Source organism: Bufo bufo, chromosome 3 (assembly GCF_905171765.1).
Source record: "Bufo bufo chromosome 3, aBufBuf1.1, whole genome shotgun sequence".
NCBI classification, from domain to species: Eukaryota; Metazoa; Chordata; class Amphibia; order Anura; family Bufonidae; genus Bufo; species Bufo bufo.
This window is the reverse complement of record NC_053391.1, coordinates 511597338-511719233: the sequence shown is the minus strand read 5'-3', so window position 1 is coordinate 511719233 and position 121896 is coordinate 511597338. Positions and strand designations below refer to the sequence as shown.

Below are 121896 nucleotides of genomic sequence, written 5' to 3'. Positions count from 1 at the left end.
TCTATCCTTTTACGGTGCGGGGGCACATCGAGAAACTATGGGGGTTCCATGCTTCCGTTCTGCACTGGACCTTCCGGATTGCGGAGCCTATTCAAGTGAATGGGTCTGCATCCGTGATGCTGGGTGTACACGGCCGATGCCCTTTTATTGCGGACCTGCTGCTTGCGAGCCACAATACGGGCCGCAACCGGCAACAGCCGTGTGCATGAACCCTAAGGGAGAGATCTGCACCTGTTCTGTGTTTAGACCCACTACTGGTTTTAGCTCACAATCACTGATGGAAATAACTGACCAAACACTGACTGTGTGAACTAAAAAGGTTACTTAATATCTACAGAGATCATGGTGTGCCCAGCAACAGTGGTGTGTACTGTATATTATTCATATTATGATGTCACTAAATTTATTTACACAATCCCCAATGTAAAAACCTAATGATTATATTGGTAACTTTTAGGACTCATTCGCACTTATCTGATCAGTAATTGGCGTCAGATTTTCAATAGCACAAAGCTTGCATTAATAAACGAATGACCAAAACTTGGTAAATGCACATGGTTTACCGACTGTAGAGTAAGATTTATAAAAAGTGGAGCATTTAGATACTGCACAGCAGAATAATAATTTATGTATACTTTCATAACATACATTTCATTCATATTATTCCTTCATAAGATATGACATGTTAAATACGTTATGTTAGCAATCTCATTTTTTAATTTTCTCCATTTATTTGCTGCACATCAGAAAGAACACTTAGGGTACTTTCACACTAGCGGTTTTCTTTTCCGGTATGGAGTTCTGTCCTAGGGGCTCAATACCGGAAAAAAACTGATCAGTTTTATCCTAATGCATTCTGAATGGAGAGCAATCTGTTCAGGATGCATCAGTTCACTCCCTCTTATGTTTTTTGGCCGGAGAAAATACAGCAGCATGCTGCAGTTTTCTCTCCGGCCAAAAGTCCTGATCACTTCATCTGCATTAATTTCCGTTGAAGTGTATTAGTGCCGGATCATGGAATTAAGTGTTCCGGCAAAACGGATCCATTCTTTCGGTCCGCGCATGCGCAGACCTTTAAAAATGCAAAAATAAATAAATACCGGATCCGTTTTCCAGATGACACCGGAGAGATGGATCCGGTATTTTAATGCATTTGTCAGACGGATCCGGATGCGTCAGTATTGCCAGACGGAACTGCCTGCTGGAATCCTCTGCCACAAGTACCCTTACACTGGGTTCAGACCTGAGTGTTCGCGATGGAGCGCTCTGTATGCGCGATTGTACCGGCGTTTACAATCGCGCATACAGAGACAAGCGAACGCCCATTGTCGCGCGTTCCCCAAAGTCTATGTACGGGAACGTGTGACAAAACGCCCCAAAGAAGCTCAAGAACTTTTTTGAGCGTCGGGCGTTTTACAGCGCGATCGTACGCGCTGTAAAACGCCCAGGTGAGAACCATTCCCATAGGGAAGCATTGGTTTCTCCTTGTTGAGCGTTTTACAGCGCGTAGGAACGCGTTGTAAAACGCGCAAGTGTGAACTTAGGGTTAGGCCTCTTTCACACGGGCGTGTCCGGATGCGTCCGGGTGCATTGTGGCAAACCCGCGCGAGTAGGTACGCAATTGCAGTGAGTTTTGACTGCGATTGCGTTCCAATGTTCAGTTTTTATCGCGCGGGTGCAATGTTTTGCACGCACGTGATAAAAAACCGACTGTGGTACCCAGACCCGAACTTCTTCACAGAAGTTCAGGTTTGGGTTAGTTGTAGTGTAGATTGTATTATTTCCCCTTATACCATGGTTATAAGGGAAAATAATAACATTCTGAATACAGAATGCATAGTAAAATAGGGCTGGAGGGGATAAAAAAAAATTTTGAAATTTAACTCACCTTAATCCACTTGATCGCGCAGCCGGCATCTCTTCTGTCTTCTTTTGTGAGGATTAGGACCTTCGATGGCGTCACTACGCTCATCACATGGTCCATCACATTATCTTTTACCATGGTGATGGATCATGTGACGGACCATGCGATGAACGTAGTGACGTCATCAAAGGTCCTATTCCTCACAAAAGACGACAGAAGAGATGCCGGCTGCGCGAACAAGTGGATTAAGGTGAGTTAAATTATTATAATTTTTTTTTTTTAACCCCTCCACCCCTATTGTACTATGCATTCTGTAGTAAGAACGCTATTAGTTTCCCTTATAACCATGTTATAAGGGAAAATAATAATGATCGGGTCTCCCTCCCGATCGTCACCTAGCAACCGTGCGTGAAAATCGCACCGCACTTGCTTGTGGATGCTTGCGATTGTCACGCAACGCACAAGTGATGCGTGAAAATTACCGCTCATGTGCACAGCCCCATAGAAATGAATGGGTCCGGATTTAGTGCGGGTGCAATGCGTTCACCTCACGCATTGCACCCGCGCGGAAATCTCGCCCGTGTGAAAGCGGCCTTAGAGTAACCTATCCTTAACCTGATCTGATAGAAATGCAGTATAATCTGCCAGCAGTAGGTTTAACAGCAGCAGGAGCTGAGCAGACTGATATCTAGCTTTTTGTAAGTAATAAATGGAGGACAGGCACACAATCTATGGAATTAAAAGTACCTCAAATGCTGTATACACACACCCTAAAACAAAATCGAACTTAAAACTTAAAAACTGGAATAAATGAATACAAATTGCAATGTTTCCACTGTGTTAATTATAAATATTGATACATCACACTTTCTTGATCCAGGTCTATTCCTTTTATTATCTGTCATATAGTCCTGCAAAGGAATTTTTTTTTAGCAGCATAGAACGCAGTGATACTTAAGTATATAGCGATTATTAACTATGGAATGAAATATTACAGTTTTAGTGGAGCGCTCCTGGAAATTTATAAAAGCAACACAGCGTGAAAGAATCTCAACTGCGATTCTGCAACTACTTAGGCCCCTTTCACACGGGCGTTGCGGATTGGTGCCGGATGCGTTCAGGGAAAATGGTGCGATTTTGACACTAAAACAAGTCAGTTTTCCCTGCGATTGCGTTCCATGTTTGCGTTTTTTCCACGCGGGTGACATCCGGATTGCCGGGGAAAAAACCGCAGCCATCCTGCTCTTCTGTTTGGGAAAGCTCCATTTTGTGTGGATAGAAGCTATTGTGTGTAGTGTTTTATTTTGTTCCTTAGCAGGATGTCAGCTTTCTCCCTATCATATACTGACCATGTGCTTTTGCACTGGCTGGTATACCGGTGCTTTGGAGAGCGGAGAGAAATGATTGAGGAGGAACCGCAGAGGAAGAGGCTGTGGGTTCATCCTATTATTGCGCAGAGGGCTTGCAAAGGTCAGTTTGCCAGTCTGTATTCAGACCTTTGTGAGCACCCTGCAAAATTGTAAAATTACCGCAGAATGTCCATTTCCACCATCGTCTTTTGGCGGAGTTGAGGCCTGGGTTGACCTTTATGGACACCAACATGCGGCGTTGTGTTTCAGCTAAAGAACGGCTCATAATTACTTTCCGGTATGTAAAATTGTATGTAGTTCTAAAGACATAAAAGTAATGTAGTTCTGATTTATAGATGATGTTTATACTGTACGTGCCTCTGCCCCGCAACAAACTAGCGCATGCACTACTTTTTTGCGGTGCGTACAGATCACATACCCCTTCAAGTTGAATGGGTCTGGATCTGTCTGCGGCAGCCGCACAAATGCTGCCATGCATTTAGGGCCGCAAATTGCGGTCCCCAAAGCACATAACGGCCGGCACAAGTTTGTATGCATGAGCCCTAAAAGAGTTAACTGATCATATTTTTGTTTTCCCTACAGATTTTTGTCAACTGGAAATTCATTTACATCCCTACATTTTGAATTTCGCATGGGGACCTCCACAATAGCTGGCATAGTAAGGGGAACTTGTGCCACTATTTGGTTGCGGCTGCGAGCTGCGACAACCAACAAGGCAGCAGTGGCTTCAGATTGCACAGGGCTTCCTGGAGAGGGCACAATTTCCAAACTGTATTGGTGCCCTTGACAAGAAGCACATACAGGTGAAGAAGCCACCGAACTCAGGGTCCCGATTCGATAATTATAAACAGTTTTTCTCTGTAGTTTTGTTGGCCTTGGTTGACACAAACTACAGGTTTATAATTGTAGATATCGGGGCCTATGGAAGTTCGGCAGATGCTCGCATCTTCCGGGCTTCCAGAATGAGGCGGTGGCTTCAGTCCAACCAACTGGACATTCCCCAGCCAGCTCCTCTTCCTGGCTCCTCTGGCCCACCTGCACCCTTTGTCATAGTTGGCGATGAGGGGTTTGCGCTATCGCAAAACCTAATGCGTGCTTTCCCCAGGTGAAGATTGGATGCGAAAAGGCGCACATTCAATTATAGATTAAGACGGACCCGAAGATTTGTGGAGTGTGCCTTCGGGATCTTAGCCTGCAAATGGCGTATCTTTCTTTCGGCCATCCAGCTTGCCCCGGAAAATGTAAACACAGTAATAAAAGAGTGTGTAGTCCTCCATAATTACATTCGGATATATGAGGCTACTGTGGACGAAGATGCTGAAGTATTTACTGCAGAAGCCCATGGAAGAGCTGGTTCAGCAGGACTGAGTGTGAGGCAATTATTTTTGGATTATTTCACTTCTCCAGCTGGCTCATTTACTTTTCATTCACAGCAATCTTCCCGTGGGGATACCCAATTCATTTTCATTACACTCAAGCTGACTATAGAGTGTATATATCCTGGATGGATCTTGTTTTTAGTTATTTTTCTATTTTGGTATTTAGGGACATTTTTACATATGTAATGTCGAAATAAAACTGTGTACATTATAGTCCTTGATATTTTAAGGCCGGACATGTATTGTAAAGAAGATGTTGAATAAAGTACCTATTTTTGCATGTGTTCTTGAAAGCAAGGGTATACTTATTATAATACTTTAGCACACATTACCATACACCCTTAGTGTACATTGTCTCTGTAATGTATAATCAAAAAATGGCAACGGAGAGATATGTTGAATGTGTCTGTAGACAATACAGTAAAATACTAAAGTTTTCAGTAATAAAAACCAGACAAGTAGACAACCAAAATAAACATTTATTATAAAAAGGTGAGATTTAATCACCTTTATAAAAAAAAAAAATAAAAGAAAAAAAAAAAAATCACAAATGAATAAAGCGTCTGGGTGAGGATGGGCCTCCCTCATACTGTGGGCCATGGAAACTGCCATGTGAAGAGGTACTTGGCTGTTGAGAAGGCACACTTTGGGAAGATAGGGCATTTACTTTTCATTCTGTTGGCGGTAAGTGGACTCTCCACTATATGTAGGCCCATAATGTAGAGGTGGGGGGCCATATTGTCGCCCTTGAGGAGGGTATTCTGGTGGGTGTGGGTACATATGAGGAGGTGGCCTTGGCACAGGCCCAGTGATGTTACCATAGATGCGCCAGTTCTCACATGCCCTATAAATTTCAGAGGGATCATTGGGAGGAGTGGCTGCCTCCAGACCAATATCTACTGTCGATTGTGTTCAAAAGTATCGTTCTGGAGGCGGATTCCTGAAATGTGTGGCCAGACTCCTCACATACAGGTCGAAATTGTCCTCATGGCGTGCTCTTGAAAGATAATCCAGCACCTGCGTGTTGACTGATGTGTCTATAGGTGGAGCTGGCCTCTTCCTCCGCGTCTGGCCTGGCAATGCTGGTTCCAATTCGACAGGAGGGGGAACAGTCGCCTGGGACACACTGGAGGCTCTCCCTTCAGCAATGTCTGTAGGAGGTGGTGATGATGGCCCTTCCGCCTCACATGCACTGGAGTGCTGCGCCAAAGTCTCCTCAACTTCCTCCTCAAGGTTGTCCTCCTTTCTTTAACCACCTCACGTCCGCCCATAGACTATAAACGTCCTATGGGTGGACGTCTATTTCTGACAGCACGTTTTAAAACGTCCTGTCAGAAATAGCAGCTGCACGCTAATCGTGCAGCTGCTGATCGGGTTGCCCGCTGTCAGTGACAGCAGGGCAACCCTAAGACAAGGCAGGGACAGTTCCCAGGTGTCCCTGCCTTCACGATCGCTGCAGACACAGCGCTCACCGAGCGCTGTGTCTGCAGAGCAGGAAGCGCTGTGCGCTTCCTGTTCCGGCCCGGCGGTCATGTGACCGCCGTGACCGGAGAGTGCAGGGGCTGTGTGAGGTCTCTCAGAGACCTCGATCAGCCCTGCACTGAGGCTGTACAGCGCAGGATTGCTGCTGTACAGCCTCTATAGGGGTGCATTTGTCCTGTAACTGGGGCTACTATCTCAGCCCCAGTTACAGGAGAAATCAACTGTGAAAAAAAAAAGAAAAAGTGAAGCAAATGTCCCCCAGAGGTCTTGTATGACCTTATGGGGGACGAAAAGTGTAAAAAAAAATAAAAAAAATAAAGGGTTGAAAAAATAAAATAAAATAAAGTTTCACATGTAAAAAAAAAAAGTTCCCAAGTTAGGAATAAAAAAAAAAAAATTAAAATAGAAAAAATAAAGTAAAATAGACATATTTAGTATTGCCGCGTCCGTAAAAACCAGCTCTATAAAAATATCACATGACCTAACCCCTCAGATGAACACCGTAAAAAAATAAATAAAAAAAACTGTGTCAAAACAAGCAATTTTTGTCACCTTGCATCACAAAAGGTGCAACACCAAGTGATCAAAAACGCGTATGTCCCACAAAATGGTACCAATAAAACCGTCACCTCATCCCGCAAAAAATGAGCCCCTACATAAGAAAATCTCTCAAAAAAAAAAAAAAAAATATAGCTCTTAGAACATGGAGACACTAAAACATAATTTTTTTGGTTTCAAAAATGCTATTATTGTGTAAAACTTTAATAAATGAGAAAAAGTATACATATTAGGTATCGCCACGTCCGTAACAATCTGCTCTATAAAAATGTCACTTGACTGAACCCCTAAGGTGAACGCTGTAAAAATAAATAAATAGAAACTGTGCTAAAACAACCAATTTTTTGGTCACTTTGCCCCATAAAGTGTTATATTGAATGATCAAAAAATCATATGTACCCAAAAATAGTACTAATAAAACTGGCACCTTATCCCCTAGTTTCCAAAATGGGGTCACTTCTTGGGAGTTTCTACTGTAAGGGTGCATCAGGGGGCTTCAAATGGGACATGGCATCTAAAAACCATGTGGAGTTCCTTTCCTTCTGCGCCCTGCCGTGTGCCCATACAGCAGTTTACGACCACATGTGGGGTGTTTCTGTAAACTGCAGAATCTGGGTAATAAATATTGAGTTTTGTTTGGCTGTTAACCATCGATGTGTTAGAGAAAAAAATTGATTAAAATGGAAAATCTGCCAAAAAAGTGAAATTTAAAAATTTGATCTCCATTTTCCTTTAATTCTTGTGGAACGCCTAAAGGGTTAACAAAGTTTGTAAAATCGGTTTTGAATACCTTGAGGGGTGTAGTTTCTACAATGGGGTCATTTATGGGGGTATCCACTATGTAGGCCCCACAAAGTGACTTCAGACCTGAACTGGTCCTTATAAAGTGGGTTTTGGCAATTTTCTTAAAAATTTGAAGAATTGCTTCTAAACTTCTAAGCCTTCTAATGTCCTAAAAAAATAAAATGACATTTCCAAAATGATGCCAACATAAAGTAGACATATGGGGAATGTTAAATAATAAATATTTTATGAGGTATCACTTTCTGTTTTAAAAGCAGAGAAATTGAAATTTAGAAAATTGCGATTTTTTTAAATTTTTGGGTAAATTTGGGATTTTTTCATAAATAAAGGTGAAATATTTTGACTCAAATTTATGACTATCATGAAGTACAATGTGTCACGAGAAAACAATCTCTGAATGACTTGGATAAATAAAGGCGTTCCAAAGTTATTACCACATAAAGTGAGATATGTCCGTTTTGCAAAATTTGGCCTGGTCAGGAAGGGGGCAAAGGGCCCAGATGGGAAGTGGTTAAAAAAAAAAAAAAAAAAAAGTTAAAAAAACAGTAAAATATGATGTATGTAACATACAATATGAATAAACACATAGTCATATCCTAATGTCTCAGGGCCAAGTTTTACTACGAATCTGCCCCCAACATCAAAATGACAAATAACTATGTAGGGGCCATTCTATGTAGGACACAGTGATTTTTAAAAGGGATTGTCAAAGTTCACCTCTGAACCCGGACAAACTATTTTAAATACAGTTGGGTCATAGTTCCATGATTCCTAAGCTACAATACATTTTTTGGTACCACATAATTTATTTCACACATTTTTGGCTAATATTGGTGGTAAATTTTGGCAAGTATGGCAGTTTGATCGAAAAAGTCGGCTAAAACATTATGGGATATTTATCAAAAAGGTGTAATGTGTATCTAGCACATTCCTCCGTTCATTTTTCCAACCACAATTTGAAAATTAAAAGAAGAATCTGAATGGTTGCTATGGACAACTAAGGCGAGTTATACTTTACACAAATGGGAACAATCTACACCATTATCTTAAGCAAAAATGTAGCACTTTTTAGTCAATTCTGGCCAAACGAACTATTTTGACACCTACACGTAACAGATGGTTGGATATTATTACAAATATTTATTAAAAAAAGGCCACATCAAAATAGCATTGAAGGGTAAACTTTAGGTAGATTATATGTACGTTACAAACTATAATTCACATTACTATAACATATATTACTTACGGACGCAAATCCATTATGTCACGTAGGAACATAAGCTGCTCCTTAAACATATATGGGCGTTTCTTGGGGACGCCAGATCCACTTCGACTGTGCATCATTTCCTTGCGGAACTGGTCTCTGCAGCTCCGCCATCTGTTTTTAACCTCTTAAATAAATGTGACCAAAAAAAAAACATTAACCTTCTCTGTACTGTTCAACATGTACTAGGCCACATACTACAGGGTACAACATTATATTCCAATTTGAACTTACCAAGAACATGTGGATTTTTCTCGCTAGTCTTTGGCCAAACATTGGCAAAAAGTTCCTGCGTAATCTCCTGCCAGGCTGCTTCCTTTTTGTACCGGTCATGGTACTCAGCAGAGCACGAGTCCCAAATGCCGGGCCTCTCCTGCACTAGCACAATCATTTTCTCTACATCAAGAGGTCTTGGAATTTTGGGCAAAATGTACTGCAAGGGCTGGCACAAACGTTGGGAGCTGCTCCAGACTCTGAAAACGCTCAGCAGAAACTTGCAAACAGCCAACTTCCTGTGTCATGTGACTTCACAGTTGGTTTTCAATTGTAACGCAACGCATTACATCCGGATGCACAGCGTTTTTCACGCAGCCCCATTCACTTCTATGGGGCCTACGTTGCGTGAAAAACGCAGAATATAGAACATGCTGCGATTTTCACACAACGCACAAGTGATGTGTGAAAATCACCGCTCATATACACAGCCCCATAGAAATAAATGGGTCCGGATTCAGTGCGGGTGCAATGCGTTCACGTCACGCATTGCACCCGCGTGGAAAACTCGCTCGTGTGAAAGGGGCCTTAATCAGGCATTGCAGAGTCCCAAGGATCGGCAACTACTAAGGTGAAACAGGTGCAAGCAGAATAGCACAGGAGACACCGTCATACCACGTGGGACACCAAACATCGCCATACCATGTGGGACGCCAATCCCGAACATAGAAGCACACCCACAACGGACTTCACAGACTGGGGCTGGTAAGTCTGTTCTCCCTCTTATGTGGGACGTCACAGCCGGAGACAGACAAACCGTGAGTAAACTCTGATATTATATATGCCGAACAAATAGAGAGTATTCTCCGGATCTAGAAGAAACCAAATAAGTGGGACAGCTAATGACTTTATATCCTCATGCTTATATATCTGAATAACGCTTAAACAGCGGTGTTCTATTTAAAGGGACGATTATTCTTATACCCCCATATCTTCATGCCTATATAGTCATAATTTTACCATTATATGCGCTAAAGTTTCTCCTAATCCCATATCTGGACATCAAAAAGAAAAAAAGAGGGGTAATCACTGTTTAAAGGATTACCATAACATTTGTCCCCTGTAGGATTCTGCATTCTATGCTGCTAGAAAAAATTTCCTTTGCAGGACTATATGACAGATAATAAAAAGAACAGACCTGGATCAAGAAAGTGTGATGTATCAATATTTATAATTAACACAGTGGAAACATTGCAATTTGTATTCATTTATTCCAGTTTTTAAGTTTTAAGGTGTGTGTATACAGCATTTTAACACATAAATGTGTTTGATGTAAAATATGACAATATACTTGTAAGTAATAAATGGGGGACAGGCACACAATCTATGGAATTACAATAGCCTTTTCTGACTGGGTGAGTCAGTTTTGGTTACGAGCACCAAATTCCACTGTTACCAGATAGCAAGCCACCCATTTCTATATACTGATATATAGTTTTGTTACAATACTTCAAGCAAATAAGTACTCATTTTTTATTGAAATCTCTGCTCATTCTGGGCTTAGGAGTCCACTTGGTGGTTCTGTTCAGTAATTGACAGCTATCTCGGTATGTACAATCATTCAGGAATGGCAGCCAACCACTGATAGGACCGTCCACTGGACTCCTATGCCTAGAATAAGAAGAGATTTTAATGTTAAGAAGGGATTGTCATGCCCTGCACTCCCAAATTCTGTTTAAAAAAAAAAAAAAGGATAAAGATAAAGATGACTATTAGATGGGTGGAAGTCCTACCACTGGAACCCCTAACAATCACGAGAACCGTGTACCTCTTGAAATGAATGGAGCGACAGGTAGAGCATGCACACTGCAGCTACGGGAGTTCAGGAGACAACAAAGTACAATGCTCGGCTATTTCCGGAACTCCCATAGAGGTGAATGGAGTGACAGTCTGCATGCCCAACCTGCTGATCCGTAGGCTCCGAGAGGAACAAAGATCCTGTTCTTGTGACTGGTGGGGGTCCCAGTGGAAGGACCCCCACCAATCTAATAGTTATCCCCTATCCAGCAGATCAGGGATAACTACCCACAACCTAAATACATCTTTAAAAATGCATCAAATTTAACGAATAAAGCGTGACATTTAGATATTTGGCGCAATTAATGCTGATGCAAACTAAATTCAAATATTACCCTCATGAAAAATTTCCCCCAAATTTTTTATTTCTTTTTGACAAAATTATATATGAATCTGCTCAGCTTCTCCTGCTCTATAACATGCTGCCTGGACTGCGTTTCCCATGTGATGACTGCGTTAAGAGACTTGTCATTAGACACTTCCACAGGATATGTTGTTTTAGTAACTCCCACTCGCGTCTACTGAAGTTACAGCAATAACGTAGCTCGATCATGTGAAGGAGACCGCTGCACAGTACGAGGACAAGGGATCGCATCAGCATGACTGCCGGTTGTGACTGCTTTTGACACCCAAGTGCCATGGCGACAACCATATGAAGTCAATCAAACCTGGGGTTGCTGTAAATACGATATACTGTGCTTCTGAACAGTGTCTGGAAAACCTGCGTGTGACACTGCTCAGGGGATGTAATAGTGGATGACAGGATCACTTTAAGCCGAAGTTACCCAAGTATGAGTAGTATGAAATGAGAATATACAGAACTGTCATATCTCTCATCACACTAGACTAGACTGTGGCGTCAAACGTTCTCAAGTGCTGCTGACATCTCTTTAAACTGCTTGGAGAAATTCTGGAAGAAAAAAAACCCACACAGGATAACACTTTAGTACAAGTACGGAAATTAGTATTAAACATAGTCCTGGAAACACAATTTATATAAAACCAATATCAGCTGTCTAATGGCCAAGGAAGTTGGAGAAAATGAGCCCAAATGTCTGTGACATTACTAAAGCTGCAGACTGGGGTTGCCAGATTCACTTAAAGGGGTTGTCTCGCATCTGCAAATGGCATTTATCATGCTGGCTTGATTCATTTTTCCATTGCATTATACACTGGTCGTAAGCAGGGGAACAGCCAGTGCTATAGCGCAGATATGAGATGTCGGGACGGGAGCTGCTGCGCATGCGCGATTATGTGTGCTCCATCGGTCCTGTCCACCGGAGAGGCCTGAGCGGTTTCCTATAATGTGCCAGCATGGCCACTAGGGTTGAGCGAATCGGGTTCGGACCGCTGTAAAACGCATTGCCTCCGCAGTGGTCTTTGCGAAGTTTCAGCAAATATCACAAGACTTTCTTCGTCTCGTCTCCATCACGTGTCACTTTGTTTATTCGCATAAATTACCATTTCAAAATACTAAGCCGAACTTAATGTGTCTCATTAAGGAAGCAGAGTTCGGCTTCGTGTCTTAACTTTCTCTACATGATAAATGCCATCTTCTGAAGAGAGACAAACCCTTTATGCTGTGTAAATTGTGAGTGACACTGGGACAATACCTACAGGATTGTTGAATATATTCGGTCTCTTGGAGGAAAATGCTGAGACCCCTAATGACAACAAGTATGGGGGGAAACAATATATCTGGGGTAAGGAAGAGGTGCATGGAGAAGTGCGAAAGCATGGAGGCTGCTGCTATGGACAACTATGGGGGTGATGTTTCTGTATCTTCCACAAAATGCATGGAGCAGCAGCTTCATAAATCCCTCCTCAACACTGACATCCAGGTGATAGAGCAGCAGACTTGGCCCCTGAACCAGTGACCATCTACTGCCTTATCTGTGGAGAATGCTAAATGCTAGTGGGGAAAACCCATTAAAGCCATTACAAGAGGCATCCGTACAAACCTGAAACTCTGGAATCGTCATTTCAAAGACTTTGCTTTGGACCTGGCCAGAATGGTCTGCTACTTTCAATTCCACAGTGACATAAGGGTGGTTAAGGGATCTGCAGCTGTCTGAACTGGCGGCCATTCCAATTTTCCACTGAAAATCAGTAAGCTGCAATTGAAAACAAGAAAGTTAGGGGGGGGAATCTATGAACCATAGTAAATCACCCAAAACAACAATGCTATACAGTCTGTGTGATTTTATTAATTCCTTCTCATGAAAAACAGAGGGCGATTTTCACACTTAGGCCACTTTTAGACAGCAGTATTTGGTCAGGATTAGGGTTGTTGTTTCGATACCATAATTGCACCACTAATTAAAGTTTAATATACGAATACAGTCGGCGGCAAAAACACATTGCCGGCACCCTGCCTCTGACAGGGCGCTGCGATCAGTGGCAGTTAACCCCCTCAGGTGCGGCACCAGAGGGGTTAATTGCCGCGGATCGCAGCACCCTGTTAAAGGCAGGGTGCCGGCAAGGTGTTTCTGCCGCTTGTATTTGTAATGTATTAAACGTTAGTTATCATTGGTGGTGCAGTGTCCACAGCCCCTCCCCTCCTCCGCCCCTCTGCGCTCTGATTGGCGGCAGCAGCAGCACAGAGAAGAGAGGAGAGAAGAAAAGAAGAGAGAAAAAGAAAGAGACTCACTTTCCCCATGCTGCTGAGGGAACATGGCCGCGCTGAGAGCAGCGCGCTCATGTTCTCTGATACTGGGCAAATCCCGGTATCGTATCGACTGGGTATCAAAAGTTCGATACCCGAAACAACTCTAGTCAGGATTATGCGGCACTACCTTTACCTCCTTTAGGAACAATACGTGTTTTTATGTCGGAACTTAACAGGCTTTATTCTAGAGCACCACCATTTTACAAAGAGCTTTAGAAAAGGATGGGGCTGCCCTGAAATCTCAAAGCCCGAGCTGTCAGCTCACAGAGATTATTTTGAGGACCAATTTGACTGGTCCCCACAAGCTGTGATCTGTGTGATAAACCAATCACAGCCCCGCTTTAAGGTCTCATGCACACAACCGAATGTACTTTCTGGTCCGTAAAAAAAAAAAAAACAGATCCACAAAACATAGGGATGACGTCTGTGTGCATTCCGTATTTTGCAGAACGGAACAGCTGGCCCCTAATAGAACAGTACCATCATTGTCCGGAATACGAAAAATAGGACTTTTTTTGCGAAACGGAAATACGAACATACAGAAACGGAATGTACACGGAGTACCTTCCGTTTTTTTTTGCGGATCCATTAAAACGAATGGTTCTGCATACGGTCCGCAAAAAAATAAATAAAAAACCTGAACGGAAATGGAAAGAAAATACGTTTGTGTGCATGAGCCCTAAGTTAGGCTACCTTCACATTAGCGTTTTCAATTCCACTATTGAGATCCGTCATAGGATCTCAATAGCGGAAGAAAACGCTTCAGTTTTGTCCCCATTCATTGTCAATGGGGACAAAACTGAACTGAAACTAAACTGAGTGCACCAAAATGCATTTTGTTCCGTTTGGTTGCGTCCCCATCATAAAAACGCTGGACGGATCCGTTCAGATAATACAACCATCTACATCTGTTCAGAACGGATCCATTTGTATTATCTTTAACATAGCCAAGACGGATCAGTCTTGAACACCATTGAAAGTCAATGGAGGACTGCAAGCAGCGTTTTGGTGTCGGCCTCCAGAACGGAATGGAGACTGAACCGATGCATTCTGAGCGGATCCTTCTCCATTCAGAATGCATTAGAATGCAAACTGATCAGTTTTGGACCGCTTGTGAGAGCTCTGAACGGATCTCACAAATGGAAAGCCAAAACGCGATTGAAAGTAGACTAGGGTGGGTTTCCGTAGACTAGGGATTCCGTTATGGCTTTCCATTATAACGGAAAATAACGGAATGCCCAGACATAATGCAAAATGGAATGCAAGACGAGCTACCGGGGGATCCACCTTCGGAGGAGAGGACCATTTCGCCACACACTCAGTGGGAAAAGGATAGAGCAGGTCCAGCTGCTTTGGAACCAGAAAGCGCAGACCTGGCTTGTCCCATGCCTTGGCAACAACCACAGAGAAGTCATCGTGCAAGGGGAAAGTCTTAGGGGCATGCTTCAAGAGCAGAAAAGACGCCCCTTGGTGGCTGGTGGAGGAAAGGTCGTCCTGCACCTCTAAAGTGTCCTGGACGGCAGATACTAGGCTATCCACCATGGATGCAATTTGGGAAGACTGTTCCGGATCTACATCCGAGTCCGAATCCGCAATCTCCCCCTCCAACATTGCGTCTCACAGGAGGGAGGACGCCTGTGATTGGGAACCGGGAGGGGATGCTGAGGCTTCAGAAGAGGAATGGTGTCCTTCTCTGGGACACTTGTTAGGATGCCTGCCCCTGGAGTGGACGCCCTGAGATGGTGCTGACTGCACATGTGGCGATTTATCAACCAAACGACCCATGAGAGAAAGGGTGGATTGGGATACCTTAGATAGGTCCTCCACTGCCCAGGAGAGGGCCCGTGCACAGTCTGGTTCCACACTGACAGATTGGTCCTGCACTTCTGTGGGCTTGAGAAGAGGGGGTTGGAGCTGCCTAGGTGCATGGCATGCTGAGCACAGAGCCTGCCTGTCCACGAGGGAATTTTACCTTGCAAGTAGTGCATGCATAGTGGGTGGCCTGAGGGGAAGTACTGATTGGGTCAGACATGGTGTGCTGCGATAGCGCTCAATGCTGGAGGGGTAGCGATATTCCTACCAGAATGGCCAGTGAACCCAGGTCCTGTGTTCCCTGACAGATAGCTGCAGAGATCCGCGGAAGGAGGGAACGTCCTATCGCGGCGGCAAAACTAGCCCCGCCCCCTAAGGACGCTGAGGAGCATGACTGGCGCGAAACTGACGAGCGCAGCATGCTGCCATGTTTCGCACTCTGCGGCGCATAGGGATCCTGACAGGATGGTCGGTACTCTCAAAATAACTCATGCACTGGGGCCCAGCCTCGGGGAAGGTGAGGGCTTAGATAATGATGCGCTGGGACAAAAGAACAGCATCCCCGGTGCCCTCAATAGCGGAGCCGCCAGGCAGCTGGGCTCCAATTAAGGCGGGACCCGAAGAAAATTAACCCTGCATGGCCAGCGGTGGCGCAATGGCGTCCGCCTAAAATAGTGGTAATCACTACCCCCTCCTGATGACCTCCTGCGATAACTAACTGCTGTCCAAATCTGGGACCAGGCAGAGGGTTGAGACTGGAGAGGGAGGTGGGGAATGGGAGAAGGATATACTCACCTGCCTTCATCTATGTTCTTCGCCCTTCCATCATAAACCAGCAGGGCCACCTCTACAGTCGCTGACACAAAAGTGGCAGGGGACTAGTGAGGGAAGGGCTTGGAGAACAGGTGGCCCTTGCGCTGGCGGGAAGCAGGGGAGCGAGGCTGCCGTGGTCCACCTTTTTTTTTTTCTTGGGGGAGGCAGGGCGGTGGGACAACCGACACCGGCCAGCCTCTCCGGGAAGACAGAGAGGCAATGTGACTCTGTTCCCCATCCAGATAAATTGGAGAAAAAGAAAAAAACGAAAAAATCAAAGGAAGCCACCCTGCTAAGCAGGGAGGTCTGCCTCCTATGACGCGAAGCTAAAAACTGATATGCTCTCTCCAGGCTGGAGGGGGTATAGCTGGCAGAGAAGGAGCTAACAATTTTCAGCCTAGTGTCGCCTCCTAGTGGCAGCAAACAACTATACCCACGGTCCTGTGTCCCCCAATGATACTAGCGAGAAATGTCCTTCTCCCCCGTATCCAGTTATTTATTAGAGAAAAAAATGTGAAAAAATTAACTCTGCATAATTGGTATTCCTGCGTCTGTAACTACCTGATTCTATAAAATAATCATGTCACTTATTTCTCACGGCAAATTGTATTTTTGTAACCTCACCATCCGAAGAAGTACTATAAAAAAAAACTTAAGTCATATGTACCTCATAATACCACCAATAAAACCTACAGCTCGTCTTGCAAATAAACGAACAAAACCCTCAACAGAAAAATAAAAATATTATTCTCCAGAACTCCCATAGAAATGAATGGAGGGCCTCCGTTCTTGTGATCGATGGGGGGTCTTACTGTAGAGCCCCCCCCACCGATATAATAGTTATCCTGTGGACAATAGATAACTTAATGTAACCAAAATACCTCTAAGTTTCCTCTGCGCTGAAAGTTCTACGCCATGCCGTTGTAATATTTCATGACAGCAAAAATAAAACAATAAATGTAAATAAATATATTTTTTATTTTTATTTTAGTATGTAGGAACTAAAGAAAAACTGTACATGAAATGTATTTATTTTTTTATTTTTAGTATTTAGGAACAGCCCTAGTCCTAGTCCTAACCTTAATATAAGTCCTAAGGAAGGTTTTATAAAAGTGTTATAAAATGTTTTTTTTTTTTTTTTTTTTTTTTTTTGTTTGTTTTTTCTTACCCTTTTGTAATGGTTACAGGCTCTGTAACAATTTTCAAAGCATTCTCTGCGGTTCTGTCTCTCCCCTGTCATGAAAGCCTGGTGAAAGGAAAGTATCGCAGAGGCTGCTGTTTAAGGCTACTTTCACATTAGCGTTTTTTGCGGATCCGTCATGAACAGATCTGGTTGTATTATGTCTTCTATAGCCATGATGGATCCGTCTTGAACACCATTAAAAGTCAATGGGGGATGGATCCGTTTTCTATTGTCAGAGAAAACTGATCCGTCCCCATTGACTTCGGGTGGGTTCACTCTAGTGTTAGGGATTCCGTTATGGCTTTCTGTTATAACATGGTTATAACAGAATCCATAAGACGGAAGGACGGATCCGTTCTTCTGCCCATAGACTTGTATTATGACCTAATGCAAAATGGAAGCTTTTAAAAGGCTTTCCGTCCTAATAGAATTCTATAGGAATCAAAACGGATCCGTCTTCGTCCCGTTATGCAAGACGGAAAACTAAGACGGATCCGTTTTGATTCCTATAGACTTCTATTAGGACGGAAAGCCTTTTAAAAGCTTCCATTTTGCATTAGGTCATAATACAAGTCTATGGGCAGAAGAACGGATCCGTCCTTCCGTCTTATGGATTCTGTTATAACCATGTTATAAGACGGAAGGACGGATCCGTTCTTCTGCCCATAGACTTGTATTATGACCTAATGCAAAATGGAAGCTTTTAAAAGGCTTTCCGTCCTAATAGAAGTCTATAGGAATCAAAACGGATCCGTCTTAGTTTTCCGTCTTGCATAACGGGACGAAGACGGATCCGTTTTGATTCCTATAGAATTCTATTAGGACGGAAAGCCTTTTAAAAGCTTCCATTTTGCATTAGGTCATAATACAAGTCTATGGGCAGAAGAACGGATCCGTCCTTCCGTCTTATGGATTCTGTTATAACCATGTTATAACAGAAAGCCATAACGGAATCCCTAACACTAGAGTGAACCCACCCGAAGTCAATGGGGACGGATCAGTTTTCTCTGACAATAGAAAACGGATCCATCCCCCATTGACTTTTAATGGTGTTCAAGACGGATCCATCATGGCTATAGAAGACATAATACAACCAGATCTGTTCATGACGGATCCGCAAAAAACGCTAATGTGAAAGTAGCCTTAAACAGCAGCCTCTGCGATACTTTCCTTTCACCAGGCTTTCATGACAGGGGAGAGACAGAACCGCAGAGAATGCTTTGAAAATTGTTACAGAGCCTGTAACCATTACAAAAGGGTAAGAAAAAAAAAGAAAAAAAAAAAAAAAAAACATTTTATAACACTTTTATAAAACCTTCCTTAGGACTTATATTAAGGTTAGGACTAGGACTAGGGCTGTTCCTAAATACTAAAAATAAAAAAATAAATACATTTCATGTACAGTTTTTCTTTAGTTCCTACATACTAAAATAAAAATAAAAAATATATTTATTTACATTTATTGTTTTATTTTTGCTGTCATGAAATATTACAACGGCATGGCGTAGAACTTTCAGCGCAGAGGAAACTTAGAGGTATTTTGGTTACATTAAGTTATCTATTGTCCACAGGATAACTATTATATCGGTGGGGGGGGCTCTACAGTAAGACCCCCCATCGATCACAAGAACGGAGGCCCTCCATTCATTTCTATGGGAGTTCTGGAGAATAATATTTTTATTTTTCTGTTGAGGGTTTTGTTCGTTTATTTGCAAGACGAGCTGTAGGTTTTATTGGTGGTATTATGAGGTACATATGACTTAAGTTTTTTTTTATAGTACTTCTTCGGATGGTGAGGTTACAAAAATACAATTTGCCGTGAGAAATAAGTGACATGATTATTTTATAGAATCAGGTAGTTACAGACGCAGGAATACCAATTATGCAGAGTTAATTTTTTCACATTTTTTTCTCTAATAAATAACTGGATACGGGGGAGAAGGACATTTCTCGCTAGTATCATTGGGGGACACAGGACCGTGGGTACAGTTGTTTGCTGCCACTAGGAGGCGACACTAGGCTGAAAATTGTTAGCTCCTTCTCTGCCAGCTATACCCCCTCCAGCCTGGAGAGAGCATATCAGTTTTTAGCTTCGCGTCATAGGAGGCAGACCTCCCTGCTTAGCAGGGTGGCTTCCTTTGATTTTTTCGTTTTTTTCTTTTTCTCCAATTTATCTGGATGGGGAACAGAGTCACATTGCCTCTCTGTCTTCCCGGAGAGGCTGGCCGGTGTCGGTTGTCCCACCGCCCTGCCTCCCCCAAGAAAAAAAAAAAAAGGTGGACCACGGCAGCCTCGCTCCCCTGCTTCCCGCCAGCGCAAGGGCCACCTGTTCTCCAAGCCCTTCCCTCACTAGTCCCCTGCCACTTTTGTGTCAGCGACTGTAGAGGTGGCCCTGCTGGTTTATGATGGAAGGGCGAAGAACATAGATGAAGGCAGGTGAGTATATCCTTCTCCCATTCCCCACCTCCCTCTCCAGTCTCAACCCTCTGCCTGGTCCCAGATTTGGACAGCAGTTAGTTATCGCAGGAGGTCATCAGGAGGGGGTAGTGATTACCACTATTTTAGGCGGACGCCATTGCGCCACCGCTGGCCATGCAGGGTTAATTTTCTTCGGGTCCCGCCTTAATTGGAGCCCAGCTGCCTGGTGGCTCCGCTATTGAGGGCACCGGGGATGCTGTTCTTTTGTCCCAGCGCATCATTATCTAAGCCCTCACCTTCCCCGAGGCTGGGCCCCAGTGCATGAGTTATTTTGAGAGTACCGACCATCCTGTCAGGATCCCTATGCGCCGCAGAGTGCGAAACATGGCAGCACGCTGCGCTCGTCAGTTTCGCGCCAGTCATGCTCCTCAGCGTCCTTAGGGGGCGGGGCTAGTTTTGCCGCCGCGATAGGACGTTCCCTCCTTCCGCGGATCTCTGCAGCTATCTGTCGGGGAACACAGGACCTGGGTTCACTGGCCATTCTGGTAGGAATATCGCTACCCCTCCAGCATTGAGCGCTATCGCAGCACACCATGTCTGACCCAATCAGTACTTCCCCTCAGGCCACCCACTATGCATGCACTACTTGCAAGGTAAAATTCCCTCGTGGACAGGCAGGCTCTGTGCTCAGCATGCCATGCACCTAGGCAGCTCCAACCCCCTCTTCTCAAGCCCACAGAAGTGCAGGACCAATCTGTCAGTGTGGAACCAGACTGTGCACGGGCCCTCTCCTGGGCAGTGGAGGACCTATCTAAGGTATCCCAATCCACCCTTTCTCTCATGGGTCGTTTGGTTGATAAATCGCCACATGTGCAGTCAGCACCATCTCAGGGCGTCCACTCCAGGGGCAGGCATCCTAACAAGTGTCCCAGAGAAGGACACCATTCCTCTTCTGAAGCCTCAGCATCCCCTCCCGGTTCCCAATCACAGGCGTCCTCCCTCCTGTGAGACGCAATGTTGGAGGGGGAGATTGCGGATTCGGACTCGGATGTAGATCCGGAACAGTCTTCCCAAATTGCATCCATGGTGGATAGCCTAGTATCTGCCGTCCAGGACACTTTAGAGGTGCAGGACGACCTTTCCTCCACCAGCCACCAAGGGGCGTCTTTTCTGCTCTTGAAGCATGCCCCTAAGACTTTCCCCTTGCACGATGACTTCTCTGTGGTTGTTGCCAAGGCATGGGACAAGCCAGGTCTGCGCTTTCTGGTTCCAAAGCAGCTGGACCTGCTCTATCCTTTTCCCACTGAGTGTGTGGCGAAATGGTCCTCTCCTCCGAAGGTGGATCCCCCGGTAGCTCGTCTTGCGAAAAGTACGGCTATTCCGGTAGCCAACAGATCCTCTCTCCATGATCCTGTGGACCGTCGCATAGAGTCTCTCGCCAAGTCCGTCTTTGCGGCCAGTGGCTCAGCACTACGGCCCATTTTCACTTCTGCCTGGGTGGCCAAGGCGGTATCGGAGTGGGCTCTCCGTTTAAACCAGGACTTGGCAGCGGATCTCCCCCCAGCTGAGCTCCAATCCTTGGCGGTTCAAATCTCTCAGGCAGGGAAATATCTTTGCAAGGCGGCCCTGGACGCTGGGGCCATGGTCGCACGCTCCTCGGCCCTTGTGGTATCTCTCAGCCGAGAACTCTGGCTTAAAGTTTGGGCGGCAGATTCCTCCTCTAAGCTCTCACTTACGGGCCTTCCTTTTGCCGGGTCCCGACTCTTCGGTACCCGGCTAGACAAAATCATTTCGGAAGCGACGGGTAAAAAAAAGCACCCACCTTCCACAGCCCAAAACAAAGCGCACATTTTGTCCTCGGCTTTCCGTTCCCAGACCGGCGGCTAACATGTCTGCCAGGCCGCCCACACAGGATCAGCGGAAAAAAACGTCTTTTAAACCCCAACCGACCTGGCGTCCGCGCGCTCAGCCGTCACATTCCTCTTCCGGCAAACAGTCTTCCGCATGAAGATGCACCCCCACAAGTGGGGGGGGGGGGGGGTCGTCTCCTCCTCTTTCAGGAGACCTGGCGGGTTCACATCTCGGACTCATGGGCAATCGAGGGTTACAAAATAGAGTTCACATCCACCCCTCCCAACCGTTTTTTCCTCTCCCAACCCTCCAGGGATCCAGGTCGGGCGGCGGCATTCTTTCAAGCGGATCAATCCCTCCTCGAGTGGGGTGTGATAACTCCAGTTCCTATGGAGGAACGGTTTACAGGTTTTTATTCAAACCTGTTCATGGTCCCCAAAAAGGAGGGCTCTGTCCGCCCCGGTTCTAGATCTCAAGGTTGTAAACCGGTTTCTCCGTGTTAAACGATTCAGAATGGAGTCCCTTCGCTCCGTGGTTGCTTCGTTTGTTCAAGGGGAATTCCTAGCGTCCATAGAGATATTCAGGACGCCTACTTGCACAACCCCACCGCAGCCGCCCACCAACACTTTCTCCGTTTCGTGGGTATTCACGAACGTACTCGCTCCCCTACTTGCCCTTCTCCAATCCAGGGGCATTACTCTGCTCCCCTATCAGGCCGCTCCGTACATCCTGATCAAGGCTCCGACAGTCGATCAGTGCGAAGGAAGTCTACGGATCACCTTGGACACGCTCTCTCGCTTCGGCTGGCTGGTGAACCTGTAGAAGTCTTCCCTGCGTCCCTCCACGCAGATCAGGTTCCTCGGCATGATATTGGATTTGGGCGCGGCGTTGGTACGCCTCCCCCCGGACAAGAGGCTGGATCTTCAGCGGTCGGTCCGACTTCTCCTCCAGCGCCGAAGCCCGTCAATTCGCAATTGTATGCGGATACTGGGTGTGATGGTAGCCTTCTTTGAGGCAGTTCCATTCGCACAATTCCACACCCGCTCATTTCAACGTGCCATATTGTCGTCCTGGGACAAATACCCGGATCGGCGTATTCACCTGTATCAACAGGTACGGTCGGCACTCAGGTGGTGGATCGCACCTGGAAGTGGGGAAGTCCTTTCTCCCAGTGACATGGACGGTCGTTACTACCGACGCCAGCCTTCAGTCCAGGGCGTCTGGTCTCCATTGGAGTCCAAACTGCCCATCAACATCTTGGCGTGCCATTTATCTGTCCCTTCGGCATTGGACCCCTCTCCTGGAGGGCCATTCACTCAGGGTACAGTCTGACAATGCCACAGCTGTGGCTTATATCAATAACCAAGGGGGGACCCGCAGCCTTGCAGTGATGAAGGTATCAGCAAAGATCCTACAGTGGGCGGAAGCCCACGTTCTGGTGATCTCAGCGGTCTACATCCCGGGAGTGGACAATTGGACGGCGGATTTTCTCAGCCGGATGACGGTGGACCCCGGGGAGTAGTCCCTTCATCCAGAGGTGTTTGAGGTGCTCTGTCCCGTTTGGGGCCGACCGGACGTGGACTTGATGGCGTCCAGACTCAATCACAAGATCCTTTGCTTCTTCTCTCGCACAAGAGACCCCAAGGCGTACGACGTAGACGCCCTCGTGGCGCCATGGGACAGCTTTTCTCTCCTGTACGTCTTCCCACCCCTTCCTCTACTGCTTCGGATTCTACGCAGAATCAGGATGGAGGGCATCCGGATGATCTTGATCGCCCCGGACTGGCCTCGCCGAGTGTGGTACACAGACCTCATTCTTCTTCTTCTAGGGAACACGCCGTGGCTCCTTCAGCTCAGGGCCGATCTTCTCTCACAGGGTCCGGTCTTCTACCAGCGTTTAGATACACTACGTTTGACGGCGTGGCTATTCAAACTTCCTTCTAAGGCAGAGAGGTTTCTCTGATACGGTCATTCGTACGATGATTAAGGCCAGAAAACCCACGTCGTCCAAAATCTATTACAGGATTTGGAAGTCCTTCCTTCGTTTCTGTGAGGAACGCGGTCTCCCTCCCAGACAGTTCTCCCTTCCTGCTATTCTGGCATTTCTTCAGTCCGGATTGGAACTTGGACTCGCTTTTAGTTCCTTGAAGGGACAGGTCTCAGCCCTGCCCCTATTTTTCCAGTGTTCTCTGGCTGGGTTAGGCCCTGTTAAGACATTTCTGCAGGGGGTGGCTCACACAGTGCCTCCTTATCGTCCCCATTGCATTCTTGGGACTTGAACCTGGTCCTGGGCTCGCTCCAGGCCGCTCCGTCCAGTGCCGTCTTTTCAGCCTCAAGCCTCAAGTGGTGTCGGCCTTTCATGTCAACGAGGACATTGTTCTCCCCTCGTTCTGCTTGCAGCCTTCTCATCTGAGAGAGCGCGTGCTCCATTGGCTTGATGTCGTGCGGGCTTTGAGGATCTACCTGTCCATTTCTGGTTCTTTTTGGCGTACGGACTCTTTATTCGTAGTCCATGAAGGTCCTCGCAAGGGATTGGCGGCCTCCAAGGTGACGATTGCCAGGTGGATTCGGTCAGCGATTGCCGAGGCATACCGCTCCCGGGACAAGGCACCTCCCACTGGGCTTCTTGGGATCACCTTCACCATGCATCTGCATCTCAATTGTGTAAGGCTGAGACTTGGTCCTCCTTGCACACGTTCACAAAATTTTACCGGGTGCATTCTCTGGCCTCGACAGCTGCTGCTCTGGGCCGCAGGGTCTTGCAGGCCGCAGTGTAGTAACATCCGCGAGGGGGTTGTTTTCAATGGGGTTCTGGTTTTCCCTCCCATGGACTGCTTTAGGACGTCCCACAGTCCTGTGTCCCCAATGATACGAGCGAGAAAACGAGATTTGTGTTTACTCACCTGTAAAATCTCTTTCTCGCTTAGTTCATTGGGGGACACCCAATTTTCTTAGTGCGACATGTAGGGGCAGTTGGTTGCCGGTTAGGACCTCGGTTCTGGTTTGGTCCTACGGCGGTGTGCGGTTCTAGTTTGTTTTTCAGTTTACTTTCTGCTTCTCCTACTGCTAGGGCACAAACTGGTATAGCTGGCAGAGGAGGAGCGAACAGTTTTCAGCCTAGTGTCGCCTCCTAGTGGCAGCAAACAGCTATACCCACAGTCCTGTGTCCCCCAATGAACTAAGCGAGAAAGATTTTACAGGTGAGTTCACAAAAATCTCGTTTTTTTACTTGAAATTTTAATAAAAAAATTAAATAAAATGTCAACTTTTTTTTACTATTTCTTTTTTTAAGTCCTAATAGGGGACTTGAACTTAAAATCTTTCAAATCGCTGGTGAAATACATAACAATACTTTTATATTTTAATATGAATTACCTTTCAGTATTACACTGACAGTCCGCCTATTAGACCCTGCCATTGGCCGGCTTTTCTACACTATAGCATTTATGCAAGATATTGTTATTGATGACCTATCTTCAGGATAAGTCATCAATATCAGAACAGCGGGGGTGCTGGATGCATAGAAACAAGCCGTCCCACTGAAGTGAATGGGGATGGCTTCTTGTAATTACACCTGCTCAATGCTGCGATGTCGACGGTGAGCAGGTAAACAATGAAGGGAAGGCTGCGCTGGCACAGCACGCGTTCTTCTCTTCAACCAGCCGATCGGAGGGGGTGCCGGGTGTCTGATATTAATGACCTATCCTCAGAATAGGTCATCAATAAAAATATCTTGGAAAACCCCTTTAATTACAACATACATAAGTATATTTTCCCTTTGCATCCTAGACCATCTCCATGGTGAGGCCAGCTCCAGTGATCCTTACACAGTGCCACGATCAAATCTGACTGGCTTCACTGAGGGGAGAGGAGTTCCTCCAACCTGAAAGCTGCAATGGGAGTGTGGCTGTGTACAGTCATGTGGGCATGGTGCCAGTGCCTGCATGATCACCTTGGAGTACGAGTACATCAATGAGCTTACCAAGATGTCAGTGTGCGGGAAGGGGTTAATAGTGTGTGCCAGCCAGAGATGTGGCCCAGAGTGTGGTCACTATATAAATGGATACACAATAATAAAGACCACCACATATGTGGACACATATATATGCATGGCTACTGCATACGTGGACACACATGGCCACATACGTAGATTCACTAGCTGAGAAAGATCACATGTCCAGCTCCATGGCACCTTTACACAACAGGAGCCATGGCCCCAGCCACATGATCTCCTCTGGTCTGTCAGCATCAGTAGCTTTAAGTGTACAAGGTATAGCTGTAAATTAAAACAATATACATTACCTGTGTAGCTGGTAATAAGCCTCTGGAACATTCAGTGTCGGACAGCTTTTTCCCCTCTTCATTCCACACATGGCGAATAACCTGCAGAGTCTGCTTGGGAAGTTTGAAATGACTTACAGCAGTGTTCAGCAATGCATCTGTGGACAGTCTGTGCTTTGCAGCAGCACTATAAAGAAAGAAGAAAAGGCAGCAGTGCAAAAATACGGAGCCAAAACCTAAACTAAAGCCAAAAATCTGCTCACCCATGAGGAGCCAACTGAGGTGCTTACTCCGTGGAGCAATATATTTAAGGGGTGGATCGCTTTATAAAAAAATAAAAATAAATACCGGTATACCATATATATATTTTTTCCTAATATGCCATGAACTGCATCACATAAAATGGCCATTCACTTATCCCTTAAAGGGGTTCTGTAGCTTTTTCTTACTGATGACCTATTCTCTGGATAGATCATCAGCATCTGATCGGTGGGGGTCCGACACCCGGGACCCCCACCGATGAGCTTTTTGAGAAGGCCACTGCCTACTCAAACAGCTGATCGGCGGGGGTCCCAGGTGTTGGACCCTCGCCAATCAGATGCTGATGATCTATCCAGAGGATAGGTCATCAGTAAGAAAAAGCTACAGAACCCCTTTAACTCAGCTGTTCACTTAATTCGTCCCTTGCTGCCTGTATGGGATAAGGAAATATTGAAAAGTGGTGGTCTTTGCTGCATAATATGTAAAGGTCCCTTTAAACGGGACGATACAGCAGGTGCCTGTCGGGAGCAAGCGTTCCTTTACATGCAGCCATCTCCTCCACAGTATTGGGAGGAGTGGTCGCTAATGCCATTGCTCATCCCATACAGACTCGTTGTTTGCCGGCAGCAGTGGCTGTTTACACAGCACGATCTGCTGCTGTCAAACGTCAATTTTTGTGTCTGCACAAATGATCAGTTACCGGATGAACGTGCATTTCGCTTGTTCACCAGGTAATCGGCAGCACTTTTACACTGCCAGATCATTGCTAATGAGCGTTCCTATGAACTCTCGTTAGTGATTATCTTGCAGATTCTTAGCCCGTGTAAAGAGCTCTTAAGATGTGGTAGTCACATAATACAGGACATTTTACTGGCTGCAGCAGTGTATCAGCTGGATGTGTTCAGTTAAAAAGGTTATGCAATGATTGATGCAAAAAATGTAGTGCATGACAATCTCTTTCGAACAAATCTAGAACCAGCCCTGTACCTCGGATGGAACCAGAGATCTCCCCATTGCCTGCTCCAGCAGCTCAGGGAGTGTCCTTTCTTCTGTAGCTCTTTCCCTGTCACAGCTACTAAAGGAAGATATGGCTGGCGACAGTTGAAGATTTAAACTGAGCACGTGCGACCAGCAAAGCGAAGTGGACAAGTTACCTTACATTGAATAGTTCAGTGGCTATACTAAAAGCAATTACAAAAATATTCACATCCAGGTGCTGGTTTAAAAAAAAAGGCAAAATATTTTTTATGGCACAACTCCTTTGATATTCAGTGTCTGCACAGTAGTTTACACAGAAATGGAAAGCTGCCATCTAACATCCTACCGTTGTAAAGACCACGGTGTCCACAATTCACATATCCGATGGGCAGCAGGGGGCCTCCAAGTGAATGCCTGGGGTAATAGGGGATAGGCAAATCTACACCTTATTGTAAGGCTACTTTCACACTGGCGTTTTGGCTTTCCGTTTCACAGATCCGTTCAGGGCTCTCACAAGCGGTCCAAAACGGATCAGTTTTGCCCTAATGCTTTCTGAGTGGAGAAGGATCCGCTCAGAATGCATCAGTTTGCCTCCGATCAGTCTCCATTCCGCTCTGGAGGCGGACACCAAAACGCTGCTTGCAGTGTTTTGGTGTCCGTCTGACAAAACTGAGCCAAACGGATCCGTTCTGACACACAATGTAAGTCAATGGGGACGGATCCGTTTTCTCTGACACAATAGAAAACGGATCCGTCTCCTATTGACTTTCAATGGAGTTCATGACGGATCCGTCTTGGCTATGTTACAGATAATAAAAACTAACCCGTTCTTGACGGATGCATGCGGTTGTATTATTTTAACGGATCAGTTTTTGCAGATCCATGACGGATCCGCCCAAACACGAGTGTGAAAGTAGCCTAACACAGCACAGAACATTATGGAGACTGCAGGGAGGACAACCCATTTAAGTATACCAGCCGTAAATAAGTATAACAAACTGTCGAACTGTTTATGAAGACGTGTGTGAGGCTTGGTACAACCATCAAATGTCATCTTCAGCAGATCTTTATGTACGTCCACTGATTCAGTCATATCTATCATCATTTATCACATTGTATAGAATAAATCCTATTATATCACATATGTAGAAATCTACCTGAAGAGATGGTTCACTGCATTTAGAACATTTCTAACTTCATCCACGTTGGTGTCCACTCCCGCAGCTTGAAACCTCTGTTAACGAGAAGTTACAGTTACTCCTCCATATCGTGTCATATGAGCTCCAGAAAACACTGCTCAATGGTACTTATTAACAATCTACATATTTTATGCATTTTTTGTGGACGGTTTTCTGGATATAATTTTTTGAGGTCACTCCACGTATTCTATGTCCTGTCCTCTTTGGACAGCAAACAGCCTTCAGTCTGACTGCGACCAGAGAGGGAAGGGGGATGAGTGACTCAGAGCATCACACCGATACGTGCAGTGCTCTACTGTGGGCATCTTTAAGGCTGTGTTTACATGAGCCAATAACTGCCCAGATTAGTGGGAACTAGTGTTGAGCGAACTTGTGTTTTAAGTTTGGCGTCTAAAGTTCGGGGTATCGAAGAATCGCGTTATGGATTCTGCTACCACGGACCATAACTTGGTCCGTGGTAGCGGAATCCATAACACGATTCGTCGATAACCCGAACCTGAACTTTAGACGCCGAACTTAAAACACAAGTTCGCTCAACACTAGTGGGAACGAATTTTCCTGCGAACGGTTGTTCCTGACAATCTACCCTTGCAAATGTGCTGCCAATCACCGATGAGCGAGCAAAACGCTCATTCATCTGGTCATTCATGCAGGAACCACAGATTAGTTTCTGAGCATGCATGTGGAACCTACACTCCCTGAATTGTATGGTAGCCGTCATGGCACATAACAGGTAGAATTTAGTGTTAGGAACCCGTCTTACAGAGATCGCCTTGACGTGCGGCAGACGGGCTCAAATAATTTTGTACAAAATGATTTGCCAAGCATCTCTAATTTATAAGTATAGCACTAGCAATTATTATGCATTTTTGTACTTTATTTGGTTTGCAGAGAGCTGTCGCATTGCATGTTTTGTTTTACACTGCAGATCGTGTGGTCTAAACAGGGATCTGCTGCTGAGAAACCATGGATCTTTATGAGCTCAAGCAATCGGCATAGCGATCCCTGGTCCTCATACAGTGAAGGAGATCGCTGCATGTAAATACAGCAGTCACCTCCACTGAACGAGCAGCAGACTGTCGGGAAGGAACGCTTCCTTTCCGACAATAGACTGCAGAGTCGTCCCGTGTAAATTCACCATAAGAAAAGAACAATGGATCTGTCAGCTGTTATCCCAATTCTACATCTACTACTAATAATGAATCTGACTTGCAGATATATTCTTCTCCTCACAGCAGCAGCAAACTGACAATAGATTACCCATCTATTTAGGAGTCTTATCTCCCTGTGTTGACTGTACAAAAATAAAAGTTATGGCTTTTGCGAGGCAGGGTGGAAAGCGAATGGAAGCAGCGCTGCAGTAATAATCAACTCCATCTACTACACACAAAGGAAGAACTACGGTGTCGTTTCGGTGCCAGGGGTATTGCAGGACAGCTGATCGGCAGAAATATGGGGCTTTAGACCCAGACCATCAATATAAAAGGACCAGAAAACCCCTTCAAACTATATTGATGTATTAACAATTCTTCAAAACCTGCTATTTACCCATTCCTTAGCTCTTACCTGACAAAGTAGTGCTTGGTCTACACCGGTGTTCAGACATTGCAGATGCTGAATGCTTTGCTGGCACTAAAATAAGACATTATTATTTATTTTATGCACTTATATAGCGCTGACATATTTCGCAGCGCTTTACAGACATTAGCATCACACTGTCCCCAATGGGGCTCACAAATCTAAGGTCCCTATCAGTATGTCTTTGGAGTGTGGGAAGAAAGCAGAGCACCCGGAGGAAACCCACGCAAACACAGGGAGGACCTACAGACTCCATGCAGATGTTGCCCTTGGTCGGATTCGAACCTAGGACCGCAGCGCTGCAAGGCACCAGTGCTAACCACTGAGCCACCGTGCTGCCTTTTTCTTGTAGGGCAAATATTCTTTTAAATATTTTTAATTTATGAAGTGATGACCTATTGTTAAGATATTACTGCCGGGAACCCTACTTATATTCAGCATGAAAGGCTCCTCTCACACAGTCAGTGTTTAATCAGTGATTGTGAGCCAAAACCAGGTGCGGGTCAAAAAAACTGAACCGGTGCAGATTATTACATTATACATTAACTCAGCGGAGGCTCCACTCCTGGTTTTGGCTCACAATCATTGATGAAAAGAAAATCACTGACCATGTGAATGGGCCATTCCTGCACTAGATCTATGGTGACCCGAACTTAAGTCATATGCCATAACATTCTTATATAGGAATATTGTAAAGGAAATCTGTCACCAGAGTTCTGGACTATTATCTGCAGTAACACACGAGTACTACTGCAGAGGAGTCCAAATCGCTATTCTTTATTATTTCCTACTGCCCCTTCCCCAGTTGTTAGGGCTTAAAGCTACGCTGAAATCCATTGCTGGGACTCCAGTGCACATGGTATTCTGTTAGTCCAGAAAGATTACTCACATGCACTCTTTAGATAAGTACTCTGCAAAAGTGGTACACCTGTAGCTGATAATCTACAACTCCTAGTATTACCTGCTAGGAGTTGCAGTTTCTCAACAGCAGGAAAGCCAGAGTTGGATGATGAATGTTCTAGAGCAGTGCTCAGGGCCCACCTACCGGTCATGATATGAGAATATCTCACAGAATGAATACCTGCGGTAAGTCCTGATGCATGGACACTAATTCTATCCCCTGCTCAATACTAAGGAAGTCCTGAAAACATGACCGGCAGGTGGGTCCTGAGGACTGGAGCTGAAGAACCCGGTTCCAGAGCATATGCCATACTCACTTAAACAATCACACATGTTTCTTTTGCTGCATCTTAGCCACATGTTACAGTACAATGAGATAAAAAAAATATATATATATTTAATTGATACCTTCTTCATGCACAGTAATTTTTTTTATCCATGTGCTTTCTGCATTTTTTAAGGCTAGAAAACTGGCCCATTCATTTCTATGGGACCATGCACACATCTATATAGAGCAGTATTGTGGACAAGAATAGCCCCTTCTATTGATGGGAGTGAGAAAAATACTGAATGGACACGGAAGGTATTCATATTTTGCAGCCTTACATACAGAGAAAGCCCCTGTGCTTAAAGGGGTTTTCCCCACCTCAGACAATGCTAGGATATGCCCCTGTTGTCTGATGGTGCGGGTTTCACCTCTAGGACCCGCACCTATCTCGTAAATCAGTCAGTAAAGTGAAGGAGGGCGCGTGTGCGGCTGCACTCCATTCATTTCTACGGGGCCGCAAAAAATAGCCAAGCACTGGCTCAGCTATGTCCGTCGACCCCACAGAAGTGAACGGAAGCGGTGGCCGCGCAAGCGCTGTGCGCTCCCATCTATTTCTATGGGGATTCCAAAAATAGCCAAGCGTGCCGCTCGTCTATTTTCAGCAGGCCAATAGGAACACTTGGTGGTGGCCGGACCTGGCACTGCCAGCCACAACTTTGCAGGCTTTGTTTTCGGCTACGTTTACAAGACAGGTGCAAGACCCAGAGGTGGGACCCGCACCTATCAGACAATGGGGGCATAGCCTAGCGATATGCCCCCATTGTCTGAGATGGGAATACCCCTTTAAGGCCTAAATACTCCATCTGCTGAAATATGTATAAATAATAATATAAATCTTCAAAGACGTTCAAAAATAAGTTTTTCTAGGTTTTTACATTAGAAATGTCAGTGTGGACAGAGATATTGCTGACCCTTAGTTTTCAGTAGAGATGAGCGAACTTCTGTTTTAAGTTCGGCGTCCGGTTAGCGGAGGATCCCGATATGGATTCCGAATTCCGTTGTGGTCCGTGGTAGTGGAATCAATAATGGCCGATTATTGATTCCGCTACCACGGACCACAACAGAATTCGGAATCCATATCGGGATCCTCCGCTAACCGGAAGCCGAACTTTAGACGCCGAACTTAAAACAGAAGTTCGCTCATCTCTAGTTTTCAGTCTTCTCTTCTTCAAAGCCCCCATGCAAGCAGCACTGCACTAATATAGACAAAAAGGGCACCTACCAGTTCAGCAAACAAGTCAGGAGGCAGCAATTTTATCAACTCACTCGATTTCTCAAATCCTGAAATCAAAAAGAAGATAAAATTGGTTTTCTGAATAAACTAAACCATTTATATCTATGGCAAAAGGTACATTGTGACATGGTCTGGCAGACCCTATAAACGGCTCTATACACAAAATCTAGGTGACAGAATCCCCTTAAGAGTAACTGTAGTTTTATTTTTTCACATAAATAAATAGCAAAAGTGAACATAAGAAACTTTGTAATATATCTGGAGAAAAATGTCTTTTTCTTCACATATGTACCATTTCTCCTGCCTCTGCCTTCTGAACTGAGGAGAAGGACTATCAGCTCACTGGAGGGATAAGGTCCATACTGTCTATAGACGTCTATGGAGAGGGAAGGGAGACAGACGCACAGTGACACTGCTGTAGGCTCTAGTAAGTTTCTATCTCCCCACAATGCTGGATTAACAGCTACACTGCTCAGTACCGCTGTAATGTCCTCCATCTGCTGCCCCCGAGGGTGTTCTATAGAGAGCCAGGCGAGCAGGACCTCCTCACTGTGTGCAGTGTATGGGAGACATTGTAGCAGCTAGTTTCCATGCACTTGGGCTTACCGCAGGGGAAAATAAAGCCTGAAGAAGGTTAAACTGATGAAAACATGTTATTATACGAGTTATTTTAGTGTTATCCTCATTCTGAGAAGTCACCTGATAGTCCTGCTTTATGCCAGGGCTCCACAGTGACACATGATCATGATGTTTAGCAGGTGACATTGGAGGGCAGACTCACATGGGATGTGTTAAAATAACTAGGGGAGGGAATTCAACCATGACTGTTTGCAGTAGTGATGCTGCAGATACCTTACATGATGCTGATGTGAATGTGTACTGATCTGCTACTAAGTCTCACCATGGAGCTCTGGCCATCAGAAAATCTGTAGGTTAGCTGACAAGGCATGGTGGGACTTGTAGTTCCCAGTACTACATCTTCCATTCTAAAGCTTACACCTAGAGCTAGTCATATACGGGGGACCCAGTATCTCATACGGCAGACATTCTATGCCTGATAACAGGGAGCTAAAACTTTCCTATGAGAATGCACATAAGACAGAGTTCCGCTTACCAGCTCCTGACAGCACATACATCCCTCCAGTGGCCATATAACCCGTCACACCCCGCGAAAATCACGTGAGCACACGTAAATCATGTGACCAGCTGCATCCTTATTCAGCCTCCATTTTTAAACCGGGCACCACAGCTTAGCATTTACAGATAACGCGCTCTATAAGTAAGGAAAGTCTTGAGGGTCTGCTCCACAGCCGCACTGGTTATTCACCCAGGACCCACCATCTCATATAACTGGCAAATAAAGGCGTATACAGGACTGGAAGCCAGTAAATCCATCTGGAGGCCTGGAACGCACGGAAACGGCCGCCCCCGATTACCACGCCCCCATGATGCCACACGTTCCAGCGCGCAAGCCTATTGGCCAGTCTGCCTGCCTCACGCGCTCCTCGATTATGGAATAGACCATTTGTAGCCGGCTGCAGGGGAGAGCGCTGTCTTTTCTGTTCCTGTACGATGAAGCAGATTAGAGCTTTAATAATTAAGTTGTGACAGGTTCAGTTCCAGTTTTATTAAATGGATATTCCCCTCACTGCTTGTCTGTACATCATGTAACCTTGTGCATATTTACAGCCGACAAGTGCTAACCCCCCTATGTGTAAAAGATGAAGTGGTCCATGGGTGAAGTTTGGGAGAAGGAAGATTGAGGAGAGAGTGTGCTGTCAGATTGGCATCCATAGAGAATAATAGGAGGAGGCATCATGCAGTCCATGCGCTGGCTGCCGCTGGAGGCCAATCCAGATGTAAGTGGTGGGTGCCATTGTCCTCTCACTGTGTGCCACCATTGTAGGCAGGTGACATTCTGTTTGTTTCCTTGCAGGTTATGAACCAGGTGAGTGAGAATGCACTTTACCTTCCATAGTGGGGCTAGTAATGGGGCTGAAGAATGGAGACCTGAGCGGTGGAGTAAGTATGGTCTGGACAGGGGTGTGTATATATATATAATGTATCATGGCAGCAGATCTGAGGTCCGAATGACTTGCTGGGTAGCGTGGGTGTAACATCTATGGGTGTAGCAGATCTGGTTACTCATCACTGTGAGGATCCACTGGCTGCGCCTGCATACATGATTACAGTGAAACCTTTCAGATGAGCGCCTGAAATCACACTGAATAGTAGTCATCTATGGGATTAGTCTTCTCTGAGAAGATGGCCACTATACGTAATATATGGTGGTGGCTACTATACGTAATATATGGTGGAACTAAAAGTCAGCCCAGGTGGTCTCTTGCCTAGTACTCCACACTAACCTGAGTTTCCTACCCTATGGTTCCCAATTCTGGACCCCGTAGGCACTCTGATTTACTATGAGTAAGGGCTCATGCACACAATTGTATGTAGCTTGTGGTCCGCAAAACACGGATCCATGTTACAGCCGTATTTTTGCAGATCCATTGTAACAATGCCTGTCCTTGTCCGCAAAACGGACACGGATAGGCCATGTTCTATTTTTTTTGCGGAGTGGACTTGCTGACATACGGATAGGGAATGCACACAGTCATTTCCATTTTTTTATGCTGCCCCATTGAAATTAATGGTTCTGCATATGGGCTGCAAAAAAATACGGAACGGACACCGACAAAAAATACGTTCATGTGCATGAGCCCTAAAGGTCCCTTTACATGGGACGCCAGAGCAGCAGATTGTCAGCAATCTCCTCCACAGTATAGGGAGTACTGCTGGCTAATTCCATCTCTCATCCCCATAAGGACTAGTTGTCTGCCGGCATCAGACGGTGTTTGCACAGCATGATCTGCTGCTGGTAAACAACGTTTGTGTGTACACAAAAGATCAGAGGCTTGTTCATTGGGTAATCGGCGGAACATTTACACTGCCGGATAATCGCTAACAAGTGCTCCTATGAACGCTTATTTGCGATTATCTTTCGGATTCTCTGCCCTTGTAAAGGGCCCTTATACAGGGTAAACATGTAGACAGAGAGGGGGGCTATTTATCGAGACCGGTGTTTTCTTTACCGGTCTTGATTTCCCCTGTACAGCCAGAGGATGCCCCTAATTTATGTCTAGTCATAGATTTGGCGCATTCTCCAGCAGGCTGTGAGTCAGAATGAAATCTTTGGCAGTCTCCTAGCTGTGGTAGATTTGTCTTCATGCCAGCGAGGGTCCTCTCCTTCCCCACTCTCGGCATACCTTCTTTTTGGCGAGGATGACGTGAAAATGCCATCTGCAAGAAAATGTAGTTGCAGCTGTTTAAAAAGTCACAAACACAGGGGACTTGTCACGACAGGTTCCACAGTTACAAACGGCTATGGTTTACCCTGAAACGCTGCAGTGCCTAAAAAAGGAGCCAGGAATGAGGAGAAGATATATGGGGCAGGTCCCTGTAGAGTATCCATGACCACCTTCTTACACACAAATATGGAGAGACCTGTCACACGAGCTGGGGAGCTGCCCTCGTGACTCTTCTTCCTGGTACCAGCTCGGTTTTTAGGGTCTGTTCACATTAAGTTTTTGTTGTACATTTAACAAATTTGTTGGGGGGGGGGGGGGGGGTAGCAAAAGCATAGTACACTGCACATTTCAATCCTGCACAGTCCAGCAGAAAACATAAATTTTAAGATGAGTTTTATATAATGGAGCCCTATAGTGACGGATGTCACGGTGTAACATCAGTCTGGTATGTTATGGGCATTATATTAACCATGGGGTAAAACCGGGATGTACCTAAGCTATGTTTTCTCAAAAATGCAGCAGCCATTTGTAACCAGGGTAATCATGAAGCTCCTGATGGGTTCCTTTTAATTTTTAGCTTTTTCCGATGCCCTCTCCTGGGCACAACGGATTTAACAATACATGCACCAGAGACTCACTTTACACCTGAAATCTACTCCAGCTCCTGGCGCACGGACAGCAGGAGAGGCGACACAGTTATTTAGGGGCATGCCTCCTAATAAATATGGGGCATCTCACTCCAGCGCAGGGCAAATTAAGACACTACACCAGTCCTCCTAAATCTCCCCCTATATGTTTTATTTCTACACCATGCGCAAGATCTATATCTGTCGATTAATGAAAGAAGTTCAAAGAGGGTTATACAAGACCTAAAACTTGTCTTTATTTGACATAATATCCCGCAAAGAGTAACTTTGTATTGTACTTGTAGTTCCGACTGTACAGCATTGGCCTTATAGCCACTTGGTTCACATGATGCGCTCCCCGCTTTGTTGCACCTCTGTATGCATGGAGAGCGCATGCACTGGCAATACACAGTTCTGCGCATGCACCCAGTGCAAGATTTGATTGGCCAAACAGTCCAAAACCAATCGGCAGCTGTCTTTTCTCTTGAATGCATTTGGGGAACATTGGGGAACACAGCACCATGGGTCTATGCCCAGCTGCCACTAGGAGGCTGACACTAGAAGTAAAAAGTGTTGGCTCCTCCTATCTGGTGCAGTGTTGGCTCCTCCTATCAGATGCAGGAGCAAACCAGTTTTTTTCTAGTGTGTATAGGAGGCAGACACGACCTTTTCCTGCAGGTCTTGCTGCTATTTTGTTTTTATTTTTTCTTTCTTTTCCTCTTTATGCAGGTTTTTTCTCCTGCTGCAGGGGGTGCTCCATCGTGGGCTGCCACTTTAGTTGCACCCTCTACGGGCGTGTACTTCAGTACCGCTGGTCACCCAGTCCCCATTACTGCCGCCGCAGTGGCTTGCCAGCATTCCAACGGGCCCCGTGTTGAGTCTGCTGATGGGGTGACCCTGCTGCGCCTGAAGATGTCAGAGGGGAGGCAAGCTTCCCCTCTCCCCCCTCTCGACCACTGATCCCTTCTACCTTGGCCAGGGTGTCTGTTCATGGGGCTTAGGGACGCATGTGCTGGACATATGGGCCTTCAATCCTGCCTCCCGTTCGGTCCCCCTTTTTCTTTGTGGTCTCCTGGGTGCCACTTCCTCGCTGGGGTCCTCATCTCATTTCTTCCCGGGCTTCGGCCCGACTCCTCCTCCTCACTCCTCCTATCACGGCTAGGCGCGGTCTTTTCCTCTGGAGGGGCAGTTTCTTCTGCTGCTGAGAAGGAGAAGAGGATCCATCTTGCAGCTAAGGGCCTGACCGCCATTCAGAGTGTTCCTGTTCTCCCTTCGCTGCTTCTGCGCATCGTGGGGCACAGCACCTGGGGCCTGGTAGGATAGCCTCTCTGGCTAAACATTTCTTTTCTTTTTTGCCATCATGTCCTCTGCTAGTACGGACCCTAAAGCCCGGGTGCCTATTGGGGTGGCTATTTTTTATGCTTGCTCTAAGTGCAGTAAGGCTTTTCCTTCCCCGCAACCTAACTCGCTCTGAGCGCAGTGCGTTGCTCCCATGCCCCCTACTGACGTCCTGCCCCCCGCTTGCCTGCTCAAATTGTGGCAGTCTCTGCCCCTTACAGGGACTATGTCCCGCTCATCCACAGCGTCCTCTGGTCATTCCCTGGACAAGTCTGAGGCAGGCGAAGTCTCGTCTTCTGCCGCTCCTGGGGACACCTCTGACTCCACTTCTGTATCAGAGCAGAGTTCTACTTTATCTGCGGCCATGCAGGACCTCATTAAGGCGGTTAGAAACACTCTGCATGTGCAGGAGGGTACTCCCTCCTCTTCTCAGGATCCTGTGTCCTTCGGCCATTCCAAGCGTTCCGTGTTGGTTTTTCCTAACCACCCGGACCTCGACGCACTCCTGGCCAAGGAGTGGCGTCAGCCTAATAAGCGCCTGCAGATCTCTAAGGGTTCGGACGCTCTGTTTCCTTTCAGTGCAGAATCCGTGAACCTCTGGTCAGTCCCACCTCAGGTGGCCTGTTCCCTTGGCTGATGCGGCTTCCTTGTTGCATCCCACTGACAAGAAGATTGATTCCTTGGCTAAGACCGTTTTTTCTAGCGGCAGGCTCCGCTGTTTAGCCTGTTTTTGCCGCCTCCTGGGTCGCCGTGGTCTGGGACAAGCAGCTCATCCGTTTGCTGCCGGATTCTGCTCCAGGTGAGGTTTTCAATCTTGCCTCTCAGCTTCTCCAGGCTACCCGGTACCTACAGTCATGTGAAAAAATTAGGACACCCTTTGAAAGCATGTGGTTTTTTGTAACATTTTTAATAAATGGTTATTTCATCTCCGTTTCAACAATACAGAGAGATTAAAGTAATCCGACTAAACAAAGAAAACTGAAGAAAAGTCTTTTCAAGATCTTCTGTAAATGTCATTCTACAAAAATGCCTATTCTAACTGAGGAAAAAGATAGGACACCCTTGCCCCTAATAGCGAGTGTTACCTCCTTTGGCTGAAATAACTGCAGTGAGACGGTTCTTGTAGCCATCTACCAGTCTTCGACATCGGTCTGAGGAAATTTTACCCCACTCCTCAATGCAGAACTTTTTCAGCTGTGAGATGTTTGAGGGGTTTCTTGCACGTACAGCCCTTTTCAAGTCACCCCACAGCATCTCAATGGGATTCAAATCTGGACTTTGACTTGGCCATTCCAGGACTCTCCATTTCTTCTTTTTCAGCCAATCTTTGGTTGATTTACTAGTATGTTTTGGGTCATTGTCATGTTGCATGGTCCAGTTCCGCTTCTGCTTTAATTTTCTAACTGATGGTCTCACATGTTCTTCAAGCACCTTCTGATACACAGTAGAATTCATCGTGGATTCTATGATGGTGAGCTGACCAGGTCCTGCTGCAGCAAAGCAGCCCCAAACCATGACACTTCCACCTCCATGCTTCACAGTTGGTATGAGGTTCTTTTCTTGGAATGCTGTGTTTGGTTTACGCCAAACATGTCCTCTGCTGTTGTGTCCAAATAATTCAATTTTGGACTCATCTGTCCAAAGAACATTATTCCAGAAGTCCTGGTCTTTGTCAACTTTATCTCTGGCAAATGTCAGTCTGGCCTCGATGTTTCTCTTGGAAAGCAAAGGTTTCCTCCTTGCACACCTCCCATGCAAGTTAAACTTGTACAGTCTCTTTCTGATTGTAGAGGCATGTACTTCTACATCAACAGTAGCCAGAGCCTGCTGTAGTTCTCGAGATGACACTTTAGGGTTTTTGGAGACCTCTTTTTGCATCTTGCGGTCTGCTCTTGGGGTGAACTTGCTGGGGCGACCAGTCCTGGGCATGTTGGCAGTTGTTTTGAAAGCCCTCCACTTGTAGACTATCTTCCGGACAGTGGAATGGCTGATTTCAAAATCTTTTGAGATCTTTTTAAATCCCTTCCCAGACTCATAGGCTGCTACAATCTTTTTTCTGAAGTCCTCTGACAGCTCTTTTGCTCTCACCATGGTGCTCACTCTCACTTCAACAGTCAGGAGCACACCAAACTAAATGTCTGAGGTTTAAATAGGGCAAGCCTCATTCAACATGCAGAGTAACGATCTACTAATTATGTGCACCTGGTGTGATATACCTGTGTGAGATCTGAGCCAATTTAAGAGGGAATACATGTGAGGGTGTCCTATCTTTTTCCTCAGTTAGAATAGGCATTTTTGTAGAATGACATTTACAGAAGATCTTGAAAAGACTTTTCTTCAGTTTTCTTTGTTTAGTTGGATTACTTTAATCTCTCTGTATTGTTGAAACGGAGATGAAATAACCATTTATTAAAAATGTTACAAAAAACCACATGCTTTCAAAGGGTGTCCTAATTTTTTCACATGACTGTATGTGATGTCGACCTGGAATCGGCTCGCCGGTCTACCAGGGCGGCTGCTAACTCTGTGGCCATCCGCCGTACGGTCTGGCTCCGTTCATGGGCGGCAGATGTGGCTTCCAAAAAGGCGTTGATCTCTCTCTCCCTTTTCAGGGTGAAAAACTGTTTGGGAAACGTCTGGTGGAGCTTATTTCAGAGGCCACGGGAGGAAAAAGCTCCCTCCTCCCCCAGAACCGACATCGCCCTCCCTTGGCGACTTCAAGTTCCAAAAATTTTCGCTCCTTTCGGGACTTCCACCCGCTCGGACAAGAAGTCGGGGGGCCTTCCTTCAAGGCCAGGCCTGCCTGGCATTCTCGCCCCAAGCCTTCAAAGCCCCAGTCTGCAAAAACCTATTTTGCATGGCTGCGCTTTACTTCATGTGGGGGGCCGCTTGCTCGACTTCCAGGAGTCGTGGCGTGCAAGCGTGGACGACGCATGGGTCTTGGAGATCGTTTCCTCTGGTTACAGGATAGAGTTTTTCACTCTTCCTTCTGGTCGGTTTTCATGTCGCGTCCCCCCAAGTCTCCCGTAAAGGCGGCAGATTTTTTACGGGCCATTCATTCCCTTCAATCCCTCGTTGTGATAGTTCCAGTCCCAGATTCGGAACGCTTCCAGGGATTTTATTCAAATCTTTTTACGGTACCCAAGAAGGACGGCTCCCTCCGCCTTATTCTGGATCTGAAGGCGCTCAACCGCCTTGTTCGGACCTGGCACTTCCGCATGGAGTCGCTAAGGTCGGTGATTGCCTCCCTGGAGGAGGGCGAATTTTTGTCGTCCATCGACATATAGGATGCATACCTCGATATTCCCATTGCCGTGGCCCATCACGGTGGGTTCTCTGCATTTCCAGTTTGTGGCTCTGCCCTTCGGCTTAGCGTCCGCCCCAAGGGTCTTCACGAAGGTCCTGGCCCCTCTTATCGCTCTGCACTCGGGGGGGGGGGGGGTTGTGGCAGTGATTCCCTACCTGGACGGCCTGTTGGTGAAGGCTCCATCTCTGGAGGACAACCTGGCCAGCCTCCGTATCACCCTGTCTGTCCTGTCTCAGTTCAGGTGGTTGGTCAACTATCCTAAGTCCTCCCTGGTTCCCCGCCAGAGAATGGATTTCCTGGGCATGACCTTAGACACTCGCCTTTGTCGAGTGTTCCTTCACCAGGACAAAGTGGTGGCTCTCTGAGATGCAGTGGGTTCGCCTTCGCAAGCCGTCCCCTCTACCTCTTCGGACGTGCATGCGGCTTTTGGGCCGGATGGTTGCCTCCCATTTGCGCAATTCCATTCCAGACCTCTTCAGCTGGCGATCCTATCCAGCTGGGCCTCGACCGTCTGGTTCGTCTTCCCCTTCTTGTCCAAAAGGAGTTGTGCTGGTGGCTTCTACCTCGCACACTATCTCTGGGCAAGTCCTTTCTTCCCCCTCGTTGGCGGGTGATCTCCACGGACGCCAGCCTGACGGGGTGGGGAGCCGTCTTCGGGTCCCTCTCTGCTCAGGGCCTGTGGTCAGCAGCGGAATCCTCCCTGCACATCAATATTCTGGAGCTCAGGGCGATCTTTCTGGCTCTCTCTCATTGGACACACCTTCTCTCCGGTCTTCCGGTCCGAATCCAACTCCACTGCGGTGGCGTACCTGAATCATCAGGGGGGCACCAGAAGTGTGAGGGTCATGGAAGAGGCATCACGCATACTTCGGTGGGTGGAGTCCTTTGTTCCGGTCCTCTCTGCAGTCCACATTCCGGGGGTCGACAATTGGGCAGCAGACTCACTCAGTCGCCAAAGCCCCGACCCGGGCGAGTAGTCTCTTCACCAAAAGGTGTTTCTTCGTCTGTGTCAACGTTGGGGCACGCCGGACATAGACCTTTTCGCCTCCCGTCTCAACCACAAGGTACCGTATTACTTTGCGAGGTCCCGGGACCCTCAGGCGCTGGCCTCAGATGCTCTGGTCCTTCCTTGGTCCCAGTTCAGTCTCTTGTACCTCTTTCCTCCCATTCCGCTCCTTCCCAGGGTTCTCAAGCGCCTGAAGTCGACCCGGGTTCCGGCGATTCTGGTGGCCCCAGACTGGCCTCGCCGTCCATGGTACGCGGATCTTCTGTTCCTACTCGCAGACACGCCGTGGCGTCTCCCTCTATGTCCCGACCTCCTTTCCCAAGGTCCGCTACTCCACCCGAGTTTACATCAGCTGCATTTAACGGCGTGGCTGTTGAGGCTGAGGTTCCGTGGTCTCTCAGAGTCTGTTATTCAGACTATGCTCCACGCATGCCCCAGTCTTCCAGAATTTATCATCGTACCTGGAAGACTTATTTTACCTGGTGTGACGCTGCTCAGTTTCACCCTCTCTACCTTTCTATTCCCAGAGTCTTGTCTTTCCTTCAGGCGGGCTTTGACAAGGGCCTTCGGCTGGCCTATCTCAAGGGTCAGATTTCGGCCCTATCTGTTCTTTTCCAGAAACCCCTGGCTTCTGGCTTCTCACCGCCAAGTGAGAACCTTTCTGCAGGGGGTCGCTTACCGCTTTCCGCCTTTTCTTCCTCCTGTGGAACCGTGGGACTTGAACATTGTCCTGGATGCTCTTCAGGCCTCTCCTTTTGAGCCTTTACAGGATATTTCTCTTTCCTTTTGTCTCATTTAAGGTCGCCTTTCTTATGGTGATTACTTCTATTCGCAGAGTTTCTGAACTTGCTGCGCTCTCTTGCAGATCCCCTTTCTTGGTGTTTCATCAGGATAAGGTGGTTCTGCGTCCGGTCCCTTCCTTCCTCCCTAAGGTGGTGTCCTCATTCCACATTAATGAGGAGATTGTTCTTCCGTCCTTTTGTCCTAACCCCTCTCATCCTAGGGTGCGTTCTCTTCACCGTTTTGATGTTGTTAAGGCTCTTCGCCTCTATCTTCCGACGGTCGGACCCCCTCTTTGTGGTCCCTGAGGATCCTCGCAAGGGCCCTGCAAGCTTCCAAGGCCACTATATCCCGTTGGATTAGGTCGGCAGTTAAGGAGGCCTATGTTGCGAAGGGTCGTGTTCCTCCCTTTCGGTTGACCGCTCATTCCACTAGGGCGGTCGGGGGCTTCTTGGGCGGTTAGACATCAGGCCTCAGCTTCCCAGGTCTGCAAGGCCGCCACCTGGGCCTCTGTCCATATGTTTTCCAAATTTTATCACATCCACTCCTTGGCTTCTGCTGATGCCAGTTTAGGTCGCAGGGTTCTGCAAGCAGCGGTGAGTTAGTTGCGTTGCATGGCTGTTTTTCTGCCCTCCCTTGTGGACTGCTTTAGGACGTCCCATGGTGCTGTGTCCCCCAATGCATTCAAGAGAACTGGATTTTTGTACTCACCGTAAAATCCTTTTCTTGTAGGATGCATTGGGGGACACAGATCCCACCCTTTGTGGCTAAGTTTTTTCTGTTGGTCCTCTCTGGTTTAGGACTTGTTGGCTTACAGTTTTATCTTGGCTCCTACTGCTTTTCTACCTACTGGTTTGCTCCTGCATCTGGAGTGGGTATAGTCCAGATAGGAGGAGCCAACACTTTTTACTTCTAGTGTCAGCCTCCAAGTGGCATATACCCATGGCACTGTGTCCCCCAATGCATCCTACGAGAAAAGGATTTTACGGTGAATATAAAAATCCAGTTTTGCGTGCCTGTGGCTGAGTATTGCATTTCTACTATTTGCCACAACATCAAAACTTATCAGGGGCGGACCTGGATGTTAAAGTGGCCCTGGAAAAAAAAATAACCTAACAGTGGCCCATGTTGTACGTGGGCCGACAGAAATAGGCATGGTCAGCAATACCGTAGTGCGGAACAAAATGCCACAGGGTAGAACAAAATACTGCCACAGTATGAAACTGTATCACCATCCTGAGGATGGCAGTACAGATAAATTCAGGAGAGCACATGAGTTCCAGCATTAATGAACCCTGAGACTACCAGATCCTCATGCACCCGGCTGGCGGCCATGAGGAGAACTTGGGCAGCCCCCAGGGCATCGGCCCAGCGGGAGATTTACCTGTAGGGTCTTTGGCCAGTCCGCCCCTGAAATTCATGCAGTAAAATATGTAGTGACTGCTGTATCGGTGGAGCTTGCCGGGGTAGGACATGGGACAGTTTTTTTTTGGTCTTGTATAACCCCTTTAAGCCTAGAAGATGAAAATCTACCCTGACCTACCTCTTCTCACAGCTGACTGTTTTCTGTATTGGTACAGCTGCCATCCTCTGAGCTAAACAGCCTGCACTACAGGTAATATATTCCACCTCCACTGATAGGATCTGAGCTGTGAGCAGGACCAGGTCAGGAGCATTTATTAGGATCCATGACTTTTCATCCCATAATTTATACCCTGTTTCTCATTAATGGCATTGGGGGACACAGTACCATGGGTATATGCCCAGCTACCACTAGGAGGCACTAGACATCAAAAAGGTTGGCTCCGCACAGGTGGGCTACTATACCCTCTCCACAGCACTAGGTTATTCAGTCTAAGTCTAGTGTCTGTAGGAGGCAGACATGACCTGCTCTTTTTCCGCAGGTCTTGCTGCTTTTTTATTGTTTTATTTTTATTCTTTTTTTTTTTCTCTCTTCTGCAGGTCTCGGCCTGCTGCAGGATGGGGCTCCATCGTGGATTTCCACTTTAGTTGCCCCCCTGCGGGCGCGTACTCAGGTACCTTGCCGGTCACCCAGTCCCCCATTACTGCATCCGCAGTGGCATGCCGGCATTCCCACGGTCCCCGTGTTGAGTCTGCCGATGGGGTGACCCTGCGGCGCCCGAAGACGTCTGACAGTGAGTATCTTCCCCAGTCCCTGTCCTGCCCCAAGGCTTTGGGGTCCCCAGGTTAGTTCCCTCTGTGGCCTGGGGGTGGTTTACCTTAGCCAGCGTTCTGGGTGCCTTCTACCCCCCTGTTTCCCGGGCTCCCTCCCTGGCCCTTCCAGCTACTTTAGTCCCCAGCTTTTGCCGGGACTAGGCCGCGTTTTCTCCTGGCCTGTCCAAGGGCCCTGGGTGGGTGCTTCCTTTGTCTGTCTGGTTTTAAGTCTGCACTACACAGCCGTATTCTCCCCTATTGGTAGAGTACCTGTACGGCCTCCATATACTGTAGCATTCCCAATGCTGTAGCTATGTTCCACACTCATTATAATGGGCGCCATGCAGCCACATTACTCCTATTATAGGCGGAGTATTTGCAGTATCTCCAGGAGCTATGCCCTATTGGTACAATCTTCGGCTCATACGGCTACTGGTTCTGTTCTGTGATGGCCAATCATGTGGCCCCCCCCATTCACGTGGAGTGATGTTTCCATCTCCTGATGCTGTATTCATCACTCTTTTCTGTTTCTAGCATACATGGCATACCTGGTATCCATATGTCTCCCCCCTTCCTGGGCAGAGTAGAGTTGCTTTGTTAGTTTCAGTATACTGCCAGGTGCTGTACCAGGCCCTCTAGTCATCTCTTTGTCTCTGTACTAGGAATGAATTTTCCTCATTGCCTGACGCACTTTTTAACAAGACTTCCCAGTCCTGTTATACACCAGACAACTGCTCTCCTGCTCGGATTGTTCTTTGTCTACCCTGTAAAGTACTACTGCATACTGCACAGCCACGTTACCCCATTTCATGATGGAGTACTCGCATTGTTATTACTGCTTCTTTGTTTTCTATTCACAGAGTTACATGGCACAGTCCTGGCAGAGTACAGGGATCACCACAGGATGTTCTATCCTGCAGGAGTACGCAGCGTTGGGAGTACCAGCTGCTACTGCAGTTTTGGGTCATCACTGGATGTTCTCCACCATACAGAATCTCTCTGGGTGGTCAAGGACAAATGCCTTCGCTGGACGTCCTCTCCGATATGTCTGTGACAGGACTAGTGAGTGCCACACACCTACCTGTGGGTGGACTTATCTGCTGCTGCTCTGGTATCGGACATGGTCCCGTAGTTCTTCCTTGGTCCGGGTGTTCTTGGTACTACCTTCATGTTCTCTGTTGTGCTGCATGACAAAAGGGCCGTTCCCTTGGGCCTGGCCATTGTCTGCACCTGTCAGTTCCTTCCCTGGGGGTTTCATTGCGCTCTGCCGGTAGCTGATTTTCTACAGGTCATTGTAGACTCCCCCGGCTTCCCCTGCTGACTTCTGCATCCTTTCTGACATATGGATGTTTGGCGATTCTTTTACCAAATCCAGGCTGCCGTACTTGCCCTTTCTGGGACAGTGTTACACAGTTTGCTAGTCACTACACTTGGAATGGTTGGTCACCCTCGGCCGATGTTTTTTACTAGATTTTTCTGGCTATTGTTGTCCTTAGGTGGTCCAGTTCTCCGGACCTTTCTTGGGCCCCTGACTGGGTAATCCTGCTCAGAGTCTCTGATTCCACTCATTCATAGACCATCTAGCTGGCCGCTCCCTTCTGGGGAAGCTTCCCATGACATTCTGACAGCACAGGTTCAGTATGACAGCTGCTTCTTTGGGCCCGGTTTGGTCCTTTTCCCTCCTGGGTCCTCATAGGCTTGTTGCCCTCTTGAGACTGTAACATCTCTTTCCATTCCCAATTGTTTTAGTGCTATGGTTTGCAGTTTACATTGTATTGGTCACTTTTGGGACGGAGTCTTTCCTCTTTTGGAGATCTTTTTCTCCTTAGGCTGTTTGGAGTCCTCTTCTACTCCAATATCTCTCAGTCCAGTGGTCTCAGCTTGTCTTTCCAAGTCCTGCGACTGGTTCTTTTTTTCCCTGGGACTTTAGTTGGCCAGGGATATCTTTGGTATTACATTTCACAGCGATATTATGTCTTTCAGTGGCTTGTTCCTCGCTTCCTCTATAGGGGAAGCAGGTCTTTACATTCCCTTCTCCTGACCATTCCCTAGGACCCCCCTCTCCCGGGGGTTGACAGTTTTTTCTCTAGCAGGAAGGGGTTCCCTCCTTCTCATAGGTGTTTCTTTTCCCCCCGTTCCTTGCTGTGAAAGGAGGCTCGCTCCCTTCCCTTGTGAGTCTTGTTATGATTTCTCTCAAGCGTTTAGCCTCCAGTGCGTCAACTTACGTCCTTCCATATGCAGAGCGCTAGGTCGTTACCAACAGATGTTGCTGTGCTTCTCTCCTGTTTCCTCAGGGGGAGCCTTGGTTCTTCTAGATCCTTCCTCGGGCTCTCTAGTGCACTCTTGGTCCACTGTTGGTTCTCGTGCAGGACGTCTAGCCCTGTTCCTTATCTTCTAGCGCTTTATTTTTCCCACCTTGGGTGGAGTTGGCTAGAGTTTCTCCTGGTCCTGTTTGTTCACGTGGTTTTTCTGCACCTGTGCACCCTTCTTTTTGCATGAGATTTCTATCCCGCCCTCGAGTACTGCTTTGGGACGTCCCATGGTACTGCGTCCCCCAATGCCATTAAGGAGAAAATTGGATTTTTGTACTTGCCGTAAAATCTGTTTCTCGTTAAATGCATTGGGGGACACAGATCCCACCCTCTGTTTTTACTTCTCTCCCTATCACCGGGCTATTGTTCCCATATTATCTCCCGGTCTAGGACATGTTGGTTCTTCACCTTTTTGTTTCTCTCTCCTACTGCTTTTGGTACAAACTGAATAACCTAGTGCTGTGGAGAGGGTATAGTCCACCTGGGTGGAGACAACCTTTTTGATGTCTAGTGCCTCCTAGTGGTAGCTGGGCATATACCCATGGTACTGTGTCCCCCAATGCATTGAACGAGAAACGGATTTTACGGTAAGTACAAAAATCCAATTACTTCCAAAAGGCCGATAAGCATGTTTAATATATTAATTCACTACCTCTTGTGATCATTGTCAGGACATAGTAAAAGTCATTAGGTTATTTCCCATTGAAGCCTATGCAAAAACGAAGACTCTGCAGTCCACAAGTTACTTCAACCCAACATTCGCAGGACATCCAACAAGGTTGAATTTCTTGCAACTGTCATGTCCTGGCAACCTGTGCAATGTGGCCGTATTCACTTTCAGACAGCGCCATGCATTTTTACCCTGTTAATCAGTCCTCCTTTCTTACATGGTATATAACGCATGGTTTTCGCAAAGAGATTGATGAGAAGCCCCAGTTCCAAATTTAGGCTGGGGCTTCTCATCAGTCTATTTGCTAAAACTGTGTGTTATATACCATGTAAGAAAGGCACACCGAATAACGGGGAGGCTGTGACTTACTGTACACTGGCAGGGGTTAAACTAGCTTGTAAAGGCGATGCATTGATGCTTACACTAGGAGGCATTAAGGCAGATCTACTAAGACTGGCTTTACAAACGAGAGTCTTAGTATAAAGTCGTCCAGGCAAAATGTCATTTATTAAAGGGTTTCTGTCACCAGAATTAACCCTATTAAACTAGCTGACATTAGCGATGTGCTAACGTCAGCTGAACCTAACTAGCCTATTCCTACTTTTATCTATGCCCCTGTTACTCCAGAAGTATACTTTTTATCATATGCTAATTAGCCTCTAGGTGCGGAGGGGGGCATTGCCCCTGCTCCAAGAGGCTCTGTTCTCCCACCTTTGGCCACGCCCTGCTACACTAGATTGACAGGGCCAGGCAGCCTTCACCTCCAACTGCCGGCCCTGTGCGCTGGGAAAATCTCGCGCCCTTCAGTATTAGGCGCAGTCGCTAATGTCAGCTAGTTTAATAGGGTTAATTCTGGTGACAGAAACCCTTTAAAGGGGTTTTCTGAATTTTCCTCTGGATAGGTCATCAGCATCTGATTAGTGGGAGTTTGACACCCGGGACCCCCGCCGATCAGCTGTTTAGGAAGACACCGATGCTTGCAGTAGCACCGCGGCCTTCTTTCAGCTTTTCCTAGGCCAGTGACCACACGTTCATCGATCACGTGGCCTAGGCAATATCAAGTACAGCCGCTATACAGTTTGTGGCTGATGTTTGGCGATGGAATGACAGTACTTGGGGACAACTGTGGTTGGCACTCATGGGAGTGATGCAGTGGCTGGCACTGAGTGGAGAAGGGACATGATGTGGACAAGTCTTACTCAAATATTGGTAACTTGTTTTTGTTGTTGCGGATTCTGTACTAGAAAGCGGGGAGAGAATAGTACAGACTCCATGCTTTCATCCTGTAAAGAGGACCTGCCGCTTCTCCTGAAATGTTAGTTTTAACAACTACTTGTATCCCTCTTGTAATAACAATACTGGAGCATCTATACAATGTGCCATTCCTGTATTATTCTTGCTAGAAGTTATGAATGAATTGCTAGTAGTCTGCAGTGAAGGTCCAGATGGTTGTTACCAATGAGGGTGTGTTCCTGCACAGTCTGGAACTATCCAGTCAGTGCTGCCAGTGTCAGACTGTGCAGGGACACCACCCAACTGGGCTTCAATACAAACTGCTAGCAATTTATTCATAACTTCTAGCAGAAATAATAAAGGAACGGTACAACACAGAGTTGTAAGAAAAGATGCTCCAGAATTATCACATGGGGAATGCAAGTGGTGGCAGAGGGAATGTATGATAAATTCACCTCAGATGTTGGTTTCCTCCCCTTCCATTTCTTGGCTTAGTGTCTCTTTGCTATATCCTTCCTATTACACTACCGGAAACTGAAAAACAAAAAAAACACATCTGGAAAACTTAATGTGATGGAGCTGAGATGAAGTATAACCTGCTAGTGGTGCTTGGTCCAAGGGGGTGCACCCTTTATTTTGGGTTCTGCAGCAGGGTATATGTTGAGGCAGGGTCACATTAATATTGGGTGGCATCTCTCTTTGCTGTGATACAGGTTACCACCCCGGCATGTGTGTCATTCCAAGCTCTTTCAACCTGGACCTATAGTTCACCCAAGGTGGCAGTTTGCTGCTGTGCATGAGAGATCCTTTGCCCCATCCAGTCCCAGACACTCTCGTTGGGGGAGATATCTGATGATTGAGCTGGCCAGAGGAGCTGCTGGATACACTGATAAGCTCGTTGTGTAGTGCGGGCAGTATATGGGTGGGTGTTATCTTGTAGGAACACCATGTCTCCAAAACTGAGTAAAAGCAGTGGGACTGGATCCATGATGTCTTGGACATACCTTCTGGTATTCATGGAGTGAACATTGACCAGCCTTTGGTAACGGCCATGGTAGCTAGTGGTATCCTGTTGTTGGTCCTGTGTCCTTGCACTATGCCTAATGGCCCTCTTGCCCTCCTGTGAACTCTGATGTGGCCATCATTAGTACCAAGGCCGAACCTGCTTTACTTACTAAACACTGTTGTTTGCCATTGATGACAGCATCAGAGTTCACAGGAGGGCTGGAGAGCGACTACTACCATAATGCATAGTGCGGATGGATACAGGACCAACACCAGGTGTCATGGTGTGAGATACCATGGCCACTCCTGTCTGGTATTCATGGAGTGAACGTTGACCAGCCTTTGGTATGTCCAGGATGTTGTGTTCTACCAGCAGCTCCTCTGTCAAGCTCAATCACCAGATCTCTGCCCCATCAAGAGTGTCTGGGACTGGATGGGGCGAAGGATCTCTCATGCAGAGCAGCCAACAACCACCTTGGCTGAACTATGGGCCCAAGTTGAAAGACATACTGCAGAAGGATATCCAGCATCTGTATGACGGTTACCGTTATAAAGGGGGCACCACCTTGGATGTGCGATCACTGAACAAGCAGCATTAGCAGTTTATAGCTGGTCTTTCTCAGGTCTGTCACATTAACCTCCCCAAAAGTCATATTAAAATTGGAAAAACCCTCCCAAAAATGTTACTTCTTTATTGTAGTTCTTACATTTGTTTGAAGTGAATATAGTTGTCTCACAACTCTGGTTACTGAAGTGCATTTTAACCCCTTAGTGACTTACCGTAACTAATTTTAGCCTTAGAGGGTTTATCCAATGTATAAAACATGCCCCTCATAGATTATACTTACCTTGCTCCCTGGCAGCCATGTCGCTCCTGATCCCCGCACAGCCGCCGCTGCATCTCCCTCTTGCGTGGATCAAAACATCCAGATACGGGTAAGCAGCCAATAGCAGGCCGTGCAGGTGGCGCTAGGGAGGTTCGCCTCCCTCGCGGCCTGCTATTGGCTGCTCCCCTTGTCGCTGGATGTTTTGATCCGCACGACGTGGAGATGCAGTGGCGGCTGTGCGGGGATCAGGAGGAGCGGGGTAAGTATAATCTATATGAGGGGCCTCCGCATTGGGGCGGAATGTGTTAGACCAGTGGTGGCGAATTATGGCACAGGTGCTCGGAGCCCTCTCTGTAGGCACCCACGCCCTGGAAAATGTCTAAGGCGTACCAATATGCCTTAGACTTTTCCTTAGTTAAATTGCCGTATTGGAACTTTGCGATATAAGTGGGTTTTGGGTTGCGGTTTTTGCACTCGGCCTCTAAACGGTTCACCACCACTATGTTACAACTTTGGATAACCCCTTTAAAGGGTATGCTGGTTATTACAAGTTATCCCCTATCCCTGTCCATCTTCTGGTCCGTGGCTTGTTTACTTCGTCCTGGGCATGGTCATGGTCATTTGCTGCAGCCAATAACTGGGTTCAGCAGATGCAGGCTGCAGTCAGCACTGAAAAGTATTTTTTTTTATTTCCCGGTAGTACATAAGGAAACTAATGACACAATCTAAAATGGAAAAGTCTGTTTTTCAGCAGCAAGACATGGTGTGCTCTAGAATAGGACTGTTCACTTGTGCACATCATCGCCCACACACTAGCCGTCAGCCACAGTGATGTTACCAGCGGGTATTTTTGATACTCCCCGCATTTGACAGCTTGGCATTTATCAGACAGTTTACTTTTGTGGTGCTGATATACGTTGTCTCGCTCAGGATTCAGGTCTCTGTACTCGGTGGATAATGAGAGCTGACTTCATCATGTATATAGTGTATAAAGAACGATCTGTATCTATACGTGAAGCCCTACCTACAGGACACAGAACTGGCCGAATGCTGTTTTATGACTCCGACAAAAAGCCGCAATGGCATGTCAAGTAGATACGAGCCTGTGAATGGGGGCCTGAATGTACCCTATTAGTGTGTGTGAGTAAATATTCAGCATAGAGATTCCCTGAACAGTCCATAGACCCCTAAAGCGCTCCCATCCCCTGGGCCAGCGTACCTCAGCACACTACTTTCTACTGTACAGGAAAGCGGTCTGCTACGTAGGCTCTGCCGAGTATTTATTTATATTTTTTAACCATTTAGGCCTATGTATATTGTAGGCTAGAGTACGGAAATCTTAAAGGATTTTGGTGTCTGGATAATAATTCCAAAGGGAATCTCAGTTTTTGTTTTTTATCAGTCTGCCTGTAACAGGCTGAATGAATGGATAGAACAGCAGTGCTTGGTTCTTCACTTTGTGCCCCTTTGTCAGAGATTTCTACAGATATGAGTTAGTATGATGGGTGTAGTAAGTCCCTGTACACATTATAGACCATTGTAGTATTAAAGGGGTTTTCAGAGACTAAAAGGGGTTGTCCGGGATTTTACTATTGATGACCTATCCTCAGGATCGGCACCTCCGCCGATCAGCTGTATGAGGAGATGGCACGCAGTTGATCGGCTGGGGTGCTGGGTTTCAGAGCCCTGCCGATCTGATATTGATGACCTATCTTGAGGATAGGTCATCAATAGTAAAAGCCCGGACAAGCCCTTTAAATACTGAGGACCTATCCTCTGGATAGTAAATGAAGAGCGGTAGCGGCAGCATCTCCAGTGAATCCTTTATTGGACGGCCACCTCTTTTCATTTACTATACGGTCGACTGCTGAGGATCTGCGTTCGTGGCTCGGCTGTTGCATTACCGATGTGGCCATTTATACCCGTGGGTGCTGCTCTACAAACACTTTTGTCTACTATCCTCTGGATAGGTCATCAGTACCTGATTGGAGGGGATCCAACAGCTGGGACACCCGCTGACCAATGCTCCTGTGAGCGCCGCCGCCTTCTCTCAGCTTTCCCTAGGCCAGTGACGACAAACTTATAGGCCACATGACCTAGGAGCAGCTCGGCCCCATAGAAGTGAATGGGGCTGAGCTTCAATCCAAAGCACATCCGCTGTACAATACACGGCGCTGTGCTTGGTGAGCTGCAAGAAGATAGATAATAGTATAGAGCCACAGTACTCCAATGATTCTTTATCTTCTAAAGTTTATTTGCACCGAAAATAGCAAAGTGTCGACCTATCGGTCTTTATCAAGCTTACAACATAATACCGCCACAGTGAACATTGAAATACTTGCACAATATCTCTCATTGGTCACACATTCCCCTACATTAACCTCCTCCTTCCTAGGATCTATTCCCAATAGAAAGTTAGCACATTCATAGGATTATTCATAGCATTTATATACCATGTCACATGCTGCGGGAACATCTCCAAGGATTCTCATTATCATCTTTCTTACAGCAAAACATTTAATATCGGACGTCCTACAATCTCAACTGCGCATGCGTTCTGACATCACCTCTCTACTGGTTACGCACATCTGCCCTAAAGTGGACACTTCTCAGTTCTCATTTCCAGGGTTCCGTCATCTCGCAATCACACGGGCCAACTTCTGGTCACCTGACCTAGTCATGTGACCCTGTGTCACTATGATGCCGCGTCTCACATGTGTTTCACCGATCACCTGACCTCCTGGTTGCCTAGATACTGGACGCTAAGTGTATCAAAGTCGCGTTATCTCCTGATTTCTCAATGTCCACGAAAGTAAATCCTTTTCTAAATCATATAAGCGGGGAGGACAATACAAACACCAGGCGGCCCATGCGGACAGGGTACAGTTCACCAATTTGGCATTCCATTTATAATCACCTCCAGGAAATCATTCCAATCCATATACTCAGAAGGATAATACAGGGCGTATATAAGGCTGTCCACCAGGCTGTCCACCATCCACTACTAGACAGATTAACAGACCCCATGCGCTGGTGGATCACTTCCCAGATCTTGGAGTCACCTCATCTTACAGTCACATTCATTCCTGAGGGATCTCCAGACGATGGATGGCTCCAACCCCAATACTGGGGTAGAGTCAACCCTCCCAGCTTTCCCTCATTTCATTTGTGGACATGCCTGAGCTGCAAGAAGGCCACCGAGCTCAGAGGAGCACTGGTGCCTTCTCAAGCAGCTAATCGGCGGGGGCCTCGGGTGTCGGACCCCACCAATCAAATACTGATGACTTATCCAGCGGATGGGTCATCAGTATGAAACTCTCGGAAAACCTTTTTCAAATCAGTTTAATGCGGTGCTCTAAAAAATGTGGTTGAACTCACAGGTTATAGTGCAAACAACACTCATCCTGTGCCTTAGGGCTCATTCAGACAGCCGTATGCTGTTCGCAAAAATGCGGATCCGTTTTTTTTGCGGATAGTTCAGCATGTCCGCAAAAAACGGATTGCATTCAGTTTTTTTGCTGACCAATAGACTTCAATGGGGCCATGTCCTGATTTTCACTGACAAGTATAGGACATGTTTTACTTGTTTTGATGAGCTGTGCAATGGAAGAAAAGGCCCCATAGAAGTGAATGGGACAGTATCTAATCCGCCAAAAAAACGGATCCGCATTTTTGCTGACAGCATATGGCCGTCTGAATGAGCCCTTATAGTTAAAGTGCTGCTGCAGACAAAAGAGGAAAAAATGATGTTCCAAATCAATGCAAGGTGTTCCTCATTCCGAAATGTAAAGCAGGGAAAGGTGGTTTAGGGTGTCAGTACATAGAATGACCACAGTGTGGTGCTGTTCATTTGCAGATTGTAACCTTTCTCTAGCAGTCAAATAGGCGCAAAACTACTGCAGTCATATGTCTTCACAAGTAACATGCTAGATTTTTTTTGTGTGTATTTAGGGTATTAGAAATCCAAACCAATTTAGTCTTCATGTTGCATAACTGATTAGAAAAAAAGACCAGAGATGGCCAAATTGTAGGAGTGGAAACAATGTCCACCCAACAAAACCAAAGGTCACCTATGCAAATAACTCTGTACCAGCTCCAGAGTGAAACGAGCAAATAAACAAAGAACAGAGCTCATAATACCGTATGTAAAAATATGATTTTTATTATAACATGATTAAAATATATTATATATAATATGCCGTTAAAAAGTGAAGGAGAGTGACAGAGAAAGTGCCATCCTGGCGCTGCACACGTATCAAAAAGAAATCTAATAATGAATAACAGACGTATCCAGATGTAATATAGTTAACAACTATTAGAAAATAGTACATATAAAGAAAATATGGAAAATATAAGGTGAGTCTCAATCAGAATGGCTGCACGGCTAAAGGATAAGGGATTACATTCATGTGCTATAGTGTCCAAACTGGAGGTAATCCACAGTAATAACCAGGTGTCGAAAAAACACCTATAACCAATGCCAATAAAGCCAAGAGACGGGGACTTGCCTGATAATGATAGTGTGCTGTACCAACCAGGATGGCGCTACCCCGACGCGCGTTTCGGCGAAGGCACGCCGAAATATGCGTCGGGGTAGCGCCATCCTGGTTGGTACAGCACACTATCATTATCAGGTGAGTCCCCGTCTCTTGGCTTTATTGGCATTGGTTATACCGTAGGTGTTTTTTCGACACCTGGTTATTACTGTGGATTACCTCCAGTTTGGACACTATAGCACATGCATGTAATCCCTTATCCTTTAGCCGTGCAGCCATTCTGATTGAGACTCGCCTTATATTTTCTTTATATGTACTATTTTCTAATAGTTGTTAACTATATTACATCTGAATACGTCTGTTATTCATTATTAGATTTCTTTTTGATACGTGTGCAGCGCCAGGATGGCACTTTCTCTGTCACTCTCCTTCACTTTTTAACGGCATACTATATATAATATATTTAAATCATATTTTTACATACGGTATTATGGGCTCCGTTCTTTGTTTATTTGCATGTTGCATAACTGGCATACATTTTGATCTCCTATTAGGCAGAAAAAGCTGTGTTGTTGGACTTTTTATGTTACTGTCTCTTGATGTTTTTGCAGTTTCTTAAGCAGTTGGGAGTCGGCAGTAGCTGGCAGTTTGTAGATGTCTATGGACTTGACCCTGAGCTCCTCAGTTTGGTGCCTCGCCCTGTCTGTGGTCTTCTACTTCTCTTCCCCATAACAGAAAAGGTAAGTTTCTCTTCTATCACAGAAATGCTCATCAGCTATACTGTATGGGAGCTGGAGGAACATGGCACCTTTATTCTGTCCCTCTGTTGTATCCTCATATGTGTACCGTGCTCCACAGAAATATCCTAGAACATAATGGGTGGATATAAAACTACTAGAACAATTTCACTGTACAGTGTGGAACCATACATTTATGTCCCTTGCTAGCAAACATATCTACCACTACTACCCAGTTATGGGTTACTGCTGCAACCAGTGAGTGGCCAAGTGGTCAGTTTCTGCATGGCAAGACCTGCTGGGACAGGACTGCCATGGGATCGGTGAGGTGAGTATTACTGCAGTCTGTCATTCACCTGCAATAGCTGTTTGCCAAGCGTACATTCGAACGGCAGCTATTTCTCCCACTCCCCACGAACCAATACACATACAGTGGATATAAAAAGTCTACACACCCCTGTTAAATTGTTAGGTTTCTGTGATGTAAAAATATGAGACAAAGATAAATCATTTCAGAACTTTTTCCACCTTTTAATGTGACCTATAAACTGTACAACTTAATTAAAAAACAAACTGAAATCTTTTAGGTAGAGGGAAGAAAAAATATAAAAATTAAATAATATGGTTGCATAAATGTGCACACCCTAAACTAATACTTTGTTGAAGCACCTTTTGATTTTATTACAGCACTCAGTCTTTTTGGGTATGAGTCTATCAGCATGGCACATTTTGACTTGACAAGATTTGCCCACTCTTCTTTGCAAAAACACTCCAAATCTGTCAGATTGCGAGGGCATCTCCTGTGCACAGCCCTCTTCAGATCACCTCACAGATTTTCAATCGGATTCAGGTCTGGGCTCTGGCTGGAACATTCCAAGACTTTAATCTTCTTCTGGTGAAGCCATTCCTTTGTTGATTTGGATGTATGCTTTGGGTCATTGTCATGCTGAAAGATGAAGTTCCTCTTCATGTTCAGCTTTCTAGCAGAAGCCTGAAGGTTTTGTGCCAATATTGACTGGTATTTGGAACTGTTCATAATTCCCTCTAGCTTAACTAAGGCCCCAGTTCCAGCTGAAGAAAAACAGCCCCAAAGCATGATGCAGCCACCACCATGCTTCACTGTGGGTATGGTGTTCTTTTGGTGATGTGCAGTGTTGTTTTCGCGCCAAACATATCTTTTGGAATCATGGCCACAAAGTTCAACCTTAATTTCTTCAGACCATAACACCTTTACCCACATGGGAGACTTTAGATGTGTTTTTGCAAAATGTAGCCTGGCTTGGATGTTTTTCTTCTTAAGAAAAGTCTTTCGTCTTGCCACTCTACCCCATAGCCCAGACATATGAAGAATACGGGAGATTGTTGTCACATGTACCACACAGCCAGTACTTGCCAGATATTCCTGCAGCTCCTTTAATGTTGCTGTAGGCCTCTTGGTAGCCTCCCAGACCAGTTTTCTTCTCGTCTTTTCATCAATTCTGGAGGGACGTCCAGTTCTTGGTAATGTCACTGTTGTGCCATATTTTCTCCACTTGATGATGACTGTCTTCACTGTGTTCCATGGTATATCTAATGCCTTGGACATTCTCTTGTCCCCTTCTCCTGACTGATACCTTTTAACAATGAGATCCCTCTGATGCTTTGGAAGCTCTCTGTGGACCATGGCTTTTGCTGTGGGATGCGACTAAGAAAATTTCAGGAAAGACCAACTAGAGCAGCTGAACTTTATTTGGGGTTAATCAGAAGCACTTTAAATGATGGCAGGTGTATGCTGACTCCTATTGTGATTGCTTAATTCTGAACACAGCTACATCCCCAGTTATAAGAGGGTGTGCACACTTATGCAACCACATTATTTTAGTTTTTTTTTGTTTTCTTCCCTCCACCTAAAAGATTCCAGTTTGTTTTTCAATTGAGTGGTACAGTTTATAGGTCTCATTAAAGGTGGAAAAAGTTCTGAAATGATTTATCTTTGTCTCATATTTTACCGCACAGAAACCTGACCTTTTGACATGGTGTGTAGACTTTTTATATCCACTGTACATGCTTGCTTTGGCTGAGCATGCATGTGTGTTTACTGTCTATCAGTCCTTTATTCTCCTTGAGGATCAAGCATGTTGTAATTCAGCATGCCTGATCCTTCTTTCCCATGGCATTGTGTGTCCGGTGAGTCAGCACATCTCTTTACATGTAATATAGTTGACCAGTCCCGCAGAAATCGGTTCGTTCAGCCTTCTTTGGAACCCAGGAAGAAAAAGATGGCTGCTGGGCTAAGAAGGGAGACAACATGCTACTCTGCGTTTCTCAGCAATATATATGCGTTAACTCCTATATAAACACTAAACACCACACACAATCGTAAGCAAAAACTTTATCGATAATCCAACATATGGACATATACATCTAACATAAATGATAAAAACATGTACTAAAGAGAGTGCAAGAATATGAAGAAAAGATTCCTCCAACCACAGGGACAGATATGCATCAATAATAAGGCTCAGCAGTCACGGTAGTGTATGTTAAACACAGGCCCATGCCAACCGGCATCCTCAAACAGCATGTCCCTGAAGACGTCAGCAGTAAGCCCACAATGGGAACTGCCAAGTCAACCAAGTATAGACCGAGAGCTATAATATAAATAAATAATACATACCCAGGTTGGAGGGAACGGCCCTACGTCCGTTTCGCAGTCGCGCTTTTTCACAGTTCACAACCCACCTATCATCTAACCCCTTCTATATACTCCTCATAAGTAACCAACAGCCAATAAGCTGTCTCGATTGCCCGTGCCTCCTACTATGTGACCGGCACATGTGTGATTTTGCGATGCCGCGGCCCCGTCACACGGAAGGCCGCACCACGTGATGCATCACCTGATGCGGCCAAGCGCCCGGGACGCAGCATCACACAGCAGTCACATGATCGGTACTGGGTAAATATACAATATAGTTTACCCCTTATAGCTGTCAAACCGCCCCCCCACCCCATCTATTACAATCACGTGAGATTCCATCATATTAAAACACATACCAATAGGGGACACATCGCCCAATACATTATTCATCTAAAACACATACCCCGTATTAAAAATCCTTTACAAAAATCATCAACAATGGTGTACATATATATAATTAAAAAAAGGAGTATTAGACTTGATAAATATAAATAGCGTAATACATGATTCCATAACACAATAAAATAGGATGAAAGTAATACTATTGCATATATGAATGAGTGAAAGTGACGTGAACAAATAAAATTGTGCAGAAAACAAAAAACAGTGCAGAAGGTGCTAAAGTGCAAGTGCAAAATGACCAACACAATCAAGTGACAAATTAATAATATATAATGTACATATTATAATAGTCATACAAAATCAAGACTATTATTCCAAACTGAAGAAGAAGCAAGGAGAGGCACAAGTCACAATTAATTGGTACACCATTCCATCAAAATACGTAGTCGCGAATATGAATGTCATGTCCCATGATCTAAACACCACAATAATAATTAGGGATCGACCGATTATCGGTTTGGCCGATATTATCGGCCGATATTGAGGATTTTGAACGTTATCGGTATCGGCATCTATTTTGCCGATATACCGATAACGTATGGGGAACACAGAACGCGCTGCTCTCAGCGCTCTGTGTTCCCTCCGCAGCACGTAGAAGGAAGCCGTGTCTCCTCCCCCTGTGCTGCTGCTGCCGCTGCCGCCAATGAGGGGATAGAACATAAGAGGAGGGGCGGGGCTGTGGCCGCTGCGCCACCAATGAAGATAAGCCTTTCATTCATTCATATATACAGGAGGCGGGAGCTGGCTGCAGAATCACATAGCCGGCTCCCGACCTCTATGAGCAATAGCTGCGGTCCGCGGTAGTTAACTCCTCAGGTGCCGCGGATCGCAGCTACCGCTGATAGAGGTCGGGAGCCGGCTATGTGATTCTGCAGCCAGCTCCCGCCTCCTGTATATGAATGATCGATAGACTTATCTTCATTGGTGGCGCAGTGCGCCCCCCCCCAAGCCCCCCAGTATTAATCATTGGTGGCGCAGTGCGACCCCCACCCCCATCCCGGCCAATAGTAAAAACATTGGTGGCGCAGTGCGCCCCCCCCCCCCCCCCCCCAGTATTAATCATTGGTGGCAGTGGCCACAGGATCCCCTCTCCCCTGCTCCTCCGATCGGAGCCCCAGCTGTGTAAGCCTGGGGCTCCGATCGGTTGCCATGGCAGCCAGGACGCTATTGAAGCCCTGGCTGCCATGTTCAGCTCCATGCTGCTGTGTGCACAGAGCACAGAGCAGCAGGGACAGTGTGAGATCCTATTCACCCTGATAGAGATCTATCAGGGTGAATAGGACAAGGGTTCTAGTCCCTAAGGGGGTTAAAAGTTAGTAAAAAAAAAACACAAAAATATTAAGTATAAATGAAAAAGATTTATAAAAAAAAAATACACATTAACAATAAACAAAAAAAAATACACATTAACAATAAACATATTAATTTTCAGCAGATTTGTGTAGGAATTTTTTTTTTTCTCAAAAATGAAAATTCCCAGAATATCGGTATAAATTATCGGCTATCGGCCTGAAAGTTCACAAATTATCGGTATCGGTATCGGCCCTAAAAAATCAATATCGGTCGATCCCTAATAATAATAACATAACATTGTCTGATGGGCATGCAGAATAAGATCTATCCTTCAATTTAAAAGGAAAGCAAGGGGGAGGTGAGGGTAAAGGGAAGAGGAAAAGGGGGGACAACAGCTGGTAAGTACACCATTATTTCAAATATCATAATCTCAAATGTAGATGTCCATGTACTATATCATAAACGCCATACTCCTCTGAGGGTGTTTAGTGTTTATATAGTAGTTGATGTTATGGTTCCATGCATGATATATTGGTATGAGATATATATTGGAGTAAAATATATATATATATATATATATATATATATATATATATATATATATATACACTGCTCAAAAAAATAAAGGGAACACAAAAATAACACATCCTAGATCTGAATTAATTAAATATTCTTCTGAAATACTTTGTTCTTTACATAGTTGAATGTGCTGACAACAAAATCACACAAAAATAAAAAAATGGAAATCAAAATTTTCAACCCATGGAGGTCTGGATTTGGAGTCACACTCAAAATTAAAGTGGAAAAACACACTACAGGCTGATCCAACTTTGATGTAATGTCCTTAAAACAAGTCAAAATGAGGCTCAGTAGTGTGTGTGGTCTCCACGTGCCTGTATGACCTCCCTACAACGCCTGTGCATGCTCCTGATGAGGTGGCGGACGGTCTCCTGAGGGATCTCCTCCCAGACCTGGACTAAAGCATCTGCCAACTCCTGGACAGTCTGTGGTGCAACGTGACATTGGTGGATAGAGCGAGACATGATGTCCCAGATGTGCTCAATTGGATTCAGGTCTGGGGAATGGGCGGGCCAGTCCATAGCATCAATGCCTTCGTCTTGCAGGAACTGCTGACACACTCCAGTCACATGAGATCTAGCATTGTCTTGCATTAGGAGGAACCCAGGGCCAACCGCACCAGCATATGGTCTCACAAGGGGTCTGAGGATCTCATCTCGGTACCTAATGGCAGTCAGGCTACCTCTGGCGAGCACATGGAGAGCTGTGCGGCCCTCCAAAGAAATGCCACCCCACACCATTACTGACCCAATGCCAAACCGGTCATGCTGGAGGATGTTGCAGGCAGCAGAACGTTCTCTACGGCGTCTTCAGACTCTGTCACGTCTGTCACATGTGCTCAGTGTGAACCTGCTTTCATCTGTGAAGAGCACAGGGCGCCAGTGGCGAATTTGCCAATCTTGGTGTTCTCTGGCAAATGGCAAACGTCCTGCACGGTGTTGGGCTGTAAGCACAACCCCCACCTGTGGACGTTGGGCCCTCATATCACCCTCATGGAGTCTGTTTCTGACCGTTTGAGCAGACACATGCACATTTGTGGCCTGTTGGAGGTCATTTTGCAGGGCTCTGGCAGTGCTCCTCCTGTTCCTCCTTGCACAAAGGCGGAGGTAGCGGTCCTGCTGCTGGGTTGTTGCCCTCCTACGGCCTCCTCCACGTCTCCTGATGTACTGGCCTGTCTCCTGGTAGCGCATCCATGCTCTGGACACTACGCTGACAGACACAGCAAACCTTCTTGCCACAGCTCGCATTGATGTGCCATCCTGGATAAGCTGCACTACCTGAGCCACTTGTGTGGGTTGTAGACTCCGTCTCATGCTACCACTAGAGTGAAAGCACCGCCAGCATTCAAAAGTGACCAAAACATCAGCCAGGAAGCATAGGAACTGAGAAGTGGTCTGTGGTTACCACCTGCAGAACCTCTCCTTTATTGGGGGTGTCTTGCTAATTGCCTATAATTTCCACCTGTTGTCTATCCCATTTGCACAACAGCATGTGAAATTGATTGTCACTCAGTGTTGCTTCCTAAGTGGACAGTTTGATTTCACAGAAGTGTGATTGACTTGGAGTTACATTCTGTTGTTTAAGTGTTCCCTTTATTTTTTTGAGCAGTGTGTGTGTGTGTGTATATATATATATATATATATATATATATATATATATGCGTTGTCTAGGGTTTATTCTTTCTCATTACAGAGAGCGCCTAGTATGCGTTGTACGTGTATGGAGTATTGTAGCCTAGACAATGCCCCTCTGGGTTTCTGGAAAAGATATTCAAATTAGCTTTCTTAAGCATGTGCTAATTTTCATATATATTTTTTTTCCCAGAAACCCAGAGGAACATTGACTGGGTTACAATACTCCTCACAAAAAATTTGAGTTCATTAGAATCTGAACTTTTTGGGGGATAAATTATAAACCGATAGAATTGATTCTCTCATCCTTAGTATATAGCTTCATTGACAACTGTCATTGAGGCTGTTTTGTGGCATTGTCTATTTTTTGGCATTTATGTATTAAGAGAACTGTATGTCAGAGGCTTGTACTCCTTTTGCTGCTCTCTTTGTCTTTTATACTTGTATTTGTAGACACGCTAAGATTCAGAAATGGCATTATTAGCATTGCAGGAGGCTTGCTTTGGCTCAGTGCTTATGTAAGAGAAGACTGTTTTGTTGCAGCCAGCGCGTGACACATTAAAAGCTGTGGATGGGAGAATGTCATGAATAACGTTCAGCGACTGAATCCTTTATTTTTCGTCCCAATCAGTATGAGCACTTCAGGGCAGAGGAGGAAGAAAAAATTAAATCCCACGGTCAAGATGTGGATTCCTCTGTTTACTTCATGAAGCAGACAATAAGCAACGCCTGTGGAACAATCGGCCTTATTCATGCAGTAGCAAACAACAGGGACAAGCTCAGCTTTGGTAAATGTCTTCATGTTGCCATTACAGAATGTGTACACCAGGTGGTGCTATAAGACTCAATCAGAAGAATTACCTTTCTAATCAAACTTGCTTAAAACAGATATTCCGGTTTTATGAAATTGTTCACCTATGCTCAGGATAGGTCATAAATTTCAGATTGGTGGAGGTCCGACTCTCAGCACCCAAGTCTATCAGCTGGTTGAAGGGGCTGCGGCACCAGTAGGAGAGCTGTGTTCTCTTTAGTGTTTACCTGTATGCTGTCTGCATTGTAGTGGCAGTGCAGTGTAATTGTAACTGTTCATCCTATTCAAGTGAATGGGATAGGGAGGTGCAATTACCCAGCACCACAACTACATGAAGGTAAACATTGAAGAGAATGCCTAAATAGTAGGAGCAACCTCCCCACAGGGCACTCGTCCTTATAAGGGCGACCCCGTCTGGAACCGGTCCCTAGCTCTAAGCCCTATATTTCCCTACTCTATTCCCGACATCCATGTTTCATATTCTTGCATCAATAATCATCAGGGGACAGAGAATCGGGATCTGTGTTGATGATATCAGGGTAGGTCATGTAAAGGGTAGGTGGAACAAACAATATTTTTCCACCTATATATGTTTCAGGGCATGATGGCAGCACCGGGCTATAGATGTCAGCTGACATCTATAGCCCGGTGCTGCCATCATGCCCTGAAACATGTAGGTGGAAAAATATTGTTTGTTCCACCTACCCTTTGTAATCTATGATGCTGTGTGCTCCCGTGTGCACGATCAATGCTGCTCCGGGACATATGGGCCGCTCATGGACGTATATATAGGAGGGCATACGGTTGTGAGTCCTAAGTCAGAGCATTCGAAGAGTCCCAATATATTTCCCAGATTGGAGTTTATTATGTCTGACAGTTTTTTCTTCTTTCAGAAAGTGATTCTGCTTTGAAAAAATTTCTTTATGAGTCCACCTCATTAAGTCCTGAAGAAAGAGCCAAATTTCTAGAAAAAGATGAGGTATGTACAAGTATAACTTCGCTGCCGTATTTAACTGGGGGTTAGCAAAGCAGATTTGATCACTACGGCAATTTCATTGTAAGGGAACCTGTCACCAGTTTTATGGTGTCCTAACTAAGGGCAACATAAATAAGTGACTCATTCTCTTAGCACAATGCTGGGTCACTTTCTTTAATTGACCCAGTCAATCTGCCAACATCTTGTATTGAAAAGCTCCAGCTGATAATGATGAGTCATGAATATTCATGAGCTCCTGACTCTCCCCGCCTACCTGCTGCTGATTGACAGTTATTTTTCATATGAATCAGCAGCAGGTGGGCAGGGGAGTGGCTATAGCTCTGAATTAAATATACTCTGGACTCAATGACATCACGCTGGACTCAAATCAGCTCATTAGCATGCGGCATGCGGCATCTTTGTCTGTATATTATGAGGTAACCATCTGTCACACCAGTAAGTGAATACATCTAAGGCACTTTTTAGTAGTTAAAGGGGTTGGCCACCATAAGTATAAAAAACAATAAAGTGCCCCAGACAATAACTAAAGCCAAGAGGAATATGTATCATGACAGATATACTGTATATATATCATTTTTTTACTGCATTTAGCACAGCAAAGCGTCTCCAGGGGAGCAGTCACATGACATCTCTGCCTACTTGTGATGCCATAGTGACAACAGCACATTAGGTGTCATTTCATCAGTGCTTTAGCATACCTCCCAACTTTAGAATAGAAGGAAGAGGGACACTACGTGCCCAAGGCTACTTTCACACTTGTGTTTTTTGTGGATCCGTCATGGATCTGCAAAAACGGTTCTGTTACCATAATATAACCGCATGCATCCGTCATAAACGGATCCATTTGTATTAGGTCTTCTATAACCATAACGGATCCATCTTGAACACCATTGCAAGTGAATGGGGGACGGATCCGTTTTCTATTGTGCCAGAGAAAAACGGATCCGTCCCCATTGACTTACATTGTGTGCCAGGACGGATCCGTTTTTCTCTGGCACAATAGAAAACGGATCCGTCCCCTATTCACTTTCAGTGGTGTTCAAGATGTATCCGTTATGGTTATAGAAGACCTAATACAAATGGATCCGTTTATGACGGATGCATGCGGTTATATTATGGTAACAGAACCGTTTTTGCAGATCCATGACGGTTTGGCTCAGTTTCATCAGGCGGACACCAAAACGCTGCAGGCAGCGTTTTGGTGTCCGCCTCCAAAGCGGAATGGAGACTTAACGGAGGCAAACTGATGCATTCTGAGTGGATCCTTTTCCATTCAGAATGCATTAGGGCAAAACTGATCCATTTTCGACATACCTCCCCCGTACCAGGACCGCCACTGAATTCTGGGACTGTCCTGCCGGATACTGGAAGGAGGTATGGCTTTAGGCCTCATGCACATGACCATAGCCTGCCTGTGCCTGTATTGTGGTCAGCGAACAGGGGGTCTGCAATATACAGGCACCAGCCGCGTGCGCACCGTATCAAGTGATGGGTCTGAAATTCGAAAGATACGGTGTGGTCTGGAATGGAAGCACAGATCGGAAACCTATGCCTCCGCACTGCGAAAAAGTACTGTCGGATGCAGATTGCAGACCCCATTTAAATTAATGGGTTCATGTCTGCAGACAGTGAACACACTGTCGGCGCCCATGAATTGCAATGTATACACACACACACGTGTGTAAATATATGTATATATACATATGTGTATGTGTATGTATATATATATATATATATATATATATATATATATATATATATATAAAAAAGAAAACAATGGCGGCACCGGAAGAACAACACAAGAAGGGTGCTATGTCCAGGGATGTAGCAGCTTACCCCGTCAATAGTGGATGAAAAACGGACAGCACTCCAGGTAAAAGTTGATGGTGTTTATTCACCCATGTGGATGGCAACGTTTCAGCTCATACAAGAACCTTTGTCAAGCTTGACAAAGGCTCTTGTATGAGCTGAAATGTTGCCATCCACATGGGTGAATAAACACCATCAACTTTTACCTGGAGTGCTGTCCGTTTTTCATTATATATATATATATATATATATATATGCTCCATTCACACATCCGCAATTCCATTCCGCATTTTGCGGAACGGAATTGCGGACCCATACATTTCTATGGGGCTGCACGACGTGTGGCTCCGATCTGGAATTGCGGACCCGCACTTCCGGGTCCGCAATTCCGATCCTGAAAAAAATAGAACATGTCCTATTCTTGTCTGCAATAGCGGACAAGAATAGGCATATTCTCTTAGTGCAGGCAATGTGCGGTCCGCAAAATGCGGAACGCACATTGCCGCTGTCCGTGTTTTACGGATCCGTGGATCCGCAAAACACACACATACGGTCAGTGCCCATGCATTGCGGACCGCAATGTATATACACATATAAATGTATTAAACACAAAACAACAGCACTCTCATTAGATGAAAATAGAAAAAAGATTATTCACCCATGTGGACGCGATGTGTGTGTGTGTGTGTGTGTGTGTGTGTATATATATATATATATATATATATATATATATATATATATATATATATATATATATATATATATTCCAAAAAGAAGGCAGCACTCCAAGGTAAAGGTGTAAGTGTGTGTGTGTGTGTGTGTGTATATATATAATATAGGGGGCGTGGCTTAGCGGGTCGGCTGTGTGGACTCTGAAGGTTTTTATTACAGCCAGCTTCTGACAGGAATCAGCTGTTTGTAGAGAGGGAACAAGCAGCTGATTCCTGTCGGAGTTGGAGCGGGCAGCAGGGAGCCGACCACTGACAGGAGCAGACTGCACATGCGCATGGACGAACTCAGCTGCAAGGTAGAGCAGGACTAAGGGGGAGCGGCTTATAACTGAAAGAGAAGGAGGCAGGTGTGTTTAATGAAGTATATTAGGGACTTCATTTTTTCCCTGCCTGCCACACTGTAGTGGAGAGTATTTGAAGAGTGGCCAACCCCTTTAATGATTGTATATAATTAGTTAGATTATAATCAAATATCCACATGACAGGTTCCAACGGTTATAACTTCAAGTTATCCACTGGATATGTAATAACTAAGTCATAGGAGGGGGACCAACCACTGGGACACCCACCGGTCCCAAGAATGGGAGCCCTGTAACCCCATCCTCATTGAGTGGCAGGTTGATCATATTCCCTGCTCCATCCATTTCTTTGGGACTGCTGATGATAGTCTAGTACGGCACTCTGCTATCTTCAGCAGTGCCATACAGAATGAATGGAGCAGCAGGGCACATTCCTTGACCATGGTGGTAAGAGTCCTCCTTCTTGGGATCGGTGGGGGTCCCAGTGGTCGTGTTTCCAGCCATTAGTTAGTTCTACCCTATCCAGTGGATAATGTGAACTTACTGGAGTACTTCTTTAAGATCTAGCTCTGCGTTGACTTGCGCTTTGGGGCTTGTGCGGCTGAATGCGAGCTATGTAGGGGGATTTTCAAGTGTCATTGAAATTAAATTTAAAGAGAACCTTTTAGGAGATTAGTGTTGCCGGAACCACAGGCAGCATAAAATGCCGACAGGATCCCTGGTTATGCACAGCTGTGTTTTAGGGCTCATGCACACGACCATTGTTTTACAGTCTGTTTTTTACTGATCCGTTGTTCCGTATCTGAGGTTTTTTCTCTCTGATTTAAGTCCTCTTCCGTTCTGTTATTGCACAAAACATATCCGTATGGTTTCCGTATTTGATCCGTTTTTGCGGATCGTATATAGAAACAGTAACTTATTAATCACCAAACACATGAGCAATATGGGCTAGGCATAGCATTTCTACAGTATGGATCCGCAAAATACGGATGTGTTCCATGTGCGTTCCGTATTTTTTGTGCACCCATTGACTTGAATGGGGCCTCGGACCGTGATTTGCGGACAATAATAGGACACACACTACTTTTTTGTGGAACGGCCATGCGGACAAATAGAAATGGAATGCACACAGAGTAACTTCTGTATTACAGCCCCATTGAAGTGAATGGTTCCGCATACGGTCCGCCTCCGTTCATTTTGCGGAAAGAAAATACATTCGTGTGCATAAGCCCTTACTCTGAGATGCTGCAGCATTTCCGAGAAAACCAAGTTCAAAGACCAGCTGGGAGTGTGGAGAAAAGTCATATCAGTGGCACCCCGCAGGCTTCGCCCCTTCCTGCTCAGCTTGATTAATAGGCCTCTCCCTATACACATATAGGGAGACACCTGTCAGTGGAGTTGACTCGGGTGGGGAGCCGCCCAGATTAAATCACTGCTGTTTGTAACCAAGGAACCTGTTGGGACTTCATGCTGCCCGTCGCAGGAAAATCCTGAACCGCTTGCTTCACTTAGTATACTAAAACATTACACAACTTTCTAATCCCCAACGTTTTCCAGATCTCTTCTGTGACAGTGGATAAAAACATTCAGACCTAATATTTCTCATTGCTGATACTTCTCTACAGTTGGCTCCAGTTTAGACAAATCTAGACTTCAAGCTGATACATTTTACTTGGTTCACTTGTTGTTTTCCTTTAGTTCTGTACTTTGGGAAATGCTTCTGACAAATATGCTGCGAATATCCACAGAGTTTAATGGAGTCAACATATGGCAATATAGGGTCCTTGTGGCAAACATTCACACAGCATGCATATTCCAGTAGCTGCATGTCTTCCCCCCCATATTTGTCTTTAAATGTGATGCATTAGTCAATGTGTAAACTAGAGTTGAACATTGTCATTTTCAGCAACTGTCACCGGCCACAACAGAACTTAAAGTGGTATTCTGGTTATATTATGTTATCCCCTGTTCACAAGAACGGGCATAACTATTAGATCGGTGGAGGTCCTACCGCTGGAACCCCTACTGATCTATTCATTCATTTCGGGGGCTCCATGGGGTGTGTGCGTATTCTCGGGATTGGTAGGGGCCCCAGCTGCGGGACCTCCACTGATCTAATAGCTATGCCCTACCCTATGGAATAACTTAACATAACAAGAATATGCCTTTAAAAAAGGTATTGCCATCTTGACATTTATGGCATATCAAAAGTGCAGGTACTACTGTCAGGACTCCTACCTATTGGGTGTCAAGTGCTAGAGTAATACATGTTTATTTTAGCCGTTAATTAAATAATATTTTAGACTTCTTTATGGGCTAAATATGTATACTGGTTTTATATTTGATATTTGTGTGACCTTCTATTATGTTTTGGCACCATTTTCTGTATATATATATATATATATATATAGTGACATTTGAGATTTGAGAGCGAGAACCATTAGTATTTTCCCATTCCTGCTGCACAGAATGGCATTGCAGACCCCTTATGGCCGCAGGTTGTACACCCCTGGTGTACACCAAACAAGATGTGATCAGGCCTTACTGCAGGGGTGCACAAACATTGTCAGACTGAAACCTTCTCAAAAAAACTTATAGGGGTGTTACCAACTGTAATACTGTATTTATGGCGTATTGTACATACAGTTAATACCATAAATGTCTGGTTAAACTTCTAGCATTCCCATCTAATGGGAGATTACATTTAAGGCTACTTTCACACTGGTGTTTTGGCTTTCCGTTTGTGAGATCCGTTCAGGGCTCTCACAAGCGGTCCAAAACGGATCAGTTTTTGCACTAATGCATTCTGAGCGGATCCTTTTCCATTCAGAATGCATCAGTTGCAGCGTTTTGGTGTCCGTCTGATGAAACTGAGCCAAACGGATCCGTCCTGGCACACAGTGTAAGTCAATATGGAAGGATCCATTTTCACTGGCACAATAGAAAACTGATCCGTCCTCTATTGACTTTCAATCGAGTTCATGACAGATCCGTCTTGGCTATGTTAAAGATAATACAAATGGATCCGGCGTGTGAAAGTAGCCTAAAATACACGTGAGCAGCCACAAGACATAGACATGCATGTCTGTCACCAGATTGTTGGGGGCCGCATGTGGTGCACCCCTGTTTTACAATGACAGATCATGGCAAAGTATCAGGCAGACTAAATTTGTAGCAAACTTTTCTATAATATGTAAGAAGAAGTTTCATAACTTTATTATGCAGCAAATGTTATATATATATTTTTTTTTTTTTACACACACACCTGGAAACCCCTCTAAAGGGGTGCTGTATCAAAACATCGAGCGGAAACTGTACAGTATGAAAATATTCTGCCTCTGCATGGGTGCTGTCAGAGCGGAGGCAGGCGTGTCCTTGCTGCTTCAGCTGGTTTTAGTTGAACTCAATGAAACTAGTGTTGTCCGTGCTGTAACACCCTAGGACAGCTCCGCAGGTGCCCTGACAGCCCCCGACTCTCCTGCTTGCAGAAACAGATAAGGGACATCATGTGCATTACAAAATGGTAGCACCTGATTTTCTGGTAACATATTCACTTTAGTACTGAACCTCTTTAATATTCCAAATCTCTATGACATTATGGTTTCAGTTAAAAAGTTGGCCCATAAACAAAATGGATCGCCTATCCATAGGATAGGAGATAACTGTATGATAATTGAGGCTCTAAATGCCAGGACCCCCACTGATCCCAATAACAGGGGTCCCTGATTTACTTTGAGCACATACGGGACCACCTCTCTATCCGCTTATGGGATTGCCGAGTACAGGGCTCCGCTATCTGTCAGTCTAATAGACATAAATATAGCGGCGGTCATGCACTTGTACAACCGCCTCATTCACACAGGGAATCGGGGACCGCCGTTCTTGTGGCCGCTACGGTTCTCAGTGGCTGGACCATCACTGATCATAATCCCATTTATAAGATGGTTAGTGGGCAAACCCCTTTAATAGAACGGAATGGAGGAAAGAGACATACAGCTGTGTATTCTGTGTGTTGCTGAGGCGAAAGATGTAATACACCCCCAGCTATCCAATAGCTATTGTGCCTATACTCTAGAACTAGTCATTGGATAAAATATTTGTTGATTTTTGAGCCCTGGAAAACCTTGCATTTAGCTGTGTACATACCTAGTATTCCTGTGGTCCAGTTTCTTGCGGCGCAGCTTAGTCGAGTATGTCTGTAGCTATTAACAAGATTATTGCTCTGTTATTCTGTTCCAGAGTATTCGGGTTACACATGAGAGCAGCGCTCAGGAGGGGCAGTCTGAGGTAAGACTTCTTATTTATTTCATGTTTTCTGCCCAGTCTTTCCAAATTTCAGGGAACAGACCTGACCTAATATGGTTCAGTCAGATATAACCTAAACCCTGTGTGGGATTATTTGGCATATAGAAATCTCTTGAATAATCATCATTCTGCTGCTATGTAAATATTTGAAAGTATTTCAAGACCTAAGACATGAGCCTACTGACAATGGCTAACATACACATAAAGATTAGGAAGTATAGAAAGGACTGAGCCAGACATGGGATATAGAAGAAAGACAGCTCACCACCTTGTAAATTCGCTTGCACGGGAAGGGATCGCTCCCACTATAAAATCAAAATAAATCCCAGCAGGCGTATCGATTTTTTTTCTTCAATGCTTTATTCCATACACAGATTGATCCATATACAGGACGCGTTTCGGCCCGTCCAGCCTTCCTCAACTGCAGTTGACGAAGGCTGGACGGGCCGAAACGCGTCCTGTATATGGATCAATCTGTGTATGGAATAAAGCATTGAAGAAAAAATCGATACGCCTGCTGGGATTTATTTAGATCAGACATGGGAACTGAGCTCTGTGCTAGTGTTAGGAACCTTCAGCCTTGATTCAGTAAATGCCATACATCCACCCCTATTGAAATAGATTAAAGGAGTGCTCAGTGGTTAGCACTGGTGCCTTGCAGCACTGGCTCAGTGGTTAGCACTGGTGCCTTGCAGCACTGGCTCAGTGGTTAGCACTGGTGCCTTGCAGCACTGGCTCAGTGGTTAGCACTGGTGCACTGCAGCACTGGGGTCCTGGGTTTGAATCCGACCAAGGACAACATCTGCATGGAGTTTATCTGTTCTCCCTGTGTTTGCTTGGGTTTCCTCTGGGTACACCAGTTTCCTCCCACACTCCAAAGACATACTGATAGGGAATTGAGATTGTGAGCCCCATTGGGGACAGTTGGTTGCTAATGTCTGTAAAGCGCTGCGGAATATGTCAGGGCTATATAAGCGAGCAAAATAGTAATAATAAAAGAAGTTGTCCAGCTTTAGAGCCAACAAACCTTAACATTCAGATCTGTGCCATTAAAGAGAAAAAATCTGACCCAATTGCCCATGGTTCCTCCACTCCTCTGTTGCCGGCTGCTTGCGGGTCCCCATAGAAGCAAAAAGTATGGTTGGTCCCAATGAGACCTGTGATTGGCCGCAGTGGTCACAAGACCCAGCCGCTTCCTGGTCCCACAAAACAGTGGCGAGACCATGGGTAGATGTACCTGCTTTGGTATGTTCAGGAGCACAAGTCTAGACGATAAGGGTTGTCGGCTCCAAGGCCTTAAAGGGGTATTTTAAGGGGACTAAAGGTTACAGTAAAAAATGTTTTTAAAAAATATATAACAAAAATGCTAAATTATAAGTCATCCGTTTTCCAAATGTTCCATATAAAAAAAATATATAATTGGTATTGCCGTGTCTAAAGATGTCCGAACTATTGAAATAGATAAAAATATTTATCATGCTCTGCAAATGCTGTAACCAAAAAATAAATGGCTGATTTGCCATTTGTCATCTTGCACCTTCCCACAAAATTAAATAAAACGTGATAAAAACATTATATGTACCCCAAAATTGTGCCAATAAAAACTAAATGTTTTCCCACAATAAAAGCCCTCAAACAGAAAAAAATAATTAAAATGCATTTTTTTCTTTTTTGTAGTAAAATATAATAAGAACTCATCCGTCATGCCGTCATCACACTCAATTGCAGAATAAAGGTCATTCTGTCATACAGTGAATGCCGTAAAAATGAAACCCCCCAAAATTGCATCTTTTTTGTTTTTTGTTTTTTTTTTTCATTTCAAATCAAAACCAAATATAATTTTTTTTTTGTTTCCCATTATCCAATACAAGATAAGATAGATTAAATGATGCCATTAAAAGTACAACTTGTCCCTGAAAAATAAGCCCTCATACGGCTATGTGAACAGAGAAGTTTAAAAGTTATGGCTCTTGGAAGGTAGGAAGACAAAAATGTAAATGCAAAAATAAAAATTGTCCCAATCATCAAAGTGCTAAATACTGTATTTTGTGTGTGTGTGTGTGGTTAGTAAAAACAAAGGAAATACAGAAAATATGAATAAAAATCTAGAAATGTAAATGAACCTTAAGGGACTTGTCGGCATGTCTTCATGGCTTAGGATCTATTTAGGTGGTGCTTGGAGGGAATCTGATGGCTCATCTCCTTATTGTAATTAATCTGGTTGAATAGGAGGAGATTCTGATAATTATTAATTATGAATTTTTAGAGCATGAGCTCCTAATATATATTTTTTCAATTGGCTGCACCCCTGAGCATTACCTTCAGTGGACCCTACAGACGTCTGATTTCCCATTAGACCAATGTTCTCCTATTGTGTGACCGTGGCCTGAGAACTCCCGGGCCCTACTGCTTTCTCACAGCCAGGAAGTAGTCTGCAGTCGTTGCATAGGAAGAAAAATGCAAGTGTTATTCCAGGGTCAGGTCATAGATGTAAAGGCACATGTCTCCTCCATGCTGTTTGCTGCCCGCTTTACTGAACAGTTCACATGCCTAAGTTGGGGGCAAGAGATTACCTGGTGGGGCACTCATTGACGGCCTGGGCAGGGAGTCCTGCTTTCTGCAGGATGGGAATTCAAGCAATGTATTTTGTAAGGCAGTAATATGTAAATGCACTAAATAACAATTCATAGTCCTCGGTCCATCCACTGTAACCAAACGTTCAGCAACTCTGTAATATTAGAAAGTTGCTGCACATTTCTTTATGCTTTGGTTAGGTATAATTGGAAGACCCCTTTAAAAGGGTGTCCCACGGTTGATGTAAAAATAGTACATGGCAGTCTATTTCTAACGGAGATAGATCCAGCCCTGTACCACCGATGAATCCAAAGATCGTCCCATCCATTCCAATTGCTCGGCTAGATTCTCTTCAGGCTGGCAGCTCATGGGGTATGTCCTCAGGGGGCATGTCCTTTCTGCTGCAGCTCTCTCTCTGTAACACTCACAGATAAGGCTGGTGGCATGTGCAATCACTTCAGTAGGTGGATGTGCACATTACTATACAGATTAAACACCAGGGCGCCATTATAATGAAGCATGTTTGTAACAGAAAGTAAATTACAAAAGTAACTTGTTTTTTTAATGCAAAATTATATTCAAATAAAATGTCATGGTGGCAGAACCCCTTTAAGGAGCAACTGTGGCCATAGCCTGAGTGCTGCGACCCCTCCATCAATCTGATATTAATGACTTATCCTGAGGATGTCATCAATGTTTAACTCCTTGAAGCCCCTTTAATAATAGGATCAATCATTCTTACTTGAATCAGGGTAACTACAGATAGACCTGGGCTGGGTATCAGGTGACAAATACATAGCGCTGACATATTCCGCAGGCAGTGCTTTACAACATTATTATTACTTGATGTACCCCATGGAGCTCACAATGTAGGTTCCCTATCAATGTCTTTGGAGTGTGGGGAGAATATACAAACTCCATGCAGATGTCCTTGGTTGGATATGAACCTAGGACCCCAGCGCTGACCACTGAGACACTGTGCTGCCTACAAGGTTTACTGAATCATTTCCCACAGACATCTATAGATCATTCTGCTCTATAACATTCTGTCTGCAGATTGCACTGCATGTTGTGATGACAGGTTCTCGTTAATTCCTCCTCTTGGTTTTTGGGATCGCTGGAGATCCCGGCAGCTAGATTCATATCGATTACACTTTTATGATTTTCTGGTATAGTCAGAAAATTCCTTCATGATGGTAAAGGAATGCTTGTACCCTTTTACTTTCCTGCCTTCATTTGTCAAAAAACTATTAAATGTTTTAAAGGCAAATAATCATTTTCTTTTTTAGAAGCTGGAATTTAGTTTTGCTTGAAGAGTAGCTGTCCCCACTCCTGACATGTCTATTTTAGTATGTAAAATGCCACATGAAATGACAATTGTGGAGCATTTATTCTTATGATTTAGTGATGTTCCTCTGTTATAACTGCTAGCAGTTTATAAATAAAGGTGTTACCAGGTGTGGGTGTCTAGCACTGGCAGCACTGTTTGGACACTGTCACAATAGGCAGAAATATACTTTATTCACAAACTTCTAGTTGGGATAATAGAAGAACATCACACATAGAGCCATAAGAAATGAGGCTCCTGAACTGTTATTACACGAGGAATGCAAGTAGTTACTAAAACAGACATGTCAGGAGAGGTGGCAGGTCTTTACACTGTACTTATATGTTGCAGTGTGGTATGGTCATATATGTTACTACTATGGGTTGCATGGGCTTTTCCTGATTATGATGCACAGTATTTATGTGCAGTCATTGTTGTCAGAATAATATATATATACAATGGCAAGGTGTATGATGATGGCATAACTGCTACTGTATCCCACTACAGTGACTTGGGGATCACTCCAGGAAGCTTAAAGGCTATGTACACCTTTTGGGGGCAAATTTTATTTCATTATTGCACTATACTTATTTTGAGCTAAAAATCATGTTTTCAATTGGTCTTAACAGTATGGTATCCTTTTTTCTGTACAGAGCTGAGATTCTCTACTAGCTGCCTGTGGCTTTTCTGTCATCTGAGGAGCAGACAGACTCCTTATCTCTGCTCTCTCACATTATAAACACTCATAAAGCTCAATCCTTATCTTATTGATAAGATTGTGGCTTGAATAAGTGTTTATGACCTCTTAGTAATTTAGAGATAAGGGTTATTAGATGACTGGCACACAGTGAAAGTGAAAATGCCAGTCACACAGTCAGAAAAAGTTAACCCTTTGTGACTGAACAGCTCAATATTTTTAATAAAGGCCAATTGAACATATGATTTTTAGCCAAATAGAAGTTAAATGCAGTCATAAAAAAATTGACTCCAAAGGTGCACATAGCCTTTAATTTTTAATTACCATTGGCTCTAGGCTCCTCAAACCCCCTCGTATCTGACCACTTCTGATTCTGATGAAGCTGTCTTAGGGAATTGCAGTTTCTTCCAGTGCTTCTGGAAGACAGCAAGTCTTCCATACAGTCAGTACTGACAAGCAATCCAGACCTCTAATGGTCCTATTATTCTCTGAAGTGTTCTGCATTTTGGCTTTGCACAAAAGATGCTTTCAGAGCAAGTAAAGGACTTTTATCAAGAAATGTCTGGTTACTAAAGGAGTTAAAACGAAGTGACCCACAGTGACAAGGCGCTGGAGACTTGTGACAAAGTAAACATGTCTGTGGATGAAAAATGCCCACCGAGGTTCCCAGATAAGACATGTCATCAGAGTTTTTTTGGCACAAGGTCTATTAAAGGAAATGGAACCACAAATGTTTGTGTTCTCAGGTCAAAAGGATAAGACCGTCACAGTCTACACTGTCTACCCCAGCACTGCTGACATGGACAGTTTCAGTTATGTTACTGCATACTTCAGTGGAGGAGGATATAACTACTAGAGTTCTTTTATGGAATTCATACATTTCTATTGACTCATGTAACATCATAAGTTCCCTGTCTAATCCCAGTCCTGGTAGTATGTAGATGGTTACATAGCTGATGAGGTTGAGAAAAGACACAAGTCCAATCTACAATCCTGTGGCCAGGAGAAAGCAAACACCCCAATACGGCGGATGCCATTACCCATGGAAAAAATTCCATTCCAAATATGGGAATCAGAATCACTCCCCGAATCGGCGTCCTAGAGATCTAGTGCCCGTCATTGCTTTCAAGAAAGGCATCCAGTCCGTCTTTAGACTCTAAAGCTTGTACAGTGAATCAACCATTCCATACTCTCATTGCCCTTACAGTGAAGAATCCACATCCATTCCTCTAGATGTGGTGGAGGACCTCTTGTCACGCTTACAGGACTAGGTATAAAAAGATCATTAGAAAATGCTCGGTACAGTCCATTCCTGTATTTTGTACATTGTAACTAGATTTCCCTAAAGCCTTCTTTTTTACAAATAAACCCAGTTTTCATAAGTCTTGGTACTGCAAACTAACCATTCCCTTAAAGGGGTATTCCTCTCTGGAACATTGGTGGCATATTGGTAGGATATGCCATCATTGTCAGATGGGTGTGGGTCACATATGCTGCGGCACATGTGACCCGTCTGTCTGGAAATTTTACAGAATGAGGACCAGAAGATAGCAGAAGGGAACCACAGAGCAAGAATAGAGCAATGGAGTATGAGCTTTTCAACAGGTACAATACGCTGTAGAGGTCAAGTCCTCAAAGCTGGACATCCTGCTGAATCGCCTTGGTCACTCTCCTCTGTACCTGCTGTAGTTTACCTACTGTATTCCTCTCTCATACACAAATGTCGTCTGACCAGTGATTTGTATAAAGGCAAAACTGTGTTCTTGTCATGAGCATCTAGGCCTTTTTTGATGCATCCCATTATTTTATTTGTCTTGCGTATCTACTGTGCAGAGTTCAGGCACATCTTTCATTTACAGACCCATTCAGTTACAGAGTGGTCTGTTGGGTTGAGCTGATGCCTGAATCTGTGACAGAGGCTCCGAACATAGCCTATGATGATATAAGAGGTTTTTTTTGTTTTGTTTTTTTGTAACTTTATAACCAAATTTGTTCTAGAAATAGTCAAAGGGTTTCTCCAGTATATTGTTTCAGGGTAGGCCATCAATATCGGATCGGCATGTGTCTGATCAGCTATTGCCTTGTAGCTCTGGCAGCAGAAGATGGCACCAGGACTACTCGGCTACGTTGTAGTGAATGGGAGCAGTGCTGCAGTTACCAGGGCCGTCCACTACACAGTGCATGGAGCTACAAGCAATCAGCTGATCGGGGGGTTGGCGAACCCTGCTGATCTAATATTGATAGCTTATCTTGAGTATAGGCCATCAATATCAAAATCCAGGACAACCCTTATAAAGGTTTCAATGTTCCCCATGGGAAATGGGATTTCTTTAAAAAAAAAAGCCCTAGATGGCAGCCATTTCAGGATGGAACCAGATGATATGGTATACCAGTCTTGAGTGCTTGTCACCTCTGTCTGCAGCAGTATGGGTTAATTTAATGGCGCACAAGTCTCAGCGTGACAGTTTGTCTTGAACCATGGGTTTTCCATGCCCAGAACTCCTACCATTCATTTGGATTCATTCTCCAAATAATAATATTTTTTTTTCACTCTGCTCAAATGTTTAGAAGCTTTTGTACTTCTGTCACAGTCACATAATAGTCAACTTTGAAAAATAAGCTTGAATTTTTCTGGTACGATGCATGGGTTAAATGAAGCGTGATTCTTGTGAAAACAAGGTACAACCTTGATGCCTTCAGCGCTGCCACACCTGCAATGTTTTATGTCATAGGAGGGGGGTTTCATGCCAGGAAGCTAGGGGACGTACATATCCTAAATAGCACAGCTATGAATATATTCTTCTGCAGAACAGGACATGTGTAGGAGTTTCTTTTCTTGGAAACGCTATTATTTCCCTGTCAGGTTAGCGGGTAGAGGATCTATAGAGCAGAAAAGACTTCACACACAGTACATTCCCGTAGAGCACCTGTCATATAATCCGCTCATTATAGAGGTGCGAGCAGAAGGGAGACTTGGCTGAATAAACATGTCCTAGAAATGAGGTTTGAATCGGCTCTCCTGAATTCAGCAAAAATCAGCATCGGGGCACGAACAGGGGACCCAAAAAAGTTGTTTGCATATGTCTGTGTACATTTCTTACCCTAGGATGGTTTATTACACAAGGTAATAAGCTTTACTAATGGAGACATATTTGGAACTCACAAATCACTAGGTGGCAAGTCACCTCTTGAGACCAACTGTGTTTTACATTCCATTTTTGTGGAAAAAAATATCAAAATTTAGAGCGATCAGCTCCAGGGAAATGTCTGTGTATGAACAAAGTATGTTCCGCATTGGAATTAGACTCGTCATATTGCTATTAGTCTGACCGGTGGTGGTTGTTCTTCAGTTAGACAGGTTCATATGCACTTAGACTGGTCTAATTTATTTGCACATGAAAAAAGTTGCATCTGTGCAGAGAAAAGTTGCATGTCTCCCAGAAAGTGCCACTTTTAATGCCCTCAAACAAGACAAAGAAGAGTACACCAGCCCTGGGGTGGAGTAGAAATTAGAATTTCTACATTAGTCTAAAAAATAAAAATACGCAAACGAAGTGGAAAAGCCTCCAAAGCAGGCACAATTTCAGTAGTAAATGCAACTAAAAAAATAAGTCTGTCTAAAACAGCATTTTTTAGAAGCAAATACTTAGCAAATGTGCCTCAATGTGTACAATTTGATAAATTTCACACGAGAACACCAACGCAGACTCAAGCAAAACTGACTTCAAATGTTACCCATGATACATGTCTAAAGGACATAGAACTGTGTGCAAATTGCTTCTTGTGTTACAGTGATACCTGGTTAAATCAGACTTTTCCCTAGAGCAGTAGTTGGCAACTGACCGCACGCGTGCCAGAGATGGAAGGCTTTTCAGTCTTCTAACCGTTTGTTGGTAGCCTCACTGCCACGCTGCGCCTTTAATGAAAAAACCAACAGATGCTCCATGCAGGGTGCGTCTGCTAGGTTCGCCCCTCACGCTTCCTGCCACGGCCACCAAAGAGGAGCTATAGCAGAGAGTGGGCCCTGCTGGGACACTGGCTGCCTGTGTACTTGCTGCTGCTTAGCACTTCCTCGTATGGCTCAGGGCTGCCACAGATTAAAAGAAGTGTGTAATGGGCTGGCAGGAGAATGAGGATGGTGAGCCTGGGAGAATGGGGAAGCACCTTTGTGTCTAGGTTGTGGAAGGATGGTGAGCCTGCATGTGATTACTGGGGGAGGGGGGTGAGGGGAGCAAGCTTTCTGACTACTCTGGGGTGGTAGAATTGATAGTGATCCTCCATGTGCTAGCTGCAAACAAGCCTTCTGAATACTTTGGGGGTGTGGAGGGGATGGTACGCCTGCATGTGATTGGTGCGGAGATGTTGAGGAGCAAGCCTTGTGAGTATATTGAGAGTTGGGGGTGGGGATGGGGCCTGTCTGTCATTACTCGAGGGGGGACATAGGGGATGAGCTCTGATTGTTATTTCTGTGGGGATAACCAGAATAATGGGGGACAATGGTGTGGGAGGGCGGCCTTCATTCAGTTAAATGAGTAAGAGCTGCTCTCTCCCACCACTCTCAGTGAGTGTATGACTGGTGAGGGCCCCCCTTATATTGACCCCTTTAGTGGATTCAGAGAAAAGCAATACAGAGCATGAAATTCATGACAGATCCACAACAGAAAATCTACTCCATATGGCCGTACCCTAACAGAGATTTAAAACACATCTGTAGCAATTAGTGAAGGTCACTGACTCATCGGGTACCTACATTTTACAGTATTAGCAATTTTTACTCTTGGACAACCCATTTCAAGTTAGCCTTTAGCCCACAAAACTGGTATGGTAAGGGTGTAGTCTTTTTCTTGTACATTCAGCAATTTTTCCTCCAGGCTTCTGATGTGGTGCCTTCAGCTTTTGAAACAAGAAGATGCTGGTTCCTGGCAGCCATATTGTGTCCGTGTTATGTCTGAGGAATGGTGTTCTGAGCTTGGCTGACACTCGGGTCAGAGATATTCCTGACTGACTAGTCATCTGGAGAGCTCAAATATGTGTTCTCTCTAATAAAGTTTATGTATCTTGTAACTGCGGAGGTAGGAAGTCCCACATTCTTCTAACAGTAAGAATCAGCCACAGCAGAAATTTCCTTTGCTCAAGATACCTTCTTGAATTAAAAGAAATATAAGTAATGCGGCAACATGTATGAACGTTTTCGGCTCGCAGGCCTTCATCAGACACTGAAGATACAAGGAAACATCAAAAAAATGAACGAAAAAATAACAAAAAGAATAATGACATGAAAACTAAAATAAAATACAATGACTGCAATGATGAAGGATGAAAATAAATGACAATATTGCTGTATCCTCAGCTATTTATACAGAGAAGAGATCCTTAGGTCACTGGAGTTATCTCCGGCTTCACTTGGGTGGCCATAACATAGATGAATGAAGGATCCAGATATCTTAGTGTATGTCACATTAAGGTCTAGGTTAGAATAGGTATCACGGTAATCAACCAACTCTGTGGCCAATGGTCAATATAACACTAATGTCCCATTGGGAAACTAAACACATCTGTATAACTGCAAGTATATCATATAGGTAACGTATTTGGGACCAGCATCAGTATGCACCAGTGTATATTCATAGCAAATTAAGATATTAAAATGAGTATTAAAATAATAGAACATCTAAGTATTTAGTTATCCATATATAGCCTATATAACCCTATGCACAGCATCCATTCTGCAGGGAGCGACGGTTCTCCTAACATACATGAATGAATCTATAGATACACCACAGTAACTTCCCAGTGAACAGTGTGATGTAGTTCAGTGAGGACATCTGTGATGGAGGACCCTGTTGTTTGCTATGTACTTAGACTATTCCCTTCAGTGGTGCATGCATCATAATACATTACAATTCGACACCAGATTTAAAAATCTACATGGGAAGATAAGAAGGGTATATCTCGAGGACTTGGGGTTAGAAAGACTTTCTACTAATAGGTTTAGGTGAACGTTAGTTGAGTTAGATTGCTCTCCTATTTGGTGGGACTGATTTTGAGAAGATTTGTACTCGCAAAATGCTCCAGAGTGGAGCTTCTGACTGTCACTTGTAGATGTGTATACAGTATATCAAAGCTGAGAGATTAAAGTCTGTGCAGTCAGCTCCTGACAACATAGTATATAATGAGATGTCACAGGCGCACAGAAGTTCTTTGAAATTCCTAAATGTTTGCTTGTGGGTCTTGGGTTTGGAAGCCGGTCCAGGGCCTGCATGCCAGCTGGCTGTACTGTATTCTTGGCCGCATCAGTGCTTATTCTGGTATTTTGCTGAATGTTTCAGAATGCATCTTGCTTTCAAAAGGCAGCGACCGCAGGAAGCGCCCAGAATAGATCCGCGTGTCTGTGAACCCAGAGTGACAACTCGGTGGGCCAAGCAGATAATCTGGAGGAATTCAGCTTTCTTCTGCTGTTGAGTGCAGACAGCTGGTATGTCTCAAGAAGAGTGAAGACAGTGGGATAGCAGCTGTCACTGCTTGGCTCTCCTGCGCTCACTACAGCTAGTACATACTGCCGGCAGGGACTGATGTGCTGGTGGACTCTACTCACCTGGTTCTATAGCTGCTCATAGAATAGAATATGTATCTGAAACCTTTGTATCACGCATTAGGGAGGCAAATGGATTATTGACCATAGAAAGTTTAAAGGGGGTTAAAGATCTTTTTAACTGACCTATCCTCAGGATAGGTCATCAGTATCTGATTAGTGAAGGTCAGACACCCAGGACCCCCGCTGATCAACTGTTTGAAGAAGCTGAGGAGCTTTGGTGAGAGGTGCGGGTGCTATCCATTGTATAGTGGTGGTGCTTCACTAGAATGGGACTTGGCTGCGCCTAGACCACGTGACTGATGAACATGATACCACTTGCCGAGGCTAAGCGCACTGCGGCCTTCTGCCGATTTGATACTGATGACCTATCCAAAGGATAGGTCATCAGCATAAAAAAGTCAGAAAACTCCTTTAGGCTACTTTCACACCTGCATTAGGTGCGGATCCGTCTGGTATCTGCACAGACGGATCCGCACCTATAATGCAAACGCTTAGATCCGTTCAGAACGGATCCGTTTGCATTACCATGAACAAAAAAAAATAAAATTTTTTTTTTTTGTTCATGATAATGCAAACGGATCCGTTTTCACTTTACATTGAAAGTCAATGGGGGACGGATCCGTTTGAAAATTGAGCCATACTGTGTCAACTTCAAACGGATCCGTCCCCATTGACTTGCATTGTAAGTCTGGACGGATCCGTTTGCCTCCGCACGGCCAGGCGGACACCCGAACGCTGCAAGCTGCGTTCAGGTGTCCGCCTGCTGAGCGGAGGACAAACGGAGCCAGACTGATGCATTCTGAGCGGATCCGCATCCACTCAGAATGCATTAGGGCTGGACGGATCAGTTCGGGGCCGCTTGTGAGAGCCTTCAAACGGAACTCACAAGCGGAGCCCCGAACGCTAGTGTGAAAGTAGCCTCAAGTGTTTGTCCGGCAGGATAAAAGAACGGGTTGGTGCTGCTGCACCTTTAGATGTAGATAATGCATATGGTCTGAAGACATCTACAGTATGTGTATACCCCTGTAGCATTCTCTGACTTTTAATACTTTGGTTTGTAGTCAGAAGGACTACTTGTATGTATGTGGGGGAGAGTTGAAATCCCACTGGGGATTGCGGTAGTGGTACTAGAAGGACGGGACTCCATTGGTCCAGAGGCATATTGACTTGCACAAGTTTGTTGCTCCATCCCATACATCTGAATGGGGTTGTTTTGGCAGCAGCTCATGGATTTCTCATATTCTCATTCAGATGACTAGAACAGTCGAGTTAATTTGTACAGCAAATTTGCCATATTTGTATATGTACCCTTGTAAAGCTAGTTATGTTCCAGGTGTAACAACCTGTAAGAAAAGTATGACATACAGTACCAGTGCAGTTTCTAGGTAAAATTTCTCTCAGGGCGAGTGTCAAAAAAACTGCTCGATGAAATAAGTGTCTCCCCATTGTAAAAAATGTGTAACCACATTGCACGGACGGTCACAGTGACGCACCCAGTGACCCACTGTCCCACAGACTCAGGCTCTCACTCACAGCAGGCTTCTTTCTCAGCACTGCTCCGGGCGGGCGGTAACAGGCAGGCACTGCGGGCGGCGGTGCTCACCTCACTACTGTACGTCACGCGGCGCGTGACGTACAGTGAGTGAGCGCCGCCGCCCGCACTGCCTGCCTGTGGGGGGACATTATTTTTAATAAGGATCACTATGGACATTATTTAGAATGGAGGCTGCTGTGGGTACAATGGGCGGGGGCATTAATTACAATGGGGGGGCCACTGTGGGAGACATGAAAATGGGGGCCACTGTCACTGTGGGGGACATTAAGTTTAATAAGGATCACTATGGACATTATTTAGAATGGAGGCTGCTGTGGGTGTCATTACTCATTATAACTGTATAATGTCTGATAGGCCTAGTCCTGAGTTATATTACCCTGCCCTGTATAATAATGTACCCTGATACCCCTTAGTTATATTACTCCAGCGGGGTAATATAACTAAGGGGTATCAGGGATGGGTACATTATTATACAGGGCATGGGCAGGGTAATATAACTCAGCTCAGGACTAGGCCTATCGGACATTATACAGTTATAATGAGTAATGACACCCACAGCAGCCTCCATTCTAAATAATGTCCATAGTGATCCTTATTAAACTTAATGTCCCCCACAGTGACAGTGGCCCCCATTTTCATGTCTCCCACAGTGGCCCCCCCATTGTAATTAATGCCCCCGCCCATTGTAATTAATGCCCCCCCCCCCAGACCATCACTCACCTCACAGCAGGCATCAGCACTGCTCAGGGGCTCAGGGCGGGCGGTAACAGGCAGGCAGTGCGGCACTCACTCACTCACTGTACGTCACGCGCCTGCGCCGCCTAGTGGGAGGAGCAGGCGCGTGACGTCAGTAAGTGCCACCCGCACTGTCTGAAGAGTGAGAGGACTCGGGCCGGCACTCGGGCGCAGGGCAGGCGAGATGTCAGAGGGAGGGAGGCAGGGCGCACGGCAGAGAAACGACAAGAGGGCGCCCCCCTTCTGACAGCGCCCCGGGCGGCCGCCCGTCCCGCCCGCCCCTACATTTGGCACTGTGCAGTACTCCCAGCTTGGGGAAGAAGAGGATGCTGACCTGTACAGCCTTATTTCTGCTGCTATGCTTTGAGACAAAAGAGGAGCTGTCAAAATATTTGTGGGGTTTATGGATGGGTTTTCCATGGCCAGGTGTCCACATGCAAGCCTAATATCACCATGAGCAATGTAGACTTATTATTATTGATTTTCATATATTTTGTCAAAAATTATTTTTTGTAATGGATTTTTATAAAAAATATTATTTTATTTGACTTTTGCAGCATCCATGTTTCATAGTACATAGCATCTGCAGAAAGCTTTTCACAGTGAATCCGTTCACTGGCTCTCTGACGGCTTCCTCTTTAGTTCCTCTCTCTCCTCCCTTTTTGACAAGTTAAAACAATATTTTTAGCCCAATATACATGTGAATCAATAATAAAAAATTTCTTCAAATGTAGCCATAGCCTTTAAAGGGGTTTTCTCATCATAGACAATGGGAGCATATCGCATTTTTATTTTCTTTCAGAGCTGTGCGAGGGCTTTATTTTTGGGGGACGTTCATTGTTTGTTGTGTGTAAGCAAAAAATAGCAATTCTGGCATTTACTGTATTTCATTTATTTAAAGTGTTCACGTGCAGAATAAATTACATCATTGTATAGTTCAGGTCGTTACAGATGCATCGGAGACAAATATGTTAAGACGATTTAAATATTTATTTATTTTTTGCATTTTAAAACGTTGGTATTTTTTTAAATAAACCTTTATTTCATTTTTCTTACCACCCGTTCTACCCAGCACCAACCTATGCCAGGCTAAACTTGCTGCGCCTTAAAAAGGCGTATGTGCAGGTTTAAAGCACATTAGCGACCACCATAAAAACTCATATTGGCCTCACAATTGGCCTAAACAAGTGCTTTAAAGGGAACCTGTCAGCGGCAAAAACCACCCCAAACCACCAGCAGTACCTTCAAGTAGCCAGCAGTGTGTTTCTAATGATGTCACATGCGGTAAAAGCAGGAAAAAACATTCTTTTATCCCCTGCCCGTGCTATTTTCAAGTTGCGCTTGAAGTCAAGGTAACCGTGCCCCCTTCCCTGCCCCTTCGCCTGTGACTGATGGACGGCTTTTCGGCAAAGCAAGCCGAACTCTCTGCATTAGCGCTGTCAGTCACAGGCGAAGGGGCAGGGAAGGCAGACGGGCCCAAATAATTTTGTACAAAATGTATTTGCCAAGAATCTCAAATTTATTTACTAAGCATAGCATTAGCATTAGAATACTTTTTTGTACCTTTATTTGGTTTGCAACAGTTGTGTTGCATTGTATTCATTTCTGCCGGCTACTTGAAGGTACTGCTGGCGGTTTGGGGTGGTTTTTGCCGATGACAGGTTCCCTTTAAGGTATGATGATTGTTTTCCTGCAGCCTTTTGGCCTTATAGTGTGTGTTCAATCTTTTTAGTCAAGGTAATTGACCATGTAATATTAGGATGAGAAGGTTGGTTGGGATTGTTTGTCTATTTACAGGATTAGTAGTGGTACTTTATAAGTAGTTAAAGAAATGTAGAAGAAATTCACCTTGCCAAAAGAAAACCCTTCATTTTAGAAACTTCACACGCACTCGCAAGTCACAGCATGTTACACGCCAATTGTTGTGTCTAGAAATTGATGCGTAATTGTTATGTTTGCTAGTGATGTCTTGCAGAAGCGTTCTTGCCTTTCTCATATCTGATTAAGGTGTACCTGCATTCAAACCTACAAATTCAGGTTTTGGTGTGGTTAATCCAGTTCCCTCACAGATATATTACCAGGTTTGTCCCTGTTGGGCATATGAACGTGATACAGGGAACTCCTTTGGCTCAAACCTGACCAGATAGGTACTGCATTTCACTGGGCATTGTGCGGGCCTTGGCAGCTTTCTCCTGGCTATAACAGCCAGCCATGGCAGTTTCCAGGACAAGTATCCCCCGATCAGCTCTGGCCTTCAAAGGGGATTTTATAGGATTGGAAAAACATGGCAGCTTTCTTCTAGAAACAGCACCACTTCTCTCCATCGATGGACCCTGGGATGATTCCTATAAAACATCTCTTCTACCCCCCTTTTAAAAGGATTGTTCACCATTGGAGTGCTTTTTTTTTTTTTTCAGTTGTCCCTCATACTTTCCTGATCCGCGCTGCTGGGTTCTGCCTCCATCGCTCCCCCTCCGACTGCAGGTCCCGGGGTCTCTCTGCGTTAACATCCTGTTTGACTGGGTCACGTGACACGTCAGCACCTCGGGCAGTCATTGGGTTTGGCAGTCACCAGACCAGCGTCAAACAGGATGCAGGAAGACCTAGGACATGTGGTGCCCGAGGAGAAGCGATGGAGCTAGAACGCAGCAGCGGGGATTAGGTAAGTATGCTCGTCACCGTGGCTCACCACAGTCTGGCCAGGGGAGGTGCTTAGAAAAAAAAAATGTAGTGGTGCACTACCCCGTTAAGGTCTGTGCAACCATTTTTTAATTCCTCCAGGGCATCTTAAATGAAAAATTTAGCAATTTTTGCAAATCGTTTTTAAATTTGCATCTGAGGTTGCTATGCGTCTGCTAGTGTCTGTAACAAACCTTCTGCAGCCCTTATGCAGTCATACTCTCTTCAATTTCACCCATTCATTTACTAAATTACCAAATTTATACTAGGAAGAAGTAGAGGACCAATGGAAGGGAGTATAAATGTAGGATCAGGATTGTTTGTTACCATGGAGATGGAGGCCTACACAGCAATTATATACCCAAAATAGTAGCAAAAGTAAGACCTAGTACAGACCTAGCAATTAGGGTTGAGCAAATTTCCTGGTGCTTAGCGGTAACTAATCAATTTTCCCTGAATTGGCATTAAAAATAAAAAATACATACTCTTCTCATCCATTTAAGCGCGAAGAGGCCGCCGCGGCCATCTTGATTGAATATCCACCACGAAATCTAGTGCAATGGGATGTCACATTGTCATGTATGATGTCTCGCTGGTCAGTGTGATGACGTCATCCTGCCCCGTGTGAGATTTCCCGCAGGATCTTCAATCAAGAACGGATAAGGGTGCCTTCACACTAGCATTAGAGGAATCCGGCAGGCAGTTCCGTTGCCTGACGGATCCGGAAATCCGTGTGCAAATGGATAGCATTTGTTTCCAGATCCAGATGCGGATCCGTCTGACAAATGCATTGAAATACCGGATCCGTGTCTCTGGTGTCATCTGGAAAAACGGATCCGGTATTTGTTTCTTTCACACTTTTAAAGGTCTGTGCATGCACAGACCAGAAAACCGGATCCGTTTTTCTGGAACACTTGGTACCGGCTCCGGCTTTAATACAGTTCAATGGAAATGAATGCTGGATCCAGCATTCCGGCAAGTGTTCCGGAATTTGCGGTATTTTCTCCGGCCAAATACTGTAAAAGTGACTGAACTGAAGACATCCTGATGCATACTGAACGGAATGCTTTCCATTCAGAATGCATTAGGACAAAACTGAAGCGTTTTTTTCCAGTATTGAGCCCCTAGGACGGAACTCAATACCGGAAAGTGTGAAAGTACCCTAAGGTGAGTATTTTATTTTATTTTTTATTTTTTTTTAACCCCTGAAAAGCCTCCATTTTTACATCAGATACCGCGTTCAGCATCTGAGCGGTTCAATGATGGGGGCAGCACAATCACCCTTCCCCCTCATTGCGCCTGCTACTTACAAAGAAACGCGCTTTGTGACAAAGTAATTTGTCAGGAAGCAAATTTCTTTGTGAAATTCGGCAAAGCAGCCGAGTTGAAGTTTTCATAATTATGCTCAACAATACTAGCAATCATTATCTTGGCACTTAATGCGCTAAATAAATTACTTGACATTTAACGCACCAAAAGCCGCTGAAAGTTACAGTAAGTTTATATTTCTTGCAACAGTTTACCTTTTGTGTTATGAGTGTTACATCTGTATAATTACTTCATCACAAGAGTGCTATGCAGAAGAGGATCTCTGGACACATGAAGCATCAAACATTGACATGTATGGACTACATCAGCACAGGACCACAACAGTCAGCCACCAGGAAATATAAGAACGGAGGGCAGAGGCTCCCCAAACCTGGGCACCTGCTCCATTAACCTCTATGGGACTGCCAGAGATGGTGCTTGCACACATTAAGCTTTGTAATGGCACTGGGATTGTTTTCCTGGGCCTTTTAAAAGGGTTGTCCCACTAACAGAACTTGAGATCACTGGAGGTCTGACCACTGGTACTCCCAACGATCATAAGAACCTCCAGCGATCATGATAACTGAGGTCCCAACACGTCGCACGAGAATGGAGCGGTGGTGTGCATGCACCTCTGTGGGGCTCACAATCCCTTTAAATTCAAATGGATTTATCTTCTGCTGCTTGTAGTTTTCGACTTGTGCATTATACTAGTTTGTTGTAGAGTTGCATCAAGTTAGGTGAGATCCTATAATGTAATTGACTTTTCTGCGCTGTCTGTTGGCTTATTCAGTTTTTATCTCATACTGTACAGTAACTTGCCGCTCCTGGTTGTAATTCAATATGGTATATTCTGTACAGAACCTGAACCAGCAGGGGAGTGTTGTGTGCCCAGAATTATGAAAAAGCAGAATTGATGAAGTAGAAAACTAATAATTAGATTAAATACATAGGCCTCATGCAAACGTCCGTGTTCCGCGGCCGAGAGCGGTCCGTGGTACCACGGCCTGGATTCCTGTTGAGAGCAGGAGCGCACGGCGTCATTGGTTGCTATGACGCTGTGTGCTTCATGCCACCGCTGCTGTACAGTAATACACTATACGAGTGTATTACTGTAGTGCAGCGGCGGCATGAAGGGCACAGCGTCATAGCAACCAATGACGCGGTGCGCTCCTGCTCTCAACAGGAATCCAGGCCGTGGTACCACGGACCGCTCTCGGCCGCGGAACACGGCCGTGTGCATGAGGCCATAGTTGGTTGTTAAAGGGAACCAGTCAGCAGGTTCATTCTGCCCGAAATACATAGAGGCTTCCTAATAACAATGGACTATGCTGTACTCTGAACCACTGCAGCTTTTCAGAGAAATCATGGTTTTACACAAGTGCCAGGCATGGTGAGAAGCATCCTCTCGGTGGCTTCTTTCCTGCTTCTCCCTGCCCGGCTAATCTGGAAGCATCCGTCCAGTTCAAGAAAAAAATAAATTACATTAACTGGGAAATGAACATTATCTAGTGCCCTCCTTTTCATCTTTTTAGCTGCAGTTCCCGGGCTCCCCTTCTGCCACCCAAGATGGCTGCACCGCTTCTCAGACTGCCTTAAGAGTACTGTGCATTCAGTAGCGCAAGACACTTCCTGCTGCCCTTGGATTGGCCAGCACTGCTCACATGAACACAGCTGGCCAATCCAAAAGCAGGGCTGGACAAGTAGGAAGTGTCTTGGGCTGTCGATGCACAGTGTGCACAGTCTGAGTCGCAATGCTACCTTTTTGGATGACTGAAGAGAAGCCCGAGAATTTGCAGATCTGAAATAAAAAAAATATGAAAAGGAAGGCACCATATACCTGTTCTTTCTGTTCATTCCCCAATGTGATGTTTTTCTTTAGGATAGGTCATCAATATCTGATTGGTGGGTGTCTGACACCCGGCACCTTCACCGATCAGCTGTTTGAAGAGTGCCTCTGCCTCCTCGCAGCTTACCAAGCACAGCGCCATCCACTGGATAGTGGCTGTGCTTTGTATTGCAGCTCGACCCTATTCATTTGAATGGGACTAATCTTCGTCTATGCCATGTGAGCTCTGCAGCTTCTTCGAACTACCGATCAGTGGGGGTCCTGAAACTTGGCCCCCCTCTATCTGATATAGTGGATAGGCCATCAGTAATAAACTCCAACCCTATTCATTTACAGTTATGCGTATGCCAACATAACCGAGAGCAGCTGTCTACATGTCAGTTATCATTTATTCCACAAAAGTGGTGTAAATGATGATAAATATGCGGTGCCTGATGGTCCTGCCTTCGCGACGTCTCCTTTTTTTACTCTAGTTTCTGACCAGAGGGGCATAATAATTGACCTCCTATATGTGCACAGTATTGCATGCGAATCCTAAGTATATTTGGAAAGATTTATCTATATTTCTCTGGAGTTAAAAAAAAAGACAAGAAGTACAAGATGCCCGTTGAGAAACGTATGATAGTGTGCTTTATACAGATAGCAGCTTGTAGTCACTAACTGGAGTGGACAACAACTTCAACAATAAACGGAAACCTTCTATGGTGATTTCAAAGCGCCGCCCTACAATGGACTCCATTGTTATTTCTCTTCTGTACACCAGAAGAGAGACGGGGCCAGTATTAGAGAGGACCAGTCACCTCTTCTGATATTTCTGTGTAATAACAATTCTTAAGCCTCTTTTCATATAACTCTGCGTTGTGTTATTCCTCCATTATTCCTGCTAGAAGTTACACATGAATTGCTAATAGTCTGCACAGTCTGACACAGTCCAGTCAGTGCTGTCAGTGTCAGACTGTACAAGGACACAACCCCAAATGGCAACATCCATCTGGACCTTCATTTCAAACTTCTGGCAATTCATTCATAACTTCTAGCTGGAATAATCGAGCACAACATTGTCAAGAGAATAGTTGCTCCAGTATTGTGATTACATTGTGAAACAGACTTGTCAGGAGAGGTTTTAGGTCCTCTATAATCTCCTCCACTGAACTGCCTAATATTTGCTCAAGCACCACTGAAAGTTAACACTGTCCGTTAAATACCGTAAATAAATGACTGAAAAGTGACCTTGGAATTGGACGGTAGATTCCTTAAATTGTAGGGGGGGGAAGGGGGGTATACCGTACATAACTGTTATGTCACTGACCTAAAATTCCTTCTGTAGTCATTTAGAAACTAGTGACATTAGCACTTTACTCCCACAGAATGTGCTGTGACCTGTACATAAGGTTGACTGTAATAAATTCTAGTGTACAGTCATGCCTGAAAATAAACATATCCTGGGCAAATATCTTTTAATGTGAACACAGTCCAAAATACACAGTCGAGTCACATTATTATGCTCACTGGCTAATATCCAGCGTCACCACTGTGTCCAGCATGGACAGATGGGCTGGAAGTGACTCAATAAGACCCTGGTAGGTTGTCACAGGTGTCTGGAGCCATTCTAACTGCAGTCCAATGCATCCATCTACACAACGATCGAGGTGGTCCCACATTTGATCAATTGGGTTGAAGTCTGGGGAATTAGGTGGCCAGGATAGCACTTGGAAGTCTTGGTCATGTTCTTCCAACCAATGTTGGATATTTCTAGCCATATGACATGTTGCATTGTCTTGCTGGAAGATCCCATCCTCCCCAGAGAAGACAATCTGCATTTATGGGTGTATGTAATCTGCAAGAATGGTTGAGAGTGCCTTCCATATGGATGATTGGGCCCAGAGAATGCCACGAAAACATTCCCCAGACCATAACACTGCCCCCACCAGCCTGTGTTCTTCCAGCAATGGTTGAAGGGGGTTTGTTCTTCATGAAGCAGAAAACATGACTCATCAGACAAGGCAACCCTTTGCCAATTAAAAGAGGTCCAATTCTGATAAGGCTGCGAAAATGTAGTCCTTTTCTGCTGATGCAACTTGCATCTATGCCATCTGAAGCAGACGTGCAGTGATCATCCATCTGCTTCGGATCCCCATACGCAGTAGAGTTCGCTGAGCTGTTGTTTTAGGCACATGTCTGGTAGTCCCCTGGTTCATTTTGGTGGTGAGCTTTTCCACTGTATCATGTCTGTGCACCCTTTAGCACCTTCATAGCTGACGTTCACCTCTCACATCAATGCCACGTGGTGCTCCGCAGTTTCCACATGGATTATTCACAGTGCGGCCATTTGTCCACTCACGATACACTTACTGTACACCACAGCAGCAGGAGAACTGTCCACTAACTGCGCAGTATCCGAAATACTACTACCCTTGGCTCGAAAGCCAATTATCATCCATTTTTTGCAAAATAGCCCCTTTCATCCATGACCACAATGATGCATATGACTGCAGACAGCCTATCACACACCGTATATACCCACCGAGCCAGCTCATGATACGTGACATCCTTCATGAGCTACGCACAGTCGACATCGAAAGTAAGAAGTGGTCATAATAATGTGACTTGACTGTATGAGTGTGTGTATATTACCCACACACGGTTAACCTGATGGCATACCCTTCAAGCACACAGTCTACACTTGGATTATAACATTTGTCTACATCAGTTTTGAGGACCACAAGATAACATCTGATCTTTGTAAATTATTGTGTGCTGAATTCAGATATCACATTTGTTTATTGTAGTCAGGTATTGTTTTCCATAACTGGACAGTTCATCATGCGTCAATTTAACATGTATGATATCCGTATGAATGACAAATGAGCTAAAATCTAAACATTAATTCATAGAAATGAATGAATGGTCCTTTCAAACGAGTTTAAATAGGTGACGAGCTGGAAAACCCTACATTCACATCAGTGTTTTAAAATCCGTCAGAGGAACGGTCTGTCGGAGTTCACCGTATCCAGCATAGCTAACAACTGATGGATCCCCGTTGACTCTAACGTGATACAATGGCGATCCGGACACTTTCCGGCACACTGCTGGCTGTCTGCCAGGATTTTTTGTCTGGCTGAAAGCTGGCATTTATCTTAAAACGATGATGTGAGCCCGTCAGATGAAAAAAGGTAATACATCTATCCTAGTGCAATACGATTACTTCAGTAGTCTTAATAACCCCTGCTCTGGTGGGGGATGCGCCGAAGTTATGTAAAACAGGCATAGAAAATAAGTGAGACGAGTCAGGTCCCTTCCCCGCTCCAGGTCTAAAAAAGGGTGCGTGGGCAGGGGCCCGACTCATTTATCATTTTCTATGCCTGTTTTGGAAGAGGCTGAGAGGCAAGACTGCAAATAAACCAAACAATATAAATAGGCCTACTAGGTAGAAGCCTGTAGAAAAAACCCATAGTCTATGTTGATCGTCTAAAACCGTGATCTGCAAACTCCGGCACTCCAGGTGTGAAACTACATCTCCCATCATGCACACTTACTTGGCTGTTCTCTGAACTCCCACAGAAGGTAAAGGAACATGCTGGGAGTTGTAGTTTCACAACAGCTGAAGGTTGCTGATCCCTGGTCTAAAAGAACATCATTGTGCCAACAAATGCCAAAGATAAGGACATTAGGACTAGTGTTGAGTGAATCGCGTTTCGGATCATAGATCCGAAGTCGATTCGTTCAAACACTTCATTTTAATGCTGCACAGAGACCTGTCTCTGTACAGCATTAAAATGTATTGCCTCCATGTTGGCAAAATTAGTTTCACCTGAAGTCGCGCGAGACTTCGGTGAATTAATTCGGTAATCACAGCTACGTCTTTGAAAACATTTAAAAATGGCAACTCAAAGTAGGATTTGGTACCGGCTGGTATCTTGGTACCGAACTTGACTTCGGATTGCTATTTTTTATATGTTTTTAAAGACGCACATGTGATTACCGTGATCATGCGACTTCGGGTGAAATGAATTTTGCCGATACAGAGGCAATACATTTTAATGCTGTACTGAGACAGGTCTCCATACAGCATTAAAACGAAGTGGTAGAACAAATCGACTTTGGATCTCTGCTTTTCCTAGGCCAGTAAAGACATGTTCATCGATCACGTGGCCTAGGCGCAGCTCAGCCCCATTCAAGTGAATAGGGTTGAATTGCAATACCGAGCACAGCCGCTATACAATGTATGGTGCTATGCTTGGTAAGATGCGAGAAGGCAGCGGTGCCTTCTCAAAACAGCTGATCATTGGGGATTCTGAGTGTCAGACCCGCTCTGATCAGATAGGTCATCATTATAAAAATCCTGGAAAACCCTTTTAAACTTAACAATATGTAAAATAAATTCTTGTAAAAAATGTGGACCTGATACATCATTTCTGGCTTGATATTTGGAATCTGCACCTTCAAATTGCGTAAGATCAGTACTAGTTAAGTCAACATAAAAAAAAACTCAAATAATAATAATGCAGTCCGTTCTATAAGAAGTTGCTTTTTGTCTGGTTAACATTTATATAGAACGTTCATGTTTTTAGTTGTCCTATTATTGAGCTTTTTCGTGGTTTGTGCTGCACGGCCAGGAACCACACGTTAAAAATTGCATGTAGTTTTACCGTGAATTGTTGCTGTTTCCAGCCACGTGTGAAGTGCACGTGAAGGGGTGGGGATGGCTTTGTAGCCCTATCCATTGAATTGTAAGGCTCCTTTCACACGAGCGAGTTTTCCACGCGGGTGCAATGCGTGACGTGAACGCATAGCACCCGCACTGAATCCTGACCCATTCATCTCAATGGGTCTGTGTTCATGAGCGTTGTTTTTTCACGCATCAGTTCTGCGTTGTGTGAAAAAACGCAGCATGTTCTATATTCTGCGTTTTTCACGCAGCCCTGGCCCCATAGAAGTGATGGGGCTTCAGTGAAAAACGCATTGCATCCGCAAGCAAGTGCGGATGCAATACGTTTTTCACTGATGGTTGCTAAGAGATGTTTGTAAACCTTCAGTTTTTTATCACGAGTGTGAAAAACGCATCAAAACGCATTGCACCTGCACGGAAAAAAATGAACAACTTAACGCAATCACAGACAAAACTTACTGAACTCGCTTGCAAAATGGTGCGAGTTTCACTGAACGCTTCCAGACCTAATCCGTCACACTCGTGTGAAAGAGGCTTAAGGGATTTATGAAACAGGTCAGTAAGCCACCTGGGAGTCAGGGGCCTGAAGACATGCCATAAATGCATATGATGACAATCCCCTGTAAGCAATGAGAATAATGCTACTGAATGTCCCGTTTATTTCCTGGGCATTGTTTATTTCCTTTTTTTAAATGAAAAAGTGTGGCTTTTTATTTATTTTTTATTAAAAATGGGAGTTAATCTTACATTGTCAGCAAGTTCACTGTGGTACGCCATTAGCCTGCAGATGTCACTGTTAGTACAGCTTGTCATGGAGTCAGGGCGACAGATTTAATTGCTGGTATAACGTGATTCTGCCATTATCTTCCTTCTTCACCTGATCGAATGTTCTGCATGTCTGGGCCAAGCAACTTCCATAACATATATGAATAGTCCCTATATAAAGGATGCACCCTGCAGAACCCATACAGAAGTGTAGGCTTTCCAGCAAATATAATTAACCCTACCAATATCCCCATTAAACAGCATTATAATAAAATTGTACCAGTCAACTCACAGAGACCATAAAATGCTCATACAGCAGGAATCCAGAGTTCTTACTGGTACAGCAGTGGTCATGATTTTAAGGGGTTTTTCCGAGACTTAAATACTGCTCTGGATAGGTCATCAGTTTCTGATCAGTGGGGTACAACGCCTGGGACACCCGCTGATCAGCTGTTCGATGAGGCATTGGCGCTTGCAGCTTTCCCTAGCACAAGTGACAACACGTCTATCGATCACTTTTCCTAGGCTCAGCCCCACAAAAGTGACTGGGGCTGAGCTGCGATACCAGGCACAGCCAGGGGATAGGTCAGCAGTATTTAAATCTCGGAAAACCCTTCTAAAGGTTCCTAGTACAATGTCTATATCACAGCAATTTTATCTCCTGCATGGCTGTCTAGCAGCTACTTGAGTGTAGCAGTGTTTTCCTGTGTCCGACTCTACAGTCCGAGATTAGCTGGAGAATTCGGTCTATGGATGATCCCTTCTATGAGTGTGAGACAGCACTAGGAATCCTGAACTGCCTTACTGGATGCAGGACACTTGTTTGTCATGGGGCTGGCGAGTAATCATTTTCACATTCGCATACTGTCAGTGGGTAGAATGGACAGCACACAGATTGAACTCTGTCAATGGACCAATTCACACATCAGAATTTCTTCACGGACCATCGGTCGCTGCAGGAAAAAAAAACTCAAAATTGCTAATAATTTGGGACACTTTATTTATTTTATGCACTTGTATGGCGCTGACATATTCAGCAGCCCTTTACAGACATTAGCATCACACTGTCCCCCAATGGGGCTCACAATCTAAGTTCCCCATCCGTATGTCTTTGTAATGTGGGAGGGAACCCACGCAGACACCTATATAAAATGTAAATAACAACAGAATACAATGCCAGTCTCATAGACACATATTTTATTCACAGTAGATCATAGAATACATTAGATGCTGCAAGTGAGACATTTTACCATTTCATGAAAAAATAACTCCTTTAGAACTTGATGGCAGCAAAACATTTCAAAAAAGTTTGGGACGGACAACAAAAGGCTGGAAAAGTAAATGGTGCTAATAAAAAACGGCTTGGGAGAAACTTTCTACAAAGTCACATGACTGGGCAGAAAAAGAGCATGTTAGAAAGACAGGCCCAGAAGAAAAGATGGCAGGAGGTTCACCAACCTGTGAAAAACTGCATCTTAAAATTGTGGAACAATTTCAGAATAGTGTTCCTCAATGTAAAAATTGTGAAAACTTTGAATATCCCACCATCTACAGTACATAATATTATCCAAAGATTCAGAGAATCTGGAGAAATCCATGTATTCAGGGAACACAGCAGACAATAAATATTGCTTGCTCGTGATCTATGGGACCTCATGCGTCACTGCATTAAAAACAGTGAAGATTCTGTACTGAAAATGACTGCATGGGCTCAGGAAGACTTCCAGAAATCCCAGCCCATGAACACAGTTCCCTGTTCAAACCATGAATGTGAGTTAAAACTGCTCTGAATCAAGATTTGCAATCCACGGACGTTGTGTCCTGGAGACCCCAGAGGGACCATCCGGCTTGTTCACAGTTTGCCTGCATCTCTGCTGGTATGGGGGTGTATTAATGCCTATGGTGTGGGCAGCTTACACATCGGGAAAGGCACAATCAATGCTGAACAGTATATACACTGCGTGCAGAATTATTAGGCAAATGAGTATTTTGACCACATCATCCTCTTTATGCATGTTGTCTTACTCCAAGCTGTATAGGCTCGAAAGCCTACTACCAATTAAGCATATTAGGTGATGTGCATCTCTGTAATGAGAAGGGGTGTGGTCTAATGACATCAACACCCTATATTAGGTGTGCATAATTATTAGGCAACTTCCTTTCCTTTGGCAAAATGGGTCAAAAGAAGGACTTGACAGGCTCAGAAAAGTCAAAAATAGTGAGATATCTTGCAGAGGGATGCAGCACTCTTAAAATTGCAAAGCTTCTGAAGCGTGATCATCGAACAATCAAGCGTTTCATTCAAAATAGTCAACAGGGTCGCAAGAAGCGTGTGGAAAAACCAAGGCGCAAAATAACTGCCCATGAACTGAGAAAAGTCAAGCGTGCAGCTGCCAAGATGCCACTTGCCACCAGTTTGGCCATATTTCAGAGCTGCAACATCACTGGAGTGCCCAAAAGCACAAGGTGTGCAATACTCAGAGACATGGCCAAGGTAAGAAAGGCTGAAAGATGTCACAAAGCTCGAATCATTTCAAATTGGTTTCTTGAACATGACAATGAGTTCACTGTACTAAAATGGCCCCCACAGTCACCAGATCTCAACCCAATAGAGCATCTTTGGGATGTGGTGGAACGGGAGCTTCGTGCCCTGGATGTGCATCCCTCAAATCTCCATCAACTGCAAGATGCTATCCTATCAATTTGGGCCAACATTTCTAAAGAATGCTATGAGCACCTTGTTGAATCAATGCCACGTAGAATTAAGGCAGTTCTGAAGGCAAAAGGGGGTCCAACACCGTATTAGTATGGTGTTCCTAATAATTCTTTAGGTGAGTGTATATTGTAAGGGATTGCCTCTTATTCGGGGGTCATTCTCACAGATACGACTTTAGGACACCAGGTTTCAGGTCCAAACAGTGCATTTATTTTACACTCCAACCAATATAGGTCATCATGAAGTCGCAGCTTCACCTAAGGCTAGTTTCACACTTGCGGCAGGACGGATCCGACATGCTGTTCACCATGTCGGATCCGTCCTGCGGCTATTTCGCCGTGCCCCTGGGCCGCCGCTCCGTCCCCATTGACTATAATGGGGACGGGGGCGGAGCTCCGGCGCAGCACGGCGAAAGCCGCCGGACTAAAAAAACCTGACATGCAGTAATTTTAGTCCGCCGGCCTTAAGCCGTGCTGCGCCGGAGCTCCGCCCCCGTCCCCATTATAGTTAATGGGGACGGAGCGGCGGCCCGGGGGCACAGCGAAATAGCCGCAGGACGGATCCGACATGGTGAACAGCATGTCGGATTCATCCTGCCGCAAGTGTGATAGTACCCTTACACATAAAATAATAAACACTTGCCCGGCTAGGCTCTAACTAACACAGAGTTTCCTGACTCACCTAGGTCACAGTTCACACCCTGTGAACTCGTGCGGCTTTGTCAGCCAATGTCCCACAGCCTCCTGGCTGTACAGAGCACAGTACGCCCACTGTCTCTAGTTCACTGTTTCTTGTGGGGGATTGGGGTTCAGTAGTCCCCCCAACTCCAGGCTATCTCCCAGCCTCGTGGTCCCTCAGCCTTGCCCAGCTGATACCACACAGACAGAGCCTTCCCAGGCCTCTGCTGCACACAGACTCTCCAGAGTGAGCCACACCCAAGATCCAGTAGCAGGATTAAATAGGATCCCTGGACATGAGCATGTCTCAAGTCCCGGACTGGAACCTGGGGAAACAACACCTCAATGTTCACATTGCCACAATATATATATATATATATATATATATATATATATATATATATATATAAGACTTCTGCTGTTTAGGAATACTTACTAGTAGTAAGTATTCCTATACAGCAGAAGTCTCATATTTTACAGTATTCCTATACAGCACAAGTCTCTCTCTTTTTTTTTTTTTTTTTTTTTTTTTTTAACTGGCCATGCAGCATTATAGGGTAATGGTTAACATTCTGGTCTGTAATGTAGAAGGTTGTGAGTTTGAATCCCGCCAGAAACTTTTCAGAAATAGAGGCTAAATTAGATTTAAATACACTGACTCGAGCATGCTCGCCCAACACTAGTATCTACATAGATTGCAATATTTATTGTTTCTTCCATCCATGTGTGTGCAGGTTTTTACACTGTTTGTCCTCCTTACTAAGTAAGGCCTCTTTCACACTTGCGTTGTTGGGATCCGGCATGCACTTCCGTTGCCGGAGGTGCCCGCCGGATCCGGAAAAACGCAAGTGTACTGAAAGCATTTGAAGACGGAACAGTCTTCCAAATGCTTTCAGTGTTACTATGGCACCCAGGACGCTATTAAAGTCCTGGTTGCCATAGTGGGAGCGGGGGAGCGGTATACTTACAGTCCGTGCGGCTCCCGGGGCGCTCCAGAATGACGTCAGAGCGCCCCATGCGCATGGATGACGTGATCCATGCGATCACATGATCCATGCGCTTGGGGCGCCCTGACGTCACTCTGGAGCGCCCGACGACGGAACTCTATGCCGGAAGACAATAACGCAGGTGTGAAAGAGCCCTAATACTTCATACAGCAGTCTTTCCGCTATTGGGAGGATTCGTCATAGATGTTGTGTTACAATAGCCTTTAGATGTTATAACCGGTAATTGCACAATGCTGTATATCGGTATCCTCCTATATTGTGGACTTCTATATAATTCCTTTGGTGCTGTTAAATAAGAGATAAATATCTTTTACCAGTCATGGCGATCCCCCTGCACTTACCGCTCTTGTTTGAATAAACCGGCCAGGATATCTTCATGCATGCGCTCTTGGATCTTTCCCACATCGGACTTCTGAAGATGCTTGATTCCTTGGTATTGCAATCAGAGTATATTCAGAATATGTTTCCAATATAGATAGCCAATGTCACAGTCTACACCAGACACTTTTCTGAAACTTTGTTCCTCCTCAGTGGCAAAATAGCTATGATTTGATTGGGACTCTCTATTGCTTTTATAAACTCCGTAGTGCTTCTGTGCCTCCGTTCCGCACTGACCTTCTGGATTGCAGACCCATTCAATTGAATGGGTCCAGATCCGTGATGCGGGGTGCACGCGGCCGGTGCCCACATATTGCGGACCTACTGTTTGCGCGCTGCAATACGGGCATGGCCAGTTGCACAAGCCCTTAGAGGTGTTTTTCCAAAATTGAAAGTCGGTATGCCTTTTAGATGTGTCCTGAATATCAAGTTGGCAGTTGGTTGTTTTCAATTAAGGAATTGCTGAAGATGTTCTATCGTTCAGACGTTTCTCATTCATTTCATTGGAGAAGGACCATTCATACACAGCCAGCTATCCATTGAATTCGGGCACTAGGGGTCTTTTTTGTCTTTTTTTGATAATTGTGGTTTCAATCATGGGGTCCATAAGTTTGACAAGTAACCGGTTGTAAGTGTCAGATTTAGGCAAACTTCTTTTAGAGCATGACACAGTGCTTGGGCCAATATTACAGGGCGGAGTGGGACAACAATGCACTGGGAATTATGTAATTATATGATTGAATTGTTACTTGAAACGAGAACTAAATTACTATTGTCCCAGAGAGGAGATGCATGTCACAAAGCATTACCAACCCATAACCACAAGCCATAGAGTTCCTGCTCCGCACCCTGAAGCTCAAGGCGTTATTGACTTCTGCTATATGCCTGTGTGTACCATAGGACGCCTGCCGTATCCTTTCATATACTTGTATGCTGTATGCCTGCGCGTTAACTCTTTTTATTCTCTCACAGGCTCCCAGTATCGATGACAAAGTAGATTTACACTTTGTTGCTTTTGTCCATCTACAAGGTCATCTCTATGAACTTGGTAATTATAATATATGTTCATGTATTAATGTATGTGCCGTGTTGAAGAAGCAGCCGTATCCCCACCTCCACCATACACCTGCCTATTAGTAGAGGAAGGGGCTTCATTGTTCAGAATTCTACACCTAGGGCCGCCTGCATACAATGGCGGGGTGTCCGTACATAAGAAATCCACAATTTCTTACAGCGGTTTTTGTTGCAGATTAGGGTCCATTCACACGTCCTCAAAATGGGTCCGCATCCGTTCCGCAGTTGTGGACCCTAAGATGCAGTTTTGCTGCAGATCTCACTCTCTGGAAAAGGATGAAATCCGCAGCTAAAACAGCAAACATCATTGACATGCTGCGGAAATCCACACTGCAGGTGAATCTCAACCCAGAAACAACCAAAGTGCACATAAGATTTCTGTAATCGTATACACTTTGCTGGTACTGTACTATGCTGCATGGGGGAAAAAACTGCATATTCCGCAACGTGTCCAGGTGACCTAAAGTGCATTGAGGCACAATGTTAAAGGGGTTGTTATTTTTTTTAAAGAGAGTCTGTCACTAAGAATCCACTGTGAAGACAGGCACAATGTCTTGTAGGTCTAACTCCGCTACATTATTATTTATTATTAAAGCGCCGTTCATTCCATGGCGCTGTACATATGAACAGGGGTGCACATACATAATACAGACAGTTGCACCAAGCATGAACAAGGCGAGTTACAAACTAGTACAGGAGAGAGGGCCCTCTAATATACTTTTTACTTAGCGATCCGTTGCGTCATTCTGGAGAAAAAGTACTTAATCCATATGGAAAAGAGCAGCTAAGTGCACTCTGTGCTTCCTCTGCCAGCCTCTCCCTCTCCTTTGTGATTGACAGGGCTAGGTAACTGCATAGACATCTCGCTTGGCCCTGGCAACAAAGAGGGAGGGGTCAGAGGAAGCAGGAGGAGCAAGGGTTCACAGAGTGACTTGGGCCCGCCCTCAGTGCACTTAACTGCTTATTTACATTTGAATTAAACTGAATGAAGCAGTAGATCATAAAATGAAAGTCATCATTACACTCAGCAGAGTTAGACCTACCGGGCATTGTGCCTAGTTTAAGAGTAAGGCTGGGTTCACACGGGCGTGTCCGGATTAGGTCCGGATGCGTCCCGGTGTGTTGCAGCAAACCCGCGCGAGTAGGAATGCAATTGCAGTCAGTTTTGACTGCGATTGCATTCCGATGTTCAGTTTTTATCGCGCGGGTGCAATGTTTTTTGCACGCGCGTGATAAAAAACCGACTGTGGTACCCAGACCCGAACTTCTTCACAGAAGTTCAGGTTTGGGTTAGTTGTAGTGTAGATTGTATTATTTTCCCTTACAACATGGTTATAAGGGAAAATAATAGCATTCTTAATACAGAATGCATAGTAGGTGATCAAATGAGGGTTAAAAAAAATTTTTAAAAATTAACTCGCCTCCTCCGCGTAGTTCCCGGTCTCTTCTTTACTTCTTTAATGATGAACTACAGGCTAGGACCTGTGGTGACGTCAGATCACATGATCCAATCACATGGTCCATCACCACGGTGAAGGACCATGTGATTGGAGCATGTGATCTGACGTCACCAAAGGTCCTCTAGCCGACAGCTCATCAGAAGAGACTGGGAACTACGCGATCAAGAGGAGAAGGTGAGTTAATTTGTTTATTTTTTTAACCCCTCCAGCGCTATTTTACTAAGCATTCTGTATTCAGAATGCTATTATTTTCCCTTATAACCATGTTATAAGGGAAAATAATACAGTGAATAGACTGTCACCTAGCAACCATGCGTGAAAATCACACCGCATCCGCACTTGCTTGCGGATGCTTGCGATTTTTTCGCAACCCCATTCACTTCTATAGGGCCTGCGTTGCGTGAAAAACGCAGAATATAGAGCATGCTGCGATTTTCACGCAACGCACAAGTGATGCGTGAAAATCATCGCTCATCTGAACAGCCCCATTGAATTGAATGGGTCCGGATTCAGTGCGGGTGCAATACGTTCACCTACCGCATTGCACCCGCGCGGAAATCTCGCCCGTGTGAGCGCAGCCTAAATGTCCTGGTGAACGAATCCCTTAAAAAAGGCAGGGAAGCTATTGGATTAAAAAAAAAAAAAAAAAAACATCTGTCTTGTGCTGTAGACTGCTGAGGCCAGTACATGGCTGCAAAGGTAACGTGTGGTGTGTCATTACTGCAACTAAAAACATGAGGTGGCTTTAGCGGCAGAGGGGATCTGAGCGATAGCAAAGGAATGGAGGCAGCTTGTGATGGTGAGAATGAGGTCTCATGCACACGTATTTTCTTTCTGTGTCCGTTCGTTTTTGTTTTTTTGCGGACCGTATGTGGAACCTTTCATTTCAATGGGTCCGCAAAAAAATGCATTCCGTTTCCGTATATCCGTATTTTTCGTTCTGCAAAAAAATAGAACATGTCCTATTGTTGTCCCCATTACAGACAAGGATAGTACTGTTCTATTAGGGGCCAGCTGTTCCGTAAAATATGGAATGAACACGGACGTCATCCGTATTTTTTATGGATCCAATTTTTTGCGGACCGTAAAATACATACAGTCGTGTGCATAAGGTCTAAGGGTTTTTTAAAATTATTCTAATAGCTTTCCTGCCTATAGTAACATAGTATATAAGGCCGAAAATAGACATTTGTCCATCCAGTTCGGCCTGTCATCCTGCAAGTTGATCCAGAGGAAGGCAAAAAAATAACCTGTGAGGTAGAAGCCAATTTTCCCACTTAAGGGGAAAAAATTCCTTCCCGACTCCAATCAGACTAACTCCCTGGATCAACGACCCCTCTCTAGTAGCTATAGCCTGTAATATTATTACACTCCAGAAATACATCCAGGCCCCTCTTGAACTGTTTTAGTGAACTCACCATCACCACCTCCTCAGGCAGAGAGTTCCATAATCTATAAAAAAAAAAAAAAACTCTGACAGACCCATTATTCCCATTCTCTATGTATTCTTCCCCTTCTACAACTCCTAGCATCCTCTGACAGTTGTAATTTTGCATTTGAAGAGCCGCAGGTTTGAGATCGCTGCTCTAAAGATTTTATATAGCGTTCTGATCAGTGGTGGTATGATCAGAACGCTGGTGGTCTTTCCTGTGGCTTATTCCCTTATTTGCCCCGTTTACCCACTGTGCAGGGCACTGCAGCATAGCTACATTTGGTGGAGAAACCACTTTAAATCATACAAAACTGGATTAATGTTTTAATATTTTTTTTTTCATGTCACAGATGGAAGGAAGCCTTTTCCAATAAACCATGGGAAAACTAGTGAGGACACATTGTTAGAAGTAAGTACACCACATTACCAAATGTTTTTTTCCTGTAAGGCACCTTTCACACGGGCGTTTTCCACACTGGTGAAATGCGTGACGTGAACACATAGCACCCACACTGAATCCTGACCCATTCATTTCAATGGGTCTGTGTACATTTTTTTCACGCATCAGTTCTGCGTTGCGTGAAAAACGCAGCATGTTCTATATTCTTAGTTTTTTCACGCAGCCCTGACCCCATAGAAGTGAATGGGTCTTCAGTGAAAAGCGCATTGCATCCGGAAGCAAGTGCGGATGCAATCCGTTTTTTACTGATGGTTGCTAAGAGATGTTTGTATCACGCATTTAAAACGCATTGCACGGAAAAACTGACCAACTGAACGCAATCGCAGACAAAACTGACTGAACTTGCTTGTAAAGTATATAACCTACATAGAGAAATGCCAGACCGCTGGTACTAATTAATTCTTTATTACAAAATCACATTATATTTAACAACATACATGATTAAAAGAATCAGTGCAGGAGATAAAAACGCAACATCGCTGGAGGAGACATGCAGTGGACAGAGTCCCTATCCTTAAACATGATTAGTCAAAAAATATATATATTACATGCATGAAAACAAACATAGTAGGAACCAGGACAATTACCCAACAGAGTCTCCTCCAGGATGGCGCCAACCCCAACGCGCGTTTCGGCGTACCTTCGTCTGGGGGTAGCGTCATCACTGGAGGACATGGTTTAAATATAGATGTCAGCCAATCAACATACCAGTAATCATCGGTTCATGCATCACCGGACTACGCCGGAATCAATCTGATGGACTTCCTAGATGCCGGCATCTAAGGGAACACGTGACCACCCGGAAACATGTGATCCGCTTCTGGTCACGTGATCCGGATGACGTCACTTGAACGCGCACAACAAAGTCGCAGCCCAGTGGCGTCATCCAACCTTACTACATAATTCGGATCCATCATATTAACATATACGTACATTTGAAAGGCAGAAGAAACATACATAAGCAATAGAGATATACATCGGGGTACATATACAATGATTATCTTGATATAGATATACAGGAATATATAAAAAGTTAATATAACAATTATTAATTATTACATACACACATTACACACCAGATTATTCCGCAAAAGTGCAAATAGAACGATGGATGGGGCATCTTATCCCTCATGAATATAATAGCAGATATACATCTGTCATATAAAGGTCATGACCCATCCATTGCATTCAAAACAAGAAATCTATAATATGAGTAATCTAATATTAATTAAATATTAAAAAATAGTGATAGAAAGTGCAAGGTGCATAAACTCTTTAAGGATATATAAGAATCCATAAAAAATGTTGTGTGTGTAACCCACAGTATTAATACAAATAATAAATCATACATCACCAGTGAAAAAAATTGTATATATAAATTAATATAAAGAGGGCTTAACCCATATATATAAATGAAGGTCATCACCCATATATATACACGTGTCCTTCACTGTTAACCAGTGAGTGTTAAAAAAGTGCAAGTGCATTATAATCAATATATCATCTCGGATATATATACAATTCGTATATTGTGATATATCACCCTCACCAATTGTCATTGACAAACCAGGAAAGGGGAGGGGAAGGAGGGGGGAGGGGGGGGGGGGGGAAGGGAGCGAGGGGGAAGGAGGAGGGGGGGAAGAGGGGGAGGGGGGAAAAGAGGGGGTTTGCTTGTAAAGTAATGCGAGTTTCACTGAACGCCCCCTGAAAGCATCCGGAGCCAATCCGTCACACTCTGACGGCCTAAGCCTCTGTTCACACCAGCATCATGACTTGTTTTTATGATGGAGCCATAAAAGCTTTGACAGATCTGATTTCAAACTAATCTGACGGATGTCTGTGGCTTCTAATGGGATCTGTCAGACTCTTAGTTTAAAGGTAGGAATAGCACCCCAAAGTATGCTTCTCTTACTGTCAAAAATACTGAAGCCCCCGATAGAAGGAGAAACACAAAGTTAGCAGAGCCCAAGATGTTTGTGTCATAAATCTGAATTCAGGAAAGCTCTGATCTCTTGATTTACTATTCATTGATCTAGTGTTTCACAAATAATCATATAAAGAATCCAGTATAAAAGAGCGGTGCAATGTTGGCAAACTACACCACAGACCAGCCCATTGCATTAGGTTGTTCCTTTAATTCAACTTCCAGTAGTCTAGAAATTCTGGTAACCCGTCACCTGTTCCCTGCAGAGAGGATCAGTCCATGACCAGTTATAAGATAGTGATGGGTACATAATATGTTAGCATTTTGAGTTGTTTTTCTGGAAGCTGTAGGTAGAACATGTATATTATGCCTTCATCCAGTTGAAAAGGTAGTTTTGTGAGGCAGATGCTGAGAACTCTGCTGACGAGAGCAGCTGCCTGACAGGACTCTCTTTGCATTCCTCCTCCCAAGTGTCCTTTTCAGTAGGATGCTGGCACAGTATACAGCCTGTCATAATAGTGACTCTAGAGCAGGGGGTGCACAACATTTTCTGTGTGGGGGCCATATTTTCAGACTGAAGCAATGTCAAGGGGTATTAACAACTGAAATACTGTATTTATGGCAGATTGTACATACAGTATATACCATTAGTGTCTAGTTCCAGTTCTATGACTCCCATCTAATGGGAGATTACATGGAAAATACATGTGAGCAACCACAAGACATAGACATGCAGGTCTGTTACTAGATGGTTGGGGGCCGCACAGAATGGTATCAAGGGCCGCATGTGGACCCCGGGCCGCAGGTTGTGCACCCCTGCTCTAGAGGATATATTCTTCAATGGCTCTGACATTGCAGCCTATTTTATAATCTAATCCATATCAGGACCCATAAATGAAGGATTAAAAGAATTTAACATTTTCTTTATTGACATGTTGGGGTGGAGATGACCATAGAAACTGAGATGTTTCATCCAAGATTAGATTATATCATTTCAAAACACTTTCATGTAGAGAGATTTCTTTAGCATCCAAGCTCCTTTCCTTATTCCTAAATAAATCTGTTAGAAACCGTATAATACCCACCGTACTGGCGGAACTGTTCATTCGGTATCTATTGAATAACTTATTCAGATTAGATTATCTTGAAAATTTGGAGAGGCACTAATATTACCGCTGTGGTTGTATAAGCTGGAATGAGTGTAAGAGGTTAGGATCAGTAATGGGCACATTGTGGTCTCCTATAAAGACCACCTCCATCAGATTTTTCCCAGAGAGATATATACCAGCACAATATTAATCGTGGAGCATTGTGCTCATCCGGTGTCCTGGTGCTGGGGTACGATTGCTTCTCACCACAGTGTTTAGAGGAAGGAAACAACCTCTGCTGCTTCATTTAGTGTGTTTCCTATTCATTCATCAGCTGCAGCCATTTCCTCCCTGGAGACAGCACTGTCAGTGTGCAGAGAGCCTTGAGATCCCTCCCGGGATGTACAGAAAAACTATAAAGATAATGTTACTCTCTAAGAAGAGGATAAGGTCTGTGTGCCCTTCCAAAAAATCTGCATTTCCCTGGCTAGAAAGTCTTCCAGGAGTATTAAAGGGGATGTGCACAGGTGATGATCAGACGGGGGTCCCTTGCGTCCAGGCTGCTGCTCTACCTTAGATAAATCTCCCTCTAGCAACCAAACAGTGCCATTGCTGGCCAGGCTTTTCTTTAAGGGTGCCAGAAAAGCTGGGTAAAAAGTAATGGGAAGCTGTAATAGAGATCTGAGGCATAATATAACTACCTAGATAAATCTACCTCTTCAGTACCATACTGTGCCATTGCTAACCAGTTTTGCCCTGTAGGAATTGGGAAAAATCGTATAGCATTTTCTTTTCTCAAATTGCACATCTTAAAGGGATTATGCCATGACTAATGTAAAAAATGAAAATAAGAGATGATATAGCACATGTCAATCTCTTTCTAACAAAGCTAGAACCAGCCCTGTACCTCATATTGATCCAGAGATCTCCCCAATCATTGCTCTGCTAGATTTATATCAAGCTGGCAGCTCAAGGGGAGTGTCTTATCGGTTACAGCTCAGGAGGTGTGTCCATTCTGCTGCAGCTCTCTTCCTATCACAGCTCAGGAGGTGTGTCCATTCTGCTGCAGCTCTCTTCCTATCACAGCTCAGGAGGCAGTTGATGGATGAAACTGAGCATGTGCGACCATCTCATGAGCCAGACAGAGAAATTAGAAAAAGAACAGGTGGCGCTATACAGATACATTTCAATGAATAACTCAGTGGCTATATAACATTTTTTATTACATGCTATTACAAAATGGTGGTGGGGCATTCATATCAAGGGGGTTCCGGTGTTCCCGCTGCTCCCTGTTGCTGTCCCGCAGTGTTGACTTTGTTACTACCAGCACTTCACCGCTGCAGTCACACTGTAGGTTATCTGCAATCTCATCAGTTCAGGACTGCAGCCAAGACCAGAGAGGGATTCTCTGCTTTATTTTATGACAATTTTTAAAGAGGACCTGTCACCTCTCTTGACTTGTCCTTTTTAGACACTACTTTCATTCCCCATGCAATAACAATTCTGGAGAATAATTTCTTATGACTATGTTCTGGCATTCTTCAGTTATTACTGCTAGAATTTTATGGATAAAGGTACAGATGGGTGGTACCAGTTAGGGGTTTGATACTGGCACCAGTGATTGGACAGTGCCAGACTTTTCAGGGACACACCCTAAATGTTCCAGAATTGTCATTTCATGTGGAATACAATGATTTACTAAAACAGACATGTCAGGAGAGGAGACAGGTCCGCTTTAAATATCCCTGGCAAATCCATTTAAGTTCCTACTTAACAGTTGTGATTACATAAAGAATCCCATTAGTAATCATCACATTTCTTTGTGCTTATAGTTACATTTCTGTAATCCATCCTTGTGTTTAGTACCTTCATCCATATCCCATCAGTTTAGACAATGGGAGCAGATAAACGCTTGCCAGCATTGCAACATACATTCACAAATGACAGACGATGAAAGAAAGCAAAGCCAGTCCTCCCGACAAATAATTTATCTACCGGCGAACATCAGCCCTTTCCCCGATGTTTCAACCCTTGATCTTTGAAGAAATGCATGTTTTTGTCAAGCGTCTAATCGTGCAGTGAGTACGCCAATCTAATTTTTATATTAAATGTGTTTGGATCTTTATCTTCTCCTTCCTATCACTTTCCAGGATGCCATTGAAGTCTGCAGAAAGTTCATGCAGCGTGATCCAGATGAACTGAGGTTTACTGTGGTGGCATTCTCTAAAGCATAACAAAATCCGGACTTCAGTGGAACACTAAAAATGGCCAAGAAGACTTGGAAGAAAGCCACGTGATGATAAAATGGATTTTATATCTTTGTGAGAAAATCTCAGAGTACTGTGTGTTAATAATAAAAAGACAATGTTTACCAAAGCAGACATACTGTGGTGACTACCTCCTGCAGCTTGTGTTCAGGTCTTTCTCATCAGTGACATCTTCACTGTGATGTTACCAATAAACCGTACAAAGGGAAACCGTCAGGGCTTGTTAAATAGATGTAATGTACAAAGGAAAATTATGATTACACTTACCGGTAATCGGATTCTCCCGACAGCACAACAGAGAGAGAAGGGGGATCCGCCCCCAGGGACAGGAAACCTGCAGAAATAAAAGGGTGGAGCCCCTCTCCCACCTCACAGGTTTACAGAACATGAGAGTGACTCCAACCAAAGTTACTTTATCCAATGTACAAATAAATATATACAGTACAGACCAAAAGTTTGGACACACCTTCTCATTCAAAGAGTTTTCTTTATTTTCATGACTATGAAGGCATCAAAACTATGAATTAACACATGTGGAATTATATACATAACAAACAAGTGTGAAACAACTGAAAATATATCATATTCTAGGTTCTTCAAAGTAGCCACCTTTTGCTTTGATTACTGCTTTGCACACTCTTGGCATTCTCTTGATGAGCTTCAAGAGGTAGTCCCCTGAAATGGTCTTCCAACAGTCTTGAAGGAGTTCTCAGAGATGCTTAGCACTTGTGGGCCCTTTTGCCTTCACTCTGCGGTCCAGCTCACCCCAAACCATCTCGATTGGGTTCAGGTCCGGTGACTGTGGAGGCCAGGTCATCTGGCACAGCACCCCATCACTCTCCTTCATGGTCAAATAGCCCTTACTTTCAAAGTTTTCCCAATTTTTCGGCTGACTGACTGACCTTCATTTCTTAAAGTAATGATGGCCACTCGTTTTTCTTTACTTAGCTGCTTTTTTCTTGCCATAATACAAATTCTAACAGTCTATTCAGTAGGACTATCAGCTGTGTATCCACCTGACTTTTCCTCAACGCAACTGATGGTCCCAACCCCATTTATAAGGCAAGAAATCCCACTTATTAAACCTGACAGGGCACACCTGTGAAGTGAAAACCATTTCAGGGGACTACCTCTTGAAGCTCATCAAGAGTGGGCAAAGCAGTAATCAAAGCAAAAGGTGGCTACTTTGAAGAACCTAGAATATGACATATTTTCGGTTGTTTCACACTTGTTTGTTATGTACATAATTCCACATGTGTTAATTCATAGTTTTGATGCCTTCAGTGTGAATCTACAATTTTCATAGTCATGAAAATAAAGAAAACTCTGAATGAGAAGGTGTGTCCAAACCTTTGGTCTGTACTGTATATATACAGTCAGGTCCATAAATTTTGGGACATCGACACAATTCTAACATTTTTGGCTCTATACGCCACCACAATGGATTTGAAATGAAACAAACAAGATACGCTTTAACTGCAGACTATCAGCTTTAATTTGAGGGTATTTACATCCAAATCAGTTAAACGGTGTAGGAATTACAACAGTTTGCATATGTGCCTCCCACTTGTTAAGGAACCAAAAGTAATGGGACAGAATAATAATCATAAATCTAACTTTTACTTTTTAATACTTGGTTGAAAATCGTTTGCAGTCAATTACAGCCTGAAGTCTGGAACGCATAGACATCACCAGACGTTGGGTTTCATCCCTGGTGATGCTCTGCCAGGCCTCTACTGCAACTGTCTTCAGTTCCTGCTGGTTCTTGGGGCATTTTCCCTTCAGTTTTGTCTTCAGCAAGTGAAATGCATGCTCAATCGGATTCAGGTCAGGTGATTGACTTAGCCAATCACCTGAGGACCTTAAAAAACTCTTTGGTTGCTTTTGCAGTATGCTTTGGGTCATTGTCCACCTGCACTGTGAAGCGCCAACCAATGAGTTTTGAAGCATTTGGCTGAATATGATCGGATAATATTACCTGAAACACTTCAGAATTCATCCTGCTGCTTTTGTCAGCAGTCACATCATCAATAAATACAAGAGAACCAGTTCTATTGGCAGCCATACATGCCCACGCCATGACACTACCACCACCATGTTCACTGATGAGGTGGTATGCTTAGGATCATGAGCAGTTCCTTTCCTTCTCCATACTCTTCTCTTCCCATCACTCTGGTACAAGTTGATCTTGGTCTCATCTGTCCATAGAATGTTGTTCCAGAACTCTGAAGGCTTTTTTAGATGTTGTTTGGCAAACTCTAATCTGGCCCTCCTGTTTTTGAGGCTCACCAATGGTTTACATCTTGTATTCACTCTGGTGAAGTCTGCTCTTGATTGTTGACTTTGACACACATACACCTACCTCCTGGAGAGTGCTCTTGATCTGGCCAACTGTTGTGAAGGGTGTTTTCTTCACCAGGGAAAGAATTTTTCGGTCATCCACCACAGTTGTTTTCCGTGGTCTTCCAGGTCTTTTGGTGTTGCTGAGCTCACCGGTGCGTTCCTTCTTTTTAAGAATGTTCCAAACAGTTGTTTTGGCCACGCCTAATGTTTTTGCTATCTCTCTGATGGGTTTGTTTTGTTTTTTTTCAGCCTAATGATGGCTTGCTTCACTGATAGTGACAGCTCTTTGGATCTCATCTTGAGAGTTGACAGCAACATATTCCAAATACAAATAGCACACTTGAAATGAACTCTGGACCTTTTATCTGCTCATTGTAATTGTGATAATGAGCGAGTAACACACACCTGGCCATGGAACAGCTGAGAAGCCAATTGTCCCATTACTTTTGGTCCCTTAACAAGTGGGAGGCACATATGCAAACTGTTGTAATTCCTACACCGTTCAACTGATTTGAATGTAAATACCCTCAAATTAAGCTGACAGTCTGCAGTTAAAGCACATCTTGTTCGTTTCATTTCAAATCCATTGTGGTGTATAGAGCCAAAAATTTTAGAATTGTGTCAATGTCCCAATATTTATGGACCTGACTGTATATATATATATATATATTTATTTATTTATTTATTTTTGCTGCTACACCCTGTGCATAAAGAAAGGAACCAGGAAAAATCCCCAAGGGAGGGAATAAGGAAGGGTGCTTTCGTGGGGTCTGGAAAATCCGAATACCGGTAAGTGTAATCATAATTTTTCCCTTCTCCCATGACAGCATCACAGAGAGAGATTACAGAGAACACCCTTTCCTTATGGGTGGGACACCACCTGAAGATCCCTGGTACCAAACAGGAGATCAGAGGAAGGATTTAGTTGAAGACGACAGTGCCTGTAGAAGGTGGAAGGAGAGGACCACGTGGCAGCTTTGCAAATCTGTTCAATGGAAATATTTGATCTTTCAGCCCAAGAGGTAGAGACAGATCTAGTAGAATGTGCCTTAAGAGAGTTAGGAGAATTTCCAGACAAAGTGTAAGCTAGGGAGATAACAGATCTAATCCATCTAGCCAAAGAACCCCTAGAGGCTACCTTTCCTTTGTTCTTTCCTGAAAAGAGGACAAAAAGAGAAGGCGATCTCCTCCACTCCTTAGCCACTTCTAGGTAATGTAAAAGGCATCTTCTAACATCAAGGCAGTGTAACCTACTCTCCTCCTGAGTCTTAGGGCCAGTATAGAAAGTTGGAAGCACAATTTCCTGAAGTCTATTAACCCTAGACGGTTCCTTTGGCAGAAAAGCTGGATCCGGTCTCAGGACTACCCTATCCTCTGCGAGGGAGGGTTTTTAGACAAGGCCTGTATTTCACTAACTCTTCTGGCGGAAGTAAGGGCTACTAACAAAACCAGTTTGAATGAAAGGAGTTTTACCGAACAGGAAGATAACGGTTTAAATGGTTGATGGGTCTAAGCATTCAGAACTAAGTTTAAATCCCATGGGGCCATACTGGGAGATTTTAATGGTAGAATTCTACTGCTTTCCGCCCATGGGTTAGAAGCAAAGTTCCTATGAAAAAGGGCAGAGAGAGCAGATACTTGGACCTTTAAAGTACTTTTAGCTAGTCCCCCTGACAGCCCTTTCTGAAGAAATTCCAGTACCTGGAAGACAGAAGTCTCCAAAGGTACAGAGCCTGACCTGACCCCTAGAAATTCAAGGTATTTCCTCCAAACCCTCGCATAAATTGATATCGTAACTTTTTTACTTTTTAATAATGTGGATACAAGGGCCTCAGAAAACCCCTGATTAATTAATAGTGTCCTTTCAAATTCCAGGCCGTCCGATGTAAACCTCTGACGTCTGGATGGCAAACTGGTCCCTGATTGAGAAGATCCGGGGTTTCCGGAAGGATCCATGGGTCTGATATTGACATGGATTTTAGGAGAGAGAACCGGGCTCTCTTTGGCCAGAAGGGGGCTATTAGTATTGCTCCCTCGTCCCTGATTTTTTTCAACACTAGAGGAATTAATTGGAGGGGAGGAAAAGCATAACCCAAGGGGAAGTTCCATTTCAGGAGAAGAGCATCTACTCCAAACGGGGATTCTTTCGGGTTGAGAGAGCAAAAACATTCCACTTTCCTGTTTGCTCGGGTGGCAAACAGATCGATGGAAGGAAGAACCCATAAACTGTCTATTTTTAAGAAGATATCCTGATTTAGAGAGTCCCTGTCTCAGCAGATGCCAGCTCAGGAAATCTGCCTGGAAATTGTCTTTGCCGGTTATATGGAGAGCAGAGATATGACCAATCCTCCCTTTCAGAAACTGAAACAAAAGGAAACTCTTCCCTCATGAGGGACCTGGATTTTGTGCCCCTCTGGCGCTTTATATACGCCACCACTGCTCGATTGTCCGATAATATCCTTATGTGATCTGCATAGATTAGGGGAAGTGCTTTCTGTAAGGCTAGCCTCACTGCTAACAACTCTTTCCTGTTCGAGGAAAATGTCTTCTGACTTGAAAACCATGTCCCCTGAATGACTTGGTCTAGAAAGTGAGCCCCCCACCCAAAGGGACTAGCATCCGTGGTCAACGCCACTGGGCTGGAGACATTCCAGGCAATTCCTTGATCTAAATTCGACTTTTCCTCCCACCATCTCAGACTTCTCAAAGTTTCTTTTGAGAATTTTATTTTTGTCTCCCAAGAGCTCCCCCATTTTCTCAAGGCGAAAAGGATCTCCATCTGTAAGGCACGGGAGTGGAACTGAGCAAACGCCACTGCTGGTATACAAGACGGTAGGGACCCCAGCACAGACATGGCTTTCCGAATGGACAGATAATCTGATGTCCTTAACATCTGAAGCCTCCCCTGTATCTTTGTAATCTTTTCTTCTGTTAGAAAAACCTTCTGGGATCATCCATCCTAAACATTTCAGGATGTCTGACACTTCCTGTACAGCTGTTACACAATTTAGATGAGAGTCTGCAATGATCAGGAAATCGTCTAGGTATGGTAGGAATAAAATGTCCTCTTTCTTTATGAAGGATGCCACCTCTGAAATTATCTTCGTGAATATTCTGTGGGCCATGGAAAGACCAAATGGGAGTGCTTGATATTGGATATGACGAATCTGACCCTTTCTTCTTACGGCCACTCTAAGGAACTGCTGGTGAGAAGGGTGAATGGGGACGTGATAATATGCGTCTCTTAGGTCGAGGACTGCCATGTCACAACCTATGAATAGTAGATGAATTCCGGACTTTACAGTTTCCATTTTGAATTTTCTCAGGACAAGGTGTTTGTTTAATTGTTTGAGGTTTATAATAGTGTGAAAGGTCTTGTCTGGATTCTTTACTAAAAAGAGAGGGGAATAATACCCCTTTCCTTGTTCCGCTACGCTATCGGAATTAGGACTTAGTTTTTTTCTAAATTCAAAACCTCCGCTTCCATTGCAGATAGACCCGATGAAGAGGCCTGAGGACTTGTGATCATGAATCTCTGAGGGGGGAAAGAGCGAAATTCTAGTTTTAGGCCTTCTTTTATTACTCCCACAATGCTTTGGCGTCATTGTGGTTGGGATGGCTTTTTAGGCTGAGAGGAGGAATTTCCTAACAGGAAACCTCTAGATCTAGAGATCTGGCTTTTCTCGCTACCACGACGGCCTCTTCCTTTAAAACCAGAGGAGCGAAAGGAACGCCTGGATCTGGATAAGTAATTAAAGGAAAAGCCAGTAGAGACACCCATTTTCTTTTACGGTCTGCTGCTTTTCTAGAAGAGAGTCTAAATCTGGGCCAAACAAAAATTCTCCCTGACAAGGGATACCACATAATCGTTGTTTTGATGACAGGTCCCGTCCCCTCCAATTCTTTAACCACAGAGCTCTGCGAGCTGAATTGGAAAGAGAGGAGGACTGAGCTAACAGTCTAATAGAATCTACCGAGGCATCAGCCAAAAAATCTGCCGCCCTCTGTAAGGTAGGGATAGAGGCCAAGATTTGTTCTCGGGGGCATTTTTCATGAATCTGGGCCTCCAATCTATCCAACCAAATGACCATGGATCTGGCTGCCACTGTAGAAGCTATACTAGGTCTAAAGGTGGAGGTGGATGCTTCCCAGGTATTTTTAAGGCAGGAGTGAATTTTTTTCTCTAATGGATCTTTTAGAGACCCCAAATCCTCGAATGGAAGAGAGGAATTTCTACATATTTTGGAAATAGCAACATTTATTTTTGGAGCCCTATCCCAGGAAGAAGAAGCCTCTTCCTCAAAAGGATATTTTCTTTTAAAACTCCTAGGGATAAAACCTTTTTTATTTGGCTTTTCCATTCTTTATTAATGAGGGCCATAACACTCTTATGTAAGGGAAAACATCTTTGATTTTTCTTTTGAAGACCCTCAAAAACTGAATCCACCACTGATTTATCATCTTTTACATCTTCCAATTCTAATGTAGAGCGAATCGCTTTCAATAGCTTGTCCGTATCTTCGGCTGGAAACAAGTTGCTTTTATCTAACCCCTCCCCAGAGGATGAGGAATCCGTAGAGTTAAACGCTTCCTGCTCCTGATTACTATCTGAGGAATCCACTTCTGACGACCAAGTCTCTGTAGATTTTTTTCTGCTTCTTACAGGACTTCAAAGAAGATCTAACCTCCGATCTAATGAGAGATTGATGTTTTTTTAGAAAACCAGGGGATTCTTTAGAAACTGTCTTGTATATGCATTGCTGGCACAATTGTTTAGTGTAGGAGGAGGACAAAGGGCATCTACACAGAGCACATTTATGTTTTTTTGTTTTGTCAAAACTTTCCTGGGTCTTATCTAGAAATAAATAGATAAATTACCCCATCAATAACACCAAAATCGGCTTGGGCACTTGCCCCTTACGATTTCAGAATCTGAGTTGAAATATCGGCTCAGGGATCTCTCCTTCTGCCAGGTTGGGTCTTTTCTCTTCTTCCATGATGCTAGGAAAATAATAGAAAATGTATACAGAGCACATGCAAAGAAGATCCGGACAAGAAGAACCCGAAAATCAGATTTTGGCCAGAAGCACAGAGGTACCTGGCAGCAGGGCAGACGGCTTCCAGGAAGCAGCAGACCAGGACCTCATGTGTCTCCTGCCACCCGCCACCTGCTCATTTAAAGAAGTTTATGCCCGGGCGTAATGGCCGGACAGAAGTCAGTGGAAGTAACCGCACCAGAAGTGCGTCACCTGGAACGCACACGCCTACCAAAGGCGTCCCGGTGGAACGCACACCACCGGAAGTGCGTCACATGGAACGCATCTGCTTACCGGAAAATCCTTCAGAAGTGTCTCACGTCTAGCCCTCGGATTCCGTACGCCGGGAAAAGGTTTGTGCAGCCGCGTGCATAGGAATGCATCACCCCCCTGGGGCTGCTTCCTTTCCCATGATGTCGCGTGGCCTGAATCCACCAGAGGGGCAAGCGCCCGATGGAAGCCCCGAACCTCCACCAGCATCTAGGGTCCTGCCAAACCCAACCTATGGACGATAGACCCAAGCAGGTTAGTTACCAACTAGCACTCCAGAACCTCTGGGACTAGCAGACTAGCGGTACCTGAAAGAAAACTGCAGGTTCCCCGCTCCAGGGACAGGAAACCACTGAGATGGGAGAAGGGCTCCACCCTTTTATTTCTGCAGGTTTCCTGTCCCTGGGGGCGGATCCTCTCTCTCTCTGTGGTGCTGTCGTGGGGGAAGGGAAAACAAAAAGTTGCATAATTCACTGCTGCCTGGTTTTCTTTCATTTCTTTGAATTCATAATTTTTTATGGAACTTGTTATCTATGTAGCACAGGGATCAGCAACCTCTGGCACTGCAGCTGTTCTGAAATTGCAACTCCCAGAATCCGCCTTTCACTTCTATGGCAGTTCCAAGAACAGCCAAGTAAGTGTGCATGCTGGGAGTTGTAGTTTCACAGGACCTGGAGTGCCGAAGGTTGCTGATCCCTAATGTAGTACATGGCAATGCATGAGAAGAAGAAAAAAAAGTTTTAAATACAAATACATACATTTGTAGAATATATTAGGCATATCGTGCATGGCTATGATATACAAGGTTTTACTTCAAGAGTATTTATTACCAGATGTCATAATACAAACTTCGTACACTTAGAGCTGATGAGTCTGGTGTACCTACGGTACTTTGAAAATCCATGTCAGAATGGCTTTATAATGGTTTTTAAACATTTTCCGACCTGATAATTAATAGGAACATTTTATTAGTCTAGCTAGAGAGTGGGATAGCTGATGTGTCCAATGATTCACAAATCTAAATGCATTCTGTGTCCACCTGTCATGTTTTGGTGTGGGAGGGAAACACCACACCGAGCATAAGAGGGAAGGGGGGAATCAGGCCTGAGAACTAGCGAAGGAAGATGGACAACTCCTAGTAGAACCCTAACCAAAAATCCTGACTGACTACCAGTATCAACAGACCCCAGAGGTAGGTGTGTTCATACGCAGGAATACCTAAAGTCCTATCTAGCCCTATAGAACCCTGGTACTAATGGCAGGGACGAGACTACCTGTTCCTCCAAAAGGAAGGACGAACCGGTGTCTCCTTCAGGCCTAATACAAACAATAGGGAAATGCAAAACACAGAACCCAAACAAAATACACTGCTCAAAAAAATAAAGGGAACACTTAAACAACACAATGTAACTCCAAGTCAATCACAATTCTGTGAAATCAAACTGTCCACTTAGGAAGCAACACTGAGTGACAATCAATTTCACATGCTGTTGTGCAAATGGGATAGACAACAGGTAGAAATTATAGGCAATTAGCAAGACACCCCCAATAAAGGAGTGGTTCTGCAGGTGGTAATCACAGACCACTTCTCAGTTCCTATGCTTCCTGGCTGATGTTTTGGTCACTTTTGAATGCTGGCGGTGCTTTCACTCTAGTGGTAGCATGAGACGGAGTCTACAACCCACGCAAGTGGCTCAGGTAGTGCAGCTTATCCAGGATGGCACATCAATGCGAGCTGTGGCAAGAAGGTTTGCTGTGTCTGTCAGCGTAGTGTCCAGAGCATGGAGGCGCTACCAGGAGACAGGCCAGTACATCGGGAGACGTGGAGGAGGCCGTAGGAGGGCAACAACCCAGCAGCAGGACCGCTACCTCTGCCTTTGTGCAAGGAGGAACAGGAGGAGCACTGCCAGAGCCCTGCAAAATGACCTCCAGCAGGCAACAAATGTGCATGTGTCTGCTCAAACGGTCAGAAACAGACTCCATGAGGGTGATATGAGGGCCCGACGTCCACAGGTGGGGGTTGTGCTTACAGCCCAACACCGTGCAGGACGTTTGGCATTTGCCAGAGAACACCAAGATTGGCAAATTCTTCACTGGTGCCCTGTGCTCTTTACAGATGAAAGCAGGTTCACACTGAGCACATGTGACAGAGTCTTGAGACGCCGTGGAGAACGTTCTGCTGCCTGCAACATCCTCCAGCATGACCGGTTTGGCATTGGGTCAGTAATGGTGTGGGGTGGCATTTCTTTGGAGGGCCGCACAGCCCTCCATGTACTCGCCAGAGGTAGCCTGACTGCCATTAGGTACCGAGATGAGATCCTCAGACCCCTTGTGAGACCATATCCTGGTGCTGTTGGCCCTGGGTTCCTCCTAATGCAAGACAATGCTAGACCTCATGTGGCTGGAGTGTGTCAGCAGTTCCTGCAAGACGAAGGCATTGATGCTATGGACTGGCCCGCCCGTTCCCCAGACCTGAATCCAATTGAGCACATCTGGGACATCATGTCTCGCTCTATCCACCAACGTCACGTTGCACCACAGACTGTCCAGGAGTTGGCAGATGCTTTAGTCCAGGTCTGGGAGGAGATCCCTCAGGAGACCGTTCGCCACCTCATCAGGAGCATGCACAGGCGTTGTAGGGAGGTCATACAGGCACGTGGAGACCACGCACACTACTGAGCCTCATTTTGACTTGTTTTAAGGACATTACATCAAAGTTGGATCAGCCTGTAGTGTGTTTTTCCACTTTAATTTTGAGGGTGACTCCAAATCCAGACCTCCATGGGTTGAAAATTTGATTTCCATTTTTTTATTTTTGTGTGATTTTGTTGTCAGCACATTCAACTATGTAAAGAACAAAGTATTTCAGAAGAATATTTAATTAATTCAGATCTAGGATGTGTTATTTTTGTGTTCCCTTTATTTTTTTGAGCAGTGTACAAAAGGGAAAGGAAATACTTAACTTCAAAGGGGCTATGGAAGCACCAGGAACTCCGTCGAGATCCACACACCAGCTATCCACAACTGAAACTGAAGCTATAAACCGCACAACATTGTGGGAGAAGCAGGAATAAATAAGGAAGGTTAAATGACCACATTAGCAACACCTGAGGCAAGGGGTGTGGCCATTACCAAAAACAACACAGACACCTATTGATCCACAAGGAAAACCTGTCAGATCAAACCACGTGTTGCCAGTCTCACCGATCTCCTGCCACCTATTGCGGGAAAGCCCGTGACACCACCTAAGCCCAGGCATGCTCAACCTGCGACCTCCAGCTGTTGCAAAACTGCAACTCCCAGCATGCCTGAACAGCCTACAGCAGGGCATGGTGGAAGTTGTAGTTTTACAACAGCTGGAG

General features: G+C 44.8%; 2 protein-coding genes across 2 annotated transcripts; one reads left to right on the top strand and one right to left on the bottom strand.

Annotated features, from left to right (window-relative positions):
* Positions 1–11144: 11144 nt before the first annotated feature.
* On the bottom strand, positions 11145–33674 carry COMMD6 (COMM domain containing 6). The gene is made up of 7 exons (XM_040425345.1): positions 33410–33674; positions 32284–32342; positions 29822–29887; positions 28214–28290; positions 25839–26004; positions 12753–12905; positions 11145–11701 (listed from the first exon to the last, which is right to left on the bottom strand). Exons 1-7 carry the CDS (start codon positions 33444–33446, stop codon positions 11651–11653), a joined length of 609 nt encoding a protein of 202 aa, XP_040281279.1. The 5' UTR covers positions 33447–33674; the 3' UTR covers positions 11145–11650.
* Positions 33675–34007: 333 nt separating this feature from the next.
* UCHL3 (ubiquitin C-terminal hydrolase L3) lies at positions 34008–110907 on the top strand. Its single transcript, XM_040425344.1, has 9 exons — positions 34008–34154; positions 34232–34243; positions 55990–56118; positions 63329–63485; positions 64402–64487; positions 71584–71631; positions 102153–102228; positions 105497–105555; positions 110769–110907. The coding sequence occupies exons 1-9, from the start codon at positions 34113–34115 to the stop codon at positions 110850–110852; spliced, it is 693 nt and encodes a 230-aa protein (XP_040281278.1). The 5' UTR covers positions 34008–34112; the 3' UTR covers positions 110853–110907.
* The last annotated feature ends 10989 nt before the right edge of the window (positions 110908–121896 follow it).

Bases quoted from the DNA above. Each gene is read 5' to 3' on its own strand.
- UCHL3 (XM_040425344.1), top strand. From the start codon at position 34,113: ATGCAGTCCATGCGCTGGCTGCCGCTGGAGGCCAATCCAGAT. The intron at 71,632-102,152 runs GTAAGACTTCTT...ATTCTCTCACAG, and splicing joins CTCAGGAGGGGCAGTCTGAG to GCTCCCAGTATCGATGACAA. The intron at 105,556-110,768 runs GTAAGTACACCA...ATCACTTTCCAG, and splicing joins GTGAGGACACATTGTTAGAA to GATGCCATTGAAGTCTGCAG.
- COMMD6 (XM_040425345.1), bottom strand. From the start codon at position 33,446: ATGGCCACTGGAGGGATGTATGTGCTGTCAGGAGCTG. The intron at 28,291-29,821 runs GTAAGAGCTAAG...TCTCGTTAACAG, and splicing joins ACCAAGCACTACTTTGTCAG to AGGTTTCAAGCTGCGGGAGT. The intron at 26,005-28,213 runs GTAGATTTCTAC...CTTTCTTTATAG, and splicing joins GCAGTGAACCATCTCTTCAG to TGCTGCTGCAAAGCACAGAC.